The 144,179-nt window shown below is 33.0% G+C and overlaps 1 non-coding gene across 1 annotated transcript; it reads right to left on the bottom strand.

Moving 5' to 3' along the window:
* Nucleotides 1-63,713: 63,713 nt before the first annotated feature.
* On the bottom strand, nt 63,714-63,820 carry LOC139851191 (small nucleolar RNA R71). The gene has a single exon (XR_011760547.1). It is a non-coding gene; the product is annotated as a small nucleolar RNA R71 (small nucleolar RNA).
* Nucleotides 63,821-144,179: the final 80,359 nt, after the last annotated feature.

Here is a 144,179-nt window from a genome sequence, read left to right as displayed (position 1 = left end):
CAATCTTATTTCAAGTGATGATCTTACTTGAAAAAGTTTTCGTGTCATGATTCTGCTTCAAGAACTTCGAGCCATCCAAGGATCCGTTGAAGCTAGATCCATTTTTCTCTTTTCCAGTAAGTTTATTCAAGGAACTTAAGGTAGTAATGATGTTCATAACATCATTCGATTCATACATATAAAGCTATCTTATTCGAAGGTTTAAACTTGTAATCACTAGAACATAGTTTAGTTAATTCTAAACTTGTTCACAGACAAAAGTTAATCCTTCTAACTTTACTTTTAAAATCAACTAAACACATGTTCTATATCTATATGATATGCTAACTTAATGATTTAAAACCTGAAAACACGAAAAACACCGTAAAACCGGATTTACGCCGTCGTAGTAACACCGCGGGCTGTTTTGGGTTAGTTAATTAAAAACTATGATAAACTTTGATTTAAAAGTTGTTATTCTGAGAAAATTATTTTTATTATGAACATGAAACTATATCCAAAAATTATGGTTAAACTCAAAGTGGAAGTATGTTTTCTAAAATGGTCATCTAGACGTCGTTCTTTCGACTGAAATGACTACCTTTACAAAAACGACTTGTAACTTATTTTTTCGACTATAAACCTATACTTTTTCTATTTAGATTCATAAAATAGAGTTCAATATGAAACCATAGCAATTTGATTCACTCAAAACGGATTTAAAATGAAGAAGTTATGGGTAAAACAAGATTGGATAATTTTTCTCATTTTAGCTACGTGAAAATTGGTAACAAATCTATTCCAACCATAACTTAATCAACTTGTATTGTATATTATGTAATCTTGAGATACCATAGAGACGTATACAATGTTTCGACCTATCATGTCGACACATCTATATATATTTCGGAACAACCATAGACACTCTATATGTGAATGTTGGAGTTAGCTATACAGGGTTGAGGTTGATTCCAAAATATATATAGTTTGAGTTGTGATCAATACTGAGATACGTATACACTGGGTCGTGGATTGATTCAAGATAATATTTATCGATTTATTTCTGTACATCTAACTGTGGACAACTAGTTGTAGGTTACTAACGAGGACAGCTGACTTAATAAACTTAAAACATCAAAATATATTAAAAGTGTTGTAAATATATTTTGAACATACTTTGATATATATGTATATATTGTTATAGGTTCGTGAATCAACCAGTGGCCAAGTCTTACTTTCCGACGAAGTAAAAATCTGTGAAAGTGAGTTATAGTCCCACTTTTAAAATCTAATATTTTTGGGATGAGAATACATGCAGGTTTTATAAATGATTTACAAAATAGACACAAGTACGTGAAACTACATTCTATGGTTGAATTATCGAAATCGAATATGCCCCTTTTTATTAAGTCTGGTAATCTAAGAATTAGGGAACAGACACCCTAATTGACGCGAATCCTAAAGATAGATCTATTGGGCCTAACAAACCCCATCCAAAGTACCGGATGCTTTAGTACTTCGAAATTTATATCATATCCGAAGGGTGTCCCGGAATGATGGGGATATTCTTATATATGCATCTTGTTAATGTCGGTTACCAGGTGTTCACCATATGAATGATTTTTATCTCTATGTATGGAATGTGTATTGAAATATGAAATCTTGTGGTCTATTATTATGATTTGATATATATAGGTTAAACCTATAACTCACTAATATTTTTGTTGACGTTTTAAGCATGTTTATTCTCAGGTGATTATTAAGAGCTTCCGCTGTCGCATACTTAAATAAGGACGAGATTTGGAGTCCATGCTTGTATGATATGGTGTAAAAACTGCATTCAAGAAACTTATTTTGTTGTAACATATTTGTATTGTAAACCATTATGTAATGGTCGTGTGTAAACAGGATATTTTAGATTATCATTATTTGATAATCTACGTAAAGCTTTTTAAAACCTTTATCTATGAAATAAAGGTTATGGTTTGTTTTAAAAATGAATGCAGTCTTTGAAAAACGTCTCATATAGAGGTCAAAACCTAGCAACGAAATCAATTAATATGGAACGTTTTTAATCAATAAGAACGGGACATTTCAAAAATTCCCATGGCTTGAAAAATAAGTTTAGTTTGAAATGTCTTTCCTTGGCCTTTTTCGTCACATATGCATGTTAAAAGAGAAATAATATTTTGTATTTTAAATAATGTAGACAATAATATTATAAATAAAGCTATCCACCAATCAATAGTTATAAAGATTGTACCCATAAAGGCTCATACAACATAAAAAAAACTATGTAAACTAAAACAATCTTAAATGAAGATTACCTACCAATGAGTTCACGGAAAGTAGTCAAGTTTTCTAGTCTTTGTTTGATAAGCATGTAGAAGACAGATACCAAAACGATCATAACATTAATTAAGTGCAGTTGACACGATAGTGTTACATGATAATGAAAACAAACACAACTAACTTTGCAAAATGTAAATTCACATTTCCACTCTCGAAACTGTAAGAAGGTTAGTCTTGAAAAAAAAAAATGGTAAAACATAAATGAAAGTTCCACTATCGGTAGTTCTGAAATTAACTCGATGCACAACAATGTATAAACGCTTAAGTAAAAAAGAAAGATTCATAATAAAAATATATAATAAAAGCTCGAGTAACTGTTGGGAAGCTTAAGATCATGGGTTAGATTCAAAAATGTTCCCACCATTGGATAATCATTGTCAAAAAACCGAATAAGTAAGCAGACTACCATGTTTAGATTCGAGTATTCGACATTGCTTATTCCTTTCATTATTAATAATTTAGTATTGTTGTGCTGCTCTTCATTACACTACACAATAAAAAGAAAATAGTTACAAAAAAATAGCATCTTACGCAACAAGGAAGCTTGAAGAGAATCCCGTGTCTCAAAAACATTGTATGCATTGACCCTGCAGTCACAAAAAAAATTTATATTTATTTTTATAAGAGATGATATTGATAATATCATATAATTTAACAAATGACAGAAATGCAGAATGTACATACCCCAAACGTTCTGCACAGGTTTTCGATATTATGGTTGATTGAGCCCCACTATCGACAAAAACCTGAATACAAAGAGTACACATATAATAACTTTTCAAAAGTGACGTTTTCACTACCATTGATGTGTAAAATCTAGTATATATAATTTATCTCTGGAAAATGCCGGTTTAAAGATTACTACACACTAACGGGCAGTGTACCCGATCGTGCAATAGTATGAAGTTGGTAATTCCGAAATCGTTCCAAGGATAGTTTAAACGTGAGAATTAAGATTGCAACTAATGAAATTAAACTAAGTTAATCTATGAAAATTAAAAGTACGAGATAATTTGTTTTGTGGCTATTTAACGATTAGCCAAATCAAGGATAGATTAAAAGTAAAAGACAATATTTTTTTAGTTTTTGAGTTTAAATAAATCAAATTGCAGATTCAACGAAAATAAAGATAATTGAATTCAATAGATAAAAGAATGTTCGCATAGATCTCCTATTCGCAGTGTCGGATGATTTGTTATTAAGCACTAGTTCTATTTATCAATACATGCAATTACAGAGTCGGTTTACCCAAAGTTCTCTTTTAGCAAACACGTCAAACTAGGATTATTGGCTTAGGGTTCCCTTTCACCAAAGACCTCTTTCATTTGTGACTTAGTAATTAACTAATTATAAGATTAAGATTCAATTGGTTACGCGTTCGCTCCACACAATTCATCCCTATTTTGTTCATTCTATGTTACCCGATTTACCCCCTTGGTCCAGTAAACACCCAATTGATTAAAACAAATCAATTGAAAATTAGTTCACTAAATTGAAACGGGTTCCCTTTGTTCAAACAAGATCACTAATCAATCCAAATAACAAATATCAAATCCCATAAGAATGGTTCTTAATCAAAACTCATAATTATCATGTATTAATCAAATTAAACGTTTAAGTATCATCCAAACACATACGAATATTCAATCTAGACAAACATTAAAGACTTAGCCAACAATCATGGCTAAAAACTAAATCACAAATAAACAATTAAGAGTATTCATTATGATGATAAGAATTAAACCTAATGAAAATTGTGTTCTTGAATGATGAACGGATCGAGACGCGTTTCCAGAATGATTGAGTTGATCGAATGATATTGGGGTTCCCCAATAATCACCAAAATTTTCCCAAAAGCTGCTGGAATTCGTCTGGATGAAATAATGAATAATTAGGGTATTTTTCGGGCTTAAATACCCCCACAAAATCGTCTGGGCCGACCTACTGCCGCGCCGCGACCCTCAATTGTCGCGCCGCGACATTTAACGTGAACTGGGACATTCTTAAATCCCCTCCTGAGCTTGAAACTAGGCGAATGCCGCGCCGCGGCTGAGATTGTCGCGCCGCGACCTAACACTGGTTCTGAACCCTTCTTTAGCCCCTTTCCTGATATCGAATCCTTTTGATTACCACGCCGCGACCTAACCCTCCGCGCCGCGACATTAAACGTTTTCTGGCATTCACGTTTCTTCTGCACTTTTTCATCACTTAAATTAACTCAAAACCTCAATACCCGATATGTACTTCACATTTCCAACCTCAGGGCACCAATAATAATAATCGATTAACAACATGCCTCAAAAACTCCATAGAACGCCACTCTTTTACAATAAACTCTTCAAACTCGGACGTTCTCAATATCATCAAAATACCGCCAAATCGTATCCGAACAGACTAAAGTGTGATCGATATCGCTAAGGAAAACGTGTATAAAATATGCGTTATCAAAACACCCCACACTAGAGTTTTGCTTGTACTCAAGCAATTGAACTCGAAAATAATCTTCTACCATATAATAACTTCTTCAAACATGTATGTAGAACCAAACGAACAACCAACAAACCAACATCTAGCGTGGGCACGATTTTGGAGTAGAAAACAACCATGGTTCCTACTTGCATTTCCCCGAAATTAACTTTCCAAACCTCAAACAATATGTAATGGATATAGTAACCAAATATAGTCTCGAATAACGTACCATAATGATGAAGTAGAAAATCTCGAACCATAATATAAGTCTTCAAAGAAACCGGGAATCAAGTGGGAACCGAGCACCAAAAATCTAGCAATCGAACATGTGTGCCAAAAAGAACGCACGGGCTACCCCGCAATTGGTCAAGCCAATGCCTCCCACAGTACCTAACATCGTAAGATGTCGGTAAGAAAATAATGTGCTTAGGAGGATACACATTACGTCCAGATATCATCGATAATCATGAGGTAATCATCTAATCCGTTAAGTCAATCATAGAGATTGAGGTTCATCAGTCTTAAAAGATGATATCTTACCTTTTCGGAGGTTATCCAACTTGGGATCTGATCAATTACAGATTTGTGTATCATGGTGCGCTCCCCATTTGACGAGACAGATCTCCCTCATCGAGATAAGTCTGACTACCAGTCTCCCTGTTTGATTTTGAGGCTTGGTAGATTTTCATTCGATGTTAGAATTGACTTTTTAAGATTTTTCGTCACCCTACAACTGGTCTGGACTACAACTTCTGAAATAAATCAGCAAGCGTGTCGATTTGGAGACTTTACTCCTAGGGTTATACAAAGTGGTCGGGTGCAACATTGTCCTTGTTAGGAGAAACAATGAGGATCGCCCTATTAAAGTTTTCGATCTAGCGCATGGCCCAATTTTGACCACACGATACAATCACCGTTCATACGATTGACACCCGCCTTGGTGCAAGTGACCTACGATTGAATTCTTAAAGAATTCGTAGGATTTCACATTCAATGGTAATGAATGTGGTTGGAAATAATTCCAAGTTGCCTACTTCACACATGACAAGCTTTTCTGCTTATTTTAAGAAAGGTAGGAAGTAGATACTACCCTTCCGATAAATCCCAAAAAACTTTGGGTGCCATAGCTTTTGGCTATAGGTTGTGTTGTCTAAGCAAACACAAGCAAGTAGCTATTGTTCCTAAAAAGGACAACACTGGTGAAGCTCAAAGCTCCTCTTCCCACAGTATCACACTATTAGATGATGTAATAATAAAATGGTATAGTTTCGGAAGTCTGCTATGTAGTGACCCGAACTTTTCCATGTTTATATATATTAATTGAGATTGATATTTACATGATTAAATGTTTCCAACATGTTAAGCAATCAAACTTGTTAAGACTTGATTAATTGAAATATGTTTCATATAGACAATTGACCACCCAAGTTGACCGGCGATTCACGAACGTTAAAACTTGTAAAAACTATATGATGACATATATATGGATATATATATAGTTAACATGATACTATGATAAGTAAACATATCATTAATTATATTAACAATGAACTACATATGTAAAAACAAGACTACTAACTTAATGATTTTTAAACGAGACATATATGTAACGATTATCGTTGTAAAGACATTTAATGTATATATATCATATTAAGAGATATTCATACATGATAATATCATGATAATATAGTAATTTAAAATCTCATTTGATATTATAAACATTGGGTTAATAACATTTAACAAGATCGTTAACCTAAAGGTTTCAAAACAACACTTACATGTAACGACTAACGATGACTTAACGACTCAGTTAAAATGTATATACATGTAGTGTTTTAATATGTATTTATACACTTTTGAAAGACTTCAATACACTTATCAAAATACTTCTACTTAACAAAAATGCTTACAATTACATCCTCGTTCAGTTTCATCAACAATTCTACTCGTATGCACCCGTATTCGTACTCGTACAATACACAGCTTTTAGATGTATGTACTATTGGTATATACACTCCAATGATCAGCTCTTAGTAGCCCATGTGAGTCACCTAACACATGTGGGAACCATCATTTGGCAACTAGCATGAAATATCTCATAAAATTACAAAAATATGAGTAATCATTCATGACTTATTTACATGAAAACAAAATTACATATCCTTTATATCTAATCCATACACCAACGACCAAAAACACCTACAAACACTTTAATTCTTCAATTTTCTTCATCTAATTGATCTCTCTCAAGTTCTATCTTCAAGTTCTCAGTGTTCTTCATATATTCTACAAGTTCTAGTTACATAAAATCAAGAATACTTTCAAGTTTGCTAGCTCACTTCCAATCTTGTAAGGTGATCATCCAACCTCAATAAATCTTTGTTTATTACAGTAGATTATCATTCTAATACAAGGTAATAATCATATTCAAACTTTGGTTTAATTTCTATAACTATAACAATCTTATTTCAAGTGATGATCTTACTTGAACTTGTTTTCGTGTCATGATTCTGCTTCAAGAACTTCGAGCCATCCAAGGATCCGATGAAGCTAGATCCATTTTTCTCTTTTCCAGTAGGTTTATCCAAGGAACTTAAGGTAGTAATGATGTTCATAACATCATTCGATTCATACATATAAAGCTATCTTATTCGAAGGTTTAAACTTGTAATCACTAGAACATAGTTTAGTTAATTCTAAACTTGTTCGCAAACAAAAGTTAATCCTTCTAACTTGACTTTTAAAATCAACTAAACACATGTTCTATATCTATATGATATGCTAACTTAATGATTTAAAACCTCGAGACACGAAAAACACCGTAAAACCGGATTTACGCCGTCGTAGTAACACCGCGGGCTGTTTTGGGTTAGTTAATTAAAAACTATGATAAACTTTGATTTAAAAGTTGTTATTTTGAGAAAATGATTTTTATTATGAACATGAAACTATATCCAAAAATTATGGTTAAACTCAAAGTGGAAGTATGTTTTCTAAAATGGTCATCTAGACGTCGTTCTTTCGACTGAAATGACTACCTTTACAAAAATGACTTGTAACTTATTTTTCCGACTATAAACCTATACTTTTTCTGTTTAGATTCATAAAATAGAGTTCAATATGAAACCATAGCAATTTGATTCACTCAAAACGGATTTAAAATGAAGAAGTTATGGGTAAAACAAGATTGTATAATTTTTCTCATTTTAGCTACGTGAAAATTGGTAACAAATCTATTCCAACCATAACTTAATCAACTTGTAATGTATATTATGTAATCTTGAGATACCATAGACACGTATACAATGTTTCGACCTATCATGTCGACACATCTATATATATTTCGGAACAACCATAGACACTCTATATGTGAATGTTGGAGTTAGCTATACAGGGTTGAGGTTGATTCCAAAATATATATAGTTTGAGTTGTGATCAATACTGAGATACGTATACACTGGGTCATGGATTGATTCAAGATAATATTTATCGATTTATTTCTGTACATCTAACTGTGGACAACTAGTTGTAGGTTACTAACGAGGACAGCTGACTTAATAAACTTAAAACATCAAAATATATTAAAAGTGTTGTAAATATATTTTGAACATACTTTGATATATATGTATATATTGTTATAGGTTCGTGAATCAACCAGTGGCCAAGTCTTACTTCCCGACAAAGTAAAAATCTGTGAAAGTGAGTTATAGTCCCACTTTTAAAATCTAATATTTTTGGGATGAGAATACATGCAGGTTTTATAAATGATTTACAAAATAGACACAAGTACGTGAAACTACATTCTATGGTTGAATTATCGAAATCGAATATGCCCTTTTTATTAAGTCCGGTAATCTAAGAATTAGGGAACAGACACCCTAATTGACGTGAATCCTAAAGATAGATCTATTGGGCCTAACAAACCCCATCCAAAGTACCGGATGCTTTAGTACTTCGAAATTTATATCATATCCGAAGGGTGTCCCGGAATGATGGGGATATTTTTATATATGCAACTTGTTAATGTCGGTTACCAGGTGTTCACCATATGAATGATTTTTATCTCTATGTATGGGATGTGTATTGAAATATGAAATCTTGTGGTCTATTATTATGATTTGATATATATAGGTTAAACCTATAACTCACCAACATTTTTGTTGACGTTTTAAGCATGTTTATTCTCAGGTGATTATTAAGAGCTTCCGCTGTCGCATACTTATGATATTGTGTAAAAGGACGAGATTTGGAGTCCATGCTTGTATGATATTGTGTAAAAACTGCATTCAAGAAACTTATTTTGTTGTAACATATTTGTATTGCAAACCATTATGTAATGGTCGTGTGTAAACAGGATATTTTAGATTATCATTATTTGATAATCTACGTAAAGCTTTTTAAACCTTTATTGATGAAATAAAGGTTATGGTTTGTTTTAAAATGAATGCAGTCTTTGAAAAATGTCTCATATAGAGGTCAAAACCTCGCAACGAAATCAATTAATATGGAACGTTTTTAATCAATAAGAACGGGACATTTCAGTTGGTATCCGAGCGTTGGTCTTAGAGAACCAGAATTTTGCATTAGTGTGTCTTATCGAGTTTGTTAGGATGCATTAGTGAGTCTGGACTTCGACCGTGTTTACTTGAAAAATGATTGCTTAACAAATTTTGTTGGAAACTATATATTTTTAACATGTGAATATTATGTGATATATTAATCTCTTAACGCGTTTAATATTATGTGATAGATGTCTACCTCTAGAACAAGTCCCATTTACTCACCTAATAATAATGAAGAGTCAAATGTAAATTGGAATGATTCGTGGACTGATTCACAAGTTCCCGAAGAGGAACCGGAAGAAGAGTCGGAACCGGAAGAAGAATCGGAACCGGAAGAAGAATCGGAACCGGATGAAGAAATAGAACCGGTGGGGGAAATAATAAAACGGTTAAGTAAAAGAAAATCCTCAACCAACCGACCAAGGTTAATTATGGTCAATGGTGTTTCCGCCAAGGAAGCAAAATATTGGGAGGATTACCAATTCTCCGATGAATCGGATTCCGACGAGAATTCCGATGATGTTATAGAAATTACCCCAACTGAATTTAAAAAGGCAAAAGAAAATAATAAGGGAAAGGGCATAAAAATAGAGAAATCTAATTCCAACCCCGATGAACTTTATATGTATCATCAACCCCCGAAGTCCTTAAGTTGTAACAATGACCCAGGAACCTCTAAACCACCAGGTTTTTCTAAACCAATGTGGAAAACGACGGCTCGTATTGGGGGAACATCATATATCCCTAGAAACTTGGCAAAACGAACCAAAACCGAAGAAGAAGAAACAAGCAAGTCGGAATAAGATAGTTGTATTCGTGTGGTGTAATATATGTAATATAGTGTGCTTATGTTTTATGATATATGTAAAAATTGCTTGTATTATTAAGTATTTTTTTTTATGAATCTAACTCTTGTCTATTTTACAGTATAAAAACACAAAATGGATAGACAACCCAATATTTTAAGAGACCTACCCGGAGACATGATTGATGAAATCTTGTCTAGAGTCGGTCAGAATTCTTAGGCACAACTATTTAAGGCGAGATCAGTTTGTAAGACATTCGAAGAACGTTCCAAGAATGCCTTGGTTTATAAAAGGCTTTCGTTCGAAAGATGGGGGATATCACATTGGGAAATCCATAAGTTACGATGTGTTTACTTTGACGCATATATTGCGGGGAACCCAAATGCTATTTTACGCAATGGGTTAAGAAATTATTTTGACTCAATATATCCGAATATTGGACTTCGTGATTTAGAAAAAGCGGCTAACATGCAACATAAAGAAGCATGTTATGCTTACGGATTAGTAATGTTCGCTTCTCACCAAAGTGAGAACAAGAACATCGGGCTACAACTATTAAACAAAACGTTCCCACAAGTGACGGAGTCGGTAATTGGGGTAAGAAATGAGGTTTTTAGATTGTTACGGGACTGTTGGACATTACGTAACCCTCGTCCCTTTGACGACGTTACAACACGCTGTCTTATCAACGGCCATAACGGTTATGTTCCACAAGACCAAGGATGGGAAGTAATCCTAGTAAAACCAGAATGCATGACTTGTTTCTGGACGTATGAATTACGTGTCTTTATTGCCTTTGCTGAACGACTTGTGTACTAGCTAGAATTATCTTCACAACCATCTTGTATCAAATTTATTGTGTGCTATATTTCATGCTATATGTAAAATAAGCGGTATTGTAAGTTTGTAAAATATTGTGTAAAAGTTTGAACGCGAAATATTATTATAATCAGTTTTTCATATAGAATTGTAGTAGTTGAATTGTATATTAGCTACTAAGTTTGAACTTAACGGGTAGGTACTACCCGAATTTAAACTTATAAAACGCTAATATGAAGAAAAAGCTTTTATAAATGAGTTCATATTATGCTATGAAATACTATTAACTACTCTTAATATTCTGTATGATTAACTTGTTCCATTTGACTATTTTGAAGGAAATGGCACCGACTACTCGACACACCGTGAATATGAATGAAGAGGAATTCCGTACTTTTCTAGCTTCAAACATAGCCGTAGTACAGGCTGCGCTACATACCAACAATAACCTTGGATCTAGCAGTACAGGAAATCGTGTAGGATGCACCTACAAAGAATTCACTGCCTGCAAATCTTTGGAATTTGATGGAACCGAAGGACCGATCGGATTGAAACGGTGGACCGAGAAGGTTGAATCGGTGTTTGCCATAAGTAAGTGTACTGAAGAGGACAAAGTGAAGTACGCTACACATACCTTCACAGGTTCTGTGTTAACATGGTGGAATACCTATCTAGAGCAAGTGGGACAAGACGATGCGTACGCACTTCCGTGGTCAGCATTCAAGCACTTGATGAACGAGAAATACCATCCCAGAACCGAGGTCAATAAGCTCAAGACAGAACTTAGAGGGTTACGAACCCAAGGATTTGATATTACCACGTACGAAAGACGATTCACGGAATTGTGCCTATTGTGTCCGGGAGCATTCGAAGATGAGGAAGAGAAGATCGACGCGTTTGTGAAAGGTTTATCGGAAAGAATCCAAGAAGATATAAGTTCACACGAGCCCGCTTCCATACAACAGGCATGTAGAATGGCTCACAAACTAGTGAACCAGATTGAAGAAAGAATTAAAGAACAGACTGCTGAAGAGGCCAATGTGAAGCAAGTCAAAAGAAAGTGGGAGGAAAACGGTGATAAGAATCACCAATACAACAACAACAGCAATTACAACAATAATCGCAACAATTATCCCAGCAATCGCAACATCAATCGCAACTACAACAAACGGCCCAACAACAACAACAACAACAACAGAAACTACAACAATCATCCCAATAACAATAATAACCGCAACAACAACAACAATCAGAAGCAGCTATGCGAAAGGTGTGAAAAGTATCACTCGGGGTTCTGTACCAAATTTTGCAACAAGTGTAAAAGAAATGGTCATAGCGCGGCGAAGTGTGAGGTCTACGGACCAGGGGTTAATAGAACGAAAGGAACAAATGGTGTCGGAACGAGTAATGGTAGAGCAAGTAGTGTCGGAGCAAGTTATGCCAATGTAGTTTGTTATAAATGTGGAAAACCGGGCCACATTATTAGAAATTTCCCGAACCAGGAGAACACGAATGGACAAGGCCGTGGAAGAGTTTTCAATATTAATGCGGCAGAGGCACAGGAAGACCCGGAGCTTGTTACGGGTACGTTTCTTATTGACATTAAATTTGCTTACGTTTTATTTTATTCGGGTGCGGATAGAAGCTATATGAGTAGAGATTTTTGTGCTAAATTAAGTTGTCTATTGATGCCTTTGGATAGTAAATTTTTACTCGAATTAGCAAATGGTAAATTAATTTCAGCAGATAATATATGTCGGAATCGAGAAATTAAACTGGTTAGCGAAACATTTAAGATTGATTTGATACCAGTAGAGTTAGGGAGTTTTGATGTGATAATCGGTATGGACTGGTTGAAAGAAGTGAAAGCAGAGATCGTTTGTTACAAAAATGCAATTCACATTATACGAGAAAAAGGAAAACCCTTAATGGTGTACGGAGAAAAGGGCAACACGAAGCTACATCTTATTAGTAATTTGAAGGCACAAAAACTAATAAGAAAAGGTTGCTATGCTATTCTAATACACGTCGAGAAAGTACAAACTGAAGAAAAGAGCATCAATGATATTCCCATTGCAAAACAATTTCCCGATGTATTTTCGAAAGAATTACCGGGATTACCCCCACATCGATCCGTTGAATTTCAAATAGATCTTGTACCAGGAGCTGCACCAATAGCTCGTGCTCCTTACAGACTCGCACCCAGCGAGATGAAAGAACTGCAAAGCCAATTACAAGAACTTTTAGAGCGTGGTTTCATTCGACCAAGCACATCACCGTGGGGAGCTCCTGTTTTGTTTGTCAAGAAGAAAGATGGTACATTCAGGTTGTGTATCGACTATCGAGAGTTGAACAAACTTACCATCAAGAACCGCTACCCACTACCGAGAATCGACGACTTATTTGATCAACTACAAGGCTCATCTGTTTATTCAAAGATTGACTTACGTTCCGGGTATCATCAAATGCGGGTGAAAAAAGATGATATTCCAAAGACTGCTTTCAGAACACGTTACGGTCATTACGAGTTTATGGTCATGCCGTTTGGTTTAACTAATGCACCAGCTGTGTTCATGGACCTTATGAACCGAGTGTGTGGACCATACCTTGACAAGTTTGTCATTGTTTTCATTGATGACATACTTATTTACTCAAAGAATGACCAAGAACACGGTGAACATTTGAGAAAGGTGTTAGAAGTATTGAGGAAGGAAGAATTGTACGCTAAGTTTTCAAAGTGTGCATTTTGGTTGGAAGAAGTTCAATTCCTTGGTCACATAGTGAACAAAGAAGGTATTAAGGTGGATCCGGCAAAGATAGAAACTGTTGAAAAGTGGGAAACCCCGAAAACTCCGAAACACATACGCCAGTTTTTAGGACTAGCTGGTTACTACAGAAGGTTCATCCAAGACTTTTCCAGAATAGAAAAACCCTTGACTGCATTAACGCATAAAGGGAAGAAATTTGAATGGAATGATGAACAAGAGAAAGCGTTTCAGTTATTGAAGAAAAAGCTAACTACGGCACCTATATTGTCATTGCCTGAAGGGAATGATGATTTTGTGATTTATTGTGACGCATCAAAGCAAGGTCTCGGTTGTGTATTAATGCAACGAACGAAGGTGATTGCTTATGCGTCTAGACAATTGAAGATTCACGAACAAAATTATACGACGCATGATTTGGAATTAGGCGCGGTTGTTTTTGCATTAAAGACTTGAAGGCACTACTTATATGGGGTCAAAAGTATTATATATACCGACCATAAAAGTCTTCAACACATATTTAATCAGAAACAACTGAATATGAGGCAGCGTAGGTGGATTGAATTATTGAATGATTACGACTTTGAGATTCGTTACCACTCGAGGAAGGCAAATGTGGTAGCCGATGCCTTGAGCAGGAAGGACAGAGAACCCATTCGAGTAAAATCTATGAATATAATGATTCATAATAACCTTACTACTCAAATAAAGGAGGCGCAACAAGGAGTTTTAAAAGAGGGAAATTTAAAGGATGAAATACCCAAAGGATCGGAGAAGCATCTTAATATTCGGGAAGACGGAACCCGGTATAGGGCTGAAAGGATTTGGGTACCAAAATTTGGAGATATGAGAGAAATGGTACTTAGAGAAGCTCATAAAACCAGATACTTAATACATCCTGGAACGGGGAAGATGTACAAGGATCTCAAGAAACATTTTTGGTGGCCGGGTATGAAAGCCGATGTTGCTAAATACGTAGGAGAATGTTTGACGTGTTCTAAGGTCAAAGCTGAGCATCAGAAACCATCAGGTCTACTTCAATAACCCGAAATCCCGGAATGGAAATGGGAAAACATTACCATGGATTTCATCAATAAATTGCCAAGGACTGCAAGTGGTTTTGATACTATTTGGGTAATAGTTGATCGTCTCACCAAATCAGCACACTTCCTGCCAATAAGAGAAGATGACAAGATGGAGAAGTTAGCACGACTGTATTTGAAGGAAGTCGTCTCCAGACATGGAATACCAATCTCTATTATCTCTGATAGGGATGGTAGATTTATTTCAAGATTCTGGCAGACATTACAGCAAGCATTAGGAACTCGTCTAGACATGAGAACTGCCTATCATCTACAAACTGATGGGCAGAGTGAAAGGACGATACAAACGCTTGAAGACATGCTACAAGCATGTGTTATTGATTTCGAAAACAGTTGGGATCGACATCTACCGTTAGCAGAATTTTCCTACAACAACAGCTACCATTCAAGCATTGAGATGGCGCCGTTTGAAGCACTTTATGGTAGAAAGTGCAGGTCTCCGATTTGTTGGAGTGAAGTGGGGGATAGACAGATTACGGGTCCGGAGATTATACAAGAAACTACCGAGAAGATCATCCAAATTCAACAACGGTTGAAAACTGCCCAAAGTCGACAAAAGAGCTACGCTGACATTAAAAGAAAAAGATATCGAATTTGAAATTGGAGAGATGGTCATGCTTAAAGTTGCACCTTGGAAAGGCGTTGTTCAATTTGGTAAACGAGGGAAATTAAATCCAAGGTATATTAGACCATTCAAGATTATTGATCGTGTCGGACCAGTAGCTTACCGACTTGAGTTACCTCAACAACTCGCGGCTGTACATAACACTTTCCACGTCTCAAATTTGAAGAAATGTTTTGCTAAAGAAGATCTCACTATTCCGTTAGATGAAATCCAAATCAACGAAAAACTTCAATTCATCGAAGAACCCGTCGAAATAATGGATCGTGAGGTTAAAAGACTTAAGCAAAACAAGATACCAATTGTTAAGGTTCGATGGAATGCTCGTAGAGGACCCGAGTTCACCTGGGAGCGTGAAGATTAGATGAAGAAGAAATACCGGCATCTATTTCTAGAAGATTTGTCAACACCTTCAACAGCTTAAAATTTCGGGACGAAATTTATTTAACGGGTAGGTACTGTAGTGACCCGAACTTTTCCACGTTTATATATATTAATTGAGATTGATATTTACATGATTAAATGTTTCCAACATGTTAAGCAATCAAACTTGTTAAGACTTGATTAATTGAAATATGTTTCATATAGACAATTGACCACCCAAGTTGACCGGTGATTCACGAACGTTAAAACTTGTAAAAACTATATGATGACATATATATGGATATATATATAGTTAACATGATACTATGATAAGTAAACATATCATTAAGTATATTAACAATGAACTACATATGTAAAAACAAGACTACTAACTTAATGATTTTTAAACGAGACATATATGTAACGATTATCGTTGTAAAGACATTTAATGTATATATATCATATTAAGAGATATTCATACATGATAATATCATGATAATATAATAATTTAAAATCTCATTTGATATTATAAACATTGGGTTAATAACATTTAACAAGATCGTTAACCTAAAGGTTTCAAAACAACACTTACATGTAACGACTAAAGATGACTTAACGACTCAGTTAAAATGTATATACATGTAGTGTTTTAATATGTATTTATACACTTTTGAAAGACTTCAATACACTTATCAAAATACTTCTACTTAACAAAAATGCTTACAATTACATCCTCGTTCAGTTTCATCAACAATTCTACTCGTATGCACCCGTATTCGTACTCGTACAATACACAGCTTTTAGATGTATGTACTATTGGTATATACACTCAAATGATTAGCTCTTAGCAGCCCATGTGAGTCACCTAACACATGTGGGAACCATCATTTGGCAACTAGCATGAAATATCTCATAAAATTACAAAAATATGAGTAATCATTCATGACTTATTTACATGAAAACAAAATTACATATCCTTTATATCTAATCCATACACCAACGACCAAAAACACCTACAAACACTTTCATTCTTCAATTTTCTTCATCTAATTGATCTCTCTCAAGTTCTATCTTCAAGTTCTAAGTGTTCTTTATATATTCTACAAGTTCTAGTTACATAAAATCAAGAATACTTTCAAGTTTGCTAGCTCACTTCCAATCTTGTAAGGTGATCATCCAACCTCAAGAAATCTTTGTTTCTTACAGTAGGTTATCATTCTAATATAAGGTAATAATCATATTCAAACTTTGGTTCAATTTCTATAACTATAACAATCTTATTTCAAGTGATGATCTTACTTGAACTTGTTTTCATGTCATGATTCTGCTTCAAGAACTTCGAGCCATCCAAGGATCCGTTGAAGCTAGATCCATTTTTCTCTTTTCCAGTAGGTTTATCCAAGGAACTTAAGGTAGTAATGATGTTCATAACATCATTCGATTCATACATATAAAGCTATCTTATTCGAAGGTTTAAACTTGTAATCACTAGAACATAGTTTAGTTAATTCTAAACTTGTTCGCAAACAAAAGTTAATCCTTCTAACTTGACTTTTAAAATCAACTAAACACATGTTCTATATCTATATGATATGCTAACTTAATGATTTAAAACCTGGAGACACGAAAAACACCGTAAAACCGGATTTACGCCGTCATAGTAACACCGCGGGCTGTTTTGGGTTAGTTAATTAAAAACTATGATAAACTTTGATTTAAAAGTTGTTATTTTGAGAAAATGATTTTTATTATGAACATGAAACTATATCCAAAAATTATGGTTAAACTCAAAGTGGAAGTATGTTTTCTAAAATGGTCATCTAGACGTCGTTCTTTCGACTGAAATGACTACCTTTACAAAAACAACTTGTAACTTATTTTTCCGACTATAAACCTATACTTTTTCTGTTTAGATTCATAAAATAGAGTTCAATATGAAACCATAGCAATTTGATTCACTCAAAACGGATTTAAAATGAAGAAGTTATGGGTAAAACAAGATTGGATAATTTTTCTCATTTTAGCTACGTGAAAATTGGTAACAAATCTATTCCAACCATAACTTAATCAACTTTTAATGTATATTATGTAATCTTGAGATAACATAGACACGTATACAATATTTCGACCTATCATGTCGACACATCTATATATATTTCGGAACAACCATAGACACTCTATATGTGAATGTTGGAGTTAGCTATACAGGGTTGAGGTTGATTCCAAAATATATATAGTTTGAGTTGTGATCAATACTGAGATACGTATACACTGGGTCGTGGATTGATTCAAGATAATATTTATCGATTTATTTCTGTACATCTAACTGTGGACAACTAGTTGTAGGTTACTAACGAGGACAGCTGACTTAATAAACTTAAAACATCAAAATATATTAAAAGTGTTGTAAATATATTTTGAACATACTTTGGTATATATGTATATATTGTTATAGGTTCGTGAATCAACCAGTGGCCAAGTCTTACTTCCCGACGAAGTAAAAATCTGTGAAAGTGAGTTATAGTCCCACTTTTAAAATCTAATATTTTTGGGATGAGAATACATGCAGGTTTTATAAATGATTTACAAAATAGACACAAGTACGTGAAACTACATTCTATGGTTGAATTATCGAAATCGAATATGCCCTTTTTATTAAGTCTGGTAATCTAAGAATTAGGGAACAGACACCCTAATTGACGCTAATCCTAAAGATAGATCTATTGGGCCTAACAAACCCCATCCAAAGTACCGGATGCTTTAGTACTTCGAAATTTATATCATATCCGAAGGGTGTCCCGGAATGATGGGGATATTCTTATCTATGCATCTTGTTAATGTCGGTTACCAGGTGTTCACCATATGAATGATTTTTATCTCTATGTATGGGATGTGTATTGAAATATGAAATCTTGTGGTCTATTATTATGATTTGATATATATAGGTTAAACCTATAACTCACCAACATTTTTGTTGATGTTTTAAGCATGTTTATTCTCAGGTGATTATTAAGAGCTTCCGCTGTCGCATACTTAAATAAGGACGAGATTTGGAGTCCATGCTTGTATGATATTGTGTAAAAACTGCATTCAAGAAACTTATTTTGTTGTAACATATTTGTATTGTAAACCATTATGTAATGGTCGTGTGTAAACAGGATATTTTAGATTATCATTATTTGATAATATACGTAAAGCTTTTTAAACCTTTATTGATGAAATAAAGGTTATGGTTTGTTTTAAAATTAATGCAGTCTTTGAAAAACGTCTCATATAGAGGTCAAAACCTCGCAACGAAATCAATTAATATGGAATGTTTTTAATCAATAAGAAAGGGAAATTTCATGCTATACCAAGTAACCAAAAGTTTTTGATCTGGCACGTGATTCGGTCACAATCACGCTATGCAATCACCGCTCTCTCACGGTTTACACCCGTTTTGGTACAGGTGACCTACTATTGAGTTCTCCGAACTCGTAGGATTTCATGTCCAAGAAAATGAACATTTGGAACACTTTTGGCTTCTTTTGAAATCACGAAATATGCTATAAAATACCAAGTCAAATCAAAACAATTTTCATAACAAAGGTTTTGGCCGAATTTTCAACTATTTTTCTACTTTTTTTTTATTTTCCCCTAATTTTTCAATTTTTTTGTTTCCGATCGAAACCTGTGAAACTGTCAAGTCTTTTTATATCAAAACTAATATGACGATGACTCAATTAACAACCAACCCGAAAGATTTTACATCCCCCACCCCACACTTGAGATCAAGTAATGTCCCCATCACTTGAGATCAAAAATAGATTAAAATCGAAAGGGTTATGTGAGAAAGAAAATATAAAACTTATCGAGGTTAACCACGGATCGCGGAATGCCAATGACAGATGGCGCTGAACTGACTGCCAGCATAAGAACATCATCCATTCCCGATCATCACACCAATATCATGAATCATGTAATTTTGCTGAACTTAATGCCAGACTTGAAAAATTGTTTCACCAACCAACCTAATAAAAGAAAAACAAAAGAACTACATAAACGGGACAAGGTGGCACCAGCCGATGCCTAAACGCCTTGCCCTCAAAATAAGTTATCAAAGTACATAAGCATAATACATAATTATCCAAATACAGACCAAAGGAAAAGAAATAGTTTTAAACAAATTACAACATGATCAACGGGCTCGCGGGGCCTCCTCACTGAAAACCATTATACGGTCAATTGCCGTACGAGTATTGCTGCTGAAACCTCTGACGCGCATCCTTAAACACTTCCTGCTCACTATAGATCGGAGCCTGCACTCATGGCCGAACTGGACTACGATAATACACTGGTATCTGAGAAGTAGTACCATAATAATTATCCGGGTTGAAGTAGAAAAGACTATCATTGTGCCTTTGCCAATCGTTCCCATAAGCAATCCATTGCTGGTCATGCACGGACTCGGCCAACCTTTTTTCTTATCGTAATGTACGCGCCTCGACCCGTTGTTGACTTTCCCACATACGATCATTATGTGATCGTTGATCTCCCCGAAAATCATTAAAAGTATTTGATAATGCTAAAAACGAACATATATTTCATAGCATTATTCCTCAAGAAAGACAAGCTTTTAGTTGCAATTGTTCTATTTACAAGTGATATTCGTTTAAATAATAAAAGGTGAAGACAAAAGACAGATTCGACAAATTGAAGACAAAAAGGTCCAAAGAGCTAAAAAGTACAAGATACAACTAAAAAGGTTCAAAATATTGATGAGGAACGTCTCAAAATGACAAGAGTACAAGTTGCGGAACACAAAGTACGCGATTTAAAATAATACGCGAGGACGTCCGAAAATCCGGAACCGGGACCTGAGCCAAGAAGAAACGCCCGACGCAACGGACCAAAAATATCTAGTCTACTATGCACAAGAATATAATATAATATATATATAATTATATATAATTATATATTATATATATTATTATTATTATATTACGTCGACAAAGAAGAAAACAAAAGCAGTTGGCTGAATCCAGGGTGGCCATGCGACTCGCATGGCCAGAGGCACAAAACCATGCGAGTCGCATGGTGTGAGATTGCTGGTCAGGTCCTATATAAAGCCAGTTTTGTGCCGAGTTATGAACATTTTTTTTCTCTTCCTCTTCAACGTTAATATATTTATATTTATAATTTATATTTTAATTTTAATTATAATTCTAATAATAAGGGTATGTTAGCGAATGTTGTAAGGGTGTAAGTCGAAATTCTGTCCGTGTAACGCTACGCTATTTTTAATCATTGTAAGTTATGTTCAACCTTTTTATATTAATGTCTCGTAGCTAAGTTATTATTATGCTTGTTTAAAACGAAGTAATCATGATGTTGGGCTAATTACTAAAATTGGGTAATTGGGCTTTGTACCATAATTGGGGTTTGGACAAAAGAACGACACTTGTGGAAACTAGACTATGGGCTATTAATGGGCTTTATATTTGTTTAACTAAATGAAAGTTTGTTAATGTTAATATAAAGATTTACAATTGGGCGTCCCTATAAACTACCATATACACTCAATCGGACACGATGGGCGGGGTATTTATATGTACGAATAATCGTTCATTTAACCGGACACGGGAATGGATTAATAGCCACTAGAATAATTGAAACAGGGGTGAAATTACATTCAAGGGTAATTGGTGTAATTGTTAACAAAGTAGTAAAACCTTGGTTTACACGCAGTCGATAACCTGGTGTATTCATTAAACAAAGTATTAAAACCTTGTTACAATTCGAATCCCCAATTAGTTGGAATATTTATCTTCGGGTATAATAATAATTTGACAAGGACACTTGCAATTTATATTTATGACTGATGGACTGTTATGGACAAAAACCAGACGGACATATTGAATAATCCAGGACAAAGGACATTTAACCCAAGGGCATAAAACTAAAATCAACACGTCAAACATCATGATTACGAAAGTTTAAATAAGCATAATTCTTTTATTTCATATTTTATTTCCTTTATTTTATATTTAATTGCACTTCTAATTATCGCACTTTTATTTATTGTTATTTTATCGCACTTTTAATTATCGTACTTTTTAATTATCGCAATTTTATTTTATCGCATTTTTATTATTCGCAATTTCATTATCGTTATTTACTTTACGCTTTAATTTAAAGTCTTGTATTTATTTTATATTTTACATTAGGTTTTAACTGCGACTAAAGTTTTAAAATCGACAAACCGGTCATTAAACGGTAAAAACCCCTCTTTATAATAATAATATTACTTATATATATATTTGTATTTTTATAAAAGTAAACTAATATAGCGTTGAGCTTTGTTTAAAGATTTCCCTGTGGAACGAACCGGACTTACTAAAAACTACACTACTGTACGATTAGGTACACTGCCTATAAGTGTTGTAGCAAGGTTTAAGTATATCCATTCTATAAATAAATAAATATCTTGTGTAAAATTGTATCGTATTTAATAGTATTTTCTGCTAAAATTTAATAGTATTTTATACCCCTCTGCTTTGACATCAAGTATTTTTGGCGCCGCTGCCGGGGAATGCTCGAAGCGAAACGCCATATTTTTAATTTTTAAGTTATAATTAGTTTTTGTAAAATTTATATTTTTGTTTAAATAAAAAAAAAAAAAAAAAAAAGAGAGAGCTTTTAAAAACCGAAAAGAAAAAAAATATACTTATATATATTTTTAAGATTTTTATTTACAAAATTATCAAATATTTCTATTTTTAGTTTTATAAAAATATAAGTTTTTATTTAAACTATATAAATATTTTATATTAAATAGAAAAACAGAAAAAAAAATAAAAAAAAAAATAATAATAATAATCGGGCCAAGGTACTGTAGCAGCCCAACTTTTGGCCTGGATCCGAACACCATGCGAGTCGCATGGCATTTCAACTAAACCCCATGCGAGTCGCATGAGGGGTCTGACAGGACCACATCTGAACCCTAATTTCGTAATAATTACGGATATTATTTAATTATTATTATTTAAACCCTAAACCTATTATTATTATTATAATTAGGTTTTTAATTTATTTAGTTATTTTTACTTTTGTTTACTTTTATTATTTATTTACTTAATACTTTTATAAAAGAAAAATATAAAAATAATATTTTTATAAAATCTAATATTTTTATAACTTTTTATAACTTTTATATTTTTGTATCCTTTAATTGTTTTAGCATAATTTTTATATTTTCTTCGTTCGTACTTAGTTTTTAGTCTAGTTTTTTTTTGCCGTAATTTTATTTTAACTTTAGATTTTTAGGCTTTGCCGTAAACTCTCTTAAGTGCTTATTCCTTAAAATTAAGATTTAGGTGCTTTAGAATTTTGCGACGCCCTTTTTTAAGTTTTAGTTTCTTTTTAAGTTATTTCCATTTGGGATTTAGTTTTTCCTTGTAAGCTTTAATATTTTTAGACCTTTTACTATGTATCAATTATCATTTCAATTAGTAATCTCAATTTGCGATTATAATTTTAAGTTAGTTGTAGTAATAAGGTTAAATTAGTTAAGTATTTTTAAGTTTTGATAAGTTTCTTTTATTTTTCCGTCACCTTTTATTTTTCAACCATTTTTTTTTCTTTTTCGACATTTTTCGACGCGCAATTTTTTCTCTCTTATTTCTCGCTATTCTAGTTTTAGGACTTAGAATTTTTTTCTACTTCTTATCTAAATTTCTAAAAATTACGAAAATTTATTTTAAGTGGTTAAATTAATAGACATCAAAATTTTCTGGTTCGTAGTAATAGTTGGATTTGTACGTGGACCGGGTTATTGGAGCCAAACAGTCCTCAATTATATTGAGACCAAACGAATCCTGCCCCTCTGCTGCATCTATTGGCTATTCGAAACGTGGGCAAAATCAGAAAAGTCTATTGATTGGATAACTTATTATAATTTTTCTTTCCTTTTAAAAACTAATAGGATATTCTGTGAATGCACCGAGCAAGACGTTCATCACCTTTTGTACGTTCACCACCTGTAACTAGATCAAGACATCGTTTAACAAATCTAACCGCCGTTGATTTTTCTTTAGAATCGTCATCCAGTAGACCAAGTACTTCAGTTCAAATTTCCGATAATCCATTTTTTTTTTGAACCCAACCTCACAATTGAGAATCCAGAAAATATTCAGGAACGGTTCATAGATCCTGAACCACTAAACTTTCCTCCGGAACCACCAATCATTCAAACAGAGATTGTTGAGGAACGAACTATTAAATCAGAATCATTCAGTGATTCCGATTCAACAAATTCAATTATGGAGAATCTGGAACCTTTAAGCATGGAAGACCGAATGAGAGCTAAACGCACTGGCCAAGGTCACGCAATTACTCATCCAGACATTAATGCGCCAGATTATGAAATCAAAGGACAAATTCTACACATGGTGACTAATCAATGCCAATTTAGTGGTGCGCCGAAGGAAGATCCAAATGAACATCTACGTACCTTTAATAGGATCTGCACACTATTTAAAATACGAGAAGTGGAGGATGAACAGATATATCTCATGTTATTTCCCTGGACTTTAAAGGGAGAAGCCAAAGATTGGTTGGAATCGTTACCTGAAGGGGCGATCGATACATGGGATGTTTTAGTTGACAAATTTCTTAAACAATTTTTTCCTGCATCTAAAGCCGTAAGACTTCAAGCAGAAATTGTTACGTTCACACAGAAGCCAAATGAAACTCTATATGAGGCGTGGACAAGATATGGAAAGTTGTTAAGAGGATGTCCGCAACATGGTTTAGACACTTGTCAAATAGTACAAATATTCTACCGAGGATGCGACATCACTACAAGAAAAGACATAGATATAGCAGCTGGTGGTTCGATTATGAAGAAAACCGAAACTGATGCTTACAAAATTATTGATAATACTGCTTCCCACTCACATGAGTGGCACCAAGAAAAAGATATCATTAGATCATCTAAAGCAGCTAGAGCCGATTCTAGCCATGACTTAGATTCCATTTCCGCAAAGATAGATGCTTTCGAGAGACGAATGGAAAAGATGACTAAGGATATTCATGCAATACGAATTAGTTGTGAGCAGTGTGGAGGACCACATTTGACAAAAGATTGTCTAAGTATTGAATTAACAATGGAACAAAGAGAGAATATTTCATATATAAACCAAAGGCCTGGAAATAATTATCAGAATAATTATCAACCGCCAAGACCGATTTACAATCAAAACCAGAATTATAACCGAAATATTCCATACAACAACCAACAAGGTCCTAGCAATCAACAAATATCCAACAATACTTACAATCAGCAAAGACCGAATTTTCAAAACAAACCACCACAACAAACCGATGATAAAAAGCCGAATTTAGAAGATATGATGACGAAGCTAGTTGAAACTCAAACACAGTTTTTCACATCTCAAAAACAAACAAATGAACAAAATGCTCAAGCATTTAGAAATCAACAAGCTTCTATTCAAAATCTGGAACAAGAAGTAAGTAACCTAGCAAGGTTAATAGGTGAAAGAAAACCGGGAAGTTTACCTAGTGATACAAATACTAACCCCCGGAATGAAACAGCTAAAGCTATTACCACAAGAAGTGGTATAACACTTAAACCACCTGAAATACCTGTAACTTCTGATGAAACTATTCCTACTCCACAAGAACCACAACCTGATCAAGATAAGGAAAAAGAACCGGTAGTTGAAAAGGTTAATGAAGATAACACAGTTAAGGATAAACCTTATGTTAAACCATACCAACCACCACTTCCTTACCCGAGTAAAATGAAGAAGGAAAAACTTGAAGCCGAGCAATCCAAATTCTTGGATATGTTTAAACAGATAAATGTAAATCTTCCTTTCATTGATGTGATTTCAGGAATGCCAAGGTATGCTAAATTCTTGAAAGATCTAATCACGAATAGAAAGAAAATGGAAGAACTCTCGGCTGTTACTATGAATGCTAATTGTTCAGCAGTGCTGTTGAATAAGATACCAGAAAAACTATCTGATCCAGGAAGTTTCACAATTCCATGTTTTCTGGGTAGTCTTAGTTCAATAGAAGCATTGGCAGACTTAGGTGCTAGTATAAATCTAATGCCGTATTCACTATACGCTAAACTAGACCTTGGAGAATTAAAACCAACCAGAATAAGCATACAACTAGCCGATAGATCAATAAAATATCCTAGAGGGATAATGGAGAACATGCTAGTTAAAGTTGGTACTTTAGTATTCCCAGTAGATTTTGTTGTTTTGGACATGGAAGAAGATTCTCAAGTTCCTCTCATATTAGGAAGACCATTCTTAAACACGGCTAAAGCAATGATAGACGTGTTCGGTAAGAAACTGACCCTAAGTATAGAGGATGAGAGTGTTACCTTTTCAGTTGATAGAGCAATGCAACAACCACAATCTGCAGATGATACATGTTATTATATTCAAACTATAGATGCACATGCAGAATTATTAGAAGAATTTCCAGAATTACAAGGAACAGGAGAATGTTCTTTAGGAGAAGGTAATGAACCAATTGATGAAGCTGAAATGTTAGCTACACTTATAGCTAATGGATATGAACCAACAACAGAAGAAATTCAAATGCTAAAAGAAGAAGACAGATATCGATATAAATCATCGATAGAAGAACCTCCGAAATTAGAGTTAAAGCCACTTCCAAACCATTTGGAATACGCTTATTTACATGGTGAATCTGAATTACCTGTAATAATATCGTCTTCTCTTACTGAAAATGAGAAATCACAACTCATTTCTGTGTTGAAAGCTCATAAACCAGCCATTGCATGGAAAATTCATGATATTAAAGGAATAAGTCCTTCGTATTGCACACATAAAATCCTTATGGAAGAAGGTCATAAAACGTATGTGCAACGCCAACGAAGACTAAATCCTAATATGCAAGATGTAGTTAAGAAAGAGATTATTAAACTGCTAGATGCAGGTTTGATATATCCAATTTCTGATAGCCCATGGGTAAGCCCAGTTCAATGCGTGCCTAAGAAGGGTGGCATGACTGTCATTACAAATGAGAAAAATGAGCTTATTCCTACTAGGACTGTAACAGGATGGCGTGTATGTATTGATTATAGAAAATTAAATGACGCCACCAGAAAAGATCACTTTCCCTTACCTTTCATAGATCAAATGTTGGAAAGATTAGCCGGAAATAGTTACTACTGTTTTCTAGATGGATTTTCCGGATATTTTCAAATTCCAATAGCACCCGAGGACCAAGAGAAAACCACATTCACGTGCCCTTATGGTACTTTTGCTTACAAACGCATGCCATTTGGACTTTGTAACGCCCCTGCAACCTTTCAAAGGTGTATGATGGCGATTTTTCACGACATGATAGAAGAATGCATGGAAGTATTCATGGATGACTTTTCAGTCTTCGGTGATACATTTAAATCATGTCTAGTTAATCTGGAACGAATGCTAATTAGATGCGAAAAATCAAATCTAGTACTTAATTGGGAGAAATGCCATTTCATGGTTAAAGAAGGCATCGTTCTTGGACATAAAATTTCAAAAGAAGGAATTGAAGTGGATAGAGCTAAAGTAGATGTAATTGCTAAACTTCCACATCCCACCAATGTTAGAGGAGTTAGGAGTTTTCTAGGGCATGCCGGTTTTTACCGACGTTTCATAAAAGATTTTTCTAAAATTGCCACTCCTATGAATAAACTCCTAGAAAAGGATGCGCCATTCATCTTTTCAGATGAATGTATCAAATCTTTTAATATTCTTAAAGAAAAACTCACTAATGCACCGATCATGATAACACCAAATTGGAATCTACCATTTGAACTAATGTGCGATGCAAGTGATTTTGCAATGGGAGCCGTTTTAGGACAAAGGATTGAAAAACGATTTCAACCTATATATTATGCTAGTAAGACGTTACAAGGAGCACAAACGAACTATACAACTACTGAAAAAGAACTCCTTGCTATTATCTTTGCTTTTGACAAATTTCGATCATATCTCGTTCTAGCAAAAACGGTGGTCTATACCGACCATTCTGCTCTTAAATACCTATTTTCAAAACAAGATGCTAAACCAAGATTAATCCGTTGGATCTTACTCTTACAAGAGTTTGATATTGAAATCCGAGATAAAAAAGGAGCAGAAAATCTCGCCGCTGATCATCTTTCTCGTCTTGAAAATCCCGAATTAGAAGTTCTGAATGAATCGGCCATACAAGACAACTTTCCTGATGAATATCTATTGAAGATAGATTATAAAGAAATCCCATGGTTTGCAGACTATGCAAACTACTTAGTTTGTGGATTCCTTGAAAAAGGATTATCGTACCAAAGACGAAAGAAATTCTTCAGTGATATAAAACACTATTTCTGGGAAGATCCACATCTGTTTAAAAGTTGTCCCGATGGAATAATACGCCGATGTGTATTTGGAGATGAAGCTAGTAAAATTTTAAACCATTGTCACACAGGACCAACAGGAGGGCATTATGGGCCTCAACTAACAGCAAGAAAAGTTTATGAAGCTGGATTCTATTGGCCTACCATTTACAAAGACGCACACCTTCTTTGCAAATCCTGTGATGCATGTCAAAGGGCCGGAAAAATAAGTCAACGTGATGAAATGCCACAAAATGTCATCCAAGTATGTGAAGTATTTGACATTTGGGGTATTGACTTTATGGGTCCATTTCCAAAATCTCATAATAATCTATATATACTCGTAGCCATTGACTATGTATCTAAATGGGCGGAAGCACAAGCTCTCCCAACTAACGATGCACGAGTTGTAGTCAACTTTTTAAAACGTCTTTTTGCAAGGTTTGGAACACCGAAAGCTTTAATAAGTGATCGGGGAACTCATTTTTGTAATAATCAACTTGAGAAAGTTCTTAAAAGATATGGAGTAACTCATAAAATCTCCACCGCATATCATCCACAAACAAGTGGACAAGTTGAAAATACCAACCGAGCTTTAAAACGTATTCTAGAGAAAACCGTAGGATCAAATCCGAAGGAATGGTCCATTAAATTGGAGGATGCACTCTGGGCTTTTAGAACAGCCTACAAAACTCCAATTGGAACCACACCTTTTAGACTTGTTTATGGAAAAGCATGTCATCTTCCAGTAGAAATTGAACACAAAGCATTTTGGGCTTTGAAGACATGTAATCTTGATTTACATGAAGCTGGACGTCTACGATTAAGTCAACTAAACGAATTAGAAGAATTAAGACATGAAGCATACGATAATTTGTTAATCTATAAAGAAAGAACGAAGAAATGGCATGATAAAAGAATCAGAAGTTCAAAAGAATTCAAAGAAGGAGACAGAGTTCTTCTTTTCAATTCACGATTCAAGCTATTTCCTGGAAAATTGAAATCAAGATGGTCTGGACCATTCATAGTCAAAAGAGTTTTCCCATACGGAACGATAGAATTAATAAATTCAAATGGAATTGAATTTAAAGTTAATGGTCACAGAGTTAAACATTACATACAGGGTCCGATGGAAGTCAACAACGAAGTTAATCACAATTTCGACACCACAGCTAACTAAGTGTGGGGAGAATCAAGTCTTTAAAGGATAATATGTATTTCTGTTAGAGTTAGATTGTCTGTTTTCGTGTAGTTCTCGAAAATGGAACACGTATGGTCTTTCCCTAGCAGACCCTAAAGAACTAGTCTTCTCCCCCCATTCTGAATTTTTATTTTTTTTAGGTTTTTACGAAATGAAGACTGCCTGTGAACTAAACCATGGTCTAATGCTACACGCTTTGATCACTAAACGTAATAATGACATACTACCGAGTGAAATAGTATCAGTAATCAGAGAAAGAATGGACGGAGTTAGAAAAGGATCCAGATGCGAAGATAATAAGTTACAATTTGGTAAAGGAAAATCAAAATCCGCAGCGAAAAGAAGAGCACGACACCTAGAACGATGTCACAAATGCGGAAAATGGTCACATGGAGGTAAATGTTCAAATAATCAAACCTATTCAAATACCGAATTTGTTACTTTATGCAGAGACGGACCGTTCATATGTTTAGAAGAAAAGACAATGAATGCTCGAGGTTACGCCTATGCAGCCATGGAAGACCAATTAAACCGACTATCTTATGAATATAATAGATCATATAACTAAGAAATCTATTTCACAGGTATGTCTGTACAGTTTTTATTTTTTTTATTTTTATTTTTATTTTTATTTTTAACCTTTTGATAATAAACGCTAATTTGTTCGCTAAAAAGTATTAGATTGGTATTAAATAAAATTAGGTTTGGCGACCGAAATTATTGATATCGTTCAAAAATTTATTACATCACTGCGAAATTTAACGTTTATTCTTAAGGTATAAATATCTTTAATCAATCAACCCAAAATATTTCAAAAATTCGTCATGAGTTAAATTAGGTCTTGGAACCGAAATTACTTTACCGAAAAGAGGGGCGCATATTTTTGATAATATTTGATTGATTAAAGTGGGATAAAAAGACAAAAAGATTTTTAATTTTATTTTTACCATGTTTTTAAAATTAATATTTAAACCTTAAATTAATATTGTAAACTTTATATAAACAATATTTTTAAAATTGTAAATATTTGAAAAATTAATATAAGTTTGGTGTGAATTTATAATATGAATTTTTAAATTAAGTTTGGTGTGAATTTTTAATTTTTAAAATATGAATTTTTAATTTTATGCATTTTAAATTTTAAGTTTGGTGTGATTATTTTTTATTAATTTTGAATTTTATATTTAAGTTGTGTGAATTTAAAAACAAAAATTTACTTTATCTCATTAAGTTAAGAATATGATTTTTAAAATTCGTCGTAAGTTGAAGACTAGGTCTTTGAACCGAAATTGCTTTACCCGAGGGAGGGACGAGAACTTTTATTATCATTATTTTTAATCTTTTTGATTTAAAGTATGCCAAAAAAATTAAAAAATCCAAAAATCTAAGCTTTTAAAACAATCGCTACAAAAAGACAAATTTTAAAATTTTGTCGAGGGACGGACTAGGGCATCGTCCCGAAACGACCTCGTCTTAAAAAGAAACAAAATTTTTAAAATTTTATTAATTCTATGTTTTAAAAGTATAAGGTTATTAAAAAAAAAAAAAAAAAAAAAAAAAAAAAATACTAAAAATCCAGAAATTACACCCCATGCGAGTCGCATGGGGATGGGCAGGAGGCCATGCGACTCGCATGGCCATAAAAAAACTGGACAGGAACAAAACTTCCAGCGAGCTGCTCTGTCTCTCACAAACACACACACATATACACGAAAACTCTCCCAAACTCTCTCAAAAATTCATCATTTTTCATCAAATTTCTTGCAAAACTTCACCATAATCATGCCTAGATTCAGTAGTCTCAACCCCTTCAGGAGAAAGGTAAAGATTTCACCCCTAATCTCTTTAAATTCGAATTTTTGTGTTCTTGAGCTAGAAAATTTATATTTTGATTTTGTTAAATTTAGGTGTAATTAGAGCTAAATTATTGTTATATTATGCATGTATATCCTAGATAGAAGCTATTTAACATGAATTGAAGCTAAAAACTTCAAATTTTTAAGAATCTAGGGTTTGTGTTCTTGAGCAATTTGGGGCTTTTTGATATAAACAGGTTATGGCCGATTTTTGTCATGAATTGTTGCTAAATTAAGTAGTGTAACATGTTTAGGTAGTTAATTGATCCAAACTTTGAGCCTAAACATGTTTTTGAGAATTAAAGTGGACTTTTTAAGTCTAAAAATTCATGAACTTGGATAATTTGATATAAAGGCCATTTGAAACTTGTTTCATTGCTAGTAGTGATTATTTTGGCATGTTATTTGAGATAAATGCTTATGAACTTGATGTACATTTTTCGTATATGCTTATTTGATAAAGTGTAGACTTGACAAAAATATGAAAATGAGCACTAGTTTGATTTGAATGCCATGTAACAAGTGTTTAATTGCTATAATGATTATTGTTGACATGTTTAAGAGTTTAAATGTGATAAAACATTGTATACATTTTCGTATGTAAAAATGTAGAATTGTTATTGTTAAGAAAATGTGTATAAAATGTGTTATGAATTGAACATGTCATCATAATTGTTTCAAGTTATTATTTTGCTAACACTAATGCATATTTGGATGCACAATTTTTGTGTTTAATGTGTTTTACAGAAAGCCGATACTGGAGGTTCAGGTGCATCATCGTCCAGGCAACCAGAGCCCGAACCGGAAATGTTTCATGAACAGGAACAACATATGCAACAAGAAGAAGAAGAACAGGAGGAGCAACATATTCCTTATCACGATCAAGATCAATTATTCGTGAATCAGTTTCGTCAATTCACTCCACATCAAAGGATTCTGAGTTTAGACATTAATGAAGATCAGTTACACCCAAATCTGAGATTTGATAGATGTTGGATAGAGTATCCAGATTATCAAAAGAACATGCACATTCTCTACTTTAAGGTTGTTGAAATGCCAAGGGCAATTGACTGGGTACCTTTGGAAACAGTTGACCTTGCCGAACCGATTCGGCAATTATTGGTGCAAAGGTATGGTAATTCTCAGTTTAACGATTGGATGCGCCTATTTTCCATTCGTAGAACCATATATAGGGAATGGTGTATAGAATTACTTAGTACTATTAAGTTAAACAGTGATGTTAGGAGGATAGATGATAGAAGCTTTATTAGGTTTCTGTTAGGTGGACGAATGTACAGAATGTCCATGATAGATTTAGCAAGGGCCTTACAGATTTACACCCCTGCTGAACTTTTGAGCCCCGACTGTAATAGCCTGATTGCCCAAGGAGAAAGGGTAGATAGGGAATTTGATATTAACGCTGTCTGGAGGCGTATGTCCCACTTTAATGAATTTCACGCCAGTGGAAATCATACATACTTAGATATAGACAGAGCTGAACTCCGGGTGATTCATAGATTCTTAGCAAACACAATCACACAAAGGGGTAGGAATAAGGAGAAATTGACCGTAAACGATTTGTTCTACCTCAAGTGTATTAGAGACCCGAGGAGTTTCGTTAACATTCCCTATTGTGTTGGTTATTATCTCGCTAATGTAGTTTCGGGGATGAAATCGGGGAGTATTATAGGTGGTGGTATTTTCATTACTCTCATTGGAGAGTATTTAGGTGTAGATAAGCACCAAGGGGGTCCAATGAACGAAATAGAGGACGGAGGTGAAACTATAAGTTCAAACCTTTATCACGGTGCAAGGGTATTATTGATGAGACGTGGTCGGGTATATCGATACGAGGGACCTCAGCGACAGGTAGAGAGAGGTTCGGATGACGAGATGGAGGATGCGAACAACATTATAGGAGTTGTTCGGGAGACTGCTCTTGATTTAGGCATTCGTATGGAGGATGAATACATGACGAACTATGATAGGCATATGCAGTACGAGGCATGGCAACGCCGGAATGACTACGAGCATTCCCGGCAACGAGAGCATGGCCGATGGGATTATCATCAGCGCCAAATTATAAGCCAGTTGCAGCCTGGCGAGATGTATTATCCGACCCGACCCGCATACTATCCCGCACATCAGCCAGAGATGAGACCACCCTATGATTCATATGATTATGACGCAGCATACCAGTACACCTATAATCAGCCATGGAACCCGGACGCGAACATGAATTGGGATCCATATCCTAATTTTCCTCCTAACCCACCTCCTGATCAGTAGAGATAAGTGGTAATTTCTATTTTTATTTTAAACACTTAACATTTTATTATGTTTATGTAATGTTTGATATTTTATTATTATTGTGTACTAATATTTTTCTTATAGTTTGAAAGTGGGATGCCAAAGTTCCATTTCAAATTGCATGTATAATTATATTTGTATTGTATGTATTCTCTTTTATGCACAAAACAGGGTAAAACAACGCGTTTTCAAAGACTGGCATTAAGTTCAGCAAAAGCAAGTAATTTTGACGACAATGATGCAAAATATATGTGAAATAACAACAAGACGGAATGAACAAATGACGTGCACCATTTATCATTCAGCAAACAAACGCCAATATATTTGGAAACTTTGGTAAAAATTTAATCATTTTCACACAAATCACCCTCAATAATTTAAATTGTTACTGATTTCTTGCAAATGAGGGCATTGCAAGATCTTAAGTGTGGGAAGGGATTAAATTCTTTCGGATTTTAAAATTTTTATATTAAACACTTGGTTACCATTAAAAATACTAGTAAAGCAGTAGTTGTATTAGAATCTAGTGCTCTCTGATAAAAAAAGAACAGCCCTAGTCTTATATACTGACTACCCAATTCTAGTAAAATTTTTCAAAATTTGCAATTAAATGAATTCAAATCATGTTTATACATATTTATGAACGATAAAACTAGGTTTTAACACCGAAATTATTGTTACCTCGGAAAGGACATAAATTGAGAAACCAACTAAAATGTTAAAATTCATTTAAAATGGAATAGAGGACGATAAAAAGAAAAATAAAAAGCCAAGTGTGGGAAAATTTACCAAGTTATTTTAAACATATGTCACATATATCTGTAACAAATAACTGAAAATACTTTTGCTTTGGACTAAACTAAACTGTTTTACCCGATGAAAGAAAAGAAGAGATGGATCTACACGATGAATCAATTCCATCATTAAAAGGAAGTAAAGTCTTCCGAAAAAGACACGCGCTTCTTGATTTAGGTCATGAAGTTGTCGTTCAGACCAGCTGTAGGTTGACGAAAAATCTAGAAAAGTCATCACTAAAATCAGCAGGAAATCCACGGACCTCAGCATCAAACAGGGTCGCCAAGTGGTCAGATTTATCCTAACCATGAGAAGGATTTATCTCGTACAATGGGGAGGCACCGTGCAAATTAGCTTGATAAGACTAATGAATCAGATCCCCAGAAAGGATAATCTCCTTAAAAGATTAAAAATCAGCTTTTAAGACTGATATTACTCAATCCTAGAGATTGACCTTAAAGATTGAGAATTCAAACTCATGGAATTCAATGATATCTAAACTCGAGCTTGAACGAGAAAATATTTTGATCAAAAATACAAACCGATTTGTTTTCTAAAAACCCTATTTTCAATACGTTCATTACCATTGAACGTAAAATCCTAGGAATTCACCTGGAATTCATTAGGTCACCTGAACTAAATCGGGTGTCAACCGTAAGAACGGTGGTTGCATAACATGGTCAAAGACAGGACTTTGTGCCAAACCGACAAATTATAAGGGTGAGCTTTACTATTGCTCCTACCAAGGATAGTAATTGCGTCCGACACGTTATAGACCATAATCAAAAGCATGTCACGGGACATTGCCTTAACAGTTGCTTGTTCAACGCTTTCCTTTACAACCGGACGGTAGTTTGCCGAAAGGTAATATACGGGACAAGTAAACTGGACGTGTTGCTTTCCTAATACAAGGTTAGCAAGTGGGTGACACAAAACCGCAAGTTTTGAGCTAAAATTTTCAAATCTGAAACCCACCAAACCCACAAAAATATTTTGCAAACACCGGTAAAGGGTTATTCCGGAAAACTTATCTAGGGTAAAAACTAGATTTCGAAAGATCAAATGTTTTCATAAAAATCCAATTTCCTTAATGGATCTAAATTTTTATAGTCATGTGGGACTGTAAACCATATCGTTACTACCATTGTTTATACCGCCGTATAGAAATCACTGATGTACAAAGTGTGAAGAATAAAGAAGTGATTCTAGTATTTCAAGACAATATTGCTTGAGGACAAGCAACGCTCAAGTGTGGGAATATTTGATAATGCTAAAAACGAACATATATTTCATAGCATTATTCCTCAAGAAAGACAAGCTTTTAGTTGCAATTGTTCTATTTACAAGTGATATTCGTTTAAATAATAAAAGGTGAAGACAAAAGACAGATTCGACAAATTGAAGACAAAAAGGTCCAAAGAGCTAAAAAGTACAAGATACAACTAAAAAGGTTCAAAATATTGATGAGGAACGTCTCAAAATGACAAGAGTACAAGTTGCGGAACACAAAGTACGCGATTTAAAATAATACGCGAGGACGTCCGAAAATCCGGAACCGGGACCTGAGCCAAGAAGAAACGCCCGACGCAACGGACCAAAAATATCTAGTCTACTATGCACAAGAATATAATATAATATATATATAATTATATATAATTATATATTATATATATTATTATTATTATATTACGTCGACAAAGAAGAAAACAAAAGCAGTTGGCTGAATCCAGGGTGGCCATGCGACTCGCATGGCCAGAGGCACAAAACCATGCGAGTCGCATGGTGTGAGATTGCTGGTCAGGTCCTATATAAAGCCAGTTTTGTGCCGAGTTATGAACATTTTTTTTCTCTTCCTCTTCAACGTTAATATATTTATATTTATAATTTATATTTTAATTTTAATTATAATTCTAATAATAAGGGTATGTTAGCGAATGTTGTAAGGGTGTAAGTCGAAATTCTGTCCGTGTAACGCTACGCTATTTTTAATCATTGTAAGTTATGTTCAACCTTTTTATATTAATGTCTCGTAGCTAAGTTATTATTATGCTTGTTTAAAACGAAGTAATCATGATGTTGGGCTAATTACTAAAATTGGGTAATTGGGCTTTGTACCATAATTGGGGTTTGGACAAAAGAACGACACTTGTGGAAACTAGACTATGGGCTATTAATGGGCTTTATATTTGTTTAACTAAATGAAAGTTTGTTAATGTTAATATAAAGATTTACAATTGGGCGTCCCTATAAACTACCATATACACTCAATCGGACACGATGGGCGGGGTATTTATATGTACGAATAATCGTTCATTTAACCGGACACGGGAATGGATTAATAGCCACTAGAATAATTGAAACAGGGGTGAAATTACATTCAAGGGTAATTGGTGTAATTGTTAACAAAGTAGTAAAACCTTGGTTTACACGCAGTCGATAACCTGGTGTATTCATTAAACAAAGTATTAAAACCTTGTTACAATTCGAATCCCCAATTAGTTGGAATATTTATCTTCGGGTATAATAATAATTTGACAAGGACACTTGCAATTTATATTTATGACTGATGGACTGTTATGGACAAAAACCAGACGGACATATTGAATAATCCAGGACAAAGGACATTTAACCCAAGGGCATAAAACTAAAATCAACACGTCAAACATCATGATTACGAAAGTTTAAATAAGCATAATTCTTTTATTTCATATTTTATTTCCTTTATTTTATATTTAATTGCACTTCTAATTATCGCACTTTTATTTATTGTTATTTTATCGCACTTTTAATTATCGTACTTTTTAATTATCGCAATTTTATTTTATCGCATTTTTATTATTCGCAATTTCATTATCGTTATTTACTTTACGCTTTAATTTAAAGTCTTGTATTTATTTTATATTTTACATTAGGTTTTAACTGCGACTAAAGTTTTAAAATCGACAAACCGGTCATTAAACGGTAAAAACCCCTCTTTATAATAATAATATTACTTATATATATATTTGTATTTTTATAAAAGTAAACTAATATAGCGTTGAGCTTTGTTTAAAGATTTCCCTGTGGAACGAACCGGACTTACTAAAAACTACACTACTGTACGATTAGGTACACTGCCTATAAGTGTTGTAGCAAGGTTTAAGTATATCCATTCTATAAATAAATAAATATCTTGTGTAAAATTGTATCGTATTTAATAGTATTTTCTGCTAAAATTTAATAGTATTTTATACCCCTCTGCTTTGACATCAGTATTCGTCACACCAATTTGCACGTTATCAACCCTCGAGACCAAGTTATCCCAAACTGCCTCAGAAATACCCCAAGGCTGACCACCTGCAGGAACATTCGGAACAACCGGCTCCGCATCATCACCTCCTTGATTATTACCACCAGCCTCGGGTGCTTGTTGTCGAACATACTCCACCAAGCCAACTCGATTCGCATCCCACATCACTAAATTTGCACTAATATAAAATCTTAAATTAAAAGGCTTCATCACCTGTAATGGTTCGGTCAATTTCGTACACCTGCTAAAATTAATGTTGAAAAACCTTGCAATTTTCGTAACAAAATGACCACCAAGAAGTGACCTTGATGCTCTTGTGTCCCTCGCATTATTAGACAAATAAGTAGCAATTAACATACACAAATCAACATGTGCATCGGCCCGAACTCGATGCATAATCCACAACTCGGTCGAATTGACTTTATCGTTCCCATTTCGTCGACCGCAAAAAGTACACAACAACAATTTATGAAGTAACCTAAGCTGTCTATTCCGAATATCGGACCCCTTTGACTCATTAGAAACGAAAGGAGTCAAACCTGAGATTTCATACCAAAAGTCTCGCTAATCTTTCGGATGTCCGATAAACTCAGTTTCCTTTTTCAAATATCTTTTCAAAGCCACATCATCCAATTCTTCATACAAGTTAAGTGCTCGAGGCAAATCCATACGACCCATAGCTCGGTTTTTACCCCCAATTGAAACGTCATAAACCCTTGATCCATCGGATCCCTTCGAGAACGCACACTTAAAGAGGAGAAAAACTCCATAACTAACTTACGATATAAATCGTCTCTCAAGGACATCGCACGCTCCCAAGTACCAAGATAAACTCTTCCTGTAGTTCGTACCATCGCTAATAGATGAGTAATCTCATCCCTTATCTCACTAGTCACTTTATCCAACTCACTCCAACTAAAATACCAGGTTGCTTGTATACTTCGGGCCGAAATAAACTCAAAATATTCTGAATAGTTTTCCCCAACTTTTTGCAACCAAACTTCTGGGTTAGTTCTCCTCTCTTCCGCATCCCTACGGGATTGAGCCGTGGAGGATGAAGGCACATCAACTCTGCTTCTCTGCACACATGAAACAAAAACCAAACCAAACATAAAACCTTGAAAAGTTAGCGTTAGGACAATAATAATCATCAAAGCAACATGTTCTACATAACTGCACCAACTTCCGTTTATTACTCGTTTTAACTTCAATTAGGCATTTAAAAAAAAGCAAGTGTTTACAACATGTGTTTTTGTTCCATTGTACCAAATTCAAACAAATTCTCAAAACAAACATACCACACAAGTGCCCCATTAAACTATCACCACTAAACTCGAATTCACAAAATCGTCTAATTAATTAACCAACCCATGATAAACCATCCCAATAATCATTAGTTAACTTCTAAACTTGCAAGAAGATTAAACAATTCCAACTAACCAAATAAACATCTCAAAAATCATAAAAATCATCATCAAGCTTCACAAATCACCAAAGTCACATACGACCCGTCCAAATCACCCCACACTTCTTAAATCATGTATCTAGTAGCAAACATCTCCCTCACAAACAAAATCCCCAAACATTCAACATCAAATTCGGATTTATCACTACCCTAATCTCAAGAATCAATGTTATGCATAAACTACACAAATATTCATGAAGAAAACACATAAATATCATATTCATTAACAATTCATCACATGTTAAAGCATAAAAGTCTCAATTAAACAAACCCGACAAAATTTCAAACATGAACCCTAAAATTAATGAAATTAATCAAAGAATTATGAGAGAAAAAGATAGAGAAAAGTAAAATCGGACCTTAACCGGCATGATTGAACAATGGATTGAAGAAATTAGTGAAGAATTAGATTTAATTGAAATTAGGGTTTAGGTGCTCTAAGTATGCTTGAGAGGTAAGTATGAGAAAAGTGGGTGAAAATAGATCTAAAAACCCCTAAAAAGAGGTTATTCGGGTTTCATATTGGGTCGGGCTGACCCTTTTGTTATAAAATTTTGACCGACAGAATATGAATCTGGGCTGCAGAACGGTCACGCCGCGCCGCGGCGATACACTATGCCTGATACTAATTTTTTTCTCATTCGATAACCTCAAAACCCTTGAAAACTCACACCGCGGCAAACAATCCTCGCGACGCGAAAATGGTTCTGATCAGGAACCACCTTAAATGGTTTACCGATCCTGAAATTAGTTAAACATCGCGCGACGGCCATAAGAGTCGCACCGCGGCAATGAGCGTGACCTGATACTTCGACGTTTTAACAATTTTTGCAACTACAATTCACCTTTTAAAAACCAAACAACCAATAAAAGAAGCTAGCAATCTACCACAATCAATCAAATAGCATTATAGACACAGCAAACCCGTGATCAAACCTACACATACAAACTATACAATAATGTGAACCATATTTAACGAGCCGTTCACACGACTCGTCCCCAACTTCAAGTGACGTTGGGACCGGTTCAACGTGAACCCCGTCATCAATCTCAAACAGACCATCGAAATATTTCTTAACTCGATGTCCGTTAACCTTGAAGGTAGTACCACTCGCATTTTTCAACTCAATCGTACCGTATGGGTACACCTTAACAACCTCAAATGGTCCCGTCCACCGGGACTTAAGTTTTCCTGGTAAAAGCTTCAATTTAGAGTTAAACAAAAGCACTCAATCGCCTTCATTAAACTCTTTCGGACCCTTTAATCTTCTATTGTGACGATTGCTCCAAATCCATATGGACGAACACGTCATTCATCAATTTCATTACGAGGTATTTGACCTCTATATGATACGTTTTGTAAACATTGCATTCTTTTGAAAAGGCACACCATAAATGAATATTTAAATCAAAGGTTTTCGACATCTGATGATTTCTACATATAGACAATCATCGTAATATAATAGTTTACAATAATACTTCCGTTGACAGTACAGTCAAAATAAGATAGATGGTGATGATTTTGTGAATGCAACGTTTTCTAATAAAGCATGTATGACTCCATGCACATAGCTTGTCTAACATATAAGCAAACAGCGGAAGACTTCTAGGGAACCTGAGAATAAACATGCTAACAAGTTTCAACACAAAGGTTGGTGAGTTCATAATTTTAATGTTTCGTATAGTCTGTATATAAAGGTGGACCACAAGATTTCAGTTGTTTCATCCAGAAACGTTTATTAAATTATTCTACAAGATTGAGCACCCTGGTAACTAAACTTTAACGTATATATAATAAGTACCCCTGTTTTAACATACATGCAACCAACATATAGAATACACGCAAACCAACGTGTACTAACCTCAAATAGCATACGCCTGTTTTATAGTTCAGGCTAGGGTTTCTATACCTGGAACAGACGGGGATGTCAGGCCCTATGGATCCATATACAACTACTCGCGCCCACCAGTTCTTATAACTGGCAGTTACTAGTTACCAAAGCTAAGGGATTTTCAGTTCAAACTCGGTGTAGAATTTAGTATGTACTTGTGTCCATTGCGTTTAAAATAAAGTTCATGTATTCTCAGCCCAAAAATGTATAGAGTAAAAGGGATCATATGAAACTCACCTTAGCAGCATATAAAGTCGTTCACCAAAATGTGACCGAAACTCGGATTACCAAGTAACCGTAGATCTCAACCTAGAGAACATATGTTGGTCAATAAATGTCTATCAAGCTAGGTCAGGTCATAGTGTATCACAATCCTAATGCTCGAGATCAACATACAAAAGTTATCCAAAGTCGTTTCAAAAAGTCAATTTTGACAATAGTTCAACAAAACGAGACGTACCTTATTTAAGGATTCATTTACTCGGTTGGTAATATTCAAAAATCCAATTTATCAATCTTACAAACAAGTTGTTTAAATATTAATTGCAGATTCAAAAGCAATTCCAATTAACGTCAATTATAATTCAGTTGACCATATCTTTTGATTCGTTCATCGAAATTACGCGATTTCTAAATGAAAAGTTATTGATTTTTCGCCAGCTTTTCAAAAAGATGTATATCATATACCTTTTACCAGTAATATATGTATTTAATTCGTGATTCATTGTAAACTGTTTAACGACGAAATTTAGCATACAAGCATGTATAAATATATATACTCGAGCACTAGACATAGATACACAATTAATATATAAAAGATAAGATATGAATGCTCATGTATCAATATTGTGATTCAATATTGCAGGAAAGTATGTAGACGCAACAGAGATGATAAACACTAGTTTGACTTACGAGTAAAACCCTCAAACCATACCCATAACCTCCATAGCTATAACCCATATTTTCCTTAGCTCTATCCCGCTTGAAAAACCATTTTGAAAGTGACACGTTTATAACCTCATCGTAGTATTTTATTTATAATACTAATAATAACGATATCTAAAAATACTAATAATAATAATAAGATTAATAATAATAATATTAATATTAATCTTAATAATAATAATAATAATAATAATAATAATAATAATAATAATAATAATAATAATAATAATAATAATAATAATAATAATAATAATAATAATAAAAAATATAATATAAAGGGAGTACGAGATAGATAGAAGTGAAGAATGAATCACAAAACAGAAATAGTTCGAATTTATAGCACTTGCCTGTCCCAGCCTTCCATGCGATGGCATGGGTCTGAGGCACAATGGCCATGCGATCGCATGGCCCCTTTTTCCAGCTCAGATTCATTTTATCGTGTAGCTTGTCGACATATTTAAATATTAATATAATATATATAATTTAAATTAATTAATTATATATTATATTATATTTCTGTGCATAGTTGATTTGTAATTTTTGTTCCGATAAGTCGTACGTCATCACGCGACTTATGTCCGGTTCCGGTTTTTGAAATGTCCCTTCGTACGCTGAGAAAACTTGTACTTTACATTTCGTGACTCGTACCTTTGCTAAAATATAGACTTAAATTATCAATAAACTATATCACTAGAATTGTAACTTATACACTTGAGTGTTTTGGTCATTACTTCTATAAATCATCTTCTCGTTATCAAAGTATATATAGTTTTAAATCAAAACATTTTACAACCAAGTTAATATTATATTTTATCGTATTGTTAAATATATATTTTCAATATTAATAAACACGTTTTAAAATACATATCGCAAGTTATTCATATATCTAATTTCAACAGTTAATATTCCTTATTATTGTATGTGTTCAAATTACGTTATTTAAACAAACACTTTAACATTTATTTCGAATATCGTTAAAAATGAACGATTTCCCAAATCAAAGTGGACCTCACAACAGAGACTTGTAATAATATTATAATCCTTAAGGGACTCAATAAATATCTTTTAATTCAATCGTTTGCATAATCTTTTAACTCCGTAGTTAAATATATCAATCAGATAATCAAACCAATAAGTTTAATGCACAGTATCATTTACTTAACACTTTGTTACGTTTTCAAGTTATAGTATATGTATCTATTTACATATAATTGTTCGCGAATCGTTGAGAACAATCGAAGGGTAATTGAATAGTTCAAAATTTTGAGATTCAACTTCATAGACTTTGCTTATCGTGTCGGAAACGTTAAAGATTAAGTTTAAATTTGGTCAGAAATTTCCGGGTCATCACATCTATCATGCTATTTCTTGGTTTTCTCCTTATAAATCAACGAATTTTCATACGCATCAATGCGTAATTCACCAAGCTCATTCAATTGCCCCACCCTTAGGCGTCCGACTTGCTTTAAATCCAAATTGCACTTTTTAAGTGCCCACATCGCCTTATGCTCAATCTCCAACGGAAGATGGCACGCTTTTCCATAAACCAACCGATAAGGAGTGGTACCAGTTGGTGTTTTGTAGGCGGTTCAAAACGCCCACAAATATTAATCGAGCTTATTCGCCCACTCCTTCGGATTCGACCCCACAGTTTTCTCAAGAATTCCTTTAAGAGCTCGATTGGTATTCTCAACTTGTCCGCTCGTTTGGGGATGGTATGAAGTAGAAACTTTATGGAGAACTCCATATCGCTTCAATACCTTTTCCATTTGGGCGTTACAAAAATGAGTAACCCTATCGCTAATTAATGCTGTAGGAGTTCCAAATTGAGAGAATAAATGCTGAAGGAAAGAAATCACAACTCGTGCATCGTTTGTGGCCAAAGCTTGTGCTTCGCCCCATTTAGACACGTAGTCAATGACAACGAGTATGTAACTATAATTATGAGATTTCGGAAATGGCCCCATAAAGTCAAGTCCCCAAACGTCAAATACTTCGCATACTTGGATGCTTTGTTGAGGCATCTCATCCCGTTTGGTGACTTTACCAGCCCTTTGACAAGAATCGCACGATTTAAAAATCAGGTGAGCATCCTTGAAGATTGTCAGCCAAAAGAAGCTGGCATCATAGACCTTACGCCCCGTGATTTGGGGTCCTAAATGACCACCGGTAGGCCCACTATGGCACTCGGTTAAAATTCGCATACACTCTTCACCGGAAACACTTCGGCGGATAATCCCATCGGGACAACAACGAAAGAGATAGGGATCCTCCTAGAAATATTACTTAAGGTCACTAAATAATTTCTTCCTCTTTTGATGTGACAACCCTTTTCCCAAGAATTTCCTAACGAGATAATTAGCAATGTCCACATACCATGGCTCGTCCACCTTGTCCATCTTCATGAGATATTCATCTGGAAAATCATCATGGATACTCGACTCATGAAGGACTTCGAGATTTGGATTCTTGAGTCTAGACAAGTGGTCGGCAGCGAGATTTTCAACACCCTTCTTATCCCGAATCTCGATATCGAATTCTTGCAAAAGCAAGATCCATCTAAGCAGTCGAGGTTTGGCATCCAGTTTTGCGAAGAGGTACTTAAGAGCAGAATGGTCCGTAAAAATAAAAGTCTTAGACAAGACTAAGTAGGACCGGAACTTATCGAACGAAAAGACCACAGCAAGGAGCTCTTTTTCAGTGGTAGTGTAATTTAATTGCGCTCCTCGCAAGGTCTTGCTTGCATAATAGATGGGTCAGAAATGTTTCTCGACCCTTTGACCCAAAACAGAGCCAACAGCAAAATCGGATGCATCACACATAAGCTCGAATGAAAGAAACTGATGTTATGCAGAGGTGTATATGAAATAGCTTTATTTTTACAACTAAATACTATTAAATATGCTACAATTTTACACAAGTTATTTATTTATTTATCGAGTGGATATACTTAAACCTTGCTACAACACTTATAGGCAGTGTACCTAATCGTACAGTAGTGTAGTTTTTAGTAAGTCCTGTTCGTCCACAGGGAATCTTTTAAACAAAGCTTAATGCTATATTAGTTTTAATTTATAAAAATACAAATATATATAAGTAATATTATTATTATAAAAAGGGGGTTTTTACCGTTTAATGACCGGTTTGTCGATTTTAAAACTTAGTCGCAGTTAAAACCTAATGTAAAATATTAAAAATAAATATAACTTAATTTAAAGCGTAAAGTAAATAACAATAATGAAATTGCGATAAATAAAAGTGCGATAAAATAAAATTGCGATAATTAAAAGTGCAATTAAATACAATAACAATAAATAAAAGTGCGATAATTAGAAGTGCAATTAAATATAAAATAAAGGAAATTAAATATGAAATAAAAGAATTATGCTTATTTAAACTTCCGTAATCATGATGTTTGACGTGTTGATTTTTAGTTTATCCCCATGGGTTAATTGTCCTTTGTCCTGGATTATTTAATATGTCCGTCTGGTTTTTGTCCATAACAGTCCATCAGTCATAAATATAAAGTGCGAGTATCCTCGTCAAATTATCCTTATACCCGAAGTTAAATATTCCAACTAATTGGGGACTTAAACTGTAACAAGGTTTTAATACTTTGTTTAATAATTACACCAGGTTATCGACTGCGTGTAACCCAAGGTTTTAATACTTTGTTATCAATTATGCCAAGTGTCCTTGTACATTATTTCACCCCTGTTTTAATAATTCTAGTGACTATTAATCCATTCCCGTGTCCGGTTAAATGAACGATTATTCGTACATATAAATATCCCGCCCATCGTATCCGATCAAGTGTATATGGTTATTTATAGGTACATCCAATTGTAAATCTTTATATTAAAATTAACAAACTATCATTTAGTTAAACAAATATAAAGCCCATTAATAGCCCATAGTCTAATTTCCACAAGTGTCGTTCTTTTGTCCAAGCCCCAATTATGGTACAAAGCCCAATTACCCAATTTTAGTAATTAGCCCAACATCATGATTACTTCGGTATTAAATAAGCATAATAATAACTTAGCTACGAGACATTAATGTAAAAAGGTTGAACATAACTTACAATGATTAAAAATAGCGTAGCGTTACACGGACAGAATTTTGACTTACACCCTTACAACATTCGCTAACATACCCTTATTATTAGAATTTAAAATTAAAATTAAAATATAAATATATATATATATATATTACGTATGAATGAGGAGAAGAAAAAGATATATAAAACGTTCAGAATGCGTTAGCTTTTATAGGCATTTTTAGAATTTGGGGCTCCGCGAGTCGCGGCCCATTTGCTCTTAGAACTCCGCGAGTCGCGAAGATATCGGATCCAGGTCACACCTTTTGGATCTTTGTTTGCCGACGTTTTATTATATAAATATAATTTATATAATTAATTATATATTATATTATATTTATATACATAGTTAACTTGTAATTTTTAGTTCGTTGCGTCGAGCGTTGAGAGTTGACTCTGGTCCCGGTTCCGGATTTTCGAACGTCCTTGCGTACAATTTAATATCTTGTACTTTGCGTTTTAAATCTTGTACTTTTGTAATTTTGAGACGTTTCTCATCAATAATTGGAACCTCTTTGATTGTATTTTGTACTTTTGAGCTTTTTGGTCGTTTGCGTCTTCAATTCGTCGAATCTATCTTTTGTCTTCACCTTTTATTATTTAACCGAATATCACTTGTAAATAGGACAATTGCAACTAAAAGCTTGTCTTTCTTGAGGAATAATGCTATGAAATATATGTTCGTTTTTAGCATTATCAAATATTCCCACACTTGAGCGTTGCTTGTCCTCAAGCAATATAGTCTTGAAATATACTAGAATCACTTCTTTATTCTTCACACTTTGTACATCAGTGATTTCTATACGGCGGTATAAATAATGGTAGTAACGATGTGGTTTACAGTCCCACATGACTATAAAAATTTAGATCCATTAAGGAAATTGGATCTTTATGAAAACATTTGATCTTTTGAAAATTAAATCTAGTTTTACCCTAGATAAGTTTTCCCGAATAACCCTTCACCGGTGTTTGCAAATTCTTTTTGTGGGTTTGGTGGGTTTCAGATTTGAAAATTTTAGCTCAAAACTTACGGTTTTGTGTCACCCACTTGTTAACCTTGTATTAGGAAAGCAACACGTCCAGTATACTTGCTCCGTATATTACCTTTCGGTAAACTACCGTCCGGTTGTAAAGGAAAGCGTTGAACAAGCAACTGTTAAGGCAATGTCCCCTGACATTCTTTTAATTATGGTTTATAACGTATCGGATGCAATTACTATCCTTGGTAGGAGCAATAGTAAAGCTCACCCTTATAATTTGTTGGTCTGGCACAAGGTCCTGTCTTTGACTATGCTATGCAACCACCGTTCTTACGGTTGACACCCGATTTGGTTCAGGTGACCTAATGAATTCCAGGTGAATTCCTAGGATTTTACGTTCAAAGGTAATGAACGCATTGAAAATGGGTTTTCAGAAAACAAATCGGTTTTAATTTGAACAAAATATTTTCTCGTTCAAGCTCGAGTTTAGATATCATCGAATTTCATGAGTTTGTAATTCTCAATCTTTAAAGTCAATCTCAAGGATTGAGTAATATCAGGCTTAAAAGATGATTTTTAATCTTTAAGGAGATTATCCTTTCTGGAGATCTGATTCATTAGTCTTATCAAGCTAATTTGCACGGCGTCCTCCCCATTTTACAAGACAGATCCTCTCATGGTTAGGATAAGTCTGACCACTTGGCGACCCTGTTTGATGCTGAGGTCCGTGGATTTCCTGCTGATTTTAGTGATGACTTTTCTAGATTTTTCGTCAACCTACAGCTGGTCTGGACGACAACTTCATGACCTAAATCAAGAAGCGCGTTTCTTTTTCGGAAGACTTTACTTCCTTTTATTGATGGAATTGATTCATCGTTTAGATCCATCTTTCTTTCAAATATATTACAGTAAATCGGGTAAAACTGATTAGATTAGTCCAAAACAAAAGTATCTTCAATTATTTGTTACAGAAATATGTGACATATGTTTAAGATAACTTGGTGAATTTTCCCACACTTGGCTTTTATTTTTCCTTTTTGTTCTCCTCTATTCCATTTTAAATGAATTCTAACATTTTGGTTTGTTTTTCAATTTATGTCCTTTCCGAGGTAACAATAATTTCGGTGTTAACATCTAGTTTTATCGTTCATAAATATGTATAAACATGATTTTGAGATCATTTAATTGAAAATTTTGAAAAATTTTACTAAAATTGGGTAGTGAGTATATAAGAGTAGGGCAGTTCTTTATTATCAGAGAGCACTAGATTCTAATACAACTACTGCTTTACTAGTATTTCTAATGGTAACCAAGTGTATAAGTTAAAAATTTTAGAAATCTGAAATAATTTAACCCCTTCCCACACTTAAGATCTTGCAATGCCCTCATTTGCAAGAAATCAGTAATAATTTAAATTATTGAGGGTGATTAGCGTAGAAAAATGATTAAATTTTACCAAAGTTTTCAAACATATTGGATTTTTTTTTTTAGAAATCTTTAACTTATAAAACAAATTAATAAATTAATTTTAAAATTTTGTTTTCTTTTTAGTATGAGGGCGTTTCGGATCGATGCCCTAGTCCGTCCCTCGACAAAATTTTAAAATTTGTCAATTTAAAGCGCGGTTTTAAAAGCAAAGATTTTTGGGTTTTTTAATGTTTTTGGCATACTTTAATTCAATAAGATTAAAAATAATGATAATAAAAGTTCTCGTCCCTCCCTCGGGTAAAACAATTTCGGTTTAACGACCTAGTCTTCAACTTACGACGAATTTTTAAAAATCATATTTTTAACTTAGCAAAATAAAGTAAATTTTTATTTTTAAATTCACACCAAACTTAACTTTAAAATGCATAAAATTAAAAATTCATATTATTAAAATTCACACCAAACTTAAATTATATTTTTGTTTTTATACATACAAACTTATATTAATTTTTCAAATATTTACAATTTTAAATAAGTTTACAATATTAAATTAATATTTATTTAAAAAAAATGGTAAAAATAAAATTAAAAATCTTTTTGGCTTTTATTCCACTTTAATCAATCAAATATTATCAAAAATATACGACCCTCTTTTCGGTAAAGTAATTTTGGTTCCATAACCTAATTTAACTCATGACGAATGTTTGAAATATTTTGAGTTGATTGATTAAAGATATTTATACCTTAAGAATAAATGTTTAATTTCGCAGTGATGTAATAAATTTTTGTATGATATCAATAATTTCGGTCGCAAGACCTAATTTCATCGAATACCAATTTAATACTTTATAGCGAACAAATTAGCGTTTATTATCAAAAGGTTAAAAATAAAAATAAAAATAAAAATAAAAATAAAAATAAAAAAATAAAAATGAAAACTATACAAACTTACCTGTGAAATATATTTCTTAGTGATATGCTCTAGTCCACTCATAAGATAGTCGGACTAATTTATTTTCCATGGCTACATAGGCGTAACCTCGAGCATTTAATGTTTTTTCTTCTAAACATATGAACGGTCCATCTCTGCATAGAGTAACAAATTTGGTGTTTGAATAGGTTTGATTATTTGAACATTTATCTTCGTGTGACCATTTTCCGCATTTGTGACATTTTTAAAGGTGTCGTGCTCTTCTTTTCGCTGCGGATTTTGATTTTCCTTTACCAAATTGTAACTTATTATCTTCGCATCTGGATTCTTTTCTTACTCTGTCCAATTTACTTCTGATTAATGATACTAGTTCACTCGAAAGTGTGTCATTATTTCGTTTAGTGATCAAAGCGTGTAGCATTAGACCATGGTTTAGTTCACAGGAAGTCTTCATTTCTTAAAAACCTAAAAAAACAAAAATTCAGAATGGGGGGAGAAGACTAGTTCTTTAGGGTCTGTTAGGGAAAGACCATTCGGGTTCCATTTTCGAGAACTACACGAAAACAGAAAATATAACTCTAACAGAAATACATATTATCCTTTAAAGACTTGATTCTCCCCACACTTAGTTAGCTGTGGTATCGAAATTGTGATTAACTTCGTTGTCGACTTCCATCGGACTATCTATGTAGTGTTTAACTCTGTGACCATTAACCTTAAATTCAATTCCATTTGAATTTATCAATTCTACTGTTCCGTATGGAAAAACTCTTTTGACTATGAATGGTCCAGACAATCTTGATATTAATTTTCCAGGAAATAGCTTGAATCGTGAATTAAAAAGAAGAACTCTGTCTCCTTCTTTAAATTCTTTTGAACTTCTGATTCTTTTATCATGCCATTTCTTCGTTCTTTCGTTATAGATTAACGAATTTTCGTATGCTTCATGTCTTAATTCTTCTAATTCGTTTAATTGACTTAACCGTAGTCGTCCGGCTTCATGTAAATCAAGATTACATGTCTTCAAAGCCCAAAATGCTTTGTGTTCAATTTCTACTGGAAGATGACATGCTTTTTCGTAAACGAGTCTGAAAGGTGTGGTTCCAATTGGAGTTTTGTAGGCTGTTCTAAAAGCCCAGAGTGCATCCTCCAACTTAATGGACCATTCCTTCGGATTTGATCCTACGGTTTTTTCTAGAATACGTTTTAAAGCTCGGTTGGTATTTTCAACTTGTCCACTTGTTTGTGGATGATATGCGGTGGAGATTTTATGAGTTACTCCATATCTTTTAAGAACTTTCGCAAGTTGATTATTACAAAAATGAGTACCCCGATCACTTATTAAAGCTTTCGGTGTTCCAAACCGTGCAAAAAGAAGTTTTAAAAAGTTGACTACAACTCGTGCATCGTTAGTTGGGAGAGCTTGTGCTTCCGCCCATTTAGATACATAATCAATGGCTACGAGAATATAGAGATCATTATGAGATTTTGGAAATGGACCCATAAAGTCAATACCCCAAATGTCAAATACTTCACATACTTGAATGACATTTTGTGGCATTTTATCACGTTGACTTATTTTTCCGGCCCTTTGACATGCATCACAGGATTTGCAAAGAAGGTGTGCGTCTTTGTAAATTGTAGGCCAATAGAATCCAGCATCATAAACTTTTCTTGCTGTTAGTTGAGGCCCATAATGCCCTCCTGTTGGTCCTGTGTGACAATGGTTTAAGATTTGATTGGCTTCATCTCCGAATACACATCGGCGTATTATTCCATCGGGACAACTTTTAAACAAATGTGGATCTTCCCAGAAATAGTGTTTTATATCACTAAAGAATTTCTTTCGTTTTTGGTACGATAATCCTTTTTCAAGAAATCCACATACTAAGTAGTTTGCATAGTCTGCAAACCATGGAATTTCATTATAATCTATCTTCAATAGATATTCATCAGGAAAGTTGTCTTGTATTGCCGATTCCTTTAGAACTTCTAATTCGGGATTTTCAAGACGAGAAAGATGATCAGCGGCGAGATTTTCTGCTCCTCTTTTATCTTGGATTTCAATATCAAACTCTTGTAAGAGTAAGATCCAACGGATTAATCTTGGTTTAGCATCTTGTTTCGAAAATAGGTATCTAAGAGCAGAATGGTCGGTATAGACCACCGTTTTAGCTAGAAATAGATATGATCGAAATTTGTCAAAAGCAAAGACAATAGCAAGGAGTTCTTTTTCAGTAGTTGTGTAATTTGTTTGTGCTCCTTGTAACGTCTTACTAGCATAATATATAGGTTGAAATCGTTTTTCAATCCTTTGTCCTAAAACAGCTCCCATTGCAAAATCACTTGCATCGCACATTAGTTCAAACGGTAGATTCCAATTTGGTGTTATCATGATCGGCGCATTAGTGAGTTTCTCTTTAAGAATATTAAAAGATTTGATACATTCATCTGAAAAGATGAATGGAGCATCCTTTTCTAGGAGTTTATTCATATGAGTGGCAATTTTAGAAAAATCTTTTATGAAACGTCGGTAAAAATCGGCATGCCCTAGAAAACTCCTAACTCCTATAATATTGGTGGGATGTGGAAGTTTAGCAATTACATCTACTTTAGCTCTATCCACTTCAATTCCTTCCTTTGAAATTTTATGACCCAGAACGATGCCTTCTTTAACCATGAAATGGCATTTCTCCCAATTAAGTACTAGATTTGATTGTTCGCATCTAATAAGCATTCGTTCAAGATTAACTAGACATGTTTCAAAAGTATCACCGAAGACTGAAAAGTCATCCATGAAAACTTCCATGCATTCTTCTATTATGTCGTGAAAAATCGCCATCATGCACCTTTGAAAGGTTGCAGGGGCGTTGCAAAGTCCAAATGGCATACGTTTGTAAGCAAAAGTACCATAAGGGCATATGAATGTGGTTTTCTCTTGGTCCTCGGGTGCTATTGGAATTTGAAAATATCCGGAAAAACCATCAAGAAAACAATAGTAACTGTTTCCGGCTAATCTTTCTAACATTTGATCAATGAAAGGTAAGGGAAAGTGATCTTTTCTGGTGGCGTCATTTAATTTTCTATAATCAATACAAACACGCCATCCTGTTACAGTCCTAGTCGGAATAAGCTCATTTTTCTCATTTGTAATAACAGTCATGCCACCCTTCTTAGGCACGCATTGAACTGGGCTTACCCATGGACTATCAGAAATTGGATAAATTAAACCTGCATCTAGCAGTTTAATAATTTCTTTCTTAACAACATCTTGCATATTTGGATTTAGTCTTCGTTGGCGTTGCACATACGTTTTATGACCTTCTTCCATAAGGATTTTATGTGTGCAATACGAAGGACTTATTCCTTTAATATCATGAATCTTCCATGCAATGGCTGGTTTATGAGCTTTTAACACAGAAATGAGTTGTGATTTCTCATTTTCAGTAAGAGAAGACGATATTATTACAGGTAATTCAGATTCACCATGTAAATAAGCGTATTCCAAATGGTTTAGAAGTGGCTTTAACTCTAATGTCGGAGGTTCTTCTATCGATGATTTGTATCGATATCTGTCTTCTTCTTTTAGCATTTGAATTTCTTCTGTTGTTGGTTCATATCCATTAGCTATTAGTGTAGCTAACATTTTAGTTTCATCAATTGGTTCAGTTCCTTCTCCTAAAGAACATTCTCCTGTTCCTTGTAATTCTGGAAATTCTTCTAATAATTCTGCATGTGATTCTATAGTTTGAATATAATAACATGTATCATCTGCAGATTGCGGTTGTTGCATTGCTCTATCAACTAAAAAGGTAACACTCTCGTCCTCTATACTTAGGGTCAGTTTCTTACCAAACACGTCTATCATTGCTTTAGCCGTGTTTAAGAATGGTCTTCCTAATATGAGAGGAACTTGAGAATCTTCTTCCATGTCCAGAACAACAAAATCTACTGGAAATACTAAAGTACCAACTTTAACTAGCATGTTCTCCATTATCCCTCTAGGATATTTTATTGATCGATCGGCTAGTTGTATACTTATTCTTGTTGGTTTTAATTCTCCAAGGTCAAGTTTAGTGTATAGTGAATACGGCATTAAATTTATACTAGCACCTAAGTCTACCAATGCTTCTATTGAACTAAAACTACCCAGAAAACATGGAATTGTGAAACTTCCTGGATCGGATAGTTTTTCTGGTATCTTATTCAACAGCACTGCTGAACAATTAGCATTCATAGTAACAGCCGAGAGTTCTTCCATTTTCTTTCTATTTGAGATTAGATCTTTTAAGAATTTAGCATATCTAGGCATTCCTGAAATCACATCAATGAAAGGATGATTTACATTTATCTGTTTAAACATATCCAAGAATTTGGATTGCTCGGCTTCAAGTTTTTCTTTTTTCATTTTACTCGGGTAAGGAAGTGGTGGTTGGTATGGTTTAACATAAGGTTTAGCTTTAACTGTGTTATCTTCATTAACCTTTTCAACTATCGGTTCTTTTTCCTTATCTTGTTCAGGTTGTGGTTCTTGTGGAGTAGGAATATCTTCATTAGAAATTACAGGTATTTCAGGTGGTTTAAGTGTAATACCACTTCTTGTGGTAATAGCTTTAGCTGTTTCATTCCGGGGGTTAGCATTTGTATCACTAGGTAAACTTCCCGGTTTTCTCTCACCTATTAACCTTGCTAGGTTACTTACTTCTTGTTCCAAATTTTGAATAGAAGCTTGTTGATTTCTAAATGCTTGAGCATTTTGTTCATTAGTTTGTTTCTGAGATGTGAAAAACTGCGTTTGAGTTTCAACTAGCTTCGTCATCATATCTTCTAAATTCGGCTTTTTATCATCGGTTTGTGGTGGTTTGTTTTGAAAATTAGGTCTTTGCTGATTGTAAGTATTATTGGATACTTGTTGATAGCTAGGACCTTGTTGGTTGTTGTATGGAACATTTCAGTTATAATTCTGGTTTTGATTGTAAATTGGTCTTGGCGGTTGATAATTATTTTGATAATTATTTCCAGGCCTTTGGTTTATGTATGAAATATTCTCTCCTTGTTCCATTGTTAGTTCAATACTGAGACAATCTTTTGTCAAATGTGGTCCTCCACACTGCTCACAACTAATTCGTATTGAGTATATATCCTTAGTCATCTTTTCCATTCGTCTCTCGACAGCGTCTATCTTTGCGGAAATGGAATCTAAGTCATGGCTAGAATCGGCTCTAGCTGCTTTAGATGATCTAACGATATCTTTTTCTTGGTGGGAAGCAGTGTTATCAATAATTTTGTAAGCATCAGTTTCTGTTTTCTTCATAATAGAACCACCAGCTGCTATATCGATGTCTTTCCTTGTAGTGATGTCGCATCCTTGGTAGAATATTTGTACTATTTGACAGGTGTCTAAACCATGTTGCGGACATCCTCTTAATGACTTTCCAAATCTTGTCCACGCCTCATATAGAGTTTCATTCGGTTTCTGTGTGAATGTAACAATTTCTCTTTGAAGTCTTACGGCTTTAGATGCCGGAAAGAATTGTTTAAGAAATTTTTCAACTAAAACGTCCCATGTATCAATCGCCCCTTCTGGTAACGATTCCAACCAATCTTTGGCTTCTCCCTTTAAAGTCCAGGGAAATAACATGAGATATATCTGTTCATCCTCCACTTCTCTTATTTTAAATAGTGTGCAGATCCTATTAAATGTACGAAGATGTTCATTTGGATCTTCCTTCGGCGCACCACTAAATTGGCATTGATTAGTTACCATGTGTAGAATTTGTCCTTTGATTTCATAATCTGGCGCATTAATGTCAGGATGAGTAATTGCGTAACCTTGGCCAGTGCGTTTAGCTCTCATTCGGTCTTCTATACTTAGAGGTTCCAGATTCTCCATTATTGAATTTGTTGAATCTGAATCACTAGAGGATTCTGATTTAATGGTTCGTTCCTCAACAATCTCTGTTTGAATGATTGGTGGTTCCGGAGGAAAAATTAATGGTTCAGGATCTATGAATTGTCCCTGAATATTCTCCGGATTCTCAATTGTGAGGTTGGGTTCAAAAAATGGATTATCGGAAATTTGAATTGGAGTACTTGGTCGACTGGATGACGATTCTAAAGAAAAATCAACGGCGACAATATTTGCTAGATGTCTTGATCGAGTTACAGGTGGTGAACGTACAAAAGGTGGTGAACGTCTTGCTCGGTGCATTCACTGAATATCCTATTAGTTTTTAAAAAGGAAGAAAAATTATATAAGTTATCCAATTAATAGACTTTTCTGATTTTGCCCACGTTTCGAATAGCCAAAAGATGCAGCAGAGGGGCAGGATTCGTTTGGTCTCAATATAATTGAGTACTGTTTGGCTCCAATAACCCGGTCCACGTACAAATCCAACTATTATTACGAACCAGAAAATTTTGATGTCTATCAATTTAATCACTTAAAATAAATTTTAGTAATTTAAAGAAATTTAGATAAGAAATAGAGAAAATTCTAAGTCCTAAAAACTAGAATGGCGAGAAATGAGAAAGAAAAAGAGCGCGTCGAAAAAGGTCGAAAAAGAAAAGGGTTGAAAAATAAAAGGCGTCGAAAAAGAAAAAAATGACTATAAAACTTTAAAACACTCGACTAACCCAACCTTATTATTATTACTAACTTAAAATTAAAATTGCAAATTGAGATTACTAATTGGAGTGATAATTGATATATAGGTAAAAGGCGTCGAAAAATAAAAATAAGAAAGTAGCGCGTTAAAACTTAAAAAGGAACTAAAAACTAAAAAATTAAAAGTTGCGTCTAAAAATATTAAAGCTTACAAGTAAAACTATATCCCAAATGGCAATAACTTAAAAAGGTACTAAAACTTAAAAAGGCGTCGCAAAATTCTAAAGCACCTAGATCTTAGTCTAAAGAAAAACCACTTAAGGGATTTTACGGCAAAACCTAAAAATCTAGAAGTAAAAAATAAGCTACGGCAAAATACTAGGACTTAAAACTAAAAATGAGCGAAAAATACAAAAATTACGCTAAAAATGAATAAAAAGGGACAAAATATAAAAATAAACTAAAAGTTGTAAAAAGTACAATTTTTATAAAAATATTATTTTTATATTATTTATTTTATAAAACTATTAATTTTATAAACTAATTAAACTAATTAAACTTAAAATACAAATTAAATAAATAAAACTAAATTAATTAATTATTTAAAATACTAACCCTAATTGGGGTTTTAATTAAATAATAATAATAATTACACCGTAATTAATGCAGAATAGGGTTTCTGTTCGTGTCAGGGTGGCTCCGCGAGTCGCGGTGCCACGTACCAGAAAAACTCTGCGAGTCGCGGGGTTTGAAAATTCAAATGAGGTGCAGGTATAAATTCGATAGTTTCATTTTTTTTATATATTTTTTCTTTTCTGTTTTTAATTTAATTAAAATATTTATATAAATTAAATAAAAGTTATATTTTAAAAACTATAATAGAATTAAAATACTTTATAATTTTAAAAATCTTAAAAATAAATTTATATATTTATTTTTTTTATTCAGTTTTTAATTTTTTATATATTTTTTAATATTTAAAAAGTATATATTTTACAAAAACTAATTAAAACTTAATAATTTTTTTTTATGTGTGTGGTGTTTCGCTTCGGCGTTCCCCGGCAGCGGCGCCAAAAATACTTGATGTTATGCAGAGGTGTATATGAAATAGCTTTATTTTTACAACTAAATACTATTAAATATGCTATAATTTTACACAAGTTATTTATTTATTTATCGAGTGGATATACTTAAACCTTGCTACAACACTTATAGGCAGTGTACCTAATCGTACAGTAATGTAGTTTTTAGTAAGTCCGGTTCGTCCACAGGGAATCTTTTAAACAAAGCTTAACGCTATATTAGTTTTAATTTATAAAAATACAAATATATATAAGTAATATTATTATTATAAAAAGGGAGTTTTTACCGTTTAATGACCGGTTTGTCGATTTTAAAACTTAGTCGCAGTTAAAACCTAATGTAAAATATTAAAAATAAATATAACTTAATTTAAAGCGTAAAGTAAATAACGATAATGAAATTGCGATAAATAAAAGTGCGATAAAATAAAATTGCGATAATTAAAAATACGATAATTAAAAGTGCAATTAAATACAATAACAATAAATAAAAGTGCGATAATTAGAAGTACAATTAAATATAAAATAAAGGAAATTAAATATGAAATAAAAGAATTATACTTATTTAAACTTCCGTAATCATGATGTTTGATGTGTTGATTTTTAGTTTATCCCCATGGGTTAATTGTCCTTTGTCCTGGATTATTTAATATGTCCGTCTGGTTTTTGTCCATAACAGTCCATCAGTCATAAATATAAAGTGCGAGTATCCTCGTCAAATTATCCTTATACCCGAAGTCAAATATTCCAACTAATTGGGGACTTAAACTGTAACAAGGTTTTAATACTTTGTTTAATAATTACACCAGGTTATCGACTGCGTGTAACCCAAGGTTTTAATACTTTGTTATCAATTATGCCAAGTGTCCTTGTACATAATTTCACCCCTGTTTTAATAATTCTAGTGACTATTAATCCATTCCCGTGTCCGGTTAAATGAACGATTATTCGTACATATAAATATCCCGCCCATCGTGTCTGATCGAGTGTATATGGTTATTTATAGGTACATCCAATTGTAAATCTTTATATTAAAATTAACAAACTATCATTTAGTTAAACAAATATAAAGCCCGTTAATAGCCCATAGTCTAATTTCCACAAGTGTCGTTATTTTGTCTAAACCCCAATTATGGTACAAAGCCCAATTACCCAATTTTAGTAATTAGCCCAACATCATGATTACTTCGGTATTAAATAAGCATAATAATAACTTAACTACGAGACATTAATGTAAAAAGGTTGAACATAACTTACAATGATTAAAAATAGCGTAGCGTTACACGGATAGAATTTCGACTTACACCCTTACAACATTCGCTAACATACCCTTATTATTAGAATTTAAAATTAAAATTAAAATATAAATATATATATATTACGTATGAATGAGGAGAAGAAAAAGATATATAAAATGTTCAGAATGCGTTAGCTTTTATAGGCATTTTTAGAATTTGGGGCTCCACGAGTCGCAGCCCATTTGCTCTTAGAACTCCGCGAGTCGCGGAGATATCGGATCCAGCTCACACCTTTTGGATCTTTGTTTGCCGACGTTTTATTATATAAATATAATTTATATAATTAATTATATATTATATTATATTTATATACATAGTTAACTTGTAATATTTAGTCCGTTGCGTCGAGCGTTGAGAGTTGACTCTGGTCCCGGTTCCGGATTTTTGAACGTCCTTGCGTACAATTTAATATCTTGTACTTTGCGTTTTATATCTTGTACTTTTGTAATTTTGAGACGTTTCTCATCAATAATTGGAACCTCTTTGATTGTATTTTGTACTTTTGAGCTTTTTGGTCGTTTGCGTCTTCAATTCGTCGAATCTATCTTTTGTCTTCACCTTTTATTATTTAACCGAATATCACTTGTAAATAGGACAATTGCAACTAAAAGCTTGTCTTTCTTGAGGAATAATGCTATGAAATATATGTTCGTTTTTAGCATTATCAAAAACCAATTAGGAGCAATTATGATAGGTGCATTGATGAATTTATCCTTAAGAAGTTCGAATGCCTTTTGACACTCTTCGGAGAAGTTCCAAGGCGTGTCCTTTTTGAGGAGTTTGTTCATCGGGTTAGCGATTTTGGAAAAATCCTTAGTAAACCGCCGGTAAAAACCGGCGTGCCCGAGAAAACTCTGAACACTCTTGAGATTGGTGGGAGGTGAAAGGTTCTTAATAGCAGTTACCTTTGTGGGATCCACCTCAATACAATTCTTAGAAATCTTGTGCCCGAGGACTATGCCCCCTTGCACCATGAAATGGAACTTTTCCCAGTTGAGCACAAGATTAGATTTCTCACACCTTACCAACATCCGTTCTAAATTAAGATGGTATGAATCGAAAGTGTCACCGAAGACCGAAAAGTCATCCATGAACACCTCCATGCAATCTTCTATCATATCATGGAATATGGCCATCATGTACCTTTGAAAAGTGGCCGGAGCATTACAAAGGCCAATGGGCATGCGACGGTATGAGAATGTGCCATACGGGCACGTGAAAGTGGTTTTCTCTTGGTCCTCGGGCGAGATAGGAATTTGAAAATAGCCAGAAAAACCATCAAGAAAACAATAAAAGCTTTTTCCCGCTAACCTCTCTAGCATTTGATCTATGAAAGGTAACGGTGATAATGCTAAAAACGAACATATATTTTATAGCATTATCCTTCAAGAAAGACAAGCTTTTAGTTGCAATTGTTCTATTTACAAGTGATATTCGTTTAAATAATAAAAGGTGAAGACAAAAGACAGATTCAACGATTTGAAGACGCAAACGACCAAAAAGCTAAAAAGTACAATGTACAATCCAAGTGGTTCAAATTATTGATGAGAAACGTCTAAAAATGACAAGAATACAAGCCGTGAAACGCAAAGTACAAGATATTAAATCGTACAAAAAGGCGTTCGAAAATCCGAAACCGAGACATGAACCAACTATCAACTTGCGACGCAACGGACTAAAAATTACAAGTCAACTATGCACGAGAATATAATATAATATATAATCAATTATATATATATATATTATATTTATCCGCAGCCCACGTTTTGGATTTGATCTATGAGCTGGAATCCAAAGCTCCGCGACTGCGGAGCTATGAAGAAAAAAAATACCGCACTCGCGGAGCACACAGTGATCAAGTGGGCCTATAAAAGACCGCGCATTCTGCTCGATTCATCATTCCCTTTTCCTTCTTTCTATCCATGTAAATATATATATATATATATATATATATATATATATATATATATATATATATATATATATATATATATATATATATATATATATATATATATATATATATATATATAATTTTAATTTTAATTTTAATTTAAAGTTTAATAATAATAAGGTTATGTTGGTGAATGTTTTAGGTTTGTAAGTCGAAATTCTGTCCGTGTAACGCTACGCTATTAATAATCATTGTAAGTTATGTTCAAATTTTTTAAATTAATGTCTCGTAGCTAAGTTATTATTATGCTTATTTAAATTGAAGTAATCATGATGTTGGGCTAAATATTAAAGACGGGGTTATTGGGCTTTGGACCATAATTGGGGTTTGGATAAAAGACCGACACTTGTGAAAATTGGACTATGGACTATTAATGGGCTTTATATTTGTTTAACTGAATGATAGTTCATTAATTTAATATAGAGATTTACAATTTGAAGTAATTATAAATAACCACATACACTCAATCGGATACGATGGGCGGGATATTTATAAATACTGATAATCGTTCATTTAACCGGATATGGGGATGGATTAATAGTCAATGAACTCATTAAAACATGGGTGGATTACATACAAGGACACTTGGTGTAATTGTTAATAAAGTATTAAAACTTTGGATTGCACACAGTCGATAACCTGGTGTAATCATTAATAATGTATTAAAACCTTATTACAGTTTAAGTCCCCAATTAGTTGGAATATTTGACTTCGGGTATAAGGATAAGTTGACGAGGACACTCGCACTTTATATTTATGACTGATGGACTGTTATGGACAAAAACCGTATGTACATATTGAATAATCCAGGACAAAGGACAATTAACCCATGGTAATAAACTAAAATCAACACGTCGAACATCATAATTACGGAAGTTTAAATAAGCATAATTTCTTTATTTTATATCTCATCGTACTTTTAATTATCACAATTTTATTATCGTCATTTACTTTACGCTTTAAATTAAGTTATATTTATTTTTAATATTTTATATTAGGTTTTAATTGTGACTTAAGACATAAAATCGACAAACCGGTCACTAAACGGTAAAACCCCCCCTTTTTATAATAATAATACTACTTATATATATATATATATATATATATATATATATATATATATATATATACAAATATAGTTTAAAAATATAGCGTTAAACTTGGCTAGTTCCCCGTGGACGAACGAGACTTACTAAAAACTACACTACTGTACGATTAGGTACACTGCCTATAGTGTTGTAGCAAGGTTTAGGTATATCCACTCTAATTATAAATAAATAACTTGTGTAAAATTGTATCATATTTAATAGTATTTTGCAATAAAAATATAACTATTTCGTATACACCTCGCATAACATCAAGTATTTTTGGCGCCGCTGCCGGGGAACACTCAAACGCTGAAGCGAAACGCTATAAAAAAATTAGTTTTTAAGTTATTTTTGTAAAAATATATTCATATACGTTATTAGTTTTAAAAAAAAAACAAAAATATAAAAACATAAAAAAATATATATATTTATATATCTATATTTTTAAGTGTTTAAAATTAAAAAGTTTTTATTTTTAGTTACAAAAACTAATAAGTAATTGTTAAAATATAAGTTTTATTTAAGTTATATTTTATAAAATTTAAAATCAGAAAATTAAATCAAAGTAAAAAAAAATGCTGAACCTGCGTAATTTCAGCCTACAGCTCATTTGAACCTGCATTCTCCGCACTCGCGGAACTTTTGGGCAGCTAGGATCCGCACTCGCGGAGCAGTCTGACAGACTGAAACCTGGTACGCATTAATTACGCAGTTAGGGTTATAATTATTTATTATTAATAATAATTAGGGTTTTAGTTTAATATTAATTAGTTTTAGTTTATTTAATTTTGTATTTTTTAAGTTTTAATTAGTTTTATTAATATATAAATTAATACTTTTATAAAATAATAATATAAAAATAATATATTTATAAAAATTGTATTTTTATAACTTTAAGTTTTATTTTTATATTTTGTATCTTTTTATTTCGTGTAATCGTAATTTGTATATTTATCGTTCGTATTTAGTTTAAACTTAGTTTTTGCCGTAGTATTTTATATTTTTAGATTTTTAGACATTGCCGTAAAATCCCTTAAGTGCTTTTTCTTTAGATTAAGATTTAGATGCTTTAGAATTTTACGACGTCACTTATCGCTTCAATATTTAATAGATTTTAGTGCCTAACTAAGTTATTGCCGTTTTGGATATAGAATTCCTTTTAAGCTTTAATTCCTTTAGACGTAATTTTTAATATTTAGTTTTTAGAATTTTAAGTTTCGACGCTTTACTTTCTTATTATTATTTTTCAACCTTTTAATTTTTTCGACGTTTTTCGACGCACTCTTCTTCTTTCTCATTTCTACGCTCTAGTTTTTAGGACATAGAATTTTCTTTATTTTCTTTAAAATTTTGACGAAAAATTATTTTAAGCGGTTAAATTGATAGACATCCAAAATTTTCTGCTTCGTAGTAATAGTTGGATTTGTTAGTGGCTGAGTTTTGGATTTTCCGACTTAAAGGATCCTGGCTCCTTGCTGCATTTTTTGGCTATTCGAAACGTGGGTAAAAGCAGAAAAGTCTATTAATTTGATAACTTATATAATTTTTATTTTTAATTAATAGGATATTCAGTGAATGCACCGAGCAAAACGTTCACCACCTTTCATACGTTCACCACCTGTAACTCGATCAAGACATCTAGCCAATATTATCGCCGCTGATTTTTCTTTAGAATCATCATCTAGTCGAACAAGTACTCCAATTCGAATTTCCGATAATCCATCTTTTGAACCCGATTTCACAATTGAGAACCCTGAGGATATTCAAGGACAATTCAAAGATCCTGAACCAATAATCATTCCTCCTGAACCACAAACCGTTAAATCAGAATCTTCTATTGATTCGGATTCAACAACTTCAAATATGGAAATAACGGAACCTCTAAGTATGGAAGATTGAATGAGATCCACACGTACGGGCCAAGGACACACCATTATTAAGCCAGACATTAATGCGCCAGATTATGAAATTAAAGGACAAATCCTACACATGGTAACTAATCAATGCCAATATAGTGGTACGCCAAAAGAAGATCCGAATGAACATCTTCGAACCTTTAATAAGATCTGTACTCTATTCAAAATCAGAGAAGTTGAGGATGAACATATCTATCTAATGTTGTTTCCCTGGACTTTAAAAGGAGAAGCCAAAGATTGGTTAGAATCGTTACCTGAAGGAGCGATTGACACATGGGATGTTTTAGTTGAGAAATTTCTTAAAAGATTCTTTCCGGCATCTAAAGCGGTGAGACTTCAAGGAGAAATTGTTACGTTCGCGCAGAAGCCAAATGAAACTTTATATGAAGCGTGGACAAGATTTGAAAAGTTGTTAAGAGGATGTCCTCAACACGGTTTAGACACTTATCAAATAGTACAAATATTTTACCAAGGTGTCGACGTTGCTACACGAAAAGACATTGACACAGCAGCTGGTGGTTCTATTTTGAAGAAAACTGCAACCGAAGCTCACAAAATCATTGATAACACAGCCTCCCACTCGCATGAATGGCTCCAGGAAAAAAGATATCTTTCATTCATCTAAAGCGGCTAGAGCCGATTCTAGCCATGACTTTGATTCCGTTTCCGCAAAAATAGATGCTTTTGAGAGATGAATGGAAAAGATGACTAATGATATTCACGCAATACGAATCAGTTGTGAGCAATGCGGTGGACCACACTTAACGAAAGATTGTCACATCGAGCAAACGATGGAACAACATGAGAATGTTTCCTACATGAACCAAAGGCCGGGAAATAATTATCAAAATAATTATCAACCGCCAAGGCCAAACTTCAATCAAAATCAAAACATTCTTTACAATCCAAATGGACCCAACAATAACTCGTATAACCAACAAGGTCCAAATAACTAACCAACTCAAAACAACACTTTCAATCAACAAAGACCTGGCTTGTATAAACCACCACAACAAACCGAAGAGAAAAAGCCAAATCTGGAAGAAATGGTGGCAAAGTTAATGGAATCTCAAACACAATTTATTACATCTCAAACCCAAACGAATGTGAGGTTTGATCAGTCATTAAGAACTCAACAAGCTTCCATTCTGAATCTAGAAAAACACATAGGTACTCTTGCTAGCATGATGAGTGAGAGGTAACAAGAAAAGCTACCGAGTAATACTGAAGTAAATCCTAGGAATGAGAATGTTAATATGGTGTCAACAAATTCTGAAAAACCAGCACTAGAAGATGGGAAGGTTTTAGATGTTAGTAACAATGAAGAAGTTACACCACCACCACCACCCGAGTATGTAAAGCCAGTAGTTGCACCATACAGACCACCAATCCCGTTTCCAAGAAAAGAAGTTGAGTATGAGCAAGTAATAGGTAATAAAGTTTGTGATACCTCTTGTGATGACCCGAAAAATTTCGACTAATTTAAACCAATTCTCTATACGATTTATTATTTTGGCACGTTAAACAAAGTCTGTTAGATTGAGTCTCAAAATTTTAAAACTGTTTCATATATACAATTACCTTTGACTACTCTCAACGATTCATGAACAATTATATGTATGTATATATATATATATGTACAAGTAAAAACGACTTTCCTACAGTAAAACCCTAGTTGCTACAGTAAAAATTACTTTGCTACAGTAAAACACTATTTGCTACAGTAAAACACTATTTGCTACATTGAAACCTTATTTTGCTACAGTGCTACAGTGAAAACGACTTTGCTACAGTGATTTGCTACAGTAACCACTATTTGCTACAGTACACTATTTGCTACAGTAAACACTATTTGCTACAGTACACTATTTGCTACAGTAACACACTATTTGATGTCGACGAACTAGCAAACAAAAACGGAAAAGGCGGCCATGCGATCGCATGGCAAAAACACTGAAAACTCATGCGATCGCATGAGCTACAGTAAATCGAAAAGTAATATAAATACGCAGTTTGTTCGACGAAGTTTTTCACATTTATTCTCTTAATATTTATATTTATATTATAATTATAATTTTAAATTTAAGTTTAATAATAATAAGGTATATACGAGGGTGTTTTTAATTCGGGTTTCAAACCGCTTTAAGCTAAGGAAATATTAGGTATTATTCGGGGTATTGTTCTTGAATCCAAGGCCAACCATACAGTCATCTACCATCATTACGTCTACACAATTTGCCTACAATATTGAATCGCAATATTGAACTGTGAGTTTATAGTCTCCCTTTTTAAATACTTTAAATATTTTTGGGCTGAGAATACATGCAATTTATTTTAAACGCGATAAGACACAAGTACATACTAAATTCTACACTGAGTTAAACCGAAAATCCCTTAGCTTTGGTAACTAGTAGCTGCCAGTACATAGGATATGGACTGGTGGGCGCGAATAATTGTATATGGATCCATAGGGCTTGACATCCCCGTCCGAGCTAGAGCGCTAGCCTTTTAACGGACGTATGTTATTTGAGTTTAAGACACGTTGGTTTGTGTGTATTAAAACGAATGGGGTAATTATCACTATAGCGTTAAGTTTAGTTACCAGGGTGCTCTGTTACGTAGAATCTATTGATAAACTTTTGATGAAATCTTGTGGTCTATCTTTATATATGTTTATGACTCGAGCAATTAAACCTATAACTCACCAACATTTGTGTTGACTTTTTAGCATGTTTTATTCTCAGGTCCTTAGAATGCTTCCGCTGTGATGTGCTTGTTGCCTGCATTGAGTCTCTCATGCTTTGTACAAAGTTTATTGCATTCAAAATAAAACTGCGTTGTGTAATAAATAATTGGACTGTGATGTCAACCTGTAAATTAAAGACTTATGTATTTCGGGATTTTGCTTATACCTAAGCACTTGCCCACATGTTTATAACTTTCTATGTTTAGAAAGTCACTTATTTTAATGAATGCAATATTTTATCAAAACGTATCATATAGAGGTCAAAACCTCACTGTGGAATCAATGATTAACGTGCCGCGTCAATAGCGATTTTGACGGGTCGTTACAGTTGGTATCCGAGCTTGAGGTCATAGGGAACCAGAAATTACATTAGTGTGTTTAACTGGTAATTGTTAGGATGCATTAGTGAGTCTGGACTATGACCATATTTGTTTTTACTGATTTTTGCTTATCATTTGGTCAAAAACATTATATGTAATATATTTATATGCTAACGTAATTGTTGTTTCAATTATGTGATAGATGACTTCTTCTAATCCTATCATTTTGTACGACTCGGAATCGGACACTTAATCTATTCTATCCACAACTGAAAAGGGCGTTCCAATACCTATTAAAGAAGAAATTGTGTTAGCCGGGGAATCTCAACTCCCGGTAAACCCAGAGGAGGTTCCAGCTCCACCCAACTCTAGTTTTCCGGAGCCACAGTATCGTTGGCATGGACCCATGATCCCTGGAGTAAACGAGGATCGTCCATTTCTAAACAAATATGGACATTGGTCCAGATATACCGCCGATGGGCGGGTTGTGCCGATTACGCCTGGCAGATTTCGGTTCATGACCACCGGTACATATTCTCGCAGTTCGTCATCATATTCTCCTACACATGACTCAGACAGTTCGTCATCAGACGAAATCAGTAAGGAGGAGGATTTTGCTAATGAAATAAAAGAGATCACTAAGGAGAAATTCCAACTTGCTATAGATAATAAAAACAACCACAATAATAAAAAGTCCTTAATTATTAAAAAGGAACATGACCATTCGATCCGTAACCTCCCTTATTGTATTAAACCCACTGAGGCAACGGGTACCTCAAAACCCCAACCAAAAATAAAATACACTGCCAGAATGTCTGTCGGACCATGTGCACACAAACAATTGGCAGAGAGAACCAAATGGGAAGAAGTTTCTGATAGTTCTGAATAAACGACCTCGCAACCATAAATCTTCCATGCGCTATTCTATTGCTTATGTATGCTACTCTATCTTGTTATGTAAAATAAGCATATGTAAAATATCAGTATTGTATGGTATTGTATTATTTTGGTTTATTAATAATAAATGCATGGAATGATTATTTGTATTATTACTACTTCTTATTATTATTATTATTACATAATAATGTAGTAACTCACTATAATTTTTCATAGTGGAATATTATTAGGATTTTAGTAGTTAATTCCTTGTACTAGCTATTATGTATGAACTTAACGGGTAGGTAATACCCTAGAAATAATTATAAAATGCTAATAAGAAGAAAAGGCTTTTATAATAATCGGTTCATATTATTAATATGCTACGATTAACTATTGACAACTCATTTTACCTATAATATTCTATATGATTAAATTATATCTGTTGTGTTTATTGAAGAAACATGTCTCAAATGTCGGATGCTGAGTTTGAGCAATTAGTCGAGAAACGTGTGAATGAAAGAATTGCTGCAGCCGAGGTAGCAAAAGCAACAGCCGAAGTAGCAGCCAAAGCAGAAGCCGTAAACACAAACTCACAAAACGGATGCTCATACAAAACTTTTCAAGGATGCAAACCACAGATGTTTAGTGGAACCGAGGGACCAGTCGGTCTAACCCGATGGTTTGAAAAGATGGAGCCCGTTTTCAAAATCAGTAATTGTGCGAACGGAGACAAGTCAAAGTATGCTTCGTGTACGTTGTAAGACGGTGCACTTACTTGGTGGAACAATTATGCTAAAGCAGAAGGAATAGATACGGCATATGATATCTCTTGGGAAGAACTGAAAAAGATGCTAATCGAGGAGTACTGTCCTCGAAACGAGATCAGAAAAATGGAATCTGAGTTACGTAATCTGAAGGTTATCGGCGCGAATCTCAATAACTATGAAAAGCGTTTCATGGAACTAGCCTTATTGTGTCCCGAATTGGTGCCAAACGAGAAACGAAAGATAGAAATGTATATTGACGGTTTATCGATCAATATCAAAGGAAATGTTACATCGTCCAAACCAAATACGATGCAGGAAGCCATGACAATGGCACACCAACTCATGGACCAGATCACAGAGAGTTCGATTAAGGCACCAATTACCGAAGTCAAGACAACTGAAGGAAAGAGGAAATGGGAAGACTATAAGGGCAAAAGTACTCACCTGAAGAAACAAGAAACTTTTAAAGGTAAACAAGATGGGGCAACTGCAAGTCCAAACTATAAGGGACCTCATCCGTTCTGCAAAAGGTGTTACACACATCATGCAGGCTATTGCCAAGTGGTCTGTGATAAGTGCAACAAGAAAGGACATGTGGCGAAAGATTGTTATGCCACCGTTTCTGAAGTAAAGACAAAATTGACCGATGTCAAGAAATGTTATGGATGCGGGAAGTCTGGTCACTTTATAAATCAATGCCCTGATAAGGAGAAGAACAAAGAACCCGCACATGGGAGGGCATTTAATGTTAGTGCCAGTAAAGCACGTGAGGATCCTAATCTTGTCACGGGTACGTTTACCGTTAATAATTAACTAGCTTCTATTATGTTTGATACGGGTGCTGATAGAAGTTATATGTGTAAAGACTTTAGTTTTAAACTAAAATGTGCATCATTACCTCTAGACGATAAATATACTATTGAATTAGCTAATGGTAAACTGATAAAAGCCGATAAAATTTACCATGGTTGCGAAATGAATCTCGCTGGTGAAACCTTCAAAATTGATTTGATACCCGTAGAATTAGGAAGTTTTGATGTAATCGTTGGCATGGAATGGATGTCCAAAACAAGAGCGGAAGTTGTTTGCGCTGAGAAAGCAATCCGCATCCCTCGTAAGGATGAAACGTCATTAATGATTTATGGGGAGAAGAACAACTCAAAACTGAACTTTATCAGCTGTATGAAGGCCCAGAAACTTATAAGAAAAGGTTGTTATGCTATTCTGGCACACGTAAAGAAGATCGATACTGAAGAAAGAAGCATTGATGACATGCCGGTTGTAAGAGAATATCCCGGAGTATTTCCAGAAGAATTACCGGGGCTACCTCCACACAGATGTGTAGAATTCCAGATTGATCTCATACCAGGAGCTGCACCTGTAGCCCGATCTCCATATAGACTTGCACCTTCAGAAATGCAAGAATTACAAGACCAGTTGCAAGAATTATCGGACCGTGGATTTATTCGTCCTAGTTTTTCACCTTGGGGTGCTCCTATTCTGTTCGTCAAGAAGAAGGATGGATCTATGAGAATGTGCATAGATTACCGAGAATTAAATAAATTAACGATCAAGAATCGGTACCCATTACCGAGGATTGATGATTTGTTTGATCAATTGCAAGGATCAAGTGTTTATTCTAAGATTGATCTACGCTCCGGATATCATCAGCTGAGAGTGAAGGAAGAAGATGTTCCTAAAACAGCGTTCAGAACCCGTTACGGTCACTATGAATTTTTAGTCATGCCTTTTGGATTGACTAATGCTCCAGCAGTATTCATGGATCTAATGAATCGCATCTGTAGACCGTATTTAGACAAATTTGTCATTGTTTTTATCAACGACATATTGATTTACTCGAAGAACAAGGAAGAATATGAGCAACACTTAAGACTGGTACTAGAGATACTCAAGAAAGAAGAATTGTACGTAAAATTTTCGAAGTGTGATTTCTGGTTACAAGAAGTACAATTTTTGGGCCATGTTGTCAGTAAACATGGAATTAAAGTTGACCCCGCCAAGATCGAAGCCATTAGTAAATGGGAAACACCGAAGACTCCAACACAAATCCGCCAATTCTTAGGTCTTGCTGGTTACTACCGAAGATTCAAAAGGGAAAGAAGTATGATTGGTCCACAGAACAGGAATCCTCATTCCAGTTATTAAAGAAGAAGTTAACGTCTGCACCCATTTTGTCATTACCGAAAGGAAATGATGATTTCGTGATCTATTGTGACGCTTCGCGCCAAGGTTTAGGATGTGTATTAATGCAGCGCACAAAAGTTATCGCATATGCCTCACGACAACTAAAAATTCATGAAAAGAACTATACGACGCACGATTTGGAACTTGGAGCAGTAGTTTTTGCACTCAAAATATGGAGACACTATCTATATGGCACCAAGTGTACAGTGTACACCGACCATAAGAGTCTTCAGCATATTTTTGATCAAAAACAACTCAATATGAGGCAACGTCGCTGGGTAGAGTTGTTAAACGATTACGATTGTGAAATCCGTTACCACCCCGGAAAAGCTAATGTTGTAGCTGATGCCCTAAGTCGAAAAGAAAGAGTAAAACCTCTTAGGGTCCGAGCTTTGAATATTACAATTCGTACTGATCTCACAAAGCAAATTCAAGCAGCACAGTTAGAAGCTTTAAAAGAAGAAAACAAAAAAGGTGAAATGAGCAAAGGGTTAGAAAAACAACTTGAAGTAAAAGCCGATGGAACCCTGTATTTTGCTGGTAGGATATGGGTACCAAGACATGGTAACCTAAGGCAACTAGTACTAGATGAAGCACACAAAACGAGGTACTCAATTCACCCAGGAAATGGGAAAATGTACCACGATCTCAAAAAGTTCTATTGGTGGCCTAATATGAAGACAGAAATTGCTACTTATGTAAGCAAATGTTTGACGTGTGCAAAGGTTAAAGCTGAGCACCAAAAGCCGTCAAGATTACTGCAACAACCAGAAATTCCGCAGTGGAAATGGGAAAGAATAACCATGGATTTCATTACGAAATTGCCAAGGACTGCAAGTAGTCATGATACTATTTGGGTGATAGTTGATCGTCTAACTAAATCAGCTCACTTCCTACCAATAAAGGAGACAGACAGTATGGAGAAATTAGCACGCCTATATTTGAAGGAAGTAGTTTCCAGGCATGGTGTACCCATCTCCATCATATCTGATCGCGACACCCGATTCACATCACGTTTTTGGCAATCATTACAAAAAGCATTTTGAACTCGATTAGATATGAGCACCGCTTATCACCCACAGACAGATGGTCAAAGTGAAAGAACAATACAAACATTGGAAGACATGTTACAGGCATGCGTGATTGACTTTGGAACCAGTTGGGATCGACACTTACCGTTGGTAGAATTTTCATACAATAACAGCTATTATACGAGCATCAACGCAGCACCATTTGAAGCACTTTACGGTAGAAAGTGCAGATCTCCTATCTGTTGGAGTGAAGTAGGAGAAAGACAACTTACTGGACCAGAAATTATTCACAAAACCACCGAAAAGATCATTCAAATACAACAGCGATTGAAAACGGCCATGAGTCGCCAAAAGAGTTATGCTGATGTAAGAAGAAAACCGCTAGAATTTCAAGTGGGCGACAAAGTCATGTTGAAAGTGTCACCCTGGAAAGGCGTTGTACGATTCGGTAAACGAGGAAAGCTAAGTCCTAGGTACGTAGGACCCTTTGAAATCACCGAAAGAATTTGAGCAGTTGCTTATCGATTAAAGCTACCGCAAGAACTTAGTAGTGTTTACGACACATTTCACGTGTCAAATTTGAAGAAATGTTTAGCTGAAGAGGATGTCGTAATTCCTCTTGACGAAATACGAATTAATGATAAACTCCATTTTGTCGAAGAACCTGTTGAAATCATGGACCGTGAGGTCAAACAATTAAAACAAAGCAAAATACCGATAGTTAGAGTTTGTTGGAACGCAAGACGAGGACCCGAGTTTACTTGGGAACGTGAAGATCAAATGAAGCAAAAGTATCCACATTTGTTCACTGATATCGCTCATGAAACAGGCACTACTCAAAATTTCGGGACGAAATTTTCTTTAACGAGGAGGTACTGTGATGACCCGAAAAATTTCGACTAATTTAAACCAATTCTCTATACGATTTATTATTTTGGCACGTTAAACAAAGTCTGTTAGATTGAGTCTCAAAATTTTAGAACTGTTTCATATATACAATTACCTTTGACTACTCTCAACGATTCATGAACAATTATATGTATGTATATATATATATGTACAAGTAAAAACGACTTTCCTACAGTAAAACCCTAGTTGCTACAGTAAAAATTACTTTGCTACAGTAAAACACTATTTGCTACAGTAAAACACTATTTGCTACAGTAAAACACTATTTGCTGCAGTGAAACCGTATTTTGCTACAGTGCTACAGTAAACTGTATTTTGCTACAGCTATTTGCTACATTGAAACCGTATTTTGCTACAGTGATTTGCTACAGTACACTATTTGCTACAGTAAACACTATTTGCTACAGTAAACACTATTTGCTACAGTACCCTTTTGCTACAGTAAACACTATTTGCTACAGTACACTATTTGATGTCGACGAACTAGCAAACAAAAACGGAAAAGGCGGCCATGCGATCGCACGGCAAAAACACTGAAAACTCATGCGATCGCATGAGCTACAGTAAATCGAAAAGTAATATAAATACGCAGTTTGTTCGACGAAGTTTTTCACATTTATTCTCTTAATATTTATATTTATATTTATAATTATAATTTTAAATTTAAGTTTAATAATAATAAGGTATATACGAGGGTGTTTTTAATTCGGGTTTCAAACCGCTTTAAGCTAAGGAAATATTAGGTATTATTCGGGGTATTGTTCTTGAATCCAAGGCCAACCATACAGTCATCTACCATCATTACGTCTACGCAATTTGCCTACAATATTGAATCGCAATATTGAACTGTGAGTTTATAGTCTCCCTTTTTAAATACTTTAAATATTTTTGGGCTGAGAACACATGCAATTTATTTTAAACGCGATAAGATACAAGTACATACTAAATTCTACACTGAGTTAAACCGAAAATCCCTTAGCTTTGGTAACTAGTAGCTGCCAGTACATAGGATATGGACTGGTGGGCGCGAATAATTGTATATGGATCCATAGGGCTTGACATCCCCGTCCGAGCTAGAGCGCTAGCCTTTTAACGGACGTATGTTATTTGAGTTTAAGACACGTTGGTTTGCGTGTATTAAAACGAATGGGGTAATTATCACTATAGCGTTAAGTTTAGTTACCAGGGTGCTCTGTTACGTAGAATCTATTGATAAACTTTTGATGAAATCTTGTGGTCTATCTTTATATATGTTTATGACTCGAGCAATTAAACCTATAACTCACCAACATTTGTGTTGACTTTTTAGCATGTTTTATTCTCAGGTCCTTAGAATGCTTCCGCTGTGATGTGCTTGTTGCCTGCATTGAGTCTCTCATGCTTTGTACAAAGTTTATTGCATTCAAAATAAAACTGCGTTGTGTAATAAATAATTGGACTGTGATGTCAACCTGTAAATTAAAGACTTATGTATTTCGGGGTTTTGCTTATACCTAAGCACTTGCCCACATTTTTATAACTTTCTATGTTTAGAAAGTCACTTATTTTAATGAATGCAATATTTTATCAAAACGTATCATATAGAGGTCAAAACCTCACTGTGGAATCAATGATTAACGTGCCGCGTCAATAGCGATTTTGACGGGTCGTTACACCTCTAGAAAGAAGAAGAAGAATAAGAAAGTGCAAGAAACAAAAACCGTAAAAGTAAACCCGGTGAAGACAGTTCCACCAAAACCTCCACCTAGGTTGGGTGATCCGGGTGAATTTATTGTTCCTTGTCTACTTAGTGATTGTGTCATGTATGATGCACTAGCAGATTTAGGTGCAAGTGTGAGTGTTATGCCTCTTTCATTATATAAAAGATTAGGAGTAGGTGAGTTAAGTCCAATGGAAATGAGTGTTCGAATCCTTGATCAAACCATTAAGCACCCAGTTGGAATTGCTGACAACCTACCCGTTCAAGTAGGTAATTTAACCTTTCTAGTCGAATTTATTGTCATTGACATAGAAGAGGACCCAAACATTCCTCTAATTTTAGGTCGAACATTCTTAGCGTCCACCGGGGCGTTATTTGATGTAAGAGAGGATAGAATGACACTTAGTAATGATGAAAAATCGATCACCTTTGTGAGTCGAAAGTCTAAATCTCCACCAACCAAAACCGTTGAACCAATAAAAACGATTGATAAGAACCATATTGTTTTACCAACTCCAATGGTAGTGCTTAGCAATAATAAAATGCCTAGGTGTGGGGAAGATGAAGTAACACCTAATGATGACCTGATAACAAAGAACCCCGTTGTTGATACGAAATTAAATGACCCCGTTATTAACAGTTCAATGAAGAAACTTATTAAACGGATTCGCGATGCTAGAACCAAGGGGGACTTTAAGTTATGTAATCGGTTAGTATCCAATCTATCGCCTAAAGAAAAGGCGAAACTAGTTGAATTTGTGGATATTACACAGGAATCCGACCAATGGTTTAAAGCAAAAGTCACAGATATGCAAGTTGATTATGGTCCAAAAGAAATTGACAATGAAGTTAATCAGAAATTCGACACCACAGCTACCTAAGTGTGGGGAGATTCAAATGTTCTAAAAAGAAAATTCTGTCTGGAGTTAGTTGTTCTGTTCTCGTGTAGTTCCGAGAATGGAATCTGATTGGTCTTTTCCACTAGTAGACACTAAAGAAATAGTTTTCTCCCCCCATTCTAATTTTTTTTATAGGTTTTATATGAAATTTATATGCATTTTTAAATTTAAGTTTTGTGTGAATTTAAAAACAAAATTTAATTTATTTCATTAAGTTTAAAAAAAATGATTTCTAAAATTCGTCGTAAGTTAAAGACTAGGTCGTAGAACTGAAATTGCTTTACCCAAGGACGGGGCAACAAAATTTTGTTATCATTATTTTAATATTATTGATCTAAAGTATGCCAAAAAAATTAAAAAAACCCAAAAATCTTTGCTTTTAAAACAATCGCTTTAAAAACGGCAAATTTTAAATTTTGTCGAGGGACGGACTAGCTAAACGTACCGAAACTACCTAAAGTAAAAGGAAACAAAATTTTAAAAAATTATTCATTTAAATTGTTTTAATAAATAAAGGTTTTATAAAAAAAAATTATATATATATATATATTATATATGTTCGTAGTTTATCTTATGTACAAATAGAGTAAAACAGCGCACTTTCAAATACTGACATTAAGTTCAGCAAAAGCTACTAATTTTGACAACAAGACGCAAAATATCAAACGTGATATAAAATAATATGTTTGCAAACTCGGTATTTTTAATCATTTTTCTACGCTAATCACCCTCATGAATTTAAATTTTTACTGATTTCTTGCAAATGAGGGCATTGCAAGATCTCAAGTGTGGGGAAGGGTTATAAATTCTCTCGGGTTTACACTTGGTTTAATTGCCAAATTTTGTGAAAATTTGAAAAAAAATTCAACTATATGAATTCAAAATTATGTTTATACATATTTATGAACGATAAAACTAGGTGATAATACCGAAATTATTGTTACCTTGGAAAGGACATAAATTATGAAACAACCTAAAACGCTTGAATTCATTTAAAATGGAATAAAGGAGAATAAAAAGGCAAAGAAAAGAATAAATAAAAGCTAAGTGTGGGAAGAATTTACCAAGTTCTTCAAAACATATATCACATATTTGTACAAGATTATTGCAGGTACTTTTGCTTTGGACTAAACTAATCAGTTTTACCTGATTTACTGTAATATATTTGAAAGAAAGATGGATCTACACGATGAATCGATTCCATCATTAAAAGGAAGTAAAGTCTTCCGAAAAAGACACGCGCTTCTTGATTTAGGTAAGGAAATTGTCGTCCAGACCAGCTGTAGGTTGACGAAAAATCTAGAAAAGTCATATCTAAAATCAGCAGGAAATCCACGGACCTCAGCATCAAACAGGGTCGCCATGTGGTTAGACTTATCCTATCCATGAGAGGATCTGTCTCGTAAAATGGGGAGGGCGCCGTGCAAATTAGCTTGATAAGACTAATGAATCAGACCCCCAGAAAGGATAATCTCCTTAAAGATTAAAAATCAGCTTTTAAGCCTGATATTACTCAATCCTTGAGATTGACTTTAAAGATTGAGAATTACAAACTCATGGAATTCAATGATATCTAAACTCGAGCTTGAACGAGAAAATATTTTGATCAAATTAAAACCGATTTGTTTTCTGAAAACCCATTTTCAATGCGTTCATTACCATTGAACATAAAATCTTAAGAATTCACCGGAATTCATTAGGTCACCTGAGCCAAATCGGGTGTCAACCGTAAGAACGGTGGTTGCATAGCATGGTCGAAGACAGGACCTTGTGCCAGACCGAAAACTTATAGGGTGATCTTTATTATTGCTCCTACAAAGGATAGTAATTGCATCCGACACATTTTTGACCATGATCATCTGCATGTCATTAGACATTGCCTTAACAGTTGCTTGTTCAACGCTTTCCTTTACAACCGAACAGTAGTTTATCGAAAGGTAATATACGGAGCAAGTATACTGGATGTGTTGCTTTCCCAATACAAGGTTAGCAAGTGGGTGACACAAAACTGCAAGTTTTGAGCTAAAATTTTCAATTTTGAAACCCACGAAACCCACAAAAACAATTTGCAAACACCGGTGAAGGGTTATTCCGGAAAACTTATCTAGGGTAAAAGCTAGATTGAATTTTCAAAAGATCAAATGTTTTCATAAAGATCCAATTTCCTAAAGGATCTAAATTTTTATAGTCATGTGGGACTGTAAACCAAATCGTTACTATCATTGTTCATACCGCCATATTAAAATCACTGATGTGCAAAGTGTGAAGAATAAAGAAGTGATTCTAGTAAAGATATATTCAAGTTCTATATTGCTTGAGGACAAGCAACGCTCAAGTGTGGGAATATTTGATAATGCTAAAAACGAAAATATATTTCATAGCATTATCCTTCAAGAAAGACAAGCTTTTAGTTGCAATTGTTCTATTTTCAAGTGATATTCGTTTAAATAATAAAAGGTGAAGACAAAAGACAGATTCGACGATTTGAAGACGCAAACGACCAAAAAGCTAAAAAGTACAAGGTACAATCCAAGTGGTTCAAATTATTGATGAGAAACGTCTAAAAATGACAAGAATACAAGCCGTGAAACGCAAAGTACAAGATATTAAATCATACAAAAAGGCGTTCTGAAATCCAGAACTGAGACATGAACCAACTATCAACGTGCGACGCAACGGACCAAAAATTACAAGTCAACTATGCACGAGAATTTAATATAATATATAATTAATTATATATATATATTATATATTATATTTATCCACAGCCCACGTTTTGATTTGATCTATGAGCTGGAATCCAAAGCTCCGCGACTGCGGAGCGATGAAGAACAAAAATACCGCACTCGCGGAGCATACAGTGATCAAGTGGGCCTATAAAAGGCCGCGCATTCTGCTCGATTCATCATTCCTTTTTCCTTCTTTCTATCTACGTAATATATATATATATATATATATATATATATATATATATATATATATATATATATATATATATATATATATATATATATATATATATATAATTTTAATTTTAATTTAAAGTTTAATAATAATAAGGTTATGTTGGCGAATATTTTAAGTTTGTAAGTCGAAATTCTGTCCGTGTAACGCTACGCTATTAATAATCATTGTAAGTTATGTTCAACCTTTTTAAATTAATGTCTCGTAGCTAAGTTATTATTATACTTATTTAAATCGAAGTAATCGTGATGTTGGGCTAAATATTAAAGACGGGGTTATTGGGCTTTGGACCATAATTGGGGTTTGGACAAAAGACAGACACTTGTGGAAATTGGACTACGGACTATTAATGGGCTTTATATTTGTTTAACTGAATGATAGTTCGTTAATTTAATATAGAGATTTACAATTTGAAGTAATTATAAATAACCACATAAACTCAATCGGATACGATGGGCGGGATATTTATAAATACTAATAATCGTTCATTTAACCAGATACGGGGATGGATTAATAGTCAATGAACTCATTAAAACAGGGGTGAATTACATACAAGGACACTTGGTGTAATTGTTAATAAAGTATTAAAACTTTGGATTGCACACAGTCGATAACCTGGTGTAATCATTAACAATGTATTAAAATCTTATTACAGTTTAAGTCCCCAATTAGTTGGAATATTTGACTTCGGGTATAAGGATAAATTGACGAGGACACTCGCACTTTATATTTATGACTGATGGACTGTTATGGACAAAAACCATATGGACATATTGAATAATCCAGGACAAAGGACAATTAACCCATGGTAATAAACTAAAATCAACACGTCGAACATCATGATTACGGAAGTTTAAATAAGCATAATTCCTTTATTTTATATCTCATCGTACTTTTAATTATCGCAATTTTATTATCGTCATTTACTTTACGCTTTAAATTAAGTTATATTTATTTTTAATATTTTACATTAGGTATTAATTGTGACTTAAGACATAAAATCGACAAACCGGTCACTAAACGGTAAAACCCCCCCTTTTTATAATAATAATAATAATACTACTTTTATAAATATATATATATATATATATATATATATATATATATATATATATATATATATATATATATATATATATATATATATATATATATATATATATATATATATATATTGCAAATATAGTTTAAAAATATTGCGTTAAACTTGGCTAGTTCCATGTGGATGAACCGGACTTACTAAAAACTACACTACTGTACGATTAGGTACACTGCCTATAGTGTTGTAGCAAGGTTTAGGTATATCCACTATAATAATAAATAAATAACTTGTGTAAAATTGTATCGTATTTAATAGTATTTCGCAATAAAAATATAACTATTTTGTATACACCTAGCATAACATCAAACGGGAAGTGGTCTTTGCGTGTGGCGTCGTTCAACTTACGATAGTCAATACAAACACGTCACCCCGTGACAGTCTGAGTGGAAATTAACTTGTTTTTATCATTGGTGGTAACAGTCATACCACCTTTCTTAGGTACACAGTGTACCGGGCTAATCCACTATCATAAATCGGGTAAATCAGACCTGCATCGAGGAGCTTAATGATATCTTTCATCACGACATCTTGCATGTGCGGGTTCAACCTCCTTTGACGTTGCACCACAGGTTTGGAGTTATTCTCCATTAGGATTTTGTGGGTGCAATAGGAGGGACTAATACCCTTGATGTCGTGAATTTTCCACGCAATGGCCGGTTTATGGGCCTTTAGCATGGTCACAAGTTCAGTTTTCTGACCTGTAGTAAGAGAAGAAGAAATAATTACTGGGAGCTTAGATTCCTCCTGCAAATAAGCGTATTCCAAATGATCTGGAAGTGGCTTCAATTCTAACTTGGGAGGTTCTTTAATTGAAGACTTGCTTCGGTAATTAGCATCACGATCGAGTTCCTTGAACTCCTCCTCTTTCGGCTCATAGCCGTTTTCCATCAAGGCAGTTAAAATGTCCACCTCCTCAACCCGCAAATCTTCTTCAAATTCAACCAATGAGCATTCTCCTAGACCCTGTAACTCTGGGAATTCCTGCAAAAACTCAGACTGGACATCTATAGTGTTAAGAAAATAACATGTATCATTAGTGTAGGCAGGGTATTTTAAAGCATGGTCGATTGAGAATGTTGCACTCAAGTCATCTATCCTAAGGGTCAACTTTTGGCCATAAACATCGATGATACACCTAGCAGTATTCAAAAATGGTTGACCCAAAATAAGTGGAATCCTTTCATCCACTTCCATATCCAAAACCACGAAATCAGCCGGGAAAATCAACGACCCGGTCTTAACTATCATATTCTCTATAATTCCACGAGGGAATTTAATAGAGCGGTCAGCTAGCTGGATAGCCATACGCGTGGGTTTTAACTCCCCGGGGTCTAACTGTAAATAAATAGAATAAGGCATCAAATTTATGCTAGCCCCCAAATCCGCCAACACCATCACACAGTTCAAATTACCAAGTAAACAAGGAATGGTAAAACTCCCAGGATCCTCAAGCTTCTCGGGAAGCTTGTTTGCAACTACCGCTGAGAATGCAGCATTCAACCTGACTGAAGACACGTTCTCCAGCTTCTTCCTGTTAGTTAGCAAATCCTTAAGAAAACTTGCATACTTTGGCATACCTGCAATCACATCAATAAAATGCATATTTATGTTAAGTTTTTTAATCAAGTCCATGAACTTGGACTTTTCTGCCTCTAGCTTCTCCAATCTCTGCTTCCCCGGGAATGGGAGTGGTGGTTGATACTCTTTAACTACCGGTATAGCAGCAACGGTTTCAGTACCCTTACAACTTTCTCAATCACCTGTTCCGACTCCTTTTCCCCCTCCGGTTCACTAACAACAACCGATTCACTATCCTTAGCTAACGGAACTCGCAAATCATACTCATCGGGCTTCCTCGGTGGATCATATGCTAAACCACTTTGGGTGGTGATAGCATTAACATGCCCATTTTTTGGGTTAGTATCTATTTTACTCGGCAATTCCCCCGGTTTCCTCTCATTACTCTGATTAGCAAGTTGACCAATTTGTTTCTCCAGATTCTGAATAGCCGCTTGTTGATTTTGAAACATTTGATCATTCTTCTTATTGTTTTGGGTCATAGTAGTAACAAGCTGAGTTTGAGACATCACAAGCTTTTCGATCATCGCTTCAAGGTTGGATTTTTCTCTTCAGCTTGGGGTTTCTGAAAATATCCGGGAGCTTGCTGTTGATAACCTCCACTAGATCCTGGCTGGAACCTCGAACCTTGATTACCTTGAGGGTTATAGGGATTATTGAAATTCCTATTAAACTGAGCACGTCCCTAAAACTGATTGTTGTTCTGTTAACTAATAAAAGCGATCGCTTCTTTCTAATTCATAGTCAAACCCGCATCACAATCGTTTGCTAAATGTAATCCCCCACAATATTCACAACCAACCTTCATACCATGAATATCCTTATCCAACTTCTCTAAATGCCTACCAAATTTGTCTAACTTAGCATTTATAGACCCATAATCATCATACGCACCAGTGGTTTCGGTCCTCTTTACGGAAGCTGAACGGGGTAACTCATGATCTTGATGCCACTCGTGAGTGTAGGCATCTTGCTTTTCAATGATCTCTAACGCTTCTTCTTCTGTCTTATCCATCAAAGTACCTCCTGCTGCTTGATCAATACTCTGATGAGTTGGTATGTCACAACCTTTGTAAAAAATCTGAACCTTTTGTAAATCATTCAACCCGTGTTGCGGACACGAGCGTAACATATTAGCATAATGGTCCCAAGCATCAAATAATGTCTCACTGCTCTTTTGCCTGAATTGGGAAATTTCTACTTGAAGCCTAGCAGCTCGAGACGCAGGGAAAAACTTTGATAAAAACTTATCTACCAAACCATCCCAAGAAGTAAACGTACCCTCGGGTTGCTTATCTAACCATCTCTTAGCTTCTCCCTTAAGAGTCCAGGGAAAAAGCCTTGTCTTGATCGAAGTATCGGTAACCTCATTCAGTTTAAATAAGTTGCAAACATCATTGAAAACATGGAGATGCTCGTTAGCATCCTTACTATCCTTGCCATGAAATTGGAAATCAGAAGAAATCAAACTCAGAATTGGACCTGTGATTTGGAAAGGCTGAGTGATGTTTGGTTGAGTAATCGAATTTCCTTAGCCAGCTCGGGTGGCCTTCAACTTTTCTGCCATAGTCTGAGGACGAGGTGGTTGATCAGCCATCTCTTCAGTCTCGAAAATATCTAATGAAACGTAAGAGTCTTCTGCTTTGTTCATTTCAGGTGGTGTATCGGGCACCACAGTCTCAGAACTACTACCCAAATAAATTATATTATCACTTGAAGAAGCTGATGAATCTACTGTAGATTGTTTCTCTTGACTTAACGCTCTAAATAACTCTCTTTCGGGTTCATCAAATGGTTGAAGAATAGGAGAATTAGAAGAACGTGTATGTGGCATGCACTACCTGTTATCTGCGAAATCACAACAAACAACTGTTTAAACGCACCGATTCAACTGAGAATAAACTGTAGCGACCCGACAAAAACGTCATTGATGGCGCCGTCTACTTAGGTCCCGTTACGGGGTCATAAGTCTTTAAAATGACGTTTGACCAAAATATGTCGCATTAATTTCAAATGTAAAGATGTTTCAAGTTTACAAAAGTAGTTCAATGACTAGTTACATTACAACGTTTAACGTACAAATGAAACCAATGCGACACGATTTAAAAGTAAGTCAAAAGATGCTCCATGTATTCATGTATACTCGACATCCAAGCAAATATCAAAAATAGTGAGCGGAAGCATGAAACACCTATTGTTCAAGAACTTGAGAAAAACATATAAATCTGTCAACAAAAACGTTGGTGAAATCATATGTTTGAGTAAGTAAGTGAGTAAGTACAAATGAACCACAAGATTCATAATGTTGAAATAATAGTAAACCATTCTAAAAATTGTTATCACGAGTACCCAATTATCAAGGCTTAACTTTCCACGAACCCCATACACATAGTGTTAGAACCTACACTGTTTCTCAAAAATATATTTCATTCGAATAACGGTAGCGAACCGTCTGAATGAGGATTTGTCAAACCCATATGGCCATACAACATAAGTTCTCGCTTACACCCGGCAAGTGTAACTAATGATAATCGAATTGAGGATTTTTGTTCTAACTCGTACGTAGAATGTTTATTTCCGTACTTGTGTTCACTTTGTAAAACGAAACGTTTATGTTTTCTCATCCCAAATGTAAGTTTAAAAAAAATAAAAGTGGGACTATGATCTCACCTTGAGTGCACGAAGGTAAATGTACTTCACAAAGTAAACATGTGCAAGAAAGAATGCTAGTCTCGACCTAAACAATAGGTTGTATCAATATCGGTAAACACGGTCGGTTAAAGTGTTCAATTAGTCCTATGGCTCGTTACGACTCAATTAATATAGCATGTGAGTTAAATTGTCCAGTTTCATGCAAGATACAAGTATAAAAGCACGTTAGAACAATTGCATAAATGTTTGGTTAAGTATGAATGAAAGTCAACTTTGGTCAAGTCAAAGTCAACAAAAAAGTCAACACATTCGGGTCTGGTCTCGGACAATTTTTCTGAGTTTTATAATCATATATGAGCATGTTAGAACAAGTTACATGTTAATCGGAGGTGCGTAGCATAGTTGGAATTAAACGAAAAATGACCAAGTAGATCAGTCCCTGGCAGTTCATTTGGACGGCGCCCAAAAGTTCTGGACGGCGTCCAGCAATGAAGCACTGGACGGCGTCCAAAGGTTTGGACGGCGTCCAAACTGGTATACAGGTTCTGCTTGCTGAAATTCATAAGTGCACGAACCAAACTCTAATCAAACATAACATATGATCCGAAAACACTTATAACATGTATCCTATATCGTTGGAAAGGTATTTTGACGAGGAAACAACTAAGCACATTTCATCAATCAATCCATCATTTACAACAACCAAAACCGCATTAAATGCCCATCATTTATTACATTCAAGTTCATTAAATGCGTTTCATGATTCGGTGATCCAATTTACATATGTGATATGCCGTTTCGAAGGTAATTAAACATACATTGCAACTAAACACTTACCAACAACATTTCAAAGCATTTGGTGCATCAAAAGTTCATTTTACTTCTATCAAACCCTAACTCAAAATCATAAATTGAATAATCATGTTAGTGATATTTTCCTAATCAACCTACACATCAAAATGAAGCTAGTGATGCTAGTAACACATTTAATACATGCATTTTTAACATCTAACAACATTTAAGCAACCAAATTACAAGATCAAACACACCAAAATTCAAGTTCATGCTAGTGACTTAAAATAACAAGATCGAGCATATAAATCACATATTCATGTTAGACTTGAGCCATAGACACTAATTAACACTTTTATAAGTTAAAGACATCAAGAACAAAGAATCTAGTGTTTGTATAAAGTTACCCCAAAGAGATGAAATCGGTATGGATTCGAAGAGGAAGTTGCAAGGATTCCAAATATGCAATTTGTTTTGAAGAATGATTGCTAGATCGGATTTACATGATGATTTCTTGATTGAGGGTTTGAGAGCAAAAAGGTGTAAGTAGTGGAAAGGGTGAAGGATGAATGAATGGAGGAGAGGAGTTTGACTAGTTGACCTAGTCAACTAGTTTGGCTCCTTGGCACGTTTGGTCCCTCGAGTTTGAAACGAGTGCGTGCATTACCTAAACGAAATATTTTAAGAACACGTATTAATGGAAGATGTTATAATTATATAACGGACTTTAAAATAATTAAACGGAAGGTAAACGGAAAAAGACAGGATGTTACATTACCTACTCCTTAAAAGAAATTTCGTCCCGAAATTTAAATAGGCGTAGTAGTCGTTGTGTCTTCCTCGAGATCTTGCGTTTCCAAATCCACGAATAAATGAGGGTACTTCCCTTTCATTTGATCTTGTCTTTCCCAAGTAAACTCGGGTCCTCTTTTGGCGTTCCAACGGACTTTGACAATCAGAATTCGGCTCTGTTTTAGCGTTTTGACAGAGTGATCCACAATTTCAACCGGTTATTCCACAAAATGAAGTTTGTTTTCAATAGTAAGCTCCTCGAGAGGGATGACGAGTTTGGGTTCAGCGAGACACTTCTTCAAATTTGATACATGGAAAGTTGGATGAACGGAGCTCAGTTGAGGCGGAAGATCTAAACGATAAGCAACGGTTCTAACATGGTCCAAGATTTCGAAAGGACCAATATACCGCAGATTTAACTTCCCGCGTTTTTCGAAACGGATTACACCTTTCCAAGGTGCGACTTTTAACATTACGCGGTTACCGACTTGGAATTTGAGGTCGTTGCGTCTAATGTCGGTATAGCTCTTTTGACGACTACGGGCTGTCCTAAGCCTATCTCAGATTTGAACGATCTTCTCGGTTGTTTCATGAATGAGTTCGGGTCCGGTGATTTGTGTGTCGCCTACTTCAGCCCAACAAAGAGGTGAACGACATTTTCGGCCATATAACGCTTCGAATGGTGCGGCGTTAATACTCGTGTGATAACTATTGTTGTAGGAGAATTCGGCGAGAGGCAAGTGCTTGTCCCAAGCTTTTCCAAAATCGATAATGCAAGCTCGTAGCATGTCTTCCAAGGTTTGAATTGTGCGTTTGCTTTGTTCGTCGGTTTGCAGATGGTATGCGGTGCTCATGTCTAATCGTGTTCCCAACACTTCTTGTAAAGTTCGCCAAAATCTAGAAACAAAATGGCCATCGCGGTCGGAAATAATCGATAATGGTACACCGTGACGGGCGACGATCTCTTTAATGTAAAGTTGTGAAAGTTTCTCCATTTTGTCGGTTTCCTTCATGGCTAGGAAGTGGGCGGATTTGGTGAGACGATCTACAATAACCCAAATATTATCATAACCGCTCGCCGTTCTTGGTAGTTTTGTGATAAAATCCATCCTTATTCTTTCCCACTTCCATTATGGGATTTCGGGTTATTGAAGTAGTCTGGACGGTCTTTGATGTTCGACTTTAACTTTGGAGCAAGTTAGGCACATTCTAACATAGGTAGCAACGTCCCTTTTAATGTTCGGCCACCCATATTGTTCTTTGAGGTCGTGGTACATCTTATTGGCACCAGGGTGAATTGAAAACCTTGACTTATGGGCTTCGTCTAGAATAAGTCTTCGTAAGTCCCCATAACTAGGCACCCAAATTCTTCCGGTGAAATATCGGAGTCCGGTCTCCTTAACTTCGAATCAAGAGGTGAGGACGTTCAAGCGTTCGAGATAATATGTTTTCATCCTTGAGAGCCTCGCCTTGGGCTATACGAATTTGATTATTGAGATTGGTGTGGATGGTTTTCATGACCCGTCCTAATCCATCTGGACGAATACATTACATTTGGTTACATCGCGAGGTACTTGACCTCTATATGATACATTTTACAAACATTGCATTCATTTTTAAAAGACAAACTTTCATTTACATCGACAGTTTACGGCATGTATACCATTTCATAATATATCCAACTATAATTGACTTAGTAATAATCTTGATGAACTCGACGACTCGAATGAAACTTCTTTTGAAATATGTCATGAATGACTCCAAGTAATATCTCTAATATGAGCAAATGCACAGCGGAAGATTTCTTTCATACCTGAGAATAAACATGCTTTCAAGTGTCAACTAAAAGGTTGGTGAGTTCATTAGTTTATCATAATCATTCATTTTCATCATTTTAATAGACCACAATATTTCATTTTTCCATAAATATACATCTCATATCAGGCATTTCGCAAACTGCATAGAGATAAAAAATCATTCATATGGTGAACACCTGGTAACCGACCTTAACAAGATGCATATAGAATATCCCCATCATTCCAGGACACCCATCGGACATGATAATTTTGAAGTACTAAAGCATTCCAAATTCCAGAATGGGGCTTGTTGGGCCCGATAGATCTATCTTTAGGATTCGCGTCAATTTAGGGGTCTGTTCCCAAATTCTTAGGCTACCAAGCTAAAAAGGGGCATATTCGGCTTCGATCATTCAACCATATATTGTAGTTTCGATTACTTGTGTCTATTTCGTAAAACATTTATAAAAGCAGCGCATGTATTCTCAGTCCCAAAAATATATATATTGCAAAAGCATTTAAAAAGGGAGCAAATGAAACTCACCATACTGTATTTTGTAGTAAAAATACATATAACGACATTGAACAACTAAACAATGCAGGGTTGGCCTTGTATTCAAGAACCTATATCATTTGTATGTATATTAATATATATAATCGTAATCGAACAAATTTATATATTATATTTTAAATTATATATTATACTTATTTAGTTTGTGTATCTATCCAAAATGTTTAATATATAGGAAGTTACATTTATCTCATATTAGTATTATTTTGAAAATATCTAACTTGTCATTTATGAATATTTATATACAAATTGTTATACGATTAATACATATTTATAATCTTAATAATATCCTTAACTTTTATTTTCGATAACATCTTAATGTTAATATTATTGATAATACTAAAAATAATAAAACTTAAATGATACAATTTATAATAATCTTAATAATACTAATGTTAATAACATGTCTAATACTTATAAATTTAAATATGATATTATTACTACAAACTATAATAATAACAATATCAACAATAATAATAATTAATCATAATATTATTAACGATACTTAAAATGATAAAATTAGTAGTAATAATTTCATAAATCATACTTCAACTAATACTAATGTTAATGATGATACTAATAATATTTAATGATAAATCTAGTAATGATAATGATAATGATATTAATAATAATACTAATTATATTATTAATCTTATTATGTATAATAACAATTGTAATTATTAATAATAGCAATAACAATAACAATATAATAACAATCATAATAATAATAATAATAATAATAATAATAATAATAATAATAATAATAATAATAATAATAATAATAATAATAATAATAATAATAATTTTTAAAAGAAAGACTACCTTTAAAAGCCTCTAATAAAAAGAATGCACCCGGTGAGGATCGAACCCGAGACCCCTTGCTAACCCCGAAACAACCTTAACCATCCCTCCAACCTAGCTTTTCTGATTTAATCTATTATCTAAATATATTTATTCTGTTTTCGGTTCCACTCATCTTCTTCATAATAATCATCGACCAGAGACCACTCAACCAAAAGCAATACACATTAAATGGATTTTTGGATTCATAAACTAAAGGTAATCGGTATACTTGTGAGTATATTGTAAAAAAAAATAAAAAAAATAAAAAAAATAAATTCAAACTGCTTCTGCTCGTCGCTGCAATATAAAAAAAATAATTGATGTTGAGATTTATAACATTTTGGACAAAGTTTATAACACGAAAAATGTTTTAAAACCTTTTTGTAATCTTTATCAAACCTTAATTTCAATTAATTTGTAACAAAAATTTCGAATTTAAATGAAGAACACTTGTTGACTTTTTAAGTCCTAAACTTTGACTCAAAAATTCTTGCTCGATATCAAGAATTGGAATTTTAAACTTCACAGATAGTTTTAGTTGATGATTCCTAACAGAACCACATTTTTAGTTTTTGAATTCTCATTCATAATCAAGTTTTTGTATAAAAGAGCAAGGAACAGAGGTATCGACTTTAATACCTGGTTTTTTTCTGTTTTAAAATCAACAATCTGAGTTATTTGAAATTGATACTTGATAAAGATGATAAAAGACTGAATGATTTTTATCCCATATCATTGCCCAATTCGTTTTGTTATATTCCACAGATGGTCGACATGAAATATTTAGCAAGGATAGGAAATATATTATCAAGGACAGAAAATATAATAAAAAAAATAAATCCTGGAGTAGATAGCTACTGATTTTAACTCTATCTGATTTTGAGTTCAATTCTATCGACCATCTGAACAGGTTAGACAATGATATACAACATATTTTGTACTTATTTGAATTTAATAAGTATTAATAATAAATGTATTAATAATAATAATAATAATAATAATAATAATAATAATAAAAATAATTATCTTTAATATTAATACACATTTCTTATTATATACCTGTATATAACCGTATATCTATATGTGTATCTGTATATATCTATATCTATATATTTTTTTATACCCTGTATTTGTATATCTTATATATTTATATAATTATATTTATGTATTACTCTTAAATACAACAATAATAATAATACAATTACTAGTAATAATAATTATAATAATACTAATAACTAATGACAATAATATAAGATGATAACAATACTATTACTATTGATAATGTTAATAATGATTGTAATTATAAAGGTAATTTTAATATCTAATATTAATACAAATAATAATTAAGGTATAACAAGTTATATGTTTTTATGTACATATCTATATCCGTACATCGAATTTATATTTGTATATTAACTATATAAAGAAACATAATAATATAAACATTAATATTTAATATTAATTTTATTAATAATAATGAAACTAATAATAATAGAATTAACAATGATAATAATATTAATATAACAATTATATTTCAAACTTGCAATTAAATATAATACCATTTATGTAATATTATGTGATGACATTTATTAAATTGTTAATATTTATATATTTTTATATATCTTTAATAGAAATCATATATATATAGATTTATAATAACCTATATATTTATATATTTATATATATATATATATATATATATATATATATGTGTGTAATTATTTTAATAATAGTTTAATTATTTTAAGTATTATTTTACATTTTAAATTTCAATTAATTAAAGTATACTTTATTATATATTCTTGTATTTATATATATACATATTTATTTACAAATAATTGTTCGTGAATCATCGGGAATAGTCAAGGTCAAATGCATTCATGAAAAATAGTTATAACATTATGAGACCCGGTTTAATAGACTTTGCTTATCTTGTTGAAAACATATAAAGATTTAAGTTTAAATTTGGTCAGAAATTTTCGGGTCATCACAGTACCTACCCGTTAAAGAAATTTCGTCGCGAAATTTGATTGAGGTGGTCATGGCTAACAATAAAAATGTTTTCATGAAGAATATGAGTTGATAAATAGAATTTTATCATCATTGAGTAATACGAATAAAATAATTCGACTACTCGAATAGTACGAGTGAAGCTATCACTAAGTAGTGAAATGAGAAAAACATGTTTCATCATAACTTTTGACTAATCATGGTTGAATTCCGGAATTCATGGGATTTAAAGAAAATCTTCGAAATCTAAAAGATTTGATTCTTCGGCGAGTAAGGAAATTAAAATATCTATAATTAAATACGGTGATCTGCCTCGCTTACTCTATCTGATATTTCCATTATAAATTAAACTCTTCCGTTCCATTATTTTCAGCATTCCTATACTTTCTTTCTTAATTCATACATCCAAGAGATTGTGAAAATGCTTAATCCCGTTCTAATCCTTGATATTTTTCTAATTATCATTTCTGTCATCCTTCTTTTCAATCTTCCACCAGAAAAATCTGTTTACTTCTACTATTACCTTGGGGTGATACTATTCTTAATTATACCGTGTCTTTATATTGTTATTCGTATTAATATTCACGGTTTGTAACCTCCGTGTTGTTATTGGGCTTTATATTTTCTCTTATATTTCGATGTCCCTGCTTATCGTCTCCTATAATCATTGTCATCCACAATTAATGCTTTCTCCTATTTGCTACGATTTATACCCTCATTTACACTTCGAAGCTTTATGCTCTGTTTTCTCTTCTATCCATTAAGCACATTAAGTAATGGTTCAGAATTCGTGGGTATGGAGTTTCAAATGAACATGGCTAATGTTCTCAGAAGGAAATCGTAATGGCACAATTTTGGTTTGTCAAATTACCAGAATACCTCGGAAAAGACCGAATCATCAAGAAAATATTTTCTTGATATGTTTAGAGGTTAAGTAGAATACCAGAGTCGTGCAACATGGCACATGATGACGTTATAGTCTGTGAATCATCATGTTTCATTAGAAACTCAGCATGACTTACTGTAATATAATCACGTTGATCAAGTGTCATTATATTATACTAACTCATGCATCAGTTCCCAACACTACTTCAATAACATTCATATTTTAAACTTGAAGATTTACAGAATATAGAAACTAAATAGTTTCTTTTATGGTGTAATACAGATAACGTAAAAAGATAACTGATTTCAGATAAGGATAGTTATGAAAATATCTTCAGAAATATCGAAGATATTTATGACGATATTTTGGAATTTCTAAGATCGAAGGTTGGTGAAGAAAATTTGTCCGCAAGAGTTTAGAGTCAGGAGTAAGGTATTCATTAATGACTTCAGTAGATACTGAATCATTTGGATTCTTTGAAGGCAGATTTATTCTTTGTGATTTTTCTACAGCCTCCTTCTTGGTTTGCTCAATCCGTTTTCCAGTTTCAACTTTTCTGATCTTTGCCAACATACTATTCTTTATCATCAAACTTCTGACTGTTAAAGTCGTGTACAGTTTTTGCTGCTGTATTCAGCTTTTTCAGAATTTCAGAATGAAAGATCATAATTCTAAGAGATAAATGTTATATGTATACATATAACTGTTGATGTAGACATGCTGCGAGATTTCAAAATACTGATTGCTAATTTCTGGTAATTGGTATGAAAATTCTCGTTACAAAATGCAGATGACTATATAATAGGGTTTCGAATAAGATGATGAATTTTTTTTTTTTTTTGGAAAGTTAAGGATCAACGAAGGTGTTGGTAAGTTTACTGCTAATGTGGTGGAATATAAACGATTTTCCAGTAACGATGACGAAAGGCAAATTTATATATCAAGTTTATAATAAGGTTAATTAGAATGAAAGTCGAAGTTGATTTGCTGGAGCTGTGACAAAATTGGCTACTTTGGAAGGGATCGCAAAGTTATTTTTGGTAATAACAACGCCAAAGGTGTAGTGACCAGAACTTTTCCATGATTATATATTAATTGAAAACTATATTTGCATGATTAAATGTTTCCAATATGTTAACAATCAAACTTGTTAAGACTTGATTATTTGAAATGAGTTTCATGAAGACAATTGACCACCCAAGTTGACCGGCGATTTACGAATGTTAAAACTTGTAAAAACTATATGATGACATACATATGGATATATATATATATATATATATATATATATATATATATATATATATATATATATATATATATATATATATATATATATATATATATATATATATATATATATATATATATATAGTTATCATGATATTATGATAAGTATGTACCTCATTAAGTATTTTAACAATGAGTTATATACAAAAAAATGAGACTACTGAATTAAGAAACTTGAAAACGGTATATATAACGATTATCGTTATAACAACGTCTTACTAATTACATATGAATCATTTTAAGATATTGATACACTATATATAAAAATGTTAAATGATAAGTAAACATATCATTAAGTATAATAACAATGAACTACATATGTAAAAACAAGACTACTAACTTAAGGATTTCTAAACGAGACATATATGTAACGATTATCGTTGTAACGACATTTAACTGTATATATATCATATTAAAGTATATTAATACATCATTATATCATGTTAATGTAATAATTTAACATCTCATTAGATATAATAAATAATGTGTTAACAACATTTAAAAAGATCATTAACTTAAAGGTTTCAAAACAACATTTACATGTAACGACTAACGATGACTTAACAACTCAGTTAAAATGTATATACATGTAGTGTATTTAGATGTATTAGTACACTTTTGAAAGACTTCAAGACACATATCAAAGTACTTCTACTTAACAAAAATGCTTACGATTACATCCTCATTCATTTTCATCAACAATTCCACTTGTATGCACTCGTATTTGTACTTGTACAATACACAGCTTCTAAATGTATTTACTATTGGTATATACACTCCAATGATCAGCTCTTAGCAGCCCATGTGAGTCACCTAACCATGTGGGAACCATAATTTAACATCTAGCATGACTTATGAGCAAGGAAACAAAAACAAGAACTCCTTTTAACCCCACTCACCTTCACCACTCACCACCTACTCCATTTCACTTCCAATTTTCTTCCCAATTCTCTCTCAAAACACACACACTCTTCCATGAACGTCTAAGTTACTATTTTTCCAGCAAAAATCATCAAATACAAGCTTTGGTTATTACCTATAATCATCATAAAAACAATTACTCAAGAACACATCAAGAACACTTCCAAGTTTACAAGTTTACTTCCAAGTTTCCTAATCCATTCCAAGCAATCATCTAAGATCAAGAAACCTTTGTTATTTATAGTAGGTTATTTTTCTAAATCAAGTTAATATTCATATTCAAGCTTTGATTCAATTTCTATAACTATAACTATTTTAATTAGAGTAATAATCTTACTTGAACTTGTTTTTGTGTCATGATTCTATTTCAAGAACTTCCAAGCCATCAAAGATCCTTTGAAGCTCAAGTTATTTTTTCATCATTTCCAGTAGGTTTACCTACTAAACTTAAGGTAGTAATGATGTTCATAACATCATTCGATTAATATATATAAAACTACCTTATTCGAAGGTTTAAACTTGTAATCACTAGAACATAGTTTAGTTAATTCTAAACTTGTTCGCAAACAAAAGTTAATCCTTCTAACTTAACTTTTAAAATCAACTAAACACATGTTCTATATCTATATGATATGCTAAATTAATGATTTAAAACCTGAAAACAAGAAAAACACCGTAAAACCGGATATACGCCGTCGTAGTAACATCGCGGGCTGTTTTGGGTTAGTTAATCAAAAACTATGATAAACTTTGATTTAAAAGTTGTTCTTCTGGGAAAATGGGAAAATGATTTTTCTTATGAACATGAAACTATATCCAAAAATCATGGTTAAACTCAAAGTGGAAGTATGTTTTCCAAAATGGTCATCTAGACGTCGTTCTTTCGACTGAAATGACTACCTTTAAAAACGACTTGTAACCTATATTTCCGACTATAAACTTATACTTTTTCTGTTTCAATTCATAAACTTAAGTTCAATATGAAACCATAGCAACTTGAATCACTCAAAACGGATTTAAAACGAAGAAGTTATGGGTAAAACAAGATTGGATATTTTTGCTTGTTGTAACTACGTGAAAATTGGTAACAAATCTATATTAATCATATCCTAGCTAACTCATATTGTATTATACATGTATTCTAATATATTATGTAATCTTGGGATACCATAGACACGTATGCAAATGATTTGACATATCATATCGACCCATGTATATATATTATTTGGAACAATCATAGACACTTTATATGCAGTAATGTTGGAGTTAGCTATACAGGGTTAAGGTTGATTCCAAAAATATATATACTTTGAGTTATGATCTAGCCTGAGACGTGTATACACTGGGTCGTGGATTGATTCAAGATAATATATATCGTTTTATTTCTGTACATCTAACTGTGGACAACTAGTTGTAGGTTACTTACGAGGACATCTGACTTAATAAACTTAAAACAGTAAAACGTATTAAAAATATTGTAAATATATTTTGAATATACTTTGATATATATGTACATATTCGTTATAGGTTCATGAATCGACCAGTGGCCAAGTCTTACTTCTCGACGAAGTAAAAATCTGTGAAAGTGAGTTATAGTCCCACTTTTAAAATCTATTATTTTTGGGATGAGAATACATGCAGTTTTATAAATGTTTTACAAAATACACACAAGTGATCAAAATTACATTCTATGTTGAATTATCGAACCGAATATGCCCCTTTTTAGCTTGGTAGCCTAAGAATTGGTGTTTATTATAATTGCCACCAATTAACGCGAATCCTAAAGATAGATCTATTTGGCCCAACATGTAGTGACCTGAACTTTTCCATGTTTATATATATTAATTGATATTGATATTTACATGACTAAATGTTTCCAACGTGTTAAGCAATCAAACTTGTTAAGACTTGATTAAATGAAACAAGTTTCATATAGACAATTGATCACCCATGATTGACTGGCGATTCACGAACGTTACAAAATTGTAAAAACTACATGTTGTGGTATATATAGACATATATATATGGTTGACATAAGATTATGATGAGTAAGTATCGTACTAAGTATATTAACAATGTGTGATATACATAAGAAATGAGATTACTAAGTTAAGAAACTCGAAATGATATATATAACGACTATCGTTATGATAACGTCTACTAAATACATATGTATCATATTAAGATATTGATACACTATATTTAACATGATAAAATGATATTTAAATATATCATTAAGTGTGTTAACAATGAACTACATATGTAAAAACAAGACTACTAACCCAAGAATTACGAAACGAGACTTATATGTAACGATTATCGTTGTAACGATATTTTAATGTATATATCATATTAAGAGATATTCATACATCATAATATCATGATAATATAATAATTTAACATCTCATTTGATATAATAAACATTGGGTTAACAATATTAATTGAGATCGTTAACTTAAAGGTTTCAAAACAACACTTACATGTAACGACTAATGAAGACTTAACGACTCCATTAGAATGTATATACATGTTGTGTTTTGATATGTATTCTTACACTTTTGAAAGACTTCAAGACACATATCAAAGTACTTCTACTTAACAAAAATGCTTACAATTACATCCTCGTTCAGTTTCATCAACAATTCTACTCGTATGCACCCGTATTCGTACTCGTACAATACACAACTTTTAGAGGTATGTACTATTGGTATATACACTCCAATGATCAGCTCTTAGCAGCCCATGTGAGTCACCTAACACATGTGGGAACCATCATTTGGCAACTAGCATGAAATATCTCATAAAATTACAAAAATATGAGTAATCATTCATGACTTATTTACATGCAAACAAAATTACATATCCTTTATATCTAATCCATGTACCAATGAACAAAAACACCTACAAACACTTTCATTCTTCAATTTTCTTCATCTAATTGATCTCTCTCAAGTTCCATCTTCAAGTTCTAAGTGTTCTTCATAAATTCCATAAGTATAGTTTCATAAAAATCAAGAATACTTCCAAGTTTGCAAGTCTACTTCCAAGCTTTCTAATCTATTCCAAGTAATCATCTAAGATCAAGGAACCTTTGTTATTTACAGTAGGTTATCTTTCTAATTCAAGTTAATATTCATATTCAAACTTTGATTCAATTTCTACAACTATAACAATCTTATTTCGAGTGAAAATCTTACTTGAACTGTTTTCGTGTCATGATTCTGCTTCAAGAACTTTCAAGCCATCCAAGGATCCTTTGAAGCTAGATCTATTTTTCACATTTACAGTAGTTTTATCCAGAAAACTTGAGGTAGTAATGATGTTCATAACATCATTCGATTCATACATATAAAACTATCTTATTCGAAGGTTTAAACTTGTAATCACTATAACATAGTTTAGTTAATTCTAAACTTGTTCGCAAACAAAAGTTAATCCTCTAACTTGACTTTTAAAATCAACTAAACACATGTTCTATATCTTTATGATATGCTAACTTAATGATTTAAAACCTGGAAACACGATGAACACCATAAAATCGAATATACGCCGTCGTAGCGAAACCGGGGGGCTGTTTTGGTTTGGATAATTAAAAACTATGATAAACTTTGATTTAAAAGTTGTTCTTCTGGGAAAATGATTTTTAATATGAACACGAAACTATATCCAAAAATCTTGGTTAAACTCAAAGTGAAATTATGTTTTCTAAAATGGTCATCAAGACGTCGTTCTTTCGACTGAAATGACTACCTTTACAAAAATGACTTGTAACTTATATTTCTGACTATAAACCTATACTTTTTCTGTTTGGATTCTTAAATTAGAGTTCAATATGAAACCATAGCAATTTGATTCACTCAAAACGGATTTAAAATGAAGAAGTTATGGGTAAAACAAGATTGGATATTTTTGATCTTTTTAGCTACGGGAAATGTTTAACAAATCTATACAAATCATATCCTAGATAACTTATATTGTATTATACATGTATTCTAATATATTATGTAATCTTGGGATACCATAGACACGTATGCAAATGTTTTGATATATCATATCGATCCATGTATATAAATTATTTGGAACAACCATAGACACTCTATATGCAGTAATGTTGGAGTTAGCTATACAGGGTTGAGGTTGATTCCAAAAATATATATACTTTGAGTTGTGATCTAGCCTGAGACGTGTATACACTAGGTCGTGGATTGATTCAAGATAATATATATCGATTTATTTCTGTACATCTAACTGTGGACAACTAGTTGTAGGTTACTAACGAGGACAGCTGACTTAATAAACTTAAAACATTAAAACGTATTAAAAATGTTGTAAATATATTTTGAACATATTTTGATATATATGTACATATTTGTTATAGGTTCGTGAATCGACCAGTGGCCAAGTCTTACTTCCCGACGAAGTAAAAATCTGTGAAAGTGAGTTATAGTCCCACTTTTAAAATCTAATATTTTTGGGATGAGAATACATGCAGGTTTTATAAATGATTTACAAAATAGATACAAGTACGTGAAACTACATTCTATGATTGAATTATCGAAATCGAATATGCCTCTTTTTATTAAGTCTGGTTATCTAAGAATTAGGGAACAGACACCCTAATTGACGAGAATCCTAAAGATAGATCTATTGGGCCTAACAAATCCCATCCAAAGTACCAGATGCTTTAGTACTTCGAAATTTATATCATATCCGAAGGGTGTCCCGGAATGATGGGGATATTCTTATATATGTATCTTGTTAATGTCGGTTACCAGGTGTTCACCATATAAATGATTGTTATCTCTATGTATGGGATGTGTATTGAAATATAAAATCTTGTGGTCTATTGTTACGATTTGATATATATATGTTAAACCTATAACTCACCAATATTTTTGTTGACGTTTAAAGCAAGTTTATTCTCAGGTGAATACTAAGAGCTTCCGCTGTTGCATACTAAAATAAGAACAAGATTTGGAGTCCATGTTTGTATGATATTGTGTAAAAACTGCATTCAAGAAACATATGTCGATGTAATATATTTCTATTAAACCATTATGTTATGGTCGTGTGTAAACAGTATATTTTAGATTATCATTATTTGATAATCTATGTAATGTTTTTAAAACCTTTATTGATAAAATAAAGGTTATGGTTGTTTTAAAAATGAATGCAGTCTTTGAAAAACGTCTCATATAGAGGTCAAAACCTCGCAACGAAATCAATTAATATGGAACGTTTATAATCAATATGAACGGGACATTTCAGTTGGTATCCGAGTGTTGGTCTTAGAGAACCAGAAAATTTGCATTAGTGTGTCTTATCGAGTTTGTTAGGATGCATTAATGAGTCTGGACTTCGACCGTGTTTTCTTTAAAAATGATTGCTTAACATTTTTGTTGGAAACTATATATTATTAACATGTAAATATTATGTGATATATTAATCTCTTAACATGTTTGATATTGTGTGATAGATGTCTACCTCTAGCACAAATCCCATTGACTCACCTAATAATAACGATGAGTCGAATATATATTGGCAAGATTCACAAGTTCCCGAAGAACCGGAAGAAGAGGAAACGGAACCGGAAGAAGAGGAACCAGAAGAAGAGGAACCGGAAGAAGAAGAGGTTCCGGAGGGGGAATATTAGGAACCACAGAAAACCGGTCAAATAAAAGAAAATCCTCAACCAATGCACCAAAGTTAATAATGGTCAATGGTGTTTCCGCCAAGGAAGCAAAATATTGGAAAAATTACCAATTTTCCGATGAATCGGATCCTGATGAAGATTCCGATGATGTTATAGAAATTACCATGACCCAATTTAATGAGGCAAAAGAAAATAATAAGGGAAAAGGCATTAAAATAGAGAAATCTGATTCCGACCCCGATGAACTTTATATGTACCGTCAACACCCGTATTTTCAATATCGTGCAATAACCCGGGAACCTCTAAACCACCAGGTTTTTCTAAACCAATGTGGAAAATGATGACTCGTATTATAGGAACATCATATATCCCTAGAAGATTAGGAAAAAGAACCAAGTCCGAAGAAGAAGAAACCAGGGATTCAGATTAGAGGGGTGTGAGCATGTTGTGTAATAAATGTATTGTAGTGTGCTTGTACTTTTATGTTCTATGTAAAAATTGCTTGTATTGTTTGTTTTTACGAATCTAATCCTTGTCTATTTTACAGTATAAAAACAAAATGGACGTTAAGGGTAGACAACCGAATATTTTAGAAGACCTACCAGAGGATATGATTGAGGAAATCTTGTCTAGAGTCGGTCAGAATTCATCAGCACATTTAGTTATGGCGAAATTAACTTGTCAAACATTTGAAAGACTTTCTAGAAATGCCTTAGTTTATAAAAGGCTTTCCTTTGATAGGTGGGGTATATCACATTGGGGAGACTTTAAGTTACGCCGTGTTTTCTTTAAAGCGTTAAATGCGGGGAACTCAAATGCAATTTTACGCTACGGGTTAAGAACCTATTTTGACTCAACATATCCCAACATAGGATTTCATGAATTAGAAAGAGCTTCTAACATGCAACATAAAGAAGCATGTTATGCTTACGGGTTAGTGATGTTCGCTTCTTACCAAAGTGAGAAAAAGAACATCAGATTGCAGCTTTTAAATAAAACTTTCCCACAAGTGACGGATTCAGTAGTTGGGGTGAGAAACAAGGTTTTTAGATTATTACGGGGCTGTTGGACATTACGAAACCCTCGTCCTTTTAACGATATTACAACATGCTGCCTAGCTAATGGTCATAACGGTTATTTTCCACAAGACCAAGGATGGGAAGTCGTCTTAGTAAAACCAGAATGCATGACTTGTTTCTGGACTTATGAATTACGTGTCTTTATTTCCTTTGCTGAACAACTTGCGTATTAACTAGATTTATCTTCAAAACTGTCCTGTATCATAGTGTACTATATTTCATGTTATATGTAATATAGCGAAGTTGTAAGTTTGAAGAATATTTGTATGTGATATATTATTATAATCAGTTTTTCATATGGAATTGTAGTAGTTGAATTGTATATTAGCTACTAAGTATGAACTTAACGGGTAGGTAGTACCCGAATTTAAACTTATAAAACGCTAATATGAATAAAAAACTTTTATAAATGAGTTCATATTATGCTACGAGATACTATTGACTACTCTTAATATTCTGTATGATTAAATTGTTTCATTTGACTATTTTGAAGGAAATGGCACCGACTGCTCGACACACCTTGAATGAGCGAAGAGGAATTTCGTGCCTTTCTTGCTTCAAACATAGCCGCAGTACAGGCCGCGCTACATACCAACAATAACTCTGAATCTAGCAATACAGCTAACGGCGCAAGAAATCGTGTAGGATGATCCTACAAGGAATTCACTGCCTGCAAACCTTCAGAATTTGATGGGACCGAAGGACCAATCAGATTGAAATGGTGGACCGAGAAAGTTGAATCGGTGTTTGCCATAAGTAAGTGTGCTGAAGGAGACAAAGTGAAGTACGCTACGCATACCTTCACAGGTATTGCGTTAACATGGTGGAATACCTATCTAGAGCAAGTGGGACAAGATGCTGCTTACGCGCTACCGTGGTCAGCATTCAAGCACTTGATGAACGAGAAGTACCGTCCTAGAACCGAGGTCAATAAGCTCAAGTCAGAACTTAGAGGGTTACGAACACAGGGATTCGATATTACTTCGTACGAAAGATGATTTACAGAATTGTGCCTATTGTGTTCGAGAGCGTTCGAAGATGAGGAAGAGAAGATCGACGCGTTTGTGAAAGGGTTACCGGAGAGAATCCAAGAAGATATAAGTTCACACGAGCCTGCCTCCATACAAAAGGCATGTAGAATGGCTCACAAACTAGTGAACCAGATTGAGGGAAGAATTAAAGAACAAGCGGCCGAAGAGGCCAATGTGAAGTTAGTCAAAAGAAAGTGGGAGGAAAACGGTGATAAGAGTCACCAAAACAACAACAACTATCCCAACAATCGCAACATCAATCGCAACTACAACAAACGACACAACAACAACAACTACAACAATCATCCCAACAACAATAACAACCGCAATAACAACAACAATTAGAAGCAGCTATGCCAAAGGTGTGAAAAGTATCACTCGGGGTTCTGCACCAAATTTTGCAACAAGTGTAAAAGAAATGGTCATAGCGCGGCGAAGTGTGAGGTCTACGGACCAAGGGTTAACAGAATGAAAGGAACAAATGGTGTCGGAATGAGTAATGGCGGAGTAAGTAGTGTCGGAGCAAGTTATGCCAATGTAGTTTGTTATAAATGTGGAAAACTGGGCCACATTATTAGAAATTGCCCGAACCAGGAGAACACGAATGGACAAAGCCGCGGAAGAGTTTTCAATATTAATGTAGCAGAGGCACAGGAAGACCCGGAGCTTGTTACGAGTACATTTCTTATTGACAATAAATCTGCTTACGTTTTATTTGATTCGGGTGCGGATAGAAGCTATATGAGTAGAGATTTTTGTGCTAAATTATGTTGTCCATTGACGCCGTTGGATAGTAAATTTTTACTCGAATTAGCAAACGGTAAATTAATTTCAGCAGATTATATATGCCGGAATCGAGAAATTAAACTGGGTAGCGAAATATTTAAGATTGATTTGATACCATTAGAGTTAGGGAGTTTTGATGTAATAGTTGGCATGGACTGGCTGAAGGAGATGAAAGCAGAGATCGTATGTTACAAAAATGTAATTCGCATTGTACGAGAAGAAGGAGAACCCTTAATGGTGTACGGAGAAAAGGGCAACACGAAGCTACATCTTATTAGTAATTTGAAGGCACAAAAACTAATAAGAAAAGGTTGCTATGCTGTTCTAGCACACGTCGAGAAAGTACAAACTGAAGAAAAGAGCATCAATGATGTTCCCGTCGCAAAAGAATTTCCCGATGTATTTCTGAAAGAATTACCGGGACTACCTCCACATCGATCTGTTGAATTTCAAATAGATCTTGTACCAGGAGCTGCACCAATAGCTCGTGCTCCTTATAGACTCCCACCCAGTGAGATGAAAGAACTGCAAAGCCAACTGCAAGAACTATTAGAACGTGGTTTCATTCGACCAAGCACATCACCATGGGGAGCTCCTGTTTTGTTTGTCAAGAAGAAGGATGGTACACTTAGGTTGTGTATTGACTACAGAGAGTTGAATAAACTTACCATCAAAAACCGTTATCCACTGCCGAGAATTGACGACTTATTTGATCAACTACAAGGCTCGTCGGTTTATTCGAAAATCGATTTACGTTCTGGATATCATCAAATGCGAGTAAAGGAGGATGATATTCCAAAAACTGTTTTTAGGACGCGTTATGGTCATTACGAGTTTATGGTTATGCCGTTTGGATTGACTAACGCACCAGCTGTGTTCATGGACCTTATGAACCGAGTGTGTGGGCCATATCTTGACAGGTTTGTCATTGTTTTCATCGATGACATACTTATTTACTCTAAGAATGATCAAGAGCACGAAGAACATTTGAGAAAAGTGCTAGAAGTATTGAGGAAAGAAAAACTGTACGCTAAGTTTTCAATGTGTGCATTTTGGTTGGAAGAAGTTCAATTCCTCGGTCACATAGTGAACAAAGAAGGTATCCAGGTGGACCCGACAAAGATCAAAACCGTTGAAAAGTGGGAAACCCCAAAAACTCCGAAGCATATACGTCAATTTTTAGGATTGGCTGGTTACTACAGAAGATTCATCCAAGATTTCTCCAAAATAGAAAAACCCTTGACTGCATTAACGCATAAAGGGAAGAAATTTGAATGGAAGGATGAACAAGAGAAGGCGTTTCAGTTATTGAAGAAAAAGCTAACTACGGCACCTATATTGTCATTGCCTAAAGGGAATGATGATTTTGTGATTTATTGTGACGCATCAAAGCAAGGTCTCGGTTGTGTATTAATGTAACGAACGAAGGTGATTGCTTATGCGTCTAGACAATTGAAGATTCACGAGCAAAATTATACAACTCACGATTTGGAATTGGGTGCTGTTGTTTTTGCATTAAAGACTTGGAGGCATTATTTATATGGGGTAAAAAGTATTATATATACCAACCACAAAAATCTCCAACATATATTTAATCAGAAGCAACTGAATATGAGACAACGCAGGTGGATTGAACTGTTGAATGATTATGATTTTGAGATTCGATACCACCCGGGGAAGGCGAATGTGGTAGCCGACGCTTTGAGTAGAAAGGACAGAGAACCTATACGGGTAAAAGCTATGAATATAATTATTCGTACTAACCTTACTACTCAAATAAAAGAGGCGCAACAGGGGGTTGTAAAAGAAGGAAAGTTGAAGAATGAGATACCCAAAGGATCAGAGAAACATATTAATATTCGAGAAGATGGAACCCGATATAGGGCTGATAGAATTTGGGTACCAAGGTTTGGAGATGTGAGAGAAATGGTACTTAAAGAAGCACATAAAACCAGATATTCAATACATCCCAGAGTGGGGAAGATGTATAAAGATCTCAAGAAACACTTTTGGTGGCCGGGTATGAAAGCCGATATTGCTAAATATGTAGGAGAATGTTTGACGTGTTCTAAGGTCAAAGCTGAACATCAGAAACCATCAGGTCTACTACAACAACCTGAAATCCCGAAATGGAAATGGGAAAACATTACCATAGATTTCATTACTAAATTGCCAAGGACTGCAAGTGGTTATGATACTATTTGGGTAATAGTTGATCGTCTCACCAAGTCAGCACACTTCCTACCAATGAGAGAAGATGACAAAATGGAGAAGTTGGCACGATTGTATTTGAAGGAGGTTGTCTCCAGACATGGAATACCCGTCTCTATTATCTCTGATAGGGATGGTAGATTTGTTTCAAGGTTCTGGAAGACGTTGCAACAAGCATTGGGGACTCGTCTAGACATGAGTACTGCCTATCATCCACAAACTGATGGGCAGAGTGAAAGGACGATACAAACGCTTGAAGACATGCTACGAGCACGTGTTATTGATTTCGGAAACAGTTGGGTTCGACACCTACCGTTAGCAGAATTTTCCTACAACAACAGTTATCATTCTAGTATTGAGATGGCGCCATTTGAGGCACTTTATGGTAGAAAGTGCAGGTCTCCGATTTGTTGGAATGAAGTGGGGGATAGACATATTACGGGTCCGGAGATAATACAAGAAACTACCGAGAAAATCATCCAAATTCAACAACGATTGAAAACTGACCAGAGTCGACAAAAGAGCTACGCGGACAGTAAAAGAAAAGATATAGAGTTTGAAATTGGAGAAATGGTCATGCTTAAGGTTTCACCTTAGAAAGGCGTTGTTCGATTTGGTAAACGGGGGAAACTAAATCCAAGGTACATTGGACCATTCAAAATTATAAATCGTGTCGGACCAGTAGCTTACCAACTGGAGCTACCTCAACAACTCGTGGCTGTACATAACACTTTCCACGTCTCGAATTTGAAGAAATGTTTTACTAAAGAAGATCTCACTATTCCGTTGGACGAAATCCAAATCAATGAAAAACTTCAATTCATTGAAGAACCCGTCGAAATAATGGATCGTGAGGTTAAGAGACTTAAGCAAAACAAGATACTGATTGTTAAGGTTCGATAGAATGCTCGTAGAGGACCCGAGTTCACCTGGGAGCATGAAGATCAGATGAAGAAGAAATACCCGCATCAATTTCCAGAAGATTCGTCAACACCTTCAGCAGCTTAAAATTTCGGGACGAAATTTATTTAACGGGTAGGTACTGTAGTGACCCAAACTTTTCCATGTTTATATATATTAATTGAGATTGATATTTACATGACTAAATGTTTCCAATGTGTTAAGCAATCAAACTTGTTAAGACTTGATTAAATGAAACAAGTTTCATATAGACAATTGATCACCCATGATTGACTGGCGATTCACGAACGTTACAAAATTGTAAAAACTACATGTTGTGGTATATATAGACATTTATATATGATTTACATAAGATTATGATGAGTAAGTATCGTACTAAGTATATTAACAATGTGTGATATACATAAAAAATGAGATTACTAAGTTAAGAAACTCGGAATGATATATATATATATATATATATATATATATATATATATATATATATATATATATATATATATATATATATATATATATATATATATATATATATATATATATATAACGATTATCGTTATGATAACGTCTACTAAATACATATGTATCATATTAAGATATTGATACACTATATTTAACATGATAAAATGATATTTAAATATATCATTAAGTGTGTTAACAATGAACTACATATGTAAAAACAAGACTACTAACCCAAGAATTACGAAACGAGACTTATATGTAACGATTATCGTTGTAACGATATTTTAATGTATATATCATATTAAGAGATATTCATACATCATAATATCATGATAATATAATAATTTAACATCTCATTTGATATAATAAACATTGGGTTAACAACATTAATTGAGATCGTTAACTTAAAGGTTTCAAAACAACACTTACATGTAACGACTAACGAAGACTTAACGACTCCATTAGAATGTATATACATGTTGTGTTTTGATATGTATTCTTAAACTTTTGAAAGAATTCAAGACATATATCAAAGTACTTCTACTTAACAAAAATGCTTACAATTACATCCTCGTTCAGTTTCATCAACAATTCTACTCGTATGCACCCGTATTCGTACTCGTACAATACACAGCTTTTAGAGGTATGTACTATTGGTATACATTCCAATGATTAGATCTTAGCAGCCCATGTGAGTCACCTAACACATGTGGGAACCATCATTTGGCAACTAGCATGAAATATCTCATAAAATTAAAAAAATATGAGTAATCATTCATGACTTATTTACATGGAAACAAAATTACATATCCTTTATATCTAATCCATATACCAACGACCAAAAACACCTACAAACACTTTCATTCTTCAATTTTCTTCATCTAATTGATCTCTCTTAAGTTCCATCTTTAAGTTCTAAGTGTTCTTCATAAATTCCATAAGTATAGTTTCATAAAAATCAAGAATACTTCCAAGTTTGCAAGTCTACTTCCAAGCTTTCTAATCCTTTCCAAGTAATCATCTAAGATCAAGGAACCTTTGTTACTTATAGTAGGTTATCTTTCTAATTCAAGGTAATATTCATATTCAATCTTTGATTCAATTTCTACAACTATAACAATCTTATTTCGAGTGAAAATCTTACTTGAACTGTTTTCGTGTCATGATTCTGCTTCAAGAACTTTCAAGCCATCCAAGGATCCTTTGAAGCTAGATCCATTTTTCTCATTTCCAGTAGTTTTATTCAGAAAACTTGAGGTAGTAATGATGTTCATAACATCATTCGATTCATACATATAAAACTATCTTATTCGAAGGTTTAAACTTGTAATCACTAGAACATAGTTTAGTTAATTCTAAACTTGTTCGCAAACAAAAGTTAATCCTTCTAACTTGACTTTTAAAATCAACTAAACACATGTTTTATATCTTTATGATATGCTAACTTAATGATTTAAAACCTGGAAACACGATGAACACCACAAAATCTGATATACGCTGTCGTAGTGAAACCGGGGGCTGTTTTGGTTTGGATAATTAAAAACTATGATAAACTTTGATTTAAAATTTGTTCTTCTGGGAAAATGATTTTTCATATGAACATGAAACTATATCCAAAAATCAAGGTTAAACTCAAAGTGGAAGTATGTTTTCTAAAATGGTCATCTAGACGTCGTTCTTTCGACTGAAATGACTACCTTTACAAAAATGACTTGTAACTTATATTTCTGACTATAAACCTATACTTTTTCTGTTTGGATTCTTAAATTAGAGTTCAATATGAAACCATAGCAATTTGATTCACTCAAAACGGATTTAAAATGAAGAAGTTATGGGTAAAACAAGATTGGATATTTTTGATCTTTTTAGCTACGGGAAATGTTTAACAAATCTATACAAATCATATCCTAGCTAACTTATATTGTATTATACATGTATTCTAATATATTATGTAATCTTGGGATACCATAGACACGTATGCAAATGTTTTGACATATCATATCGACCCATGTATATATATTATTTGGAACAACCATAGACACTCTATATGCAGTAATGTTGGAGTTAGCTATACAGGGTTGAGGTTGATTCCAAAAATATATATACTTTGAGTTGTGATCTAGCCTGATACGTGTATACACTGGGTCGTGGATTGATTCAAGATAATATATATCTATTTATTTCTGTACATCTAACTGTGGACAACTAGTTGTAGGTTACTAATGAGGACAGCTGACTTAATACACTCAAATCTTTAAAACATAATAAAAATGGTTGTAATTATATTTTGATCATACTTTGATATATATGTACATATTTGTATAGGTTCGTGAATCGATCCGTGGCTAAGTCTTATTTCCGAGGAAGGAAATATCTGTGAAAGTGAGTTATAGTCCCACTTTTAAAATCTAATATTTTTGGGATGAGAATACATGCAGGTTTTATAAATGATTTACAAAATAGACACAAGTACGTGAAACTACATTCTATGGTTGAATTATCAAAATCGAATATGCCCCTTTTTATTAAGTCTGATAATCTAAGAATTAGGGAACAGACACCCTAATTGACGCGAATCCTAAAGATAGATCTATTGGACCTAACAAACCCCATCCAAAGTACCGGATGCTTTAGTACTTCGAAATTTATATCATATCCGAAGGGTGTCCCGGAATGATGGGGATATTCTTATATATGCATCTTGTTAATGTCGGTTACCAGGTGTTCACCATATGAATGATTTTTATCTCTATGTATGGGATGTGTATTGAAATATGAAATCTTGTGGTCTATTGTTATGATGTGATATATATAGGTTAAACCTATAACTCACCAACATTTTTGTTGATGTTTAAAGCATGTTTTTTCTCAGGTGAATACTAAGAGCTTCCGCTGTTGCATACTAAAATAAGGACAAAATTTGGAGTCCATGTTTGTATGATATTGTGTAAAAACTGCATTCAAGAAACATATGTCGATGTAATATATTTCTATTGTAAACCATTATGTAATGGTCGTGTGTAAACAGTATATTTTAGATTATCATTATTTGATAATCTACGTAATGTTTTTAAAACCTTTATTGATAAAATAAAGGTTATGGTTGTTTTAAAAATGAATGCAGTCTTTGAAAAACGTCTCATATAGAGGTCAAAACCTCGCAACGAAATCAATTAATATGGAACGTTTATAATCAATATGAACGGGACATTTCACAACAAGCCTCATCCGAGTTACGGATGCTTTAGTACTTCGATTTATCATGTCCGATGAGAATCCCGGAATGATGGGGATATTCTATATGCATCATGTTAAGGTCGGTTACCAGGTGTTCATCATATGAATGATTTTTATGCAGATTACATGTTGTTTATGAGAAATGGAAATATGAAATCTTGTGGTCTATTATTATGATTTGATAAATATGTAGGTTAAACCTATAACTCACCAACATTTTTGTTGACGTTTAAAGCATGTTTATTCTCAGGTGATTATTAAGAGCTTCCGCTGTTGCATGCTAATTTATGGACAAGAGTTGGAGTCAGCATGCTTGTATAATATTGTTTAAAAACTGCATTCGAAGACTTAAATTGATGTGTAATATTATTGTAAACTATTATGTAATAATCGTGTGAAAACGCTATATTTTAGATTATCATTATTTGATAATCGTCGTAATATTTTTAAACCTTTATCGATAAAATAAAGGTTATGGTTTGTTTTAAAATCGAATGCAGTCTTTGAAAAACGTCTCATATAGAGGTCAAAAACTCGCAACGAAATCAATTAATATGGAACGTTTATAAATCGATATGAACGGGACATTTCAGTTGGTATCCGAGTGTTGGTCTTAGAAAACCAGAATTTTTGCATTAGTGTGTCTTACCGAGTTTGTTAGGATGCATTAGTGAGTCTGGACTTCGACCGTGTTTTTCTTCAAAAACGATTGCTTAACATTTTTTGTTGGAAACTATATATTATTAACATGTAAATATATTAATCTCTTAACGTGTTTGATATTGTGTGATAGATGTCTACCTCTAGTACAAATATCATCGACTCACTCACCTAATAATAATGAAGAGTCGAATATACTTTGGGAAGATTCACAAATTCCCGAAGAGGAACCGAAAGAGGAGGAACCGGAAGAGGAGGAACCGAAAGAGGAGGAACCAGGAGAGGAGGAACCGGAAGAAGACGAGGTTCTGGAGGAAGAAATATTGATACCTACAGTAAATCGATTAAATAAAAGAAAATCCTCAACCAACGGACCAAAGTTAAAAATGGTCAATGGTGTTTCCGCCAAGGAAACAAAATATTGGGAATATTACCAATTTTCCGATGAATCGGATCCCGATGAGAATTCCGATGATGTTATAGAAATTACCTCGACCTAATTTAATAAAGCAAAAGAAAATAATAGGGGAAAAGGTATAAAAATAGAGAAACCTGATTCCAACCCCGATGAACTTTATATGTATCGGCAACATCCGTATTTCCTAAAATGTAACAATAACCCAGGAACCTCTAAACCACCAGGTTTTTCTAAACCATTGTGGAAAACAACGGCTCGTATTAGAGGAACACCATATATCCCTAGAAAATTAGGAAAACAAACCAAGTCCGAAGAAGAAGAAACCAGTGATTCAGATTAGAGGGTTGTAATTATGTTGTGTATTATATGTATTGTAGTGTGCTTGTACTTTTATGTTCTATGTAAAAATTGTTTGTATTATTTGTTAATTTTCTTTTACGAATCTAATCCTTGTCTATTTTACAGTATAAAAACAAAATGGACGTTAAGGGTAGACAACTGAATATTTTAGAAGACCTACCAGAGGATATGATTGAGGAAATCTTGTCTAGAGTCGGTCAGAATTCGTCAGCACATTTAGTTATGGTGAAATTAACTTGTCAAACATTTGAAAGACTTTCCAGAAATGTCTTAGTTTATAAAAGGTTTTCCTTTAATAGGTGGGGTATATCGCATTGGAGATACCTTAAGTTACGCCGTGTTTTCTTTAAAGTGTTAAATGCGGGGAACCCAAATGCAATTTTACACTACGGGTTAAGAACCTATTTTGACTCAACATATCCCAACATAGGATTTCATGAGTTAGAAAGAGCTTCTAACATGCAACATAAAGAAGCATGTTATACTTACGGGTTAGTGATGTTCGCTTCTCACCAAAGTGAGAAAAAGAACATCGGATTACAACTATTAAATGAAACATTCCCACAGGTGACGGATTCAATAGTTGGGGTGAGAAACAAGGTTTTTAGATTATTACGGGGCTGTTGGACATTACGAAACCCTCGTCCTTTTGACGACCTTACAACATGCTGCCTAGCCAATGGTCATAACAGTTACTTTCCACAAGACCAAGGATGGAAAGTCATCTTAGTAAAACCAGAATGCATGACTTGTTTCTGGACTTATGAATTACGTGTCTTTATTTCTTTTACTGAACAACTTGCGTATTAACTAGAATTGCCTTTATAGCTGCCGAGTAGCAAAGTTTTTATGTGCTATATTTCATGCTATATGTAAAATAGCGGTATTGTAAGTTTGCAAAATATTGTATATAAGTTTGAATGTGAAATATTATTGTAATCAGTTTTTCATATAGAATTGTAGTAGTTGAATTGTATATTAGCTACTAAGTACGAACTTAACGGGTAGGTACTACCCGAATTAAAACTATAAAACGCTAATATGAAGAAAAAGCTTTTATAAATAAGTTCATATTATGCTACGAAATACTATTGACTACTCTTAATATTAGAATATGATTAACTTAATTCTTTTGGCTATTTTTGAAGGAAATGGCACCGACTACTCGTCAGAACTTGAACATGAGCGAGGAAGACTTCCGTGTTTTCCTTGCTGCGAACATAGCTGCGGTGCAAGCCGCAATGCAAAATAACAACAATAACTCAGGTTCTAACAGTGGAACAAATTCCACAAGAACTCGTATAGGATGCTCCTACAAAGAATTCACTGCATGCAAACCTTTGGAATTCGATGGAACCGAGGGTCCAATCGGATTGAAACGGTGGACCGAAAAGGTTGAATCGGTGTTTGCCATAAGTAAATGTACTGAAGAAGACAAAGTAAAGTATGCTACGCATACCTTCACAGGTACTGCGTTAACATGGTGGAACACCTATCTCGAGCAGGTGGGACAAGATGCTGCTTACGCACTATCATGCTCAGCATTCAAGCACTTGATGAACGAGCAGTATCGTCCCAGAAACGAGGTCAATAAGCTTAAGGGAGATTAGAGGATTACGAACGCAAGATTTCGACATCACCACGTACGAACGACGATTCACAGAGTTGAGCCTATTGTGTCCAAGAGCGTTCAAAGATGAAGAGGAGAAGATTGACGCATTTGTAAAAGGGTTACCAGAAAGAATTCAAGAAGATGTGAGTTTACACGAGCCCGCCTCCATACAAAAGGCAAGTCGAATGGCTCATAAACTCATAAATCAGATTGAGGGAAGGATTAAAGAATAGGCAGCCGAAGAGGCCAACACGAAACAAGTCAAGAGAAAGTTGGAGGAAAATAGTGACAAGAGTTACCCATACAACAACAACAATAATCACAACCACAATCGCAACAACTATCCCAACAATCGCAACATCAATCGCAACAACAACAATCGCAATCCCAACAACAACTACAACAAGCGTCCCAACAACAATAACTTCACTAAACGTCCCAACAACAATAACAACCACATCAATCCCAATAGCAATCTCAATAACAACAATGACAACAACAATCAGAAAATTCCATGCTATAGGTGTGAAGGATATCATCCGGGTAAATTTTGTGAAGTAGTATGTACCAAATGTAATAGGAAGGGTCATGCTGCAATGAAGTGTGAAGCATTAGGACCAGTGACTAAAAGAACAAATACTGCCCACATTATTTGTTTCGGATGCGGAAAGAAGGGTGTGACGACCCGGGAATTTCCGACCAAATTTAAACTTAATCTTTATATGAAATCGACATGATAAGCAAAGTCATTAATGTTGAGTCTAGAAAATTTTGAAACGGTGTTCATGTATTCAATTGACCTTCGACTGCTCTCGATGATTCACGAACAATTATTTGTAAATAAATATGTATATATTATATAACTATAAATATAAGAATAAATAATATTTTGATTTAATAAAGTATACTTTAAATAATTGGAATTTAAAAAAAAACAACAATTAGAGTAATTAGGTAATGTTAACATATAAATATGTATATGGTAATATATAATATATAATTAATACTAAATGATATTAAATGTAATTATAAGATAAATTAGTCATTATATTAATATTATTAGTGCTTTCAATACTAAATACTTGTATTATTAAAATTATGATTTTAAATAGATGACTTATAAGATATGAAAATGGATATAGATTTATATACAGATGTATATATGTGTGTGTGTGTGTGTATATATATATATATATGTATATATATATATGTATATATATATATATATGTATATATATATATATATATGTATGTATGTATGTATATATAAATATATATATATATAAATTGTTATATTATTATTATTAATAATATTATTATCAATAATAATGTAAACATTATTATAATTAGTATGGTATTATTATTATCATTAATAATATTATTATTATCTTCATTATTATTAATGTTACTTATTATATTTATTATTATCAATATCATTATAAAAATTATTATTAATAATTACCAATATATTTGATATTAATATTAGTATTATTATTATTATTAGTATTATTATAAGCTACTAATATTAAGAATTATTATTATAAATTATTATCATTATCGTTATTATAGTTATTAGAAAATAATACAAATTATTATTATTATTACTCCTAATACTTTTCTCATTATTAGTATTATTATTTTTATCAATTGTTATTATTAGCATCTTTAGCAATATTATTATTGTTATTAATATAATTATTATTAATCAGTATTATTATAATTACTAAAAGAAAAAAAAAAAATATATATATATATATATATATATATATATATATTAATTATATATCTTATATATAAAAAAATAGTAATAAGTAAGTAAATAAATCAAATAAAAAGTACGAATCTGATATGCAAATCGATTGACACTGTGATAATCTTTTGGAAATGTCGGATTCAGTTTCATGTCATTCTCAATCACAATTTAAAACAGGAAACTCTTTGGTTATATACTGATTACTCTTGATTGAATTAAAAACTCAAAATAAAAAAAATAAAAAAAGCTTGTTCTTCCTCTATCGTGAACTCCATTTCACAAAAATATAATTTCAATTGAATTAACAAAATCTAGAAATGCAAAGTGGTTAGGAATTATCCACTCAAACTTTCTGCAAAGTTTCAAGATCCAATTCCCCTTATCAATTGTTAATTTTCGAGTCAAAGGTAATTTTTCTAAAAAGTCAACTTTATGTTCATCACCAAATTCGATTCTGTTTTAATGTTTTTGTTGAAATTAACGATCCAAAATGTTTCTATATACGAATTAAAACATGTTTCATTTTACATGTATAATCTAAAACTTCCTTAAAATCAAAAAGTGAATTTTTTTTAAAAAGACAGCAGCGACGAGCAAAAGCTGTTCGTTCTTTTTTTTTATTTGTTTTTCTTCTTTCAATCCAATTTAACTCAAATAAAAGTCTCTCTGTTGAATAATAAATTCTAAAACTAATTAATAAACTGATTGTTAGTTGGGATTGATCCTTGGTTGAATTTATACAAGTTGGAGGAAGAAGATGAACAAGAGAAACATACGGTTTAAATAGTTTCAGTTTAGGATATAAATCAGGAAACATTAGACAGCCGAATGGTAGAGAGGTGGTGACGGGTATACGGGAGGTCGCGGGTTCGATCCGTGGCAGGGACATATTTATTTAGAAAACCTATTTCTTGAGGTAGCTTCATCATTTATTATTATTATTATTATTATTATTATTATTATTATTATTATTATTATTATTATTATTATTATTATTATTATTATTATTATTATTATTATTATTATTATTATCATTATTATTGTAACTATTGTTATTAATATTTGAATATTAATGATTATCATGAGTATTAATATAAATTTTGAGAGTATTATAAATATAGTATTATTATTGTCGTAAATACTAGTATTATAAGTAATATGGTAATTATTATTGTAAATATCATAATTGTTAACTTTATTATAACTATAAGTGTTATATTTATTATTATTAATTTTAAAACTTTAATATTAGTATTATTATGATGAATATGTTTAATATTATTATTATTATAAAAATAATATAAATTATTATTATATTCATAGATATTAGTATTAATATCTTTTTATGAACAAAATTAACATAAGTAATATTAGTTATATTATCACAAGTATTATTATTATGTAATTACTAAAATCAATATCATGACTTTTATTAACAAGAAAAATTAATATTTTACAAGTATTATTATTAATATCATATTAGTATCATTAATAGAGTTATTACTAACATTATTACTTTTATTAGTAATATCATTATTCTAATCATTTCAAATATTTTCTTGTATTATTAAAATACTGTTCTAAACAAACAAATGACATTTATATATAAATATATATTTATTACAATTAACATAACAAAATTTATGCTTTTATATTATAAAATGAATATAAGTTATTAATATAAAAACTATATCACTAATAATAATTAAATTTTGTCCGATTACGAATATACATTTTAATATAAATAAAAAAATGATATAGGTTCGTGAATCGAAGGCCAACCCTGCATTGTCCAGTTGTTTAATGTCGTTATATGTATTTTTGCTACAAAATACATTAGGTGAGTTTCATTTGCCTTTTTACCCTTTATATTTTTGGGCTGAGAATACATGCGCAATTTTTATAAATGTTTTACGAAATAGAAATAAGTAATCGAAACTACATTATATGGTTGAATGATCGAAGCCGAATATGCCCCTTTTTGCTTGGTAGCCTAAGAATTAGGGAACATCACCAATTTTGAGAATTAGTGCACGCCTAATTGATGCGAATCCTAAAGATAGATCTATTGGGCCTAACGAACCCCATCCAAAGTACCAGATGCTTTAGTTCTTCGATGTTGTTTTATCATGTCCGAAGGATTTCCCGGAATGATAGGGGATATTCTTATATGCATCTTGTTAATGTCGGTTACCAGGTGTTCAATCCATATGAATGATTTTTGTCTCTATGCATGGGACGTATATTTATGAGAACTGAAAATGAAAATCTTGTGGTCTATTAAAATGATGGAAATGATTATTTATGTTAAATTAATGAACTCACCAACCCTTTTGGTTGACACTTGAAAGCATATTTATTCTCAGGTATGAAAGAAATCTTCCGCTGTGCATTTGCTCGTATTAGAGATATTACTTGGAGTCATTCATGACATATTTCAAAAGACGTTGCATTCGAGTCATCGAGTTCATCATGATTATTACTAAATCAATTATTGTTAGATATATTATGAAATGGTATGCATGCCGTCAACTTTCATTGTAAAGAAAGTTTGTCATTTAAAAACGAATGCAATGTTTGTAAAATGTATCATATAGAGGTCAAATACCTCTCGATGTAATCAACTGTTGTGAATCGTTTGTAATCGATATGGACTTCGTCTGGATGGATTAGGACGGGTCGCTTCAGTTGGTATCAGAGCGGAGGTCTTAGTGAACCAGGTCTTGCATTAGTGTGTCTAATTGATAGTCGTTAGGATGCATTAGTGAGTCTGGACTTCGACCGTGTCTGCATGTCAAAAGTTTTGCTTATCATTTTTGTCGGAAATCATCTGCTTATCATCCTTAGGAAATTACCTGCTCATTATTCTTAGTCTAGACATGTTTTACTGCATTGACTGCATGAATAGTGTATAAACAAAATTCATATCTTAACGTACCTGACAATTCATATCTTAGTATATCTATTACTGTAGACTTGGCCAGATATCTCTCGTAAATTTCTCCGTAATTTAAGGGATCCGGGTACTATATATATCTATGCAAATTATGCATTGAGAATACCATCCAACTATCAATTGATGTTACTAAACTCTTCATACCAAAAATCTTTCCTGAGATCGCGTAAGATGGCCTCTACAAATCCACCACGTTCCTCTGACTCCGAAGACAGTGTGACAGGAGCACAAAAACCAATCAACTATCGTGATTACTGGAGAAAATGGGGGTGGGTTCGCGACATACTCACCCTATGGAGAAGGGAAGAAGGTACTCCATATCATGAACCGAATCTACCACCTAAGCTTGGAGTACTCAACCCACTCACTGGCGAACCTGTTCGAAACACCGTTTATACCCTTTTTGAAAGAATTTTTTGTCTTGAGGCTACCATTAATGGAACTAGAGAAGATATCTGACCTCTACCTCACACTGATAACTAACCAGGGTTAGTAGAAGAAGTTAGAGAACTCCGAGCTCTAGTATTAACTTTAGAGAGCACGATACACAATTTGCAAGCATCAGCAGTATCACCAACACCAGTAACATCACCAGCCTCAGCACCAACGGCACTAGTACCACCAACAACCCAAGTTTCAACATCACATGCCTCAACATCTCATTCTGTATCTCGAGTATAATCTTCGTTCTACCTATCGATCTATCTACTTTATCTTTGTTCTACATATCAACCTACATCGATTATCTTCGTTCTTCATGGTGATTATGTAATCTCTAATGTTTTAGAGATTATGTATTCTAGTTCTAACAGTAAATCAAATGAGATTAATATTATATTAACTCATTAAATCCATGATTACATCTGAAGAAAATATATAGGTATATATATTTTTTCATAAAGATTGTAATTAAAAATTCTTTTGTACAAACTGTTAATGGTGAAAATATTTTAACGGGTAGGTAATACCCGAGGAATATTTAGATTCCACATTAATAAGTTACACTGTACATTCTTCAAATCTGATTCGACGATCATTTACTATCCTACTTACATCCACAGACATACGTATTCGTTTACTACAGAATAACCATTTTCATTCAAATTTCATATTTGGATTTTGATCTATCAGAATCCAACAAGTGGCATAATGAAGAAAAACATTTGACAAAATAAAATTTGTTAGAGACAATCAAATTAATTATGAGAAAATTTGTTAAGAATCCACGCTAACAAAATCCTAGCTAACTGTTCCTAGCTAACTGATTACATTTTATTTATCGCAGTTTATTTATCTCAATTTAATTATCGCAATTTTATTTATCATCATTTAATTTCTGTTATTTATTTTACGCACTTTAAATATCGGGACACGTATACAAGGTTTTGACATATTATATCGACTCATCTATATATATTATTTGGAATAACCATAGACACTCTATATGCAGTAATGCTGGAGTTAGCTAGACAGGGTTGAGGTTGATTCTACAATAATATATATAGTTTGAATTGTGATCGAGTCTAAGACATGTACACGGGCCACGATACGTATTAATTAATTCGAATATTGTATATTAAACTATATATGAATTATTGAGTTAGTGACTGTGGACTGCTAACTGTGGACTACCATGATTGGACAATTAAAATGAATTAAAATATTGATTATAACATATGAAACTAAACAATTCTTCAAGTTTGCCACTTGATTTCATCTTAAATCTAATTTGTATCTTGACAATTACAGTCTGCGTTCAAACCTTTCATGATTCTTGAAAACACCTCAATCCAGAGGATGAACCAACCGCACTTCATTTATGGAAGAAAAGATTGATGCATATAGTTATACGCCTAAAAACACTCAGAACCAGTGTAAACGTTTAACATGTACCTGTGCTAGCTCCTTTGACGTTGTCATTACCGAAAAATCAATTTGCAATCCCTTTCCAAATTAGCCAATTTTGTCATAGCTCCACCAAGTCAACTTCGACCTTTCACTCAGATTAGTTTAGTGTAACCCTGATATATAAGTTATCTTTTGTCATCGATACCGGGAAATCGTTTATATCTCACCACATTAGCAGTAAATTTACCAACAACTCCGTTGATCTTAGACTTTCCAAAAAATCACTATATTCAGTGAAACCCTATCATTTACTCATTTACATCCTATAACGAGAATTACTATACCAAATACCGGGAATTAGCAATCAGTATTTTGAAATCTCGCAGCATGTCTACATCAACAGTTATATGTATAAATATAACCTTTATCTCTTAGAATTATGATCTTCCACTCTGAAATTTTGAAAAGCACCCAGTCTACAAATCAATACTCCAAATTCTGAAAAAGCTGAATACAGCAGCAAAAACTGTACAAGCTGAATACAGCCACAAAAACGGTACACGACCTTAACCGTCGAAAGTATGATGATAAATAATGGATTGTTGGAAACGCTCAATAGAAAATTTAGTATCGAAAAGCGGATAATGCGAAACTATGAAGGAAGCCGTGGACAAATCACAAAGACTAAACTTGCCTTCAAAGAATCTAAATGATTCAATGCCTACTGAAGTCTTTAACGAATATCTTGCTCCTTATTTATTTTGAATCCTTGCGAAAGGATTTTCTTCATCAACCTTCGATCTTAGAAATTCCAAAATATCTTCATAAATATCTTCGATATTTCTGACGATATTTTCATAACTATCCTTATCTGAAATCGGCTATCTTTTCACTTTATCTGTATTATATCATAAAGGAAACTGTTTTAGTTTCTAAATTTTGAAACCTTCGAATTTAAAATATGAATGTTTTTGAAGTAGTGTTGGGAACTGATGCATGAGTTAGTATAATATAATGTCACTTGATCAACGTGACTATATTACAGTAAGTCATGCTGAGTTTCTAAATGGAACGTGATGATTCACAGATCATAACGTCATCATGTGCCATGTTACACGACTCTTGTATTCTATTTAACCTCTAAAATATCTAGCAAATATTTCTTGATGATTCGGTCTTTTTCAGGGTATTCTGGTAATTTAACGAATCAAGATCGCGCCAATACCAATCCCTTCCTAGAACATTAACAATGTTCATTCTGAAACTTATATCTGTGACTTCTGGACCATTACAAGCGGTGCTTAATAGTAAGAAGAAGAAACGGAGGGACAAGGCTCCGAAATAGAAATTGGGTTATAAATCGCATCAAATAAAAGAGAGCATTAACTAGAGATAACAATGATTATGGAAGACAGAAGCAGGGATATCAAAATATAAAGAAAAATATAAAACCTGATAACAAAACATAAATTACAAACCGTGTATGTCAATGTTTATTGCAACATAAAGACACGGGAGAATTAAAAGCACTATAACCCCAAGGGCAAAGTAGAAGTAAGCAGATTCCTCTGGTGGAAGTTAGAAAAGGAGAATGATTGTTGTGATAGTAAGAATAAGGATAAGGATTAGAACTGGATTAAGCATGTTCACAATCTTTTGAATTTTGGAATTGAGTATAGAAGTGGTGAAAAGTAATGGAACGGAAAAAGTAAATTTATAATGGAAATACCAGACAGAGTAATCAAGGCAGATCTCAGCGTTTAATTAGAGAGATTCTGATTTCTTTATTCGTCGAAGAATCAGATCTTATAGATTTCCAAGATTTTTCTTTTAAATCCCTTGAATTTCGAAATTCAACCAAGACAACGTCGAAAGTTAAGACGCACCTTATTTTCTAAATTCAAACGTTACTACGTCAAAAGTAAGACGAATCTTAAATTCCTCATTTCGCTCTTTTGTGATCGCTTCATTCGTACTCTTCAAATAATCGAATTGTTATTCATATTACACAACGGTGATAAAACTATAATTATCAACTCATATTTGTCATGAAAACATTTTATTGTTAGCCATGACCACCTTACTCAAATTTCGGGACGAAATTTCTTTAACGGGTAGGTACTGTGACGACCCGGGAATTTCCGACCAAATTTTAACTTAATCTTTATATGAAATCGACATGATAAGAAAAGTCTGTAATGTTGAGTCTAGAAAATTTTGAAACGATGTTCATGTATTCAATTGACCTTCGACTGCTCTCGATGATTCACGAACAATTATTTGTAAATAAATATGTATATATTATATAACTATAAATATAAGAATATATAATATTTTGATTTAATAAAGTATACTTTAAATAATTGGAATTTAAAAAAAAACAATTGGAGTAATTAGGTAATGTTAACATATAAATATGTATATGGTAATATATAATATATAATTAATACTAAATGATATTAAATGTAATTATAAGATAAATTAGTCATTATATTAATATTATTAGTGCTTTCAATGCTAAATACTTGTATTATTAAAATTATGATTTTAAATAGATGACTTATAAGATATGAAAATGGATATAGATTTATATACAGATGTATATATGTATATATGTATACATATATACATATATATATAAAAATATATATATATAAAATTTTATATTATTATTATTAATAATATTATTATCAATAATAATGTAAACATTATTATAATTAGTATGGTATTATTATTATCATTAATAATATTATTATTATCTTCATTATTATTAATGTTACTTATTATATTTATTATTATCAATATCATTATAAAAATTATTATTAATAATTACCAATATATTTGATATTAATATTAGTATTATTATTATTAGTATTATTATTAGCTACTAATATTAAGAATTATTATTATAAATTATTATCATTATCTTTATTATAGTTATTAGAAAATAATACAAATTATTATTATTATTACTCCTAATACTTTTCTCATTATTAGTATTATTATTTTTATCAATTGTTATTATTAGCATCTGTAGCAATATTATTATTGTTATTAATATAATTATTATTAATCAGTATTATTATAATTACTAAAAGAAAATATATATATATATATATATATATATATATATATATATATATATTAATTATATATCTTATATATAAAAAAATAGTAATAAGTAAATAAATAAATCAAATAAAAAGTACGAATCTGATATACAAATTGATTGACACTGCGATAATCTTTTGGAAATGTCAGATTCAGTTTCATGTCATTCTCAATCACAATTTAAAATAGGAAACTCTTTGGTTATATACTGATTACTCTTGATTGAATTAAAACCCAAAAAAAAAAAAAAAAAAAAAAGCTTGTTCTTCCTCTGTCGTGAACTCCATTTCACAAAAACATAATTTCAATTGAATTAACAAAATCTAGAAATGCAAAGTGGTTAGGAATTATCCACTCAAACTTCCTGCAAAGTTTCACGATCCAATTCCCCTTATCAATTGTTAATTTTTGAGTCAAAGGTAATTTTTCTAAAAAGTCAACTTTATGTTCATCACCAAATTTGATTCTGTTTTAATGTTTTTGTTGAAATTAACGATCCAAAATGTTTCTATATACGAATTAAAACATGTTTCATTTTATATGTATAACTAAAACTTCCTTAAAATCAAAAAGTGAATTTTTTTTTTTAAAAACACAGCAGCGACGAGCAAAAGCTGTTCGTTCTTTTTTTTTAATTTTTTTTCTTCTTTCAATCCAATTTAACTCAAATAAAAGTCTCTTTGTTGAATAATAAATTCTAAAACTAATTAATAAACTGATTGTTAGTTGGGATTGATCCTTGGTTGAATTTATACAAGTTAGAGGAAGAAGATGAACAAGAGAAACATACGGTTTAAATAGTTTCAGTATATGATATAAATCAGAAAATATTAGACAGCCGAATGGTAAAGAGGTAGTGACGGGTATAAGGGAGGTCGCGGGTTCGATCCGTGGCAGGGACATATTTTTTTAGAAAACCTATTTCTTGAGGTAGCTTCATCATTTATTATTATTATTATTATTATTATTATTATTATTATTATTATTATTATTATTATTATTATTATTATTATTATTATTATTATTATTATTATTATTATTATCATCATTATTATTGTAACTATTGTTATTAATATTTGAATATTAATGATTATCATGAGTATTAATATAAATTTTGAGAGTATTATAAATATAGTATTATTATTGTCGTAAATACTAGTATTATAAGTAATATGGTAATTATTATTGTAAATATCATAATTGTTAACTTTATTATAACTACAAATGTTATATTTATTATTATTAATTTTAAAACTTTAATATTAGTATTATTATGATGAATATGTTTAATATTATTATTATTATAAAAATAATATAAATTATTATTATTTTCATAGATATTAGTATTAATATCTTTTTATGAACAAAATTAACATAAGTAATATTAGTTATATTATCACAAGTATTATTATTATGTAATTACTAAAATCAATATCATGACTTTTATTAACAAGAAAAATTAATATTTTACAAGTATTATTATTAATATCATATTAGTATCATTAACAGAGTTATTACTAACATTATTACTTTTATTAGTAATATCATTATTCTAATCATTTCAAATATTTTCTTGTATTATTAAAATACTGTTCTAAACAAACAAATGACATTTATGTATAAATATATATTTATTACAATTAACATAACAAAATTTATGCTTTTATATTATAAAATGAATATAAGTCATTAATATAAAAACTATATCACTAATAATAATTAAATTTTGTCCGATTACGAATATACGTTATAATATAAATAAACAAATGATATAGGTTCGTGAATCGAAGGCCAACCCTGCATTGTTCAGTTGTATAATGTCGTTATATGTATTTTTGCTACAAAATACATTAGGTAAGTTTCATTTTCCTTTTTACCCTTTATATTTTTGGGCTGAGAATACATGCGCAATTTTTATAAATGTTTTACGAAATAGACACAAGTAATCGAAACTATATTATATGGTTGAATGATCGAAGCCGAATATGCCCCTTTTTGCTTGGTAGCCTAAGAATTAGAGAACATCACTAATTTTGAGAATTAGTGCATGCCTAATTGATGCGAATCCTAAAGATAGATCTATTGGGCCTAACGAACCCCATCCAAAGTACCGGATGCTTTAGTACTTCGATGTTATTTTATCATGTCCGAAGGATTTCCCGGAATGATAGGGGATATTCTTATATGCATCTTGTTAATGTCGGTTACCAGGTGTTCAATCCATATGAATGATTTTTGTCCCTATGCATGTGACGTATATTTATGAGAACTGAAAATGAAAATCTTGTGGTTTATTAAAATGATGGAAATGATTATTTATGTTAAATTAATGAACACACCAACCCTTTGGTTGACACTTGAAAGCATGTTTATTCTCAGGAATGAAAGAAATCTTCCGCTCTGCATTTGCTCGTATTAGAGATATTACTTGGAGTCATTCATGACATATTTCAAAAGACGTTGCATTCGAGTTGTCGAGTTCATCATGATTATTACTAAATCAATTATTGTTGGATATATTATGAAATGGTATGCATGCCGTCAACTTTTATTGTAAAGAAAGTTTCTCATTTAAAAACGAATGCAATGTTTGTAAAAGTATCATATAGAGGTCAAATACCTCGCGATGTAATCAACTGTTGTGAATCATTTGTAATCGATATGGACTTCGTCTGGATGGATTAGGACGGGTCGCGTTAAAGGGCCACTACAAAACAACGTACCCAAACCAGGGAAATAATAATGGGCAAAGCCGTGGGAGAGTTTTTAACATTAATGCGGAAGAAGCGCAGGAAGACCCGGAGCTTGTTACGGGTACGTTTCTTATTGATGAAAAACCTGCTATTTTTTATTTGATTCGGGTGCGGATAGAAGCTATCTGAGTAGAGATTTTTGTGCTAAATTAAGTGGTCCATTGACGTCTATGAATAATAAATTTTTACTCGAATTAGCAAACGGTAAATTAATTTCGACAGATAAAATATGTCAGAATCGAGAAATTAAACTGGTTAGCGAAACGTTTAAGATTGATTTGATACCAGTAGAGTTACGGAGTTTTGATGTGATAATTGGCATGGACTGGTCGAAAAAGGAGAGAGCAGAGATCGTATGTTACAAAAATGCAATTCGCATTGTACGAGAAGAAGGAAAACCCTTAATGATGTACGAAGAAAAGAGCAACGCAAAGCTAAATCTTATTAGTAATTTGAAGGCATAAAATCTAATAAGAAAAGGTTGCTATGATGTTTTAGCACATGTCGAGAAAGTACAAACCGAAGAAAAGAACATCAATGATGTTCCCATCGCAAAAGAATTTCCCGATGTATTTTCGAAAGAATTACTGGGACTACCTCAACACCGATCCGTTGAATTTCAAATAGATCTTGTACCAGGAGCTGCACTAATAGCTCGTGCTCCATACAGACTCGAACTCAGCAAAATGAAGGAACTCCAAAGCCAACTACAAGAACTTTTAGAACGTAGTTTCATACGACCAAGTACATCACCATGGGGAGCTCCTGTTTTGTTTGTCAAAAAGAAGGATGGTACATTCAGGTTGTGTATCAACTACCGAGAGTTGAACAAACTTACCATCAAGAACCGTTATCCACTACCGAGAATTGACGACTTATTTGATCAACTACAAGGCTCATCAATTTATTCGAAGATCGATTTACGTACCGGGTATCATCATATGCGGGTGAAGGAGGATGATATTCCGAAGACTGCTTTCAGGACGCGTTACGGTCATTACGAGTTTATTGGTATGCCATTTGGGTTGACTAACGCACCAGCTATGTTCATGGACCTCATGAACCAAGTGTGTGGACCATACTTTGACAAGTTTGTCATTGTTTTCATCGATGACATACTTATTTACTCAAAGAATGATCAAGAGCACGAAGAATATTTGAGAAAAGTGCTAGAGTTGTTGAGGAAAGAAAAACTATACGCTAAGTTTTCAAAGTGTGCATTTTGGTTGGAAGAAGTTTAATTCCTCGGTCACATAGTGAACAAAGAAGGTATTCAAGTGGATCTGGCAAAGATTGAAATCGTTAAAAAGTGGGAAACCCCGAAAACTCCGAAGCATATATGCCAATTTTTAGGACTGGCTGGTTACTACAGAAGGTTCATCCAAGATTTTTCCAAAACAGCAAAACCCTTGACTGCGCATAAAGGGAATAAATTTGAATGGAAGGATGAGCAGGAGAAAGCGTTTCAATTGTTGAAGAAAAAGTTAACTACGGCACCTATATTGTCATTACCTGAAGGGAATGATGATTTTGTGATATATTGTGACGCCTCAAAGCAAGGTCTCGATTGTGTATTAATGCAACGAATGAAGGTAATTGCTTATGCGTCTAGACAATTGAAGATTCACGAGCAGAATTATACGACGCATGATTTGGAATTAGGCACGGTTGTTTTTGCATTAAAGACTTGGAGGCACTACTTATATGGGGTCAAAAGTATTATATATACCGATCACAAAAGTCTCCAACACATATTTAATCAGAAACAACTAAACATGAGACAGCGTAGGTGGATTGAGTTATTAAATGATTATGATTTCTAGATTCGTTACCACCTAGGGAAGGCAAATGTGGTAGCCAACGCCTTGAGCAGAAAGGACAGATAACCCATTCGAGTAAAAGCTATGAATATAATAATTCACAATAACCTTACTACTCAAATAAAGGAGGCGCGACAAGGAGTTTTAAAAGATGGAAATTTAAAGGATGAAATACCCAAAGGATCGGAGAAGCATCTTAATATACGGGAAGAAGGAACCCGGTATAGGGCTGAAAGGATTTGGGTACCAAAATTTGGAGATATGAGAGAAATGGTACTTAGAGAATCTCATAAACCATATACTCAATACATCCTGGAACGGGGAAGATGTACAAGGATCTCAAGAAATATTTTTGGTGGCCGGATATGAAAGTCAATGTTGCTAAATACGTACGAGAATGTTTGACGTGTTCTAAGGTCAAATCTGAGCATCAGAAACCATCAGGTCTACTTCAACAACCCAAAATTCCAGAATGGAAATGGGAAAACATTACCATGGATTTCATCACTAAATTGCCAAGGACTGCAAGTGGTTTTGATACTATTTGGGTAATAGTTGATCATCTCACCAAATCAGCACACTTTCTGCCAATGAGAGAAGATGATAAAATGGAGAAGTTGGCTCCAGACATGGAATACCAGTCTCTATTATCTCAGATAGGGATGGCAGATTTGTTTCAAGATTTTGGCAGACATTGCAACAAACATTGAGGACTCGTCTAGACATGAGTATTGCTTATCATCCATAAACTGATGGGCAAAGTGAAAGGATGATACAGACCCTTTAAGACATGCTACGAGCATGTGTTATCGATTTCGAAAACAGTTGAGATCGACACCTACCGTTAGCAGAATTTTCCTACAACAACAGTTACCATTCGAGTATTGAGATGGCGCCATTTGAAGCACTTTATGGTAGAAAGTGCAGGTCTTCGATTTGTTGGAGTGAAGTGGGGGATAGATAGATTACGGGTCCGGAGATAATTCAAGAAACTACCAAGAAGATCATCCAAATTCAACAACGATTGAAAACTGCCCAAAGTCGACAAAGGAGCTATGCGGACATTAAAAGAAAAGATATAGAATTTGAGATTGGAGAGATGTTCATGCTTAAGGTTTTACCTTGGAAAGGCGTTATTCGATTTGGTAAATGGGGGAAACTAAATCCAAGGTACATTGGACCATTCAAGATTATAGATCGTGTCGGACCAGTAGCTTACCGACTTGACTTACCGCAACAACTCACCGGGGTACATAATACTTTTCATGTCTCGAATTTGAAGAAATGTTTTGCTAAAGAAGATCTCACCATTCCATTAGACGAGATTACAATTAACGAAAAACTACAATTCATTGAAGAACCCGTCGAAATAATGGATCGTGAGGTTAAAAGACTTAAGCAAAACAAGATACCAATTGTTAAGGTTCAATGGAATGCTCGTAGAGGACCCGAGTTTACCTGGGAATGAGAAGATCAGATGAAGAAGAAATACCCTCACCTATTTTCAGAAGATACGTCAACACCTCCAACTGCTTAAATTTTCGGGACGAAATTTATTTAACGGGTAGGTACTGTAGTGACCCGAACTTTTCCATGATTATATATTAATTCAAAACTATATTTGCATGATTAAATGTTTCCAACATGTTAAGCAATCAAACTTGTTAAGACTTGATTATTTGAAATGAGTTTCATGTAGACAATTGACCACCCAAGTTGACCGTCGATTCACGAACGTTAAAACTTGTAAAAACTATATGATGACATACATATGGATATATATATATATATATATATATATATATATATATATATATATATATATATATATATATATATATATATATATATATATATATATAAAGTTATCATGAAATTATGATAAGTATGTACCTCATTAAGTATTTTAACAATGAGTTATATACATAAAAATGAGACTATTAAATTAAGAAACTTGAAAACGGTATATATAACGATTATCGTTATAACAACGTCTTACTAATTACATATGAATCATTTTAAGATATTGATACACTATATATAAACATGTTAAATGATAAGTAAACATATCATTAAGTATAATAACAATGAACTACATATGTAAAAACAAGACTACTAACTTAAGGATTTCGAAACGAGACATATATGTAATGATTATCGTTGTAACGACATTTAACTTTATATATATCATATTAAGATATATTAATACATCATTATATCATGTTAATGTAATAATTTAACATCTCATTAGATATAATAAACAATGTGTTAACAACATTTAACAAGATCGTTAACTTAAAGGTTTCAAAACAACATTTACATGCAACGACTAACGATGACTTAACGACTCAGTTAAAATGTATATACATGTAAGGTATTTAGATGTATTAGTACACTTTTGAAAGACTTCAAGACACATATCAAAGTACTTCTACTTAACAAAAATACTTATGATTACATCCTCATTCATTTTCATCAACAATTCTACTCGTATGCACTCGTATTTGTACTTGTACAATACACAGCTTCTAAATGTATTTACTAATGATATATACACTCCAATGATCAGCTCTTAGCAGCCCATGTGAGTCACCTAACCATGTGGGAACCATCATTTAACATCTAGCATGACTTATGAGCAAGAAAACAAAAACAAGAACTCCTTTTAACCCCACTCACCTTCACCACTCACCACCTACTCCATTTCACTTCCAATTTTCTTCCCAATTCTCTCTCAAAACACACATACTCTTCCATGAACGTCTAAGTTACTATTTTTCCAGCAAAAATCATCAAATACAAGCTTTGGTTATTACCTATAATCATCATAAAAACAATTACTCAAGAACACATCAAGAACACTTCCAAGTTTACAAGTTTACTTCCAAGTTTCCTAATCCATTCCAAGAAATCATCTAAGATCAAGAAACCTTTGTTATTTACAGTAGGTTATCTTTCTAAATCAATGTAATATTCATATTCAAGCTTTGATTCAATTTCTATTACTATAACTTTCTTAATTCGAGTAATAATCTTACTTGAACTTGTTTTTGTGTCATGATTCTATTTCAAGAACTTCCAAGCCATCAAAGATCCTTTGAAGCTCAAGTTATTTTTTCATCATTTCCAGTAGGTTTACCTACTAAACTTGGGGTAGTAATTATGTTCAAAACATCATTCGATTCATATATATAAAACTACCTTATTCGAAGGTTTAAACTTTTAATCACTAGAACATAGTTTAGTTAATTCTAAACTAGTTCGCAAACAAAAGTTAATCATTCTAACTTGACTTTTAAAATCAACTAAACACATGTTCTATATCTATATGATATGCTAACTTAAAGATTTAAAACCCAAAAACACGAAAAACACTGTAAAACCGGATATACGCTGTCGTAGTAACATCGCGGGCTGTTTTGGGTTAGTTAATCAAAAACTATGATAAACTTTGATTTAAAAGTTGTTCTTCTGGGAAAATGGGAAAATGATTTTTCTTATGAACATGAAACTATATCCAAAAATCATGGTTAAACTCAAAGTGGAAGTATGTTTTCCAAAATGGTCATCTAGACGTCGTTCTTTCGACTGAAATGACTACCTTTAAAAAATGACTTGTAACCTGTATTTCCGACTATAAACTTATACTTTTTCTGTTTCAATTCATAAACTTAAGTTCAATATGAAACCATAGCAACTAGAATCACTCAAAACGGATTTAAAACGAAGAAGTTATAGGTAAAACAAGATTGGATATTTTTGCTTGTTGTAACTACGTGAAAATTGGTAACAAATCTATATTAATCATATCCTAGCTAACTCATATTGTATTATACATGTATTCTAATATATTATGTAATCTTGGGATACCATAGACACGTATGCAAATGTTTTGACATATCATATCGAACCATGTATATATATTATTTGGAACAACTATAGACACTCTATATGCAGCAATGTTGGAGTTAGCTATACAGGGTTGAGGTTGATTCCAAAAATATATATACTTTGAGTTGTGATCTATCCTGAGACGTGTATACACTGGGTCGTGGATTGATTCAAGATAATATATATCGATTTATTTCTGTACATCTAACTGTGGACAACTAGTTGTAGGTTACTAACGAGGACAGCTGACTTAATAAACTTAAAACAGTAAAATGTATTAAAAATGTTGTAAATATATTTTGAACATACTTTGATTTATATGTACATATTTGTTATAGGTTCATGAATCGACCAGTGGCCAAGTCTTACTTCCCGACGAAATAAAAATCTGTGAAAGTGAGTTATAGTCCCACTTTTAAAATCTATTATTTTTGGGATGAGAATACATGCAGTTTTATAAATGTTTTACAAAATAGACACAAGTGATCAAAATTACATTCTATGTTGAATTATCGAACCGAATATGCCCCTTTTTAGCTTGGTAGCCTAAGAATTGGTGTTTATTATAATTGCCACCAATTGACGCGAATTCTAAAGATAGATCTATTTGGCCCAACAAGCCTCATCCTAGTTATGGATGCTTTAGTACTTCGATTTATCATGTCCGATAAGAGTCCCAGAATGATGGGGATATTCTATATGCATCATGTTAAGGTCGGTTACTAGGTGTTCATCATATGAATGATTTTTATGCAGATTGCATGTTGTTTATGAGAAATGGAAATATGAAATCTTGTGGTCTATTATTACGATTTGATAAATATGTATGTTAAACCTATAACTCACCAACATTTTTGTTGATATTTAAAGAAGATGTGAGTTCACACGAGCCTGCCTCCATACAAAAGGCAAGTCGAATGGCTCATAAACTCATAAATCAGATTGAGGGAAGGATTAAAGAACAGGCGGCCGAAGAGGCCAACACGAAACAAGTCAAGAGAAAGTTGGAGGAAAACAGTGACAAGAGTTACCCATACAACAACAACAACAATCACAACCACAATCGCAACAACTATCCCAACAATCGCAACATCAATCGCAACAACAACAATCGCAATCCCAACAACAACTACAACAAGCGTCCCAACAACAATAACTTCACCAAACGTCCCAACAACAATAACAATCACATTAATCCCAATAGCAATCTCAATAACAACAATGACAACAACAATCAGAAAATTCCATGCTATAGGTGTGAAGGATATCATCCGGGTAAATTTTGTGAAGTAGTATGTACCAAATGTAATAGGAAGGGTCATGCTGCAACGAAGTGTGAAGCATTCAGACCAGTGACTAAAAGAACAAATACTGCCCACATTATTTGTTTCGGATGCGGAAAGAAGGGTGTGACGACCCGGGAATTTCTGACCAAATTTAAACTTAATCTTTATATGAAATCGACATGATAAGCAAAGTCTGTAATGTTGAGTCTAGAAAATTTTGAAACGATGTTCATGTATTCAATTGACCTTCGACTGCTCTCGATGATTCACGAACAATTATTTGTAAATAAATATGTATATATTATATAACTATAAATATAAGAATATATAATATTTTGATTTAATAAAGTATACTTTAAATAATTGGAATTTAAAAAAAAACAACAATTGGAGTAATTAGGTAATGTTAACATATAAATATGTATATGGTAATATATAATATATAATTAATACTAAATGATATTAAATGTAATTATTAGATAAATTAGTCATTATATTAATATTATTAGTGCTTTCAATACTAAATACTTGTATTATTAAAATTATGATTTTAAATAGATGACTTATAAGATATGAAAATGGATATAGGTTTATATACAGATGTATATATGTATATATATATATATATGTATATATAAATATATATATAAATTGTTATATTATTATTATTAATAATATTATTATCAATAATAATGTAAACATTATTATAATTAGTATGGTATTATTATTATCATTAATAATATTATTATTATCTTCATTATTATTAATGTTACTTATTATATTTATTATTACCAATATCATTATAAAAATTATTATTAATAATTACCAATATATTTGATATTAATATTAGTATTATTATTATTATTAGTATTATTATTAGCTACTAATATTAAGAATTATTATTATAAATTATTATCATTATCGTTATTATAGTTATTAGAAAATAATACTAATTATTATTATTATTACTCCTAATACTTTTCTCATTATTAGTATTATTATTTTTATCAATTGTTATTATTAGCATCTTTAGCAATATTATTATTGTTATTAATATAATTATTATTAATCAGTATTGTTATAATTACTAAAAGAAAATAAATAAATATATATATATATATATATATATATATATATATATATATATATATATATATATATATATATATATATATATATATATATATATATATATATATATTATATCTTATATAAAAAAAATAGTAATAAGTAAATAAATAAATCAAATAAAAAGTACGAATCTGATATGCAAATTGATTGACACTGTGATAATCTTTAAGAAATGTCGGATTCAGTTTCATGTCATTCTCAATCACAATTTAAAACAGGAAACTCTTTGGTTATATACTGATTACTCTTGATTGAATTAAAAACCCAAAATAAAAAAATAAAAAAAGCTTGTTCTTCCTCTGTCGTGAACTCCATTTCACAAAAACATAATTTCAATTGAATTAACAAAATCTAGAAATGCAAAGTGGTTAGGAATTATCCACTCAAACTACCTGCAAAGTTTCAAGATCCAATTCCCCTTATCAATTGTTAATTTTCGAGTCAAAGGTAATTTTTATAAAAAGTCAACTTTATGTTCATCACCAAATTCGATTCTGTTTTAATGTTTTTGTTGAAATTAACGATCTAAAATGTTTCTATATACGAATTAAAGCATGTTTCATTTTATATGTATAATCTAAAACTTCCTTAAAATCAAAAAGTGAATTTTTTTTAAAAAGACAGCAGCGACGAGCAAAAGCTGTTCGTTCTTTTTTTTTTTTCTTCTTCTTTCAATCCAATTTAACTCAAATAAAAGTCTCTCTGTTGAATAATAAATTCTAAAACTAATTAATAAACTGATTATTAGTCAGGATTGATCCTTGGTTGAATTTATACAAGTTGGAGGAAGAAGATGAACAAGAGAAACATACGGTTTAAATAGTTTCAGTTTAGGATATAAATCAGAAAACATTAGATAGCCGAATGGTAAAGAGGTGGTGACGGGTATACGGGAGGTCGCGGGTTCGATCCGTGGCAGGGACATATTTTTTTAGAAAACCTATTTCTTGAGGTAGCTTCATCATTTATTATTATTATTATTATTATTATTATTATTATTATTATTATTATTATTATTATTATTATTATTATTATTATTATTATTATTATTATTATTATTATTATTATTATTATTATTGTAACTATTGTTATTAATATTTGAATATTAATGATTATCATGAGTATTAATATAAATTTTGAGAGTATTATAAATATAGTATTATTATTGTCGTAAATACTAGTATTATAAGTAATATGGTAATTGTTATTGTAAATATCATAATTGTTAACTTTATTATAACTACAAGTGTTATATTTATTATTATTAATTTTAAAACTTTAATATTAGTATTATTATGATGAATATGTTTAATATTATTATTATTATAAAAATAATATAAATTATTATTATTTTCATAGATATTAGTATTAATATCTTTTTATGAACAAAATTAACATAAGTAATATTAGTTATATTATCACAAGTATTATTATTATGTAATTACTAAAATCAATATCATGACTTTTATTAACAAGAAAAATTAATATTTTACAAGTATTATTATTAATATCATATTAGTATCATTAATAGAGTTATTACTAACATTATTACTTTTATTAGTAATATCATTATTCTAATCATTTCAAACATTTTCTTGTATTATTAAAATACTGTTCTAAACAAACAAATGACATTTATATATAAATATATATTTATTACAATTAACATAACAAAATTTATGCTTTTATATTATAAAATGAATATAAGTCATTAATATAAAAACTATATCACTAATAATAATTAAATTTTGTCCGATTACGAATATACGTTTTAATATAAATAAACAAATGATATAGGTTCGTGAATCAAAGGCCAACCCTGCATTGTTCAGTTGTTTAATGTCGTTATATGTATTTTTACTACAAAATATATTAGGTGAGTTTCATTTGCCTTTTTACCCTTTATATTTTTGGACAGAGAATACATGCGCAATTTTTATAAATGTTTTACGAAATAGACACAAGTAATCAAAACTACATTATATGGTTGAATGATAGAAGCTGAATATGCCCTTTTTTGCTTGGTAGCCTAAGAATTAGGGAACATCACTAATTTTGAGAATTAGTGCACGCCTAATTGACGTGAATCCTAAAGATAGATCTATTGGGCCTAACGAACCCCATCCAAAGTACCAGATGCTTTAGTACTTCGATGTTGTTTTATCATATCCGAAGGATTTCTCGGAATAATAGGGGATATTCTTATATGCATCTTGTTAATGTCGGTTACCAGGTGTTCAATCCATATGAATGATTTTTGTCTCTATGCATGGGACGTATATTTATGAGAACTGAAAATGAAAATCTTGTGGTCTATTTTAATGATGGAAATGATTATTTATGTTAAATTAATGAACTCACCAACCCTTTTAGTTGACACTTGAAAGCATGTTTATTCTCAGGTATGAAAGAAATCTTCCGCTGTGCATTTGCTCGTATTAGAGATATTACTTGGAGTCATTCATGACATATTTCAAAAGACGTTGCATTCGAGTCATCGAGTTCATCATTATTAATACTAAATCAATTATTGTTGGATATATTATGAAATGGTATGCATGCCGTCAACTTTCATTGTAAAGAAAGTTTGTCATTTAAAAATGAATGCAATGTTTGTAAAATGTATCATATAGAGGTCAAATACCTAGCGATGTAATCAACTGTTGTGAATCGTTTGTAATCGATATGGACTTCGTCTGGATGGATTAGGACGGGTCGCTTCAAAGGGCCACTAGAAAACAACGTACCCAAACCAGGGAAATAATAATGGGCAAAGCCGTGGGAGAGTTTTTAACATTAATGCGGAAGAAGCGCAGGAAGACCCGGAGCTTGTTACGGGTACGTTTCTTATTGATGAAAAACATGCTTATGTTTTATTTGATTCGGGTGCGGATAGAAGCTATATGAGTAGAGATTTTTGTGCTAAATTAAGTGGTCAATTGACGTCTATGAATAATAAATTTTTACTCGAATTAGCAAACGGTAAATTAATTTCGGCAGATAAAATATGTCGGAATCGAGAAATTAAACTGGTTAGCGAAACGTTTAAGATTGATTTGATACCAGTAGAGTTAGAGAGTTTTGATGTGATAATTGGCATGGACTGGTTGAAAAAGGAGAGAGCAGAGATCGTAAGTTACAAAAATGCAATTCGCATTGTACGAGAAGAAGGAAAACCCTTAATGATGTACGAAGAAAAGAGCAACGCAAAGCTAAATCTTATTAGTAATTTGAAGGAGCAAAATCTAATAAGAAAAGGTTGCTATGCTGTTTTAGCACATGTCGAGAAAGTACAAATCGAAGAAAAGAACATCAATGATGTGCCCATCGCAAAAGAATTTCCCGATGTATTTCCGAAAGAATTACCGGGACTACCTCAACACCGATCCGTTGAATTTCAAATAGATCTTGTACCAGGAGCTGCACTAATAGCTCGTGCTCCATACAGACTCGCACCCAGTGAAATGAAGGAACTCCAAAGCCAACTACAAGAACTTTTAGAACGTGGTTTCATATGACCAAGTACATCACCATGGGGAGCTCCTGTTTTGTTTGTCAAAAAGAAGGATGGTACATTCAGGTTGTGTATCGACTACCGAGAGTTGAACAAACTTACCATCAAGAACCGTTATCCACTACCGAGAAATGATGACTTATTTGATCAAATACAAGGCTCATCAGTTTATTCGAAGATCGATTTACGTTCCGGGTATCATCAAATGCGGGTGAAGGAGGATGATATTCCGAAGACTGCTTTCAGGACGCGTTACGGTCATTACGAGTTTATGGTTATGCCATTTGGGTTGACTAACACACCAGCTGTGTTCATGGACCTCATGAACCGAGTGTGTAGACCATACCTTGACAAGTTTGTCATTATTTTCATCAATGACATACTTATTTACTCAAAGAATGATCAAGAGCACGAAGAACATTTGAGAAAAGTGCTAGAGTTGTTGAGGAAAGAAAAACTATACGCTAAGTTTTCAAAGTGTGCATTTTGGTTGGAAGAAGTTCAATTCCTCGGTCACATAGTGAACAAAGAAGGTATTCAAGTGGATCCGGCAAAGATTGAAACCGTTGAAAAGTGGAAAACCCCGAAAACTCCGAAGCATATACGCCAATTTTTAGGACTGGCTGGTTACTACAGAAGGTTCATCCAAGATTTTTTCAAAACAGCAAAACCCTTGACTGCATTAACGCATAAAGGGAAGAAATTTGAATGGAAGGATGAGCAGGAGAAAGGGTTTCAATTGTTGAAGAAAAAGTTAACTACGGCACCTATATTGTCATTACCTGAAGGGAATGATGATTTTGTGATATATTGTGATGCCTCAAAGCAAGGTCTCGGTTATGTATTAATGCAACGAACGAAGGTAATTGATTATGTGTCTAGACAATTGAAGATTCACGAGCAGAATTATACGACGCATGATTTGGAATTAGGTGCGGTTGTTTTTGCATTAAAGACTTGGAGGCACTACTTATATGGGGTCAAAAGTATTATATATACCGATCACAAAAGTCTACAACACATATTTAATCAGAAACAACTAAACATGAGACAGCGTAGGTGGATTGAGTTATTAAATGATTACGATTTTGAGATTCGTTACCACCCGGGGAAGGCATGTAGCGACCCGACCAAATCATGTTTGACGGCGCCGACTACTTAGGTCCCGTTACATGGTCATAAGTCTTTAACATGACGTTTGACCAAAACTTGTCGCATTCATTTCATAAGCAAAAGGATGTTTCAAGTTTACAAATGTAGTTCAAAAGACTAGTTACATTACAAAGTTTAACGTACGAATGAAACCCATGCGACACAATTTAAAGTAGTCAAAAGACGCTCCAACTATGCATGTATACTCGACATCCAAGCAAGTATCAAAAATAGTGCGGAAGCATGTATCAAGTAGCTTTCAAGGACCTGAGAAAACATATAGAAAACTGTCAACGAAAACATTGGTGAAATCATAGGTGTTTTAGTAAACGTTGCATTTGAACCACAAGATTTAATATAATATGATTATCAAAATCATTTGCATTCCAAAGTTTGTTATTTGTTTCGCGGGCACCCAATTATCAAACTTAACTGTTTTGCACCCTTTGTGTAGTGTTAGAACATACACTAGACCCGAAAATATATTTCATCCGCTAACGGTAGCGAACCGTCCGAATGAGGCTCGTCAAGCCCATGTGATCACATAATATAAGTTCACGTTACCCTGCAAGTGTAACTAATGATAATTGAATTGAGGATTTTTGTTCAAACCCGTACGTGGAATGTTCGTTTTCGTACTTGTGTTCAATGTATAAAAGTATGATACGTATATGTTTCTCATCCCATAGTTTAAAGCATAAAAGTTGTTTGAAAGATGAGACTATGATCTCACCTTGAGTGCAAGAGTGTAGTAGTACTTCAACAAGTAAAATGTGCAAAGAACAATGCTAGTCTTGACCTAAACAAATAGGTTGTATCAATAATGGTAAACACGGTTGGTCAAAGATGTTCAATTAGTCCTATGGCTCGTTACGACTCAATTATATAGCATGTGAATCACGTTGTCAAGTTTCATGCAAAATACAAGTATAAAAGCAATTTAGAACGATTGCATACGTATTTGGTTAAGTTTGACTAAAAGTCAAACTTGGTCAAAGTCAAAGTCAACGAAAAAGTCAACGTGTTCGGGTCGGGTCTCGGAAAATTTTTCTAAGCTTAGAAATCATATATAAGCATGTTGGCCAAGTTTCATGTCAATCGGAGGTGCGTAGCATAGTTAGAATTCAAATGAAAATTGAAAAGTGAACAACCATCTGCCCACGCTTTAAGCCGCGCCGCGGCTGGAAGACCCTCGCCGCGGGCTAACACTAGTTTTGAAGGTCGAGCATTTTTATGGTTTCAGACATCTGAGTTAGTGTTAAGCCGCGCCGCGGCTAGAGGAGCCGCGCCGCGGGCTAAAGCATGACAGGACACCTGTGCTGATTTGAAGTATAGGCTCGATCAAAACTTCAAACAAACGTAACTTATGAACCGTAAACATTCAAAACACGTATCTTATATCATTGTAAAGGTAATTTAAAGAGGAATACAACTAAAAACATTTCATAAATCAAACTCATAATTAACAACAATGAAAAACCTCAATAAATGATCATTAAACGTTCAAAATTAAGGTTTCAAGTTCATAAAACGCTTTTCTTGACTCGGGAAACCAATTTACACATATTATATACCGTTTCGAAGGTAATTAAACATACCATACAATTAAACACTTACTAACAACATTTCATGGTATTCAAATCATCAAAGGTTCATTTCAAGTTCATCAAACCCTAACCCAATTTCACCAAAATCACTAATCAAGTTTATGGAGTTTTCTCAAGCAACCTATACATCAAATTGGAGCTAGTGATACTAGGAACACATTTAATACGTGCATTCATAACATTTAACAACATTCAAACAACCAAATCATCAAATCAAACACACCAAAGTTCATACTCAAGCTAGTTACTTCAAATAACGAAATCGAGCATATATATCATATATTCATGTTAGACTTGAGCCATAGACACTAATTAACAACTTTATAAGTTCAAAATATCAAGAACACAAAATCTAGTGATTTTAGAAAGTTACCCAAACTTGATGAAGTCGGTATGGATTCAAAGAGGAAGTTGCAAGGATTCCAAATATGTAATTTGTTTTGTAAGACACCTGCTAGCTTGGATTTAGATGATGATTCTTTGATATGGAGTTTGAGAGAAAATTGGAAAGTAGTAAAGAAAAAGAGAAATGAAATGAAAAATGTGGGAGGAAGGGGTTGACTAGTCAAATGCTAGTCACCTCTTTGGCACTTTGGCGAAACTAGTCCCTCAAGTTCGGTTGCGGGTGCGTGAATTACCTAAACGAGATATTTTTAAAATGTGAATTAACGGGAGATGTTATAAACATATAACGGGATTTAAATAGTTAAACGGAAAAGTAAACAGAAAAAGGCGGGATGTTACAAGGTAAATGTGGTAGCCGACGCCTTGAGCAGAAAGGACAGAGAACCCATTCGAGTAAAAACTATGAATATAATGATTCACAATAACCTTACTACTCAAATAAAGGAGGCGCAACAAGGAGTTTTAAAAGATGGAAATTTAAAGGATGAAATACCCAAAGGATCAGAGAAGCATCTTAATATACGGGAAGACGGAACCCGGTATAGGGCTGAAAGGATTTGAGTACCAAAATTTGGAGATATGAGAGAAATGGTACTTAGAGAAGCTCATAAAACCAGATACTCAATACATCCTGGAACGGGGAAGATGTACAAGGATCTCAAGAAATATTTTTGGTGGTCGGATATGAAAGCCGATGTTGCTAAATACGTAGGAGAATGTTTGACGTGTTCTAAGGTCAAATCTGAGCATCAGAAACCATCAGGTCTACTTCAACAACCCGAAATCTCGGAATGGAAATGGGAAAACATTACCATGGATTTCATCACTAAATTGCCAAGGACTGCAAGTGGTTTTGATACTATTTGGGTAATAGTTGATCATCTCACCAAATCAGCACACTTTCTGCCAATGAGAGAAGATTATAAAATGGAGAAGTTGGCTCCAGACATGGAATACCAGTCTCTATTATCTCAGATAAGGATGGCAGATTTGTTTCAAGATTTTGGCAGACATTGCAACAAACATTGGGGACTCGTCTAGACATGAGTATTGCTTATCATCCACAAACTGATGGGCAAAATGAAAGGATGATACAGACCCTTGAAGACATGCTACGAGCATGTGTTATCGATTTCAGAAACAGTTGGGATCGACACCTACCGTTAGCAGAATTTTTCTACAACAACAGTTACCATTCGAGTATTGAGATGGCGCCATTTGAAGTACTTTATGGTAGAAAGTGCAGGTCTCCGATTTGTTGGAGTGAAGTGGGGGATAGACAGATTACTGGTCCGGAGATAATTCAAGAAACTACCGAGAAGATCATCCAAATTCAACAACGATTGAAAACTGCCCAAAGTCGACAAAAGAGCTATGCGGACATTAAAAGAAAAGATATAGAATTTGAGATTTGAGAGATGGTCATGCTTAAGGTTTCACCTTGGAAAGGCGTAGTTCGATTTGGTAAATGGGGGAAACTAAATCCAAGGTACATTGGACCATTCAAGATTATAGATCGTGTCGGGCCAGTAGCTTACCGACTTGACTTACCGCAACAACTCGCCGGGGTACATAATACTTTTCATGTCTCGAATTTGAAGAAATGTTTTGCTAAAGAAGATCTCACCATTCCATTAGACGAGATTACAATTAACGAAAAACTATAATTCATTGAAGAACCCATCGAAATAATGGATCGTGAGGTTAAAAGACTTAAGCAAAACAAGATACCAATTGTTAAAGTTCGATGGAATGCTCGTAGAGGACCCGAGTTTACCTGGGAATGAGAAGATCAGATGAAGAAGAAATACCCTCACCTATTTCCGGAAGATACGTCAACACCTCCAACTGCTTAAATTTTCGGGACAAAATTTATTTAACGAGTAGGTACTGTAGTGACCCGAACTTTTCCATGATTATATATTAATTGAAAACTATATTTGCATGATTAAATGTTTCCAACATGTTAAGCAATCAAACTTGTTAAGACTTGATTATTTGAAATGAGTTTCATGTAGACAATTGACCACCCAAGTTGACCGTCGATTCACGAACGTTAAAACTTTTAAAAACTATATGATGACATATATATGGATATATATATATATATAGTTATCATGAAATTATGATAAGTATGTACCTCATTAAGTATTTTAACAATGAGTTATATACATAAAAATGAGACTATTGAATTAAGAAACTTGAAAACGGTATATATAACGATTATCGTTATAACAACGTCTTACTAATTACATATGAATCATTTTAAGATATTGATACACTATATATAAACATTTTAAATGATAATTAAACATATCATTAAGTATAATAACAATGAACTACATATGTAAAAACAAGACTACTAACTTATGGATTTCGAAACGAGACATATATGTAACGATTATCGTTGTAACGACATTTAACTGTATATATATCATATTAAGATATATTAATACATCATTATATCATGTTAATGTAATAATTTAACATCTCATTAGATATAATAAATAATGTGTTAACAACATTTAACAAGATCGTTAACTTAAAGGTTTCAAAACAACATTTACATGTAACGACTAACGATGACTTAACAACTCGGTTAAAATATATATACATGTAAGGTATTTAGATGTATTAGTACACTTTTGAAAGACTTCAAGACACATATCAAAGTACTTCTACTTAACAAAAATGCTTACGATTACATCCTCATTCATTTTCATCAACAATTCTACTCGTATGCACTCGTATTTGTACTTGTACAATACACAGCTTCTAAATGTATTTACTAATTATATATACACTCTAATGATCAGCTCTTAGCAGCCCATGTGAGTCACCTAACCATGTGGGAACCATCATTTAACATCTAGCATGACTTATGAGCAAGGAAACAAAAACAGGAACTCCTTTTAACCCCACTCACCTTCACCACTCACCACCTACTCCATTTCACTTCTAATTTTCTTCCCAATTCTCTCTCAAAATACATACACTCTTCCATGAACGTCTAAGTTACTATTTTTCCAGCAAAAATCATCAAATGCAAGCTTTGGTTATTACCTATAATCATCATAAAAACAATTACTCAAGAACACATCAAGAACACTTCCAAGTTTACAAGTTTACTTCCAAGTTTCCTAATCCATTCCAAGCAATCATCTAAGATTAAGAAACCTTTGTTATTTACAGTAGGTTATCTTTCTAAATCAAGGTAATATTCATATTCAAGCTTTGATTCAATTTCTATTACTATAACTATCTTAATTCGAGTAATAATCTTACTTGAACTTGTTTTTGTGTCATGATTCTATTTCAAAAACTTCCAAGCCATCAAAGATCCTTTGAAGCTCAAGTTATTTTTTCATCATTTCCAGTAGGTTTACCTACTAAACTTGAGGTAGTAATGATGTTCATAACATCATTCGATTCATATATATAAAACTACCTTATTCGAAGGTTTAAACTTGTAATCACTAGAACATAGTTTAGTTAATTCTAAACTTGTTCGCAAACAAAAGTTAATCCTTCTAACTTGACTTTTAAAATCAACTAAACACATGTTCTATATCTATATGATATGCTAACTTAATGATTTAAAACCTGAAAACACGAAAAACACCGTAAAATCGGATATACGCCGTCGTAGTAACATCGCGGGCTGTTTTGGGTTAGTTAATTAAAAACTATGATAAACTTTGATTTAAAACTTGTTCTTTTGGGAAAATGGGAAAATGATTTTTCTTATGAACATGAAACTATATCCAAAAATCATGGTTAAACTCAAAGTGGAAGTATGTTTTCCAAAATGGTCATCTAGACGTCGTTCTTTCGACTGAAATTACTACCTTTACAAAAATGACTTATAACCTATATTTTTGACTATAAACTTATACTTATTCTGTTTCAATTCAAAAACTTAAGTTCAATATGAAACCATAGCAACTTGAATCACTCAAAACGGATTTAAAATGAAGAAGTTATGGGTAAAACAAAATTGGATATTTTTGCTTGTTGTAACTACGTGAAAATTGGTAACAATTCTATACTAATCATATCCTAGCTAACTCATATTGTATTATACATGTATTCTAATATATTATGTAATCTTGGGATACCATAGACACGTATGCAAATGTTTTGACATATCATATCGACCCATGTATATATATTATTTGGAACAACCATAGACACTCTATATACAGTAATGTTGGAGTTAGCTATAGAGGGTTGAGGTTGATTCCAAAAATATATATACTTTGAGTTGTGATCTAGTCTGAGACGTGTATACACTGGGTCGTGGATTGATTCAAGATAATATATATCTATTTATTTCTGTACATCTAACTGTGGACAACTAGTTGTAGGTTACTAACGAGGATAACTGACTTAATAAACTTAAAACAGTAAAATGTATTAAAAATGTTGTAAATATATTTTGAACATACTTTGATATATATGTACATATTTGTTATAGGTTCATGAATCGAACAGTGGCCAAGTCTTACTTCCCGACGAAGTAAAAATCTGTGAAAGTGAGTTATAGTCCCACTTTTAAAATCTATTATTTTTGGGATGAGAATACATGCAGTTTTATAAATGTTTTACAAAATAGACACAAGTGATCAAAATTACATTCTATGTTGAATTATCGAACCGAATATGCCCATTTTTAGCTTGGTAGCCTAAGAATTGGTGTTTATTATAATTGCCACAAATTGACACGAACCCTAAAGATAGATCTATTTGGCCCAACAAGCCTCATCCAAGTTATGGATGCTTTAGTACTTCGATTTATCATGTTCGATGAGAGTCCTGGAATGATGGGGATATTCAATATGCATCCTGTTAAGGTCGGTTACTAGGTGTTCATCATATGAATAATTTTTATGCAGATTGCATGTTGTTTATGAGAAATGGAAATATGAAATCTTGTGGTCTATTATTACGATTTGATAAATATGTAGGTTAAACCTATAACTCACCAACATTTTTGTTGACGTTTAAAGCATGTTTATTCTCAGGTGATTATTAAGAGCATCCGCTGTTACATGCTAACTTATGGACAAGAGTTGGAGTCAGCATGCTTGTATAATATTATTTAAAAACTGCATTCGAAGACTTAAACTGATGTGTAATATTATTGTAAACTATTATGTAATAATCGTGTGAAAACGCTATATTTTAGATTATCATTATTTGATAATCTTCGTACTATTTTTAAACCTTTATCGATAAAATAAAGGTTATGGTTTATTTTAAAATCGAATGCAGTCTTTGAAAAACGTCTCATATAGAGGTCAAAACCTCGCAATGAAATCAATTAATATGGAACGTTTATACATCGATATGAACGGGACATTTCAGTTGGTATCCGAGTGTTGGTCTTAGAGAACCAGAATTTTTGCATTAGTGTGTCTTACCGAGTTTGTTAGGATGCATTAGTGAGTCTGGACTTCGACCGTGTTTTTCTTCAAAAACGATTGCT

This window comes from Rutidosis leptorrhynchoides, chromosome 5 (genome assembly GCF_046630445.1).
Source record: "Rutidosis leptorrhynchoides isolate AG116_Rl617_1_P2 chromosome 5, CSIRO_AGI_Rlap_v1, whole genome shotgun sequence".
Taxonomy (NCBI): domain Eukaryota; kingdom Viridiplantae; phylum Streptophyta; class Magnoliopsida; order Asterales; family Asteraceae; genus Rutidosis; species Rutidosis leptorrhynchoides.
The sequence above is the reverse complement of the archived record's forward strand: the minus strand, read 5'-3'. Positions and strand labels throughout refer to the sequence as shown.